Source organism: Moschus berezovskii, chromosome 22 (assembly GCF_049115385.1).
Source record: "Moschus berezovskii isolate FMDL1 chromosome 22, NW_MosBer_1.0, whole genome shotgun sequence".
Taxonomy (NCBI): Eukaryota; Metazoa; Chordata; class Mammalia; order Artiodactyla; family Moschidae; genus Moschus; species Moschus berezovskii.
This window is the reverse complement of record NC_142481.1, coordinates 20,108,791-20,251,924: the sequence shown is the minus strand read 5'-3', so window position 1 is coordinate 20,251,924 and position 143,134 is coordinate 20,108,791. Positions and strand designations below refer to the sequence as shown.

At 45.4% G+C, this 143,134-nt stretch overlaps 5 protein-coding genes, 1 long non-coding RNA gene and 1 other non-coding gene across 22 annotated transcripts in view; 5 read left to right on the top strand and 2 right to left on the bottom strand.

The window, feature by feature from the left end:
• Window positions 1-32,862: 32,862 nt before the first annotated feature.
• On the top strand, window positions 32,863-54,700 carry PDCD5 (programmed cell death 5). 9 transcript variants are annotated; one of them, XM_088830697.1, is made up of 7 exons: window positions 32,863-33,022; window positions 33,943-33,980; window positions 36,312-36,373; window positions 38,176-38,267; window positions 39,176-39,247; window positions 41,369-41,435; window positions 54,021-54,700. In XM_088830697.1, the coding sequence occupies exons 1-6, from the start codon at window positions 32,957-32,959 to the stop codon at window positions 41,417-41,419; spliced, it is 381 nt and encodes a 126-aa protein (XP_088686823.1). In that variant the 5' UTR covers window positions 32,863-32,956; the 3' UTR covers window positions 41,420-41,435; window positions 54,021-54,700. The 9 variants fall into 9 exon arrangements, 7 of the variants coding, with proteins under 7 accessions (XP_088686823.1, XP_055268323.1, XP_088686822.1 ...); XM_055412348.2 differs by having other exon boundaries at window positions 53,825-54,700; XM_088830696.1 differs by lacking the exon at window positions 54,021-54,700 and adding an exon at window positions 50,223-50,853.
• On the bottom strand, window positions 42,672-102,018 carry ANKRD27 (ankyrin repeat domain 27). 3 transcript variants are annotated; one of them, XM_055412343.2, is made up of 29 exons: window positions 101,713-102,018; window positions 91,215-91,346; window positions 82,675-82,785; window positions 80,623-80,779; window positions 79,760-79,914; window positions 79,246-79,305; window positions 78,433-78,486; window positions 78,264-78,329; window positions 78,100-78,176; window positions 77,187-77,308; window positions 76,045-76,123; window positions 75,274-75,403; window positions 70,426-70,518; window positions 68,892-69,019; window positions 68,308-68,390; window positions 67,264-67,379; window positions 66,047-66,139; window positions 64,739-64,936; window positions 62,852-62,911; window positions 62,649-62,768; window positions 61,497-61,541; window positions 57,232-57,354; window positions 50,849-51,046; window positions 50,028-50,147; window positions 48,934-49,095; window positions 47,132-47,243; window positions 45,549-45,627; window positions 45,289-45,361; window positions 42,672-43,997 (listed from the first exon to the last, which is right to left on the bottom strand). In XM_055412343.2, exons 2-29 carry the CDS (start codon window positions 91,314-91,316, stop codon window positions 43,767-43,769), a joined length of 3,147 nt encoding a protein of 1,048 aa, XP_055268318.1. In that variant the 5' UTR covers window positions 91,317-91,346; window positions 101,713-102,018; the 3' UTR covers window positions 42,672-43,766. The 3 variants fall into 3 exon arrangements, with proteins under 3 accessions (XP_055268318.1, XP_088686817.1, XP_088686818.1); XM_088830691.1 differs by lacking the exon at window positions 47,132-47,243 and having other exon boundaries at window positions 101,713-101,847; XM_088830692.1 differs by lacking the exons at window positions 42,672-43,997; window positions 45,289-45,361; window positions 45,549-45,627; window positions 47,132-47,243 and adding an exon at window positions 47,312-47,857 and having other exon boundaries at window positions 101,713-101,847.
• TRNAE-CUC (transfer RNA glutamic acid (anticodon CUC)) lies at window positions 97,700-97,772 on the top strand. The gene has a single exon. It is a non-coding gene; the product is annotated as a tRNA-Glu (tRNA).
• Window positions 102,019-102,833: 815 nt separating the features above from the next.
• RGS9BP (regulator of G protein signaling 9 binding protein) lies at window positions 102,834-104,488 on the top strand. Its single transcript, XM_055412341.2, has one exon. It carries the CDS (start codon window positions 103,202-103,204, stop codon window positions 103,913-103,915), a length of 714 nt encoding a protein of 237 aa, XP_055268316.1. The 5' UTR covers window positions 102,834-103,201; the 3' UTR covers window positions 103,916-104,488.
• Window positions 104,489-108,031: 3,543 nt separating this feature from the next.
• On the bottom strand, window positions 108,032-111,607 carry LOC129546911 (uncharacterized). Its single transcript, XR_008683967.2, has 3 exons — window positions 111,320-111,607; window positions 109,436-109,699; window positions 108,032-108,554 (listed from the first exon to the last, which is right to left on the bottom strand). It is a non-coding gene; the product is annotated as an uncharacterized LOC129546911 (long non-coding RNA).
• Window positions 111,608-111,727: 120 nt separating this feature from the next.
• Window positions 111,728-119,986, top strand: NUDT19 (nudix hydrolase 19). Of its 4 annotated transcripts, none has more exons than XR_016035964.1 (3): window positions 111,728-112,441; window positions 112,644-114,587; window positions 117,821-117,868. XR_016035964.1 is itself a non-coding variant. In XM_055412340.2 (3 exons), exons 1-3 carry the CDS (start codon window positions 111,728-111,730, stop codon window positions 119,120-119,122), a joined length of 1,146 nt encoding a protein of 381 aa, XP_055268315.1. In that variant the 3' UTR covers window positions 119,123-119,986. The 4 variants fall into 4 exon arrangements, 2 of the variants coding, with proteins under 2 accessions (XP_055268315.1, XP_088686950.1); XR_016035965.1 differs by having other exon boundaries at window positions 115,779-117,868; XM_055412340.2 differs by lacking the exon at window positions 112,644-114,587 and adding an exon at window positions 118,899-119,986 and having other exon boundaries at window positions 117,821-118,028.
• An 18,096-nt stretch (window positions 119,987-138,082) lies between these two features.
• TDRD12 (tudor domain containing 12) overlaps window positions 138,083-143,134 on the top strand; it is a 77,890-nt gene continuing 72,838 nt past the window's right edge. For all 3 annotated transcript variants that reach the window (XM_055412339.2, XM_088830012.1, XM_055412338.2), the window contains exon 1: window positions 138,083-138,408. In XM_055412339.2, coding sequence (XP_055268314.2) covers window positions 138,385-138,408 — 24 coding nt within the window. In that variant the 5' untranslated portion in view covers window positions 138,083-138,384. The remainder of the gene's footprint in view (window positions 138,409-143,134) is intronic.

Genomic DNA, 143,134 nt, shown 5'->3' with positions numbered 1-143,134 from the left:
TTCTTCTGCAGTTCTAGAAATTCTTTTATTTTTAACCCATCAAGATTTTCTGTGAATAACATGAAAGTAGAGAAATGACTTCTCCCCAAATGGAAAACCAGTTGTCCAGGCAATATTTACTAACTTGATTTAGTAATCAATGGATCAATCAATAGTGAAATACTATTATCAGAAAAAGGGGCAGAGGAGAGAAATGCCAAACAGATGAAAAAACAAGCATCTATTCCAGTGCAAAAAAAAAATGTTCTTTCTAAATCTAAGAGCCCGTATTCAAAGAGGAAATAGTAACTACATGATAAAGAGGCCTATCCAGCTAACAGAGAGCTTGCTTTATTTAGGGATGGATCTTGTTTCACAGAAGAAATCAGACTTCTGGTCAGAGTCCAAGATGCAAGAAGGGGGCCACCCAGCCATGAGCTGAGCCCCTACATCTCAGGAAAAAAAATACACCAGGAGCGAAGGTGGCTAATACAGCATGCATGGCATGATGAACACTGCCGTGGGGACCAATTTAAAACAAAGCCAAGTCCTCTGTTTTGATAAAACTCAAATGCTTACCTTGAAGAAGGAGGTTGTCATGGCAACTCTTTCAGAAACAATGTCTTCTCTGCGGACCAGTTGTCTAAACTTTGGAGAACAGCCATCCTGCTCTGTGATGACTAAAAAAATCCCATGGGGGAGGGGAAGCTGGCAGCCCCAGGGTGTACCACAGGGAGACCCTCACTGGTTTTCAAAACACTTCAGAAACGGTAAAACAAGAGCTTAGAGTTATATGACACTTGTAAAAAGAGAAGTTGCTTAGATCAACTATTTTACTACACAGATATGAACTAGTAATAAATAAAAATGACAAAATGAACAGTGCTATAATTATAATAATATTAAAATGGGTTTGCTTTTTTAAAATATGGGGATATTCAGTACCAAATTAAAACACAGTGGCCTAAACTTTCTCCATTTTCATTTTCTACAGCTTCTAAACTATTGTCTTCTTATGTCTTAAATTTATTTCTGGATAACAGGCACTCAGAGTCTGACAGAACCAGGCTGAATCTGAGCCTCAGTACTTCTCAGACACTTGGCTGCATTGGTCGTGGTCTCTGCTGGGTGTTCAGAAGGTACAGGGAAAGCTGTTTAATAAACATGTAACTGAGCCACCCTAGGAGGCCTTCTCAGAATAGGCTCAAACCCATGTCCTCTGCCTGTCTTTTGTCATAGAAAAACTTTAGTCTAAGAATAAATTTCATCAGAGAGGGAAAAAAAAATGCAGAAGGAAAGGAAAACAGTCAAGCAAGACAAAATAATGGCTCAGTGATAAAGAACCCGCCACAATGCAGGAGATGCAGCAGGAGCCACAGGTTCGATTCCTGGGTCGGGAAGATCCCCTGGGGAAGGAAATGGCAACCCACTCCAGTACTCTTGCCTGGAAAATCCCACGGACAGTCCATGGGGTCGCAGAAGAGTCGGATACGACTTGGCGACTAAACAATAGCAAGCCATTAAACAAAGTCGAGAACTTTAGTTCTTCCTCAAAGACTCTAGATAATATTCTGAGCCATATCCTTTGAGCTATTTTGCTGATCTTGAAACCCCCACGAAGTGGAAGAAGTTAACTGTACCTGCCCACAAGCACATAGACCCCAGATGAGCTGGAAGGTGGATGATGCTGGCTCCCAATTACCTCGCTACCAGCCAATCAGAAAAATGTCCATGAGCTGACCATACCCTGCTCGAACCCCCTTAGTCTGCGCAGTACCTCCTCCAGGGTGTGACACAGAGTTCTGAGGCCATTAGCCCACTGTGGTCCCCTTTGCCTGACAAAGCAATAAAACTATTTTTCACTTCACCCAAAATTTGTTTTCACATTTCTATTCAGCATCAGTGAACAGAGGCTGAATTTTGGCAACAAATAGACTCTTTAAAGGTGTGGTCTGGGGTATGGGGACCAACAACCCTGGAAACTTGTTACTCCTGGGCCTGAACAGGTCAGAGGAGGAATCCTGCAAGACCGGGGCTGTGGGAGGTTGTCCTCCATAAGAGGTGTGGTCTTAGGCAAAAGAAAGTTGCCAGGTTCAGAACATGTTCTGGGGTTTAAATCCTGCCTGGACAAGCTACATGCCTTGGTTACCTCATATGTACAGTGAGGATAATAATACTACAAGCTTCACAGGGCTAAGGTTTAAAATTAGATACTGATTAAAACACTTGGAACAGTGCTTGGCATAAGTACTCAAAGGTGATGACCAGAGTATTAACACCTAAGGAAATTAACCTTGCAAATCACTTTTTCAATAGAAAAAGATCTTCAAGGTTCTTAGGGAAAATAATTTTGACCCAGGAACCCCTGAGCCAGGCCAACCACCAATCTGTGCTGTGCTTCGTCACTCACTTGGGTCCAACTCTTTGCGACCCCATGGACTGCAGCCCACCAGGCTCTTCTGTCCACGGGGATTCTCCAGGCAAGAACACTGAAGTGCGTTGCCATGCCCTCCTCCATGGGATCTTCCCAACCCAGGAATCAAACTCAGGTCTTCAGCATTGCAGGAGGATTCTTTTACCAACTGAGTCACCAGGGAAGCCCAAGAATACTGCAGTGGGTAGCCTATCCCTTCTCCAGGGGATCTTCCCAACCCAGGATTCGAACCAGGGTCTCCTGCATTGCAGGAAGATTCTTTACCAGCTGAGCATTCAGGGAAGCCCAACTATCAATCAAGTGGTTTCAAATATGCAAAGATTTAGAAAACTGACCTGCTAAGAATTCATTCTGATCAAGTTAGGTATGAATGCATTTAATCAAGCTTCCAGTGAATACTATTTGCAAGATCTAAACCAACTTATTTTTTTAACAGATAATATAAATGGTATATTAGATTCTATTTTTTGAGTTAGCCTCTAGGCAGATCAGAGAGAACAAACAGTTACAGGAACAAAAGTTCAATGTTTTTAACCTCGAACACAGGAAAAAGGTGAAAGGAACGTCTAACAAAAGTTAGGAAATTAGTAGAGAGAGGAAGGGAAGTTAGAGCAGATCGGTACATTCTCAGTGACAAGCTTAGAGGTTCTACTGAACAGTAATGAAACAAGACACAGAAGTTTGACTTATTTAACATTACAACAAAAACCACCAGCCTCATCAACAAAATATAGGTAAGAAGGGGGAGGAGGCAAGACAAGTTAAGAGCATTAAGTCCTCGTCTTTCACAGTGAAGAGCCAGCATGTACTATCCAGGGAAGAGAGATCTATGTATGTTAATTACAGTGTGGACATAAACACTAGAGAAACTAAATAGAAAATGGAGGAATGACTCGGAGGGGAAGCTGATGACACAGTGGGCTCTTTTCATTGTAGGCAATTCTCTACCTATGTTTTCAACCAAGTGTAAATTGATAAAACAATTCTAATTTTTCACTGACAATCATTTTGTGACATCAAAGCACATCTTTGATGATCTTCAAGAGATGGTTTTCCCATTTTAAGAAACACTTGATCAACACAAGGGAAAGGGGGTGATATGTTACAGATTGAGACTTAACAGGCATCTCAGTCGATTGCAATACATGGACCATCTCTGAAAACCTATTAGAAGAGACAACCTAAAAAGCCGTTGAATCATTTGAGCGTTTGCGGATTAGATATGGATATTAAGGAATTGCAGAAGGGATGGATGGCATAATTTGTGGATTTTTTAATGCCTTTCTTTTTTTAGAAATACATGTTGAAAAACATTCACAGATGAAATTATATGCTGCGTGGGATTGCTTCAAAATCATCCAGTGGGAAGCAGGTAAATTGAAAGCAAATTGGCTATAAGTTGATAGCTATTGAAATGTGGGGGTCATAGGATTTTCTCAGCTTGCATGTGTGTTTGAAATTGGCCCTGTGAAAGCCAGGCACAGAATAAGGATGTATACGCTAAGTCACAACAGCACGTATCTTGACATCTTATATTTTTTTAATCAAAAATGTAATGTTCGGTTTTAAAATAAAGCCCTAATTGGGCAGATTCTCCTCCTTCTAAGGGATTTGAACACAAATTTCTGAAGTGTTGAAGCGTGGACTCCACTGGCAATCTCTGGCTTTTGGGTGGCGTGGAGCAGAAAGACCAGCACTCTGCTAAAGGGGACAATAAAGGGGACGCTTTCCAAAGCTCCAAGAACCCATCTGCAACAGCCCGGAGTCCTCCTACCCCCGCCAACTCCATCCCGATTCACTTGTTGGGCTGGCTTGCTGTTCCGGGCCAGGATGCCAGTTTCAGAGGGGAGAGGGAGGGGAGAGGATTTGGAATGAAGCAGGAGGAGAGGGTGAGGGCAAGAGCTGACAGCAAGAACCAGAATGTCAGCTAGGCACTTAATAAATGTGTGACTGGATGGATGGGAACCAAAGCACAGATACTATAGAAGACAGTTAGTTTTTCCCAGAGGCGAGAGAAGAGGTCTGTTGATTAAAAGCCAAAATAAAAATGTACATTATTTCCAGTAAAAATCCAAGAGTTCCCTGGCAGGAGAAAGTGCCAGTATTCCAGATATTCTGGTACTCCTTTGAGGGTCATTCTCACTAAGGGAGTTTCTGGGGTTCTTGTCTAACCTCTTTCCTAACTCCCAGCTGTTTATCTTTTTAAATTTCCATATTATTTTTCTATTGCATTTATTGTTGATTTGCAAGTGTGGCCACATCCAATGTCATAAGCGACCTATCCCATGTCATAAATATGCAAAGGCAGCCACAGTCATATCAAAGGAATTTAGGAAACAAAATAAAGAGTCAAAAATGTGACTTCTTAGATGGAAATGAAAAAGGCATCCTAGACTCGGCAAGATTGCATGTAAATTGCTTCAGTTGAATTTAGACACTCAATTAGGCACTTAATTATCCTGAAGCTTTATTGATGCCCTATTAGAGGTGGCCCCACCCCTTACAATCAAATAGAAGGCACAGGTCAGCTCCCTGGAGCAGCCTGAAGGCAGAGCTGATGCGTTGAGACAGGTAGCATTCAATCAAAGTTCGCAGACCCCCTCCCCTCCTGTTGTCCTAGTCACACCTCTCACTGAACAAGTATCTTCCCCCTGAGAGTATCTCAAATCTGAATTTTAAATGTGACTTTTCTTCCAGGACTCCCAAGCAATCTCCCTGCATGGCCTGGCTGTAAGGCTGTCAACATTCAGCAGCTGCTGATCCTTCTCAGACCTTTGAGGGGTGCTCCCCTAAGCTGCTCCAAGTGGGATTCTGACTGATGGAGCCATTAGTGGTCCACACCCCAACTCCCTCAGTAATAACTTAGGTCCATAGGCAACAGGCTCCGTGTGTCTGCCTGGTATCACATTATATGGTAATTATACTCAGATTAGTTTTTCATACCCTTTGGACAGAAACATGCTAATTTGGATTCTTAGACATTAAAATCTTGGAAAGTTCTCAAGTGACTTTAAGTCCAGTCATAATTGGGGTGCCCTATGACCAACCTAGACAGCATATTAAAAAGCAGAGACATTACTTTCCCAACAAAGGTCCACCTAGTCAAGGCTATGGTTTTTCCAGTGATCATGTATGGATGTGAGAGTTGGACTGTGAAGAAAGCTGAGCGCCGAAGAATTGATGCTTTTGAACTGTGGTGCTGGAGAAGACTCTTGAGAGTCCCTTGGACTGCAAGGAGATCCAACCAGTCCATTCTAAAGGAGATCAATCCTGGGTGTTCATTGGAAGGACTGATGCTAAAGCTGAAACTGCAATACTTTGGCCACCTCATGCAACGAGTTGACTCACTGGAAAAGACTCTGATGCTGGGAAGGATTGGGGGCGGGAGGGGAAGGGGACGATGGAAGATGAGATGGCTGGATGGCATCATCGACTCAATGGACGTGAGTTTGGGTAAACTCTGGGAGTTGGTGATGGACAGGGAGGCCTGGCGTGCTGTGATTCATGGGGTTGCAAAGAGTCGGACACGACTGAGCGACTGAACTGAATTGAGCTGAATGGAGAGAAAAAACATATGGCTATTGGCTTCCTGTCAAGGGCTGATTCCTCCAGTGACTTTTATAAGAAGCTTCTTGGGCATGGGGAATGTCATATCTCACATCCAATTTAGCACCTTAAAGTTCCTGAAACCTATTTACTGACCACCTTCACACCTGCTCAACAGCCCTTACCTTCATAGTCCCAAACAGGACAAAGGCAGCAACAAGAACTGGAGATCAACCAGTTCATCATTTATTCTTTCAAACCCATCACCAGCAGAAACAGAACTGTCCAACGTACCTCTGAATAGCCCACACCAGTGGTGAAACACCAGTAATGGCTCTTTGTCAAGAGTGGTTATTGACAGCTCAGGCTCCGGGGGTGCCATGCCAACATCTCTGATTGCCAAATCATTCTGAAGTGGTAAAATATATATTATGTAATAATAGCATATATATTATGGTAGTATATATATAAGCTATATATTTATTTTTCTTATTCTTTTCTTTTAACTGCTTTAAAATGATCCCACAGGTAGAGAGGACACTTCAATTAAGTTCTCTGCCTAGTGGGCATTTTTGTCGATTCTGGCTATTTTTCCTTCACTTAATGGAATCTCTTCTGTCTATCTGTGCCTATTTGCGTCTCTGTCTCTCCCTTTCTCTCCAGGAACTCCCATAAACTGAGGTTATTCCCCCACTGAGAAGATCAACTCATTTGTTGAGTCTCTATCAACCCCACCCTTCCCTGCTGTTGCTGCTGCTAAGTCGCTCCAGTCGTGTCCGAGTCTGTGTGACCCCATAGAGAGCAGCCCACCAGGCTCCCCCGTCCCTGGGATTCTCCAGGCAAGATCACTGGAGTGGGTTGCCATTTCCTTCTCCAGACCTTCCCAAACTTCCTAGCCCTGCTCCCTTTCCTGTCTGACTCCCACACAGAACCTTAGGCTGGCCAGTCTCCTTGTGGCTTCCCAATGCCCCACCTCAGTCTCACAGCCCACCTGCCCTAGTCTTAACCTGCCAGGCTGCCAAATCCTGCCCCAGAAGTCACGAAGCCCCACAGGCTGGCAGCCACTGCCCCAAATGGGTCTTCAGGACACACAGCTCTCCCTCTTTCATTCAAAAAAGCCAGTGACAGCAGACCATGGTTCTTGGTATCTGTGATTAATTAAAACTATTTCTGGAATATTCCCTGGAAATCCAGTGGTTAGGACTGCACGTTTCCACTGTTGGAGTGCAGGTTCAATTCCTGGTCAGGGAACTAAGATCCTGCAAGCCACATGTTGTAGTAGAAAAAAAAAGAAGAAAGGAACTATTTCTGGATAAAACTGTCTCATACAAATTTCTAAATGTTAACCTTGAAAGTCAAGTGACGGAAGTAGGAAAGCAGTTTATGAAACAGTAAGGCATCTAGGTCTCATCAGTGAGAGGCTGTGCTTCAGATGCCTGAGACCGATTCAAGCTAGGAGGTTGCACAGGATTTGTGACAGATCTGGTTGACTACATACTCTTGACAATACAGGAAGCTCTCCAAAGCACCGATCCCAAGGTTAAGGACTCTTGATATCCCAAGTTTCTATGGTCAGAACAAAGAGTTAGGAAGGACACAGCATTTGTCCTTGAGCTCATTGTTTTTCCAGCAAAAAGCCATTCTTAGAGAAGAGTCTCTTACAACACAAAAAATTTTCTCAATAGATTTTTTTAAATGCTCTAGGAAAACAGAAAGTTCATAAATGGGGGATGTGAGGGAGCAAAACAGGAAGGAAGTGGAGGATGCTGTCCTGTAATTCCCAACAGAGATGACTTAAGACAGAGGCTGGGAGGAACTGAATTGAGATGGTAGAAACTTCAGAACTTAGTGACTAATTGACGAGGAAAAAGGGTGAGAATGGAACCCATGATAAGACCCACCTCCATCATGTCTGATGGAAGGTAGATATGATATTGTGATTATAATAAGAAATACGTATTTAGCTCTTGCCTAGTTCCTGGCAAAGAGCTCCTAAAACTATTGGAGTTTCCTAAGTGATGAAAGTGATTTCAAAAAGTGTCTTCTGCTATGTTACTGAGGCAACTTTGGGGAAGCACTTATAGATGGGGGATGGTTGCCAAGGGAACCAACCATGTGATTTAAAAGTTTGGAAGTTTCAGTCCCAACCTCCATGGAGGAGAAAGGGGCTAGAGGCTGAGTTAATCACCAATGGCCAATGATTCAATCAACCAAGCCTGTGTAATGAAACCTCCATAAAAACCTGAAAAGGACAGGGCTCAGAGAGCTTCCCAGTTGTTAAACACGTGGAGATTCAGGGAGAATGGCACCCTCAGAGAGCATGGAAAATTCCAGGCCCTTTCCCAGACCTTGCTCTACACCTCTCTTCCATCTAACTGTCCCTGAGTTATATCCTTTTATAAAAAACCAGTAATCTAGAAAGAAAAACGTTTCTCTGCACTCTGTGAGCCATTCTAGCAAGTTAATCAAACCTAAGGAAGGGATTATTGGAACGTTCCATCTACAGTCAATCAGAAGCACTAGTTGGCATCTGAAAGGAGGGTGTAGTCTTGTAGGACTGAGTCCTTAACCCATGGGATCAGGTGCTGTTTCCAGAGACAGTGTCAGAATTGAGTCAAACTGTAGGACACCTGTCTTTTTTTTTCATTTTATTTTTATTTTTGGCTGCTCCAGGCCTTTGTAGTTATGTGTGGGCTTTCTCTACTTGCAGTAAGCAGTGGCTACTCTTCTTTGTGGTACGCAGGCTTCTCTTTGAGGTGGCTCCACCTGTTGCAGAGCATGGGTTCTAGGGCACATGGGCCTTGTAGCTGTGATGCACAGACTTAGTTGTCCCTCAGTATGTGGGATCTTCCAGGACCAGGGATCGAACTCATGTCCCCTGCATTGGCAGCTGGATTCTTACCCACTGTACCGCCAGGGTAGTCCTGTAGGACATGCATTTTATGTTGGGGAATTGCTTGATGGTGTGAAAAAGCACATGGGAATTAGTGTCAGACTTGGAGTAGAAAAGGAGTTAGGTTTCAAACTTCAAGAATTTGAGACACCTGCAGAAGATCCATGTAGAGAGAAACTTTATAGGCAACTGGATCTTCCCCTGGGAGTTCAGGAGCAAGATGGGACTAGAGACACAGTTTTGGGAGCCATCACCATCACAGGTGGTACCTGAAACCTTGGGGAGAAAAGCGAATGTCCAAGGATGTTCAGGGAGAGAAGGTGGCTACAGACAGAGCCAGGGGTGGGGGTCTCAGCCTGGGCATCCAGGAGAAGAGCCTGTCTAGAGACTGAGAAGACATACAGAGAGCAGTGAAGGAGGAAGCCTGAGTGTTGCAGAACAGCAAGTGGAGAGATTGGTCGGCAGGGTCTCAGACCTCAGGTGTTGGTTAAGGTGAGAAAAATCCTATCGTGTTTGGCAATCAAGAATTGTTGGCTCTGTCTGAACCACTTGTCAGATCAAACCTAGAAAGTATCCTTGATTTCTCCTTATCCTTCACACTCCACATTGACTCCACCAGTGATATTATTCCCAAAATGTAACTCAAATTCATCTACTTCTCCTATTACCACCATCATGACCCTGATCCTGGACAGCTATCATTTCCAGCCTGGACTTAGCTCTCTATAAGAACCTCTATCACTAATATTAAATGGGAAATTGGCTTGAATTCTGTGAGATTTCCAGCCACATTGTTTGTCTTCATAACAGTGAAACTAAGGAGAAAATTACGATCACTTCCATAAATGCTAAAAAGATGCATTCTTGATAAACACTGAAATAAGGACATTTCAGGACTTCCATGGTGGTCCAATGGCTAAGACTCCAAGATGCCAATGCATGGGGGCCTGGTTTGATCCCTGGTCAGGGAACTAGATCCCACATGCCAACTAAAGAGCCTGCATGTTGCAAAGATTTATCAAAGATCTCGATTGCTGTAACTAAGACCTGGTGTAGCCAAATATATAAAATATTTTTTAAAGAAATAAGAAAATTCCCATCTATTTCCAATATGATAAAAAAAAAGCCAGCATCTGCACAGTGGACAGTGTGATACTGTACTAAGGACAGTCCCACTAGACTCATAAGGAAAATAAAAATACCCCTTCACTCTTATTACATACCATTGTCTTGGCAGCACTAGCCAAGCAATTATTTGATAGAAATTAGAAGCATGAAAATTAGAAAGGAAGAGGTATATTATCATTATTTGGAGATGATGTGATTCAAAAATTCAAAGGAATGATTTGAAAAAGTATAAGAATCCAGTGAGAATTCAATAAGTATCTACCTGATATGTGAGTGAAGTCATCTTAGACCATTCAGCCCCAGTTGGACCACAGGCAACTACAACCTCTTGAGTGAGCCCAGTGAGACCAGCAGAACCACCTAGCTGAGGCCAACCCAAGTGACCTCCACTAACTTTGTTTTGTAGTAAGGCTTCCTAAGGCCCACTTGACTTCACACTCCAGGATGTCTGGCTCTGGATGACTGACCACACCGTGATGGTTATCTGAGTCACTAAGACCTTATTTTTTATAGTTCTTCTGTGTTTTCTTGCCATCTCTTAATACCTTCTGCTTCTGTTAGATCCCTACCATTTCTGTATCTCATCCATCCTTGCATGAAGTGTTCCCCTGATCTCTCCAGTTTTCTTGGAGAGATCTCTAGTCTTTCCCATTTTATTGTTTTCTTCTGCTTGTTTGCATTGTTCATTATATCTTATATCTTCTGACTTTTCTCTGGAACTCTGCATTCGGTTGGATGTATCCTCCCCTTTCTTCCTTGCCTTTCGCTTTTCTTTTTTCCTCAGCTATTTGTAAAGCCTTCTCAGACAACCACTTTGCCTTCTTGCATTTCTTTTTCTTGGGGATGGTTTTGGTCACTGCCTCCTGTACAATGTTACAAACCACTGTCCATAGTTCTTCAGGCACTTTGTCTACCAGATTTAATCCCTTGAATCTACTCATCACCTCCACTGTTTAATCGTAAAGGATATGATTTAGGTCATGCCTGAATGGCCTAGTGATTTTCCCTGCTTTCTTCAATTTAAGCCTGAATTTTGCAATAAGGAGCTGATGATCTGAGCCACAGTCAGCTTCAGATTTTGTTTTTGCTGACTGAGTGAAGCTTTCTTCTTCATTTTCAGCTGTAAAGAATATAATCAATCTGATTTCAGTATTTACCATTTGGTGATATCCATATGTAGAGTCATCTTTTGCGTTATTGGAAAAGGGTGTTTACTATGACCAGTGTGTTCTCTTGACAAGCTCTATTAGCCTTCGCTCTGCTTCATTTTGTACTCCAAGGCCAAACTTGTCTGTTACTCCAGGTATCTCTTGACTTCCTACTTTTAAAATGTAGTTGCGTCTAAATGTATTCTTTTTACTTAAAACTGGTTTAGCTTATGGAGAAGTACAGCCACACTGTTGTGGCCACTTCTTGCCTCTAAAAATTTAATTTCAGCCATTTTCAAAACTGCAGAAAATTTGAAATAATAGCATGTTAAACAGACATATACCCTTCTTTCATATTCACTACTTGCTAACATTTTGCCAGATTTGCTTTATCAGGCTCTATATACCTGTACACAAGCAATTCACACTTTTAGGGGGCTAAATTATCTGAGAATTAGTTGTAGGTATCTTGACACTTTAAGCCTTATGTATTTCAACATGTAGTTCCAGAGAACAAAGACATTTCCTATATGAACACAAGTTATTGCCAACAATAAATTTACTATTAACTCATAAACAGCCCACATTTAAAACTTTCAGATTGTCCCAATTTTGGCCTTTGGACTCATTTTTTCTTATTCAAGATCCAGCCAGTGATCACACGTGGCATTTACTTGTTATGTCTCTTCCATCTCTTTTAACCCAAAATGATTCCCCAGATCTCTCTTGGCCTTTCTTTACACTGATGTTTTTGAAGAATCCAGGCCTGTTGTTTTGTAGAAAGTCTCTAAATTTGGATTTAGATTCCTCATGATTAGACTCAAGTTAAACGTTTTTGGCAAGGATACTCAAAAGTGATGTTATGCCCTTCATCAGAAGTCTTATGGTATCAGCTGGTCCCATCACCAATGATAAAACTTGGTTAAGGCGGCATCTACTAGATTTCTCTGTTGTAATGACCCTCTTTCCCCTTTGTAATTAGTAAGCCTTCTGGAGGTGATACTTTGAGATCACATGACTATCCTGTTGCAACATCCTATTACTCAATAGTAATAAATTTTATCTGAATCAATTATAAAATTTGTCGCAAAAAGTCATTTTCTAGTTTTACCATTTCTTCTACTTATTAACTGCTACTCTTTTATATGGTGTAGAGTATGAAGGGCAGTATTATTTGACTCAAACTATTTTTTATTAAGTGTGCTATAATCCATTACTGTCATCGTTTGCTATGCTCAAATTGTTTCAGATTTGCCCAGTGGGAATGCCTTCAAGCTCGCTCTTGCATCCTTCTGCCATGTTTGCATCCAGTTTGGAGAATGTCCTTGCATTTGGGAACAAAATACTCCAGCCTCAGTTAGCACATTTGCTGCTCCAGATCTGAAATCCACTATCTTCCAAGAAGCCTTGTTTCTTTTCAGTAAAGAATGGTATTTAGAGACCACAGTCTCGGTGCTAGGGGTTTTCACTGGTTCTGGGCCCTTTTTACTCACTCTTGTAAAGAGTTAGTCTTTGTTAATCAGTTCTCAGTCATTTCTCTACCCCGACCCTTACTTCTTTTCTCTCCTCCTTTGGTATCAAATCCTTGACAAAATGTTGGAAACTCTGAAGACTGGAAAATGTGAACCTAAATGGTATGACTTTTGAAGAGAAATATCTTCATTTTTTTCCCAGTGTGTCCCCTCAAGTTGAAACAAGTTATAACTTTACTATGTTAAGGATTATCTATGAAGAAAAGAGCAGGCAATAGTTTCCCATTCACATCTTTTTCTGCTTGAGGGTAAAGAACTGGAAGAATGTCATCTGATACAAATATGATTTGAATTTTAAAAGTCTATGTCTAATTACTACTTATGACTATGGTAAAAATTGATTTTATACACTGTAATTGTATGATTTGAATATGTAATCAAAAATGCAAAGCTTGATGCCTTTGATTTTAATTTCCATAACCAATGCTTCTCAGTTTACATATTTCAGTGGTTTCTGGGTTGAAACACCTTTTTTCTAATTAGCAATCAAGATGTGCACAGTAGTTCAAGACCTTCTTGGGATCTGAACACCCTGCATAATGCATTTTATTACACATTGTGATTATGCTTGGCCCTTTACTGAACTGGTCATTACCTTGATCACAGAAAGATATCCCACAGGGAGTTCTTGAATTCTTAAGTGGCCTAAGATTTGCATCATTCTGGCAGACGAAAGGGTCAAATTTAACCATCAACTGGCAAACATTTTCAGAAGACAAAAGAAAAGAAGTTACAGTTTGTAATAATTGGAACTGTACCCTAATAAAAAGTTCTTTATTTATGAAGAATATGAGCTCTTTGAGGACACCACAGAAATCTCCACATGGCTCTCCAAGACCAAGGACAAGCCATGTGGTCCCTGTCCTATGAAAAGCAAACTGGCCACACCAATACCTCTGTTCAAGACCAACCTTTGCTATGTTGTTTATTCATAAGATACGCTGGCAACCACCAAAAATTCAAAGCAATGCTCTACCAAAAGTGGGAAAATGCTGGTTCACTGGGAAGCCTAGTGGTGACTATGACTTTAACTGCTTTTATGCTTTAAGTATTTCAGGAGCAGCTCTTCCCTCAGGCCAAAGGAAACCATGCTCAGGCTTCAGGCCAGCTCTGTAAGCCCAGACCGCCAACCTCAGCCCAAAGGCTTCCCTCACCCCAACCCCCTCCACACAGCTCTCCTCTGGCCCTCTCTTTGGTTCACAACTTTTGGCCACTTCCTGTGTTTTGTCTTTATATTTTCGCCATATTACTTTTGTCTCCCCAAGTTGATTATGTTTTTGTTTTGTTTTGCTGTGCCACACAGCATATGGAATCTTAGTTCCTTGACTAGGGATCAAACCCGTGCCCCCTGCAGGGGAAGTGTGGAGTCTTAACCACTGGACAAACAGGGAAGTCCCCTTCCCAAGTCAATTATGCAGTCTATCTGGAGAAGGAAATGGCAACCCACTCCAGTGTTCTTGCCTGGAGAATCCCAGGGACGGGGGAGCCTGGTGGGCTTCCGTCTATGGGGTCACACAGAGTCGGACACGACTGAAGTGACTTAGCAGCAGCAGCAGCACCAACAATGAAACACATAATATTAGCTTCAACATCTCTATGGCATTCTTTGAAAACATAGACTCTTGTTTCTGTGATTGTGATCATTGTTAATTGTGTGAAATACACAAAGTCTGTGTTTGAGTTTTGCACAGACCTAGGGAAAGGAGATCAATCCTGGGTGCTCATTGGAAGGACTGATGCTGAAGCTGAAACTCCAATATTTTGGCCACCTCATGTGACGAGTTGACTCACTGGAAAAGAGTCTGATGCTGGGAGGGATAGGGGGCAGGAGGAGATGGGGACAACAGAGAATGAGATGGCTGGATGGCATCACCAGCTCGATGGACATGAGTTTGAGTGAACTCCGGAAGTTGGTGATGGACAGGGAGGCCTGGCATGCTGTGATTCATGGGGTCGCAAAGAGTAGGACACGACTGAGCGACTGAATTGAACTGAACTGAGGGGAAAAAAAAAGAGAGAAGACCCTCTCTTGAGAGTCCCTTGGGCTGCAAGGAGATCCAACCATTCAGTCCTCAAGGAAATCAACCCTGAATAATCATTGGAAGGACTGATGCTGAAGCTGAAACTCCAATACTATGGCCACCTGATGCAAAGAGCCAACTCATTGGAAAAGACCCCCATGCTGGAAAATACTGAAGGCAAAAGGAGAAGAGGGCAGCAGAGGATGAGACAGTTAGATAGCATCACTGGCTCAATGGACATGAACTTGAGGAAACTCCAGGAGATAGTGAAGGACAGGGAGGCCTGGTGTGCTGCAGTCCACGGGGTCACAAAGAGTAGGACATGACTTAGCGACTGAAAAACAGCAAAAGGGAAAAAAACAACTCTACAGTTTAACCCACTGAAGTCAACTATGGTTACAATGAAAATCATCATTTATTTCAATTCTTCCTCATTCACCCAGCATAATGCCCCCCAATTCTGCTTGCCATAGGAAGCCTGTAGGAAACTGCCATGATACACCGCTGCTGCTGCTGCTGCTAAGTCACTTCAGTCGTGTCCGACTCTGTGCGACCCCATAGACGGCAGCCCACCAGGCTCCCCCGTCCCTGGGATTCTCCAGGCAAGAACACTGGAGTGGGTTGCCATTTCCTTCTCCAATGCATGAAAGTGAAAAGTGAAAGTGAAGCTGCTCAGTCGTGTCCGACTCTTAGCGACCCCATGGATTGCAGCCTACCAGGCTCCTCCATCCATGGGATTTTCCAGGCAAGAGTACTGGAGTGGGATGCCGTTGCCTTCTCTGGCCATGATACACTAGACAAATAGATAAAACAATAGAGTGGATATAGGACATTTGAAAAATATAAACCTATCAATTTCTGTACTTTTTAAACAGAAAAAACACAATCTTTTCAAATGTCCAGGTACATATAAAATAATAATTTTATACTAAGCTTTTTATTTTACTTATTTATTGCTTATTTACTTTTTTGGCCGGGCCATGTAATTTTCACCAGGGATTGAACCCACATCTTTGATACTGAAGGCAGAGTCCTAACCACTGGACCAAGAGGAAATCCCTATAAATCACAGAATTTTGAACTCAACATTTTTAAAGGAAGCAGTTCTAGTGGACAGCTGCTATTCTGGCCAGTAAGCCAAGCTGGTCCAATCGGTGAATCCCAGAACTTTTCTGGACAATTTCTGGCACTCGGCTTCACCTGGGGGGAAGAAAACTGGGCAGGCCTCGCCTTCCTAAGTTCGTAGCAGAGAGCCAGCCTATCCTCCAGCAGGTCTCACTTTTCCTCTCTCATTCCAGGTGGGTCCCTGTGGCCAGGAGATTAAAACCTACTGATTTGCTCAACCCTGAACCCTCTGTGCCCCTGGAGTCAAGAGCAGAGTTCTTATCTCATGAAATGAGCTCAGTATTCATGAAGTATTATTATCTATATTGTTATTATTACCTGGAAAATACTTGCTGGTTTTCGAGGAAATAAAGAGGTACTCTCCAACTTGTCCCTGACCTTCACTCCCTTTGGGGCCTAGGACACAGGACTTAATTGTGCCCAAAAGTATAGTGTGAAATGAATGGGTGGGGTCCTCACTTTTGCTAAAATAATGATTTTAAGACACATATCTGCTAGCTCTAAAATGCGCATTTATAGCTAGCAGGGAAATATTTTTCTTTTTAAAGTATGCTTATGCTGGCTATCCAGCAGCCAAATACTACTGCCTCTCTCTAGGCTTCCTTCCCGCCAGATCTCCTTACAGGCAAGTCTGTACCCTAGATGCCTGAGGGCCCTTCAAGAACATTGTAGCCTCCTAGAGCAGGAAGATGCTAGATGCTCCTGCCTGGGACAGGTGACCAGGGGGTCTCTGGCCCAGCTTCTGCTAGCCTGACCACTGCAGGAGAAGCCCCGAGAAGACGGGGATGAGGCATGCCTCTGAGGGCAACCCAGAAACAATGGTTTAGCCAAAGGAAGGTTAACTCCAGTGTTAAAGAGAGACCCTTTCTGTCCCTAGACTCCCAGTCTCTTCTCCCCATCAGCATGGACAACCAGGGCTGTGGCACCCAGGATCAAATCAACGGGGCACCCTCAGAGCCTGATGCCCTGAGCTTGGTGAGCTGGGGTTCCCTCCGAAGGGAGGGGACATTGGCCGAGCCCCCTGCCTTCCCACTCAATGGGACAGAGAACCCATTGCTGAAAGCAGCACGTCACCCAGTCTTCTGATTTCCATCCACAGAGCGAACATTCTCAATGACTCTTTTCAGTGGCCTCGGTTACCCACTGAACACTTCTGGTTTAACCACTCTTGAGGGTGAAAGGTGCTGCCAAAAACCCAGTGTAGTTTCTACCATGCCAATGTCTCTCCTGCAAAGCGGCTGGTAAAGGGCATGGTTCCCAGGTAAGTGGAGTGGGTGCATGCAGTCACGGAGAAACGCGGGGGTGCCCTCTCACTCCCAGTCCATCCCCACCACCCTTCCCCACCACTTCGGACAACTGACCAGCGGTCCCAGCCCCTCCCGTCTTCCAGGGCTTGCCAGGGTCCTAGACTGTGGCAAGGAGGCTGCCCAAATGCGCTGGGCAGTATCCAGGGAGGACCAGGCACTACTCCTGCCTGACCAGCGCAGCTGCCACGTGACTGCTGAGGCCAGGGGCCCTCGCCACAGATCAAAATGGTGGCCCCCAGTGGGATCTGTAGCCTGGCACGCTCTGGGCTCTCCTGTCCAGTGCTCAGAAAGTTGAGAGCATCAAGGATCAGATTCTCCCCTTTCATCCTGCATGTGCTTCCCTGGGCAAAGGGACTGGAAGGAGAAAGAAAGACCAGAGAGGGGCCTCCAGGGAGAGGCAGGCAGTGGGAAAGATGGGGATGACGTTCCCATCCCAGCCCCTCCCAGGCCGTGACTGCCTAGCCGCCTCTCTTCCCCTTGGGGCCCTGGAGGGAGGGGCAGGCAAGGGTGGTCAGATCAGGTTCTTGAGCACTAGGGCACTGTCTATAAGGAGGCAGCCTTCCAAACTGATATTCTTTGATTTTCAAATAAAAATATAGATATACGTTTATACACATTTCCAAATTATACAACTTCTTTGGAGGTTTATAATACCCTTTAAAACATAGATTATAAATAGAGTAACTCTGGAGTTCCCTGGTGGTCTAGTGGTTAGGATTCAACGCTTTTACAGCTGTGGCCTGAATTCCGTTCTTGGTCTGGGAACTGAGACCCACAAGTCAGGTGGCTTGGCCAAAAAGGGGGAAAAAAAATACAGTAACTCATTTGTTTCCAGTGAAGCAGGCCTAGTCCCCCAAAAATCAAAACTGAGTGCAAGCAGGTGGCTGGCTTCACCGGTGGCTGTCTGTGCTGCTTGTACCGAGTGTCAAAGATACCCCTAGATCAGTCAGCAAGAAGAGGGCTTTCCATTTCTACTCCTGGCTACTGTCCACAGCAGCAGGAGCGTTTTTGAGTGGGAACTTGCCCTGATGTAATGGCAGCCTTGCAGGTCACTTTAGCCTATCGCAGAAGTGACAACCAAATTTAGACACTGCAATCATATCATGTGTTGAAGCAACAGAAAAGAGAGCTAAAAAGCAAAGGGAATGAGATGGGGCAGGACAGCACGCATAGATTAGGGCGCTGGGGGTGGCCGGAAGGACCTCGCTACCTGAGTTCCCGGTTAGGCAATGTTTACGTGTCCCCTTCACTTAGGGGCATCCACCTTCCCCACTGATGGGGACCAGACGTGAGGATAGTTGGTAGATGCCCGGGGCCTGCACACACTCGCTTTATCAGGAGCTACAGGGCTGAGGATGTCTGGCCTAGACTGTAGCTGGTCAGCCACCCTCTGAGCATCATGGCTTTTACCTGCACGTGTTGGGCAGAGGACTTGAGGTACTGGAATGTCATTATTGAATGTCACCAATAAAGAAGGATGTTGCTTCCAACACAAAGCACAGAAGATAGGTGATTAATTAATGGAACTTACAGAGATCCAGAAATAGGTCCACACACATATCGTTAAGTGACTTTTTTACAAAGGCACAAACAAAGGTAATTTAAAGGACTAAATGATATTCTTTTCAACAAAAGAATGGCACTGATAAAACTGGACTGTCCGTCTGGAGAAAAATGAATTTCAATCCTTGCCTCATACTGTACATAAAAATTAACTGGAAATTTTTATGAGCTCTAAATGTAAAAGCTAAAACTATAAAATTCCTAGAAGAGAGCATAGGAAAAATCTTTGTGACCTCAAGTGGGCCAAGAAGACTTCTTAGACACAAGAGTAAAAACACCAACTATAAAAGAAAAAATTAATAAATTGGACTTCCTCAAAATTTAAGTGTCTGCTCTTCAAATAAAAATGACAAATTACTTGTATCAGAATATATAAAGAAATTCCACCAATCACTAATAAAAATACAAACAACCCACATTTCTTTTTTTAAATACTTTTTAAAATTTATTTCTGGCTATTTTGGGTCTTCGCCATTGCATGGGCCTTTGTATGGTCGCCTCGAGTGGGGGCCATTCTCTAGATGCGGTGCTCGGGCTCTCATTGCAGTGGCTACTCTTCTTGCAGAGTATGGGCTCCAGGGCATGCGAGCTTCAGTAGTTGCAGCGCTCAGGCTCAATAGTTGCGGTTCCCAGGACCTAGAGTGCTGGCTCAGTTCTTGTGGCACACGAACTTATGGATCGAACCCACATCTTCTGCATTGACAGGCAGATTCTTTGCCACTGAGCCACCTGGGAAGCCCAACCCACATTTCTAACAGCTTCATTGAGATGTAATTCACATACCATACAATTCACCCACTTAAAAAAATATATTTACTTATGTATTTATTTATTTGGCTGCATCAGGTCTGAGTTGCAGGATGTGGCGTCTTCAGTGAGTCATGCAGGGTCTTTTACGCATTCTCTAGTAGTGGTGTTTGGGCTTAGTTGCTCTGGGACATGCGAGATCTTAGTTCCCCGACCAGGGATCAAACCCACATCCTCTGCACTGCAAGGCAATTCTTAACCACTGGACCACCACAGAAGCCCCCAACTCACCCATTTAAAGTGTATAATTCAGTGGCTCTTAGTGTATTCACAAAACTGTGCATCCACCCTCACAATCAATTCTAGAGCATGTTTCTCACTCCAGAAGGAAATCCTGATCATCTTAGCTGTCTACACCCCACACACAGCCTCTCTAAGCCTCGACAACCACTAATCTACTTACTATCCCTGTAGATTTCTGTATTCTGGATATTTCACATACATAGCATTACACAACATGTGGCCTTTTGCGTCTGGCTTCTTTCACTTAGCGTGTTTTCAAGCATCATCCACGTGGCAGCATGTATTAGTACTTCATTCCTTTAGTTACCAGATAATATTCCATTGTATTAATATATCACATTTTACTTATTCATTCATCAGTTGATGAACATTTGGGAAGTTTTCACAACTTAATTTTTAAAAATGGGCAGAGAGTTGAAGAGACACTTAATTGAAGAAAATATAATGGTCCATAAGCACAAGAAAAGGTACTCCGTATCATTAGTCAGTTTTGTTGTTTAGTCACTCCGTCATGTCCCATTCTTTCGCAACCCCATGTAGCCCACCAGGCTCCTGTGTCCATGGGATTTCCCAGGCAAGAATTCTGGAGTGGGTTGTCATCTCCTTTTCCAGGGGATCTTCCTGACCCAGAGAGGGGACCTACGTCTCGAGCACTGGCAGGCAGATTCTTTACCCCTGAGCCACCAGGGAAGCTCATCATTAGTCGTTAGGGAAATGCAAGTTAAAGTCACAATGTGGTACCTATACGCACCTACTCAAATGGTTAAAATTTTAAAACACTGACAATCCCAAGTGTTTGTGAGGATATCAACCAAATGGAGCTGTCAGTCTGCCAGCTGGAATGTAGAACGGTGCAACCACTTTGAAAGACAATTTAGCAGTTTTTAATAAAGTTAAAGACATACTTATAGCAAGTCCCAGCAATGCCATTCTCGGGTGTTTAACAAGAGAAATGAAAATATGTCCACATGAAGAGTTAGACACAAATGTTCATCACAGCATTACTTGTAGTAACCAGAAACTAGAAACGACCCAAACATACATCAACGAAAGAATGGATAAATAAATTGGTACATCCATATTATGGAAGACTGAATCACACATTATGAAAAACTTATGTTAAGCAAAATAATTCAGGCAAAAATAGTTCCTACAGTGTGGTTCTGTTTGTATGAACTTCAAGAACTAACAATACAAATCTAGAGTGATTAAGATCAGATCGATGGTTGTTTAGAGCTGAGAGTTGGGGTGGCATAGACTAGAAAGGGGCATTGATGGATGTGAGTTTGAGTGAACTCCGGGAGTTGGTGATGGACAGGGAGGCCTGGCGTGCTGTGATTCATGGGGTTGCAAAGAGTCGGACACGACTGAGCGACTGAACTGAACTGAACTGAACTGATGTGCTGGAGAAGGCTCCTACCAGCTCACAAGAGCCAACTGTTAAATTTTCAAGACTTTTAGGAACCAGTTATTAAACACAGACATTACATAAAAATTAAATTATATAAAATTCCAATTAAAAAATTACATGAAAAACAAAGAAAATATATACTCAAATCTTCTTTCTTCCCAGTTGTTTTCCTGCGTTTTACTGTTATCTAGGATTCTGAAGCAATTTATAGCTATCATGTCTGCATGGTTGAAATGCTGTGCGACGGTGTCCCTCATACAGAAGACCCAACTCCACGTTCAGTAATATAATGTTAGCAGCTTGAAATCAGCCATGGTGGGAATATTGGAAACTGGCAAACATTAAAATCAAGCCTTGAGTTGTTTTTTGTCTCAACAAAAGTGATGATAAAATGATAATAATGCCAATTAAGTTTAAAAGTGAGTAGTGCATGTTTGATTCAGGAATCTCACTCCTGGGCACATAACTGGAAAAGATGAAAACTCTAAGTCAAAAAAATACATGCATCCCAGTGTTCACTGCAGCATTATTTATAGCCAATACATGGAAGCAACCTAAATGTCCATCGACAGGAGAATGGTTAAAGAAGATATGGTGTATGTGTATATATATATGGACAGACAGATAAGGAATATTACTCAGCCATAAAAAGAATAAAATAATGCCATTTGGAGCAGGGATTGGGCCATGGCTGGATGGAGGTGTGTATCTGGAGAGACACCGACAGCCACCCAGAAAAACGCACAATGAAGGCATGGAAGCGGGGCTTAGGGCTGTCTAGGAACAATGCTGTGCCACAGGGCTTGAAATTGTTTCATGGCCCTGGCACTCTCTGCTTACTTATTCCCATTGGAAGCTTCCAGACTGTCAGGTTTTTATTCAGAATCCACATGGTCTTGCAGGCAAGGGCCACTGGCTCACCATGCCCACCCCGTTTGCTACATCCACATACCCCTTATTCTACCCAGAAGACTGTCACCCTAGGTGTGCACAGGAGCCAGCTCCTACTGGCTTGCAGGGGTCAATTATTAAACTTTCAGAAAATCTTCAAGCTGGTTGTTAAACACAGTCATTACAAAAAATTAAATGATATGAGCTTAAAATTAAATAAACTAGATTCCAATATAAAGGTAATATATACCCTAAACATCATTCCTAGTTATTTTATTTTGTAATGGTTTACTGACTTCATTGCTCTTGAGGTTTTTTTTTTTTAATTTTTTTTTTTTTTGTCTGCATCAAATCTTAGTTGTTGCACTTGAGATCTTCATAGTGGCACAAGGGCTTAGTTTCCTCACAGCATGTGGGATCTTAGTTCCCAGACCAGGGATCGAACACACGTCCCCTGCATTGGAAGGTGGATTCTTAACCACTGGACCATCAGGGAAGTCCCTGCACTTGAGGTTTCTTACATCTGTTGTAGCTCAGTGTTGGGAAGACAACATAATGGGGTGTTAGTGGACATCGCTTCCCAATTCAACTCTGTTTGAACAGAGTTGTTGGACAACGTGTGGGACCTCACATTGGTAGCTTGAAACTGGCCATGATAGGAGCACTGACAACACAAAAAGTGGCAAATGTGACCAATCAGGGTTCCTTTTGTTTGGTTTGGTTGAAGAGCCCTTGTTACAACAAGCATGCTGGATTCCAGCATATCCCCCCGGGACTGGAGCAGGGTGAACAGCTGAAAATCCGGTGAGCAGCAAAGATGCTTCCAGTGGATGATCTGAACGGACACTGGGAGGCAGCAAGAGGTAGCAAAGAGCAAGGAGAAATAAAGCTTGGTTTCTGCTGAGGCCTCTCTCCTTGTCGGCAGGTGGTCTTCATCTCCCTGTGTCTCCAGGTGGCCTCCCTCTGTGTGTATCTGTGTCCCAATCTCTTCTTACAAGGACACCATTCATACTGGACTAGGGCCCATCCCAGCGACCTCATTCACCTCTTTAAAGGCCCTGTCTCCAAATACAATCACATTCTGAGGCACTAGGGGTTAGAATTTCAATATATGAACTTCTGGAGGACACAGTTCAGCTTATAACAGCCAGGAATTTCTGAGGAGGCTTGGGAGACAGGGGTGAGCCCTAGAAGGCTGATCAAGAACAGCCTCAGGACGAAGAGACGGAGGAACTCTCTCCTGAGGGCAGGCACTTCATCTTCTCTGTTTTTGTTTCCCAAATGCCCAGCACAAGGCCTGGCACTTAGTAGGGTTTTTATAGAAATGTTTTTTGAATGAGTGAGTGAATGGATGAATGAATGAATGAGCATGTTGATAGAAAAGATGTCCCCTCCTCAGCACCGTTTTTACAAACAGGTGAGAGTCTTTCCAGTTTAATTTAAGGACAAGGCAATGGTTTTTCCTGTGGTCATGTATGGATGTGAGAGTTGGACTGTGAAGAAGGCTGATCGCCGAAGAATCGATGCTTTTGAACTGTGGTGCTGGAGAAGACTCTTGAGAGTCCCTTGGACTGCAAGGAGATCCAACCAGTCCATTCTAGAGGAGATCAACCCTGGGTGTTCATTGGAGGGACTGATGCTAAAGCTGAAACTGCAATACTTTGGCCACCTCATGCGACGAGTTGACTCACTGGAAAAGACTCTGATGCTGGGAAAGGTTGGGGGCGGGAGGAGAAGGGGACAACGGAGAATGAGATGGCTGGATGGCATCACCGACTCTGTGGACATGAGTTTGAGTGTACTCCGGGAGTTGGTGATGGACAGGGAGGCCTGGCGTGCTGTGATTCATGGGGTCGCGAAGAGTCGGACGCGACTGAGCGACTGAACTGAACTGAACTGAAGGTGGCTCAGAGGTTAAAGCATCTGCCTCCAATGCGGGAGACCTGGGTTCGATCCCTGGGTCGGGAAGATCCCCTGGGGAAGGAAACAGTAACCCACTCCAGTATTCTTGCCTGGAGAATCCCAGGAGAAGCCTGGTAGGCTACAGTCCACGGGGTCGCAAAGAGTCGGACACGACTGAGCGACGGAACGGAACGGAAGGGTCTTCCCTGGTGGCTCAGATGGTAAAGAATCTACCTGTAATGCAGGAGACCTGGGTTGGATCCCTGGGTTGGGAAGATCCCCTGGAGAAAGAAATGGTTACCCACTTCAGTATTCTTGCCTAGAGAATCCCATGGACAGAGGAGCCTGGCGGGTTACAGTCCACGGGGTCGCAGAGCGTTGAACATGACTGAGTGACTAACACTTTTACTTTCTTTCAAGGGTCTTCCTATTTCCTTGGAGGTTGGGGTTCTCTTTGGACAAGGCAGGTAAGAACTAGGACAAAACTTCATCTTGGCCCCCAGTTCAGCACCCATTGTCTGCATCAACACCCCCCACCCCGCTCCAGAAGCAGGGTTTGAAACCTAGAATTCCCTGAAAACCGGAGGGCATGTACACAGCCTGGAAGGGAAAAAATGTATTGGCACCAAACTATAGAGAAAGCAGTGCAACATCAGGATTAGCACATTGATGGGACATAATATGTCAACTAGTTTCCATGCCTGTATTGTCATTTATTACAAATATGTATTCATATTTATCATAATGTGAGATGGTAGTGCATTTCTATTTTTTTCTTTTTACTTTTTATATATTAGAGTCTCCAAAAGTAAAGGCTTCTGGGGCTTGGGAGGCTCTTAAACTGGCCCTGTGCCTGTTAGCTTTCCAGCTGGGAGAAGGAAGTCCGAGTTGGGGTAACAACACAGTTGCCCTGTGGCATGGAGACCATCCTCAGAACAAGGCTGCCATCCTAGCCAGTGGCCACAAAAGCTCAGGCAGAGCTGCTTCTGAAGTCAAAAACTCCACGACTGGTTTCAGATAAGAAACTCTTTCCTAAAACATTTCCTGTGGGCCCCCCTTCCCACCAGGCACAGATGACAGCTGCAAGGTAAAGGCTACAGGACCCGAGGCTTTTTTTTCTTCCCGAGAGTGGTTTCAGAATTTAGGTCAGCTGCTCTGGGAGGGAAATGAGGAAGAATGCAAACATGTTTCTTTTTCCCAGAAAGAGCATGGGGTGAGGAGCAAGGATGGTGTGACTTTGCCCTAAGAGTAAGCCTTGTGGGTCCTGACATCCGACACTGTGCCTTTAACAGTCACCTGGGAAGGAGTTTGAAAAAAAAAAAGGACTATTCTGGCACTGCATGCAATTGTATGTACAACAGGCCTGCTCTGAGCAGAGAAGATTCTATATCTATTACTTAGAAACAGATGAGAAGGTGAATTAGCAGCTGCTAGACAATCAGTACTATTGCCTAGAAAATCCCATGGATGGAGGAACCTGGTGGGCTGCAGTCCGTGGGGTCGCTGGGGGTCGGACACGACTGAGCGATTTCACTTTCACTTTTCACTTTCACACATTGGAGAAGGAAATGGCAACCCACTCCAGTGTTCTTGCCTGGAGAATCCCAGGGACGGGGGAGCCTGTGGGCTTCTGTCTATGGGGTCACACAGAGTCGGACACGACTGAAGTGACTTAGCAGCAGCAGCAGACAATCAGATGAACCGCACTCTGTTGTGTTTCAAGCCTAACTTTTCCTTCTGCCCCTCACATCTCCTAATTGTCAGTGAACTCCGTGGTACCCTTCCATGACCTATCTGATCAACTGCAGGATCATGGCTAATAAACTGATATAAAAGAGCTTATTAAGACATGCCCTTTAAATGTATGATAATACGCGATTCAACACAGCGTACCAACAGCTCAGAAGCCAAAGCTCACACTGTGGCTTTCTCCCGGCGAATCGGAGCATATGGTACCATAAATGGAGCAGGAATTTACAGCAACAGAGATGTACGAGGCAGAGTAAAGCATCTGTAAGGACACACTGCGTGGCAAAAAAAAAAAACCAACACAACCCAGTTATTGTATTTTCTGCTTTGTATTCTAATGAGAAACTCAGTCCCTTTTGGTAGAGTGTGGGCTCCCTCTGCTGCTGACAGGAGATATCAAGACTCGGCGACTCTGGAATCCTTGGGCACCTGAGCAGAGCAGGTGGCCAGTCCTGGGAGGAGAAGGATGGGGCTGAACCTTCAGATTAACAGACTTGTTCTGTAGGCTCTGCCTCTGTGGGATCCTGTGACTATCTGCGCTGCTACTGCAAGTGATGGAAACACAGGAGGACCTGTCCACACCACCTGTGTCCATCGTGAAACATGTCACAGCAGTGGTGCTGAGAGGCAGCCCCCCAGAGGGCGACCCTCCCCTCCCTCCTCCTCCTCCCCTTCCTTCCTTCTCCTCATCTTCTTCCTCTCCTTCTTCCTCTTTCTCTGCCCTCTCTCTCCTTCCCCTTCTTCATTTAAAAAGAATTATTTATTTATTTTGGCTGTTCAGGCTTTCTCTAGTTACGGAGCCTGGGAGCTCCTCTCACGCTCAGCCTTCTCATGGCGGGGGCTTCTCTTGTTTGCAGAGCGCAGGTTCTGGCTGCGTGGAGTTCAGCACTTGCAGAGCGTGGGCTCAGTTGCTGTGGCTCCCTGCTCTAGCGCACAGGTTCCGTAGCCGTGGTGCACGGGCTTAGCTGCTCTTCGGCATGTGGAATCTTCCCGGACCAGGGATCAAACGTATGTCCCTGCACTGGCAGACAGATTCTTAACCACTAGGCTGCCAGGGAGGTCTGTCTTCCTCCTCCTAGTCCTCTTCCTCTCCTCGCCTTCTTTAGCCCCTCTCCTTCTCTCCCTCCCTCTCCCCCATCTCTTTCCTTCTTTTACCTTCCAAACAGCCACAGTCAGAAGCTGTACATTAGCTACTGGGCGAGAGGGGCATGGGGAAACTGCATGCTCTCTGGGTGATATATGATCACCTCTTCTCACCTGCAGCCTGCAGGGAAGAATGTTCAATTACATTTCTGATGGTGTCCTCGGGAATACGCATTTATATCTCATATCACTAATTTCAACACGCAAAGCATTTATTCATTGGCTCATTTAACTAAAAAGTCTCCAACAGTTGGACCGTCTTTGACTTTTATCTAGTTCGTTTCACTTTTTCTCTTTCATATTCAGTGCTCCCATTTCATTTAGCTTGTGAAATGGCAACCCACTCCAGTATTCTTGCCTGGAGAATCACACAGATAAAGGAGCCTACTGGACTATAGTCCATGGGGTCGCAAAGAGTTGGGCACGACTGAGCAACTAAAGAACAACAACAAGGATTTCCAATTTCTCCGTCTCTTTTTTAAAATGTTCTTCTCAAGTCTTTATCAAGCGTAGTATTAATAGAAAAGCTTTTGTATACATATAAGAAAATAGTATGTATTATATGTATGTTTTCAGTTCAGTCGCTCAGTCGTGTCTGACTCTTTGCGACCCCATGGAGAATCCCATGGACAGAGGAGACTGGAGGGCTACAGTCCATGGGGTTGCAAAGAGTCAGACACATCTGAAGCGATTTCCCAAGCATGCATACCATTTTCTGTGATGACAAACAATGGAGGGAGCCAAGATTCTTACGGTGTAGTCAGGATTTGTTTTGAGCATGATGAATTTCACATGCCTGGTCTATATCCTCATGATGAGGTGGGGTACGTATGTGGATGTCCTACATTGAGTTCCAAGAAAGAGTGGGCTGGAGATAGGATTTGAGAGTCACTAGTGTATAGGCTTTGAACTGTGGTGCTGGAGAAGACTCTTGAGAGTCCCTTGGACTGCAAGGAGATCCAACCAGTCCATTCTGAAGGAGATCAGTCCTGGGTGTTCATTGGAAGGACTGATGCTGAAGCTGAAACTCCAATACTTTGGCCACCTCATGCGACGAGCTGACTCACTAGAAAAGACTCTGATGCTGGGAAGGATTGGGGGCGGGAGGAGAAGGGGACAACAGAGAATGAGGTGACTGGATGACATCACCGACTCAATGGACATGAGTTTGAGTGAACTCCGGGAGTTGGTGATGGACAGGGAGGCCTGGTGTGCTGTGATTCATGGGGTCGTAAAGAGTCGGACACGACTGAGCGACTGAACTGAACTGAACTGAGTGTATAGGTGGCACTGGATGAGACTGCCAGGAAGAGAATTTTAAAAGCCTGAGGCAGGAGACTTCCCCGGTGATCCAGAAATCATCTTTCAAAGCAGGGAGCACAGTTTGGATCGCTGGTCAGGAAACTAAGATTCTAGGTGTCACAGGGAAACTAGAGAGCCTGCTGCTGCAAATGGAGAAAGCCCTCGTGCCACAATGAAACCCAGCGCAGCCAAAATAAATAAGTAAAAAATTATAAAAATTTAAAAAATAAAGACAAAAATGAAGCTTGGGGCACAACCCTGGAGTAACTCAAAGATAAAGTCAGGAGGAGGAGCAGCCAGTACCTACAAAGGGGAAGTGAAAGAAAACCAGGAAGTCCTGGGGCAAGTGTCTTAAGGAGGAGCCAGAGATCAACATTCAGTTCATTTCAGTTTAGTTCAGTCGCTCAGTTCAGTTCAGTTCAGTCGCTCAGTCGTGTCCGACTCTTCGCGACCCCATGAATCACAGCACGCCAGGCCTCCCTGTCCATCACCAACTCCCGGAGTTCACTCAAACTCATGTCCACAGAGTCGGTGATGCCATCCAGCCATCTCATTCTCTGTCGTCCCCTTCTCCTCCCACCCCCAATCCTTCCCAGCATCAGAGTCTTTTCCAGTGAGTCAACTTGTCGTATGAGGTGGCCAAAGTATTGGAGTTTCAGCTTTAGCATTAGTCCTTCCAATGAACACCCAGGGTTGATCTCCTTTAGAATGGACTGGTTGGATCTCCTTGCAGTCCAAGGGACTCTCAAGAGTCTTCTCCAGCACCACAGTTCAAAAGCATCGATTCTTCGGTGATCAGCCTTCTTCACAGTCCAACACTCACATCCATACATGACCACGGGAAAAACCATTGCCTTGACTAGATGGACCTTGGTTGGCAAAGTAATGTCTCTGCTTTTTAATATACTATCAAGGTTGGTCATAACTTTCCTTCCAAGGAGTAAGCGTCTTCTAATTTCATGGCTGCAATCAGCATCCGCAGTCATTTTGGAGCCCAAAAAAATAAAGTCTGACACTGTTTCCACTGTTTTTCCATCTATTTCCCATGAAGTGATGGGACCAGATGCCATGATCATTGTTTTCTGAATGTTGAGCTTCAAGCCAACATTTTCACTCTCCTCTTTCACTTTCATCAAGAGGCTTTTTAGTTCCTCTTCACTTTCTGCCATAAGGGTGGTGTCATCTGCATATCTGAGGTTATTGATATTTCTCCCAGCAATCTTGATTCCACCTTGTGCTTCTTCCAGCCCAGGAAGCTTCTTCCAGACCAGGAGCTGACTGTGGCTCAGATCATGAACACTTATTGCCAAATTCAGACTTAAATTGAAGAAAGTAGGGAAAACCATTAGATCATTCAGATATGACCTAAATCAAATCCCTTATGATTATACAGTGGAAGTGAGAAATAGATTTAAGGGACTAGGTCTGATAGATAGAGTGCCTGATGAACTCTGGACAGAGGTTCGTGACATTGTACAGGAGACAGGGACCAAGACCATCCCCATGGAAAAGAAATGCAAAAAAGCAAAATGGTTGTCTGAGGAAGCCTTACAAATAGCTGTGAAAAGAAGAGAAGCGAAAAGCAAAGGAGAAAAGGAAAGATATAAGCATCCGAATGCAGAGTTCCAAAGAACAGCAAGGAGAGATAAGAAAGCCTTCCTCAGCAATCAATGCAAAGAAATAGAGGAAAACAACAGAATAGGAAAAACAAGAGATCTCTTCAAGAAAATTAGAGATTCCAAGGGAACATTTCATGCAAAGACGGGCTCGATAAAGGACAGAAATGGTATGGACCTAACAGAAGCAGAAGATATTAAGAAGACGTGGCAAGAATACACAGAAGAACTGTACAAAAAAGATCTTCACAACCAAGATAATCACGATGGCGTGATCACTGACCTAAAGCCAGACATCTTGGATGTGAAGTCAAGTGGGCCTTAGAAAGCATCACTACGAACAAAGCTAGTGGAGGTGATGGAATTCCAATTTAGCTATTTCAAATCCTGAAAGATGATGCTGTGAAAGTGCTGCACTCAATATGCCAGCAGATTTGGAAAACTCAGCAGTGGCCACAGGACTGGAAAAGGTCAGTCTTCATTCCAATCCCAAAGAAAGGCAATGCCAAAGAATGCTCAAACTACTGCACAATTGCACTTATCTCACACGCTAGTAAAGTCATGCTCAAAATTCTCCAAGCCAGGCTTCAGCAACACGTGAACCGTGAACTCCCAGATGTTCAAGCAGGTTTTAGAAAAGGCAGAGGCACCAGAGATCAAATTGCCAACATCCGCTGGATCATGGAGAAAGCAAGAGAGTTCCAGAAAAAACATCTATTTCTGCTTCATTGACTATGCCAAAGCCTTTGACTGTGTGGATCACAAGAAACTGTGGAAAATTCTGAGAGGTGAATACCAGACCACCTTACCTGCCTCTTGAGAAACCTATATGCAGGTCAGGAAGCAACAGTTAGAACTGGACATGGAACAACAGACTGGTTCCAGATATGAAAAGGAGTACATAAACGCTGTATGTTGTCACCCTACTTATTTAACTTATATGCAGAGAACATCATGAGGAATGCTGGGCTGGAAGAAGCACAAGCTGGAATCAAGATTGTCGGAAGAAATATAAATAACCTCAGACATGCAGATGGCATCACCCTTATGAGCACATCATCAGTTCAGTTCAGTTGCTCAGTCGTGTCTGACTCTTTGCGACCCCATGAATCACAGCACGCCAGGCCTCCCTGTCCATCACCAACTCCCGGAGTTCACTCAAACTCATGTCCATCGAGTCGGTGATGGCATCCAGCCATCTAATCCTCTGTCATCCCCTTCTCCTCCTGCCCCCAATCCCCCCCAGCATCAGGAAAGGCCCTGGTCTTTTCCAACAAGTCAACTCTTCGCATGAGGTGGCCAAAGTATTGGAGTTTCAACTTCAGCATCAGTCCTTCCAATGAACACCCAGGACTGATCTTCTTTAAGATGGACTGGTTGGATCTCCTTGCAGTCCAAGGCACTCTCAAGAGTCTTCTCCAACACCACAGTTCAAAAACATCAATTCTTCAGCGGTCAACTTTCTTCACAGTCCAACTCTCATATCCATACATGACCATTGGAAAAACCATAGCCTTGACTACTAGATGGACCTTTGTTGGCAAAGTAATGTCTCTGTTTTTTAATATGCTCTCTAGTCAAGGCTATGGTTTTTCCAGTGGTCATGTATGGATGTGAGAGTTGGACTGTGAAGAAAGCTGATCGCTGAAGAATTGATGCTTTTGAACTGTGGTGCTGGAGAAGACTCTTGAGAGTCCCTTGGACTGCAAGGAGATCCAACCAGTCCATTCTAGAGCAGATCAATCCTGGGTGTTCATTGGAAGGACTGATGCTAAAACTGAAACTCCAATACTTTGGCCACCTCATGCAATGAGTCGAATCACTGGAAAAGACTCTGATGCTGGGAGGGATTGGGGGCAGGAGGAGAAGGGGACGACAGAGAATAAGATGGTTGGATGGCATCACCGACTCGATGGACATGAGTTTGAGTGAACTCCGGGAGTTGGTGATGGACAGGGAGGCCTGGCATGCTGTGATTCATGGGGTCGCAAAGAGTCGGACACGACTGAGCGACTGAACTGAACTGAACTGAAGTTGGTCATAACTTTCCTTTCAAGGAGTAAGTGTCTTTTAATTACATGGTTGCAATCAGCATCTGCGTTGATTTTGGAACCCAAAAAAATAAAGTCTGACACTGTTTCCACTGTTTCCCCATCTATTTCCCATGAAGTGATGGGACCGGATGCCATGATCTTCGTTTTCTGAATGTTGAGCTTCAAGCCAACATTTTCACTCTCCTCTTTCACTTTCATCAAGAGGCTTTTTAGTTCCTCTTCACTTTCTGCCATAAGGGTGGTGTCATCTTCATATCTGAGGTTATTGATATTTCTCCCAGCAATCTTGATTCCAACTTGTGCTTCTTCCAGCCCAGCGTTCCTCATGATGTACTCTGCATATAAGTTAAATAAGCAGGGTGACAATACACAGCCTTGATGGACTCCTTTTCCTATTTGGAACCAGTCTGTTGTTCCATGTCCAGTTCTAACTGTTGCTTCCTGACCTGCATATAGGTTTCTCAAGAGGCAGGTCAGGTGGTCTGGTATTCACATCTCTTTCAGAATTTTCCACAGTTTATTGTGATCCACACAGTCAAAGGCTTTGGCATAATCAATAAAGCAGAAATGTTTTTCTGGAACTCTCTTGCTTTTTCCATGATCCAGCATATGTTGGCAATTTGATCTCTGGTTTCTCTGCCTTTTCTAAAACCAGTTTGAACATCTGGAAGGTCATGGTTCACGTATTGCTGAAACCTGGCTTGGAGAATTTTGAGCATTACTTTACTAGCGTGTGAAATAAGTGCAATTGTGCGGTAGTTTGAGCATTCTTTGGCATTGCAATGAAATTTTTACCTACAGTTATAGCTGTTGATGGTAGCCTGTTTCTACGTTTCTATCTTTTCCCACACACAGCCGGATCTCAACCCTGCCGGCGCCCATGCCCGCTGAGCACATGCTTGCAGCTGGCAGCAAGGACCTAGTTCGGGAAAGCTCGGCGCAGCAGTTCTGCCCTATGCCCCAGTGCCGGCGATCGCGTATTCGGGCTTTTCCCCAGGCCCTGGCTGGGGCGGGCGATGCCGCTCTGGGCTAGATTGGTGATGCCTGGGCGCTGCGGGCGCCTGCGCAGTGCGGAGGGCGGTGCGCGCGCAGAGGGCCTGCCGGCGTTCCCTTGGAGTGAGTCGGAGCGCGTTTGCGGCTGCTCGCCCGGGAGGGCCGCAGCATGGCGGAGCAGGAGCTCGAGGCGCTGAGGAAGCAGAGGCTGGCTGAGCTGCAGGCGAAGCACGGGGTGAGCGAGCCCGACACCCGCCCGTCCCCTGCTGGGCACCGCCCTCACCCGAGGTAGAGGGCGCGGCCCCCCGGCGGAGGCTGCAGGCGTCTCTGCCCCCGGGCCGAGGACCCCGCCTCCGCCCGCGGCGCCTTCTGGTCACCTCCGAGCCGTCCCGGCCCCTCTGCCCGTCGCGTGGGGCTCGGGCGGCCGGCGAGCCACGTGCTGCCCGGGCTGGGCGGTCGCGGGCCGGCCTCTCACCCGGCCGTCCGTCCTGGGTCCCGAGCAGAACGCTCAGCTTCTCCGGCCTCTCGGTGCCCCTAGCTAATGGACCTAGCCTACTTGACCGCTGTTCCAGCTGAATGTTGTTTAGAATGCAGTTGGTTCGCCCCCAAAGGTAGACATCTTCTGCGGGGTCTTCCTCGTGCCAGGTGCTGAGGGCACAGCGGGGCACGTCGCCTGACGGAGTTGGCAGTCCTGAGAAGAGCCAGGCGCTGAACACTAACCCCGCGGATGAAACGCCCAGCTAATGACTCTGCTGGGAGGAAACCGGGGTGAAGTGTTAGGGATGGAGCGAGCGGGATAGCCTGGGAGGGAGCGTTGTTTGATCATCAGCGTCCCCAATATCGAAGCATGTTTTCTTTTCCGGAAATTATCCTTTACACGTAAAATACAGCTTCGTTATGGGGCTCTTCTCCTTAACACCTGTTTGTATTCTAAAACATTCTATTAGACTGAGACTTTGGAAGTTAATCAAAACGTTGTAGTAAGTAGAAACTTACCTTTTTACTTCTGTGAGGCCCAGCTTTTAATTATTTTGTAAGCCCATCTCTTCCACTGCAGGAGCCTGTTAGGTACCAGAAACAAAATAGTTCCTTCCCCCTCCCCAACCCTCCCCCCCGCCTCAGTGAAATTTCTAAAAGATAAAATTGTTTTTTCAGGATCCTGGCGATGCAGCACAACAGGAAGCAAAGCACAGGTACCGGCTGGAACTCTGAATGTAGACACCCCCCCCCCCGCCTTTTTTTAATTAAGAAATAATTGACTTAACATTAGTTTCCGTGTACAGCATGCTTATTCCGTATTTGTTTATATTGTGAAGTGACCACCACAGTGTCTGGTTAACATCCATCACCACACATAATTACAAATTTTTTTTTCTTGTAATAAGAACTTTTGAGATTTAACTCTCAGCAACTTTCAATACTATTAACTATATACAGTTCAGTACTCTTTAACTATAGTCACCACCCACTCTATACATTACATATTACATCCCCATGGCTTATTTATAATTGGAAGTTTGTACTTATGACAACCTTCACCCACTTTGCCCACCTCTTGCTCTGTTCCCTATGTCTGTGGGAACTCTCAATTCTTTGAAGGGTGGTTTCACCTTTTTTTTTTTTTACTTTAGTTTTATTCACAGGTGTGTGAATCTTAAAGTTCTTCCTGGCATAGGGATTTTTCCAGACCCATTGCTATTAGTTTGTTAATTAAGTATGTATGGAACCCCACAGTACTTACTGCTTTGTATTGCAATTACTGATTGATGTTTCTCTGCTAAACTGTGATTACCATAAAATAAGCATAATAGGACTACCTCATAGGGGTGTTGTGAGGATTGCAGGGGTACAGAGGACACACAACCCACTCCAGGATTCTTGCCTGAAGAATCCCACAGAGAAGCCTGGCAGGCTACAGTCCACGGGGTCACAAAGAGTCGGAGGCGACTGAAGTGACTGAGCACGTACACACAAGAAATATTAACTGTTTTTCCTATTCTCAGTGTTAGTTTATCTCAGCACATGGCAGGGCACCTCACACTTGGCAGGTTTATTAGTTACCCCATCATGCTACCTTTTTTCCCTAACTGATAAAAAACACAAAAGGTAAAATTAACCTTCTTAACTACTTCCGAGGGTACCATTCAGTCGTATTAACCATATTCTCATTCCTTTGCAACACATTTCTAGAACTATTTCATCTTACAAAACTGGACGTATACCTATTAAACAGCTCCCTATCCCTCCCTGCCCCCAAGCTACCTTTTATTTTTTGCCTGGCACAGCACACACACAGCATGTGGGATTGTAGTTCCCCAACCAGGAGTGGAACTCATGCCTCCTGCATAGTAAGTGCAGAGTCTTAACCACTGGACTGCCAAGGAGGTCCCCTATGCTACCTTTTAAGTCAGTCATTCATCCATCAAATACTTACTGAGCACCTGCTCTGGGTCAGGCATTGTTCTTGTCTACAGAAATACGCAAGATGGAGAAGGTTCCTTTGCTTCTGTATGTAGCTCACATTAGAGGGAAAGACAGATTGGTAAGCACTTGGGATAGTGCTAAGAAGAAAATAAATCTACTCCATGAACTTCGCTGATTCTGAAGATGGGAGTTTTTTTTCACATTTTAACATATCTGAAATTCAGATGTGTCGCATAATTGATCACTCTTCTTCTGGATTCTTCCAAAGAGGATTTACCTTTACTTCTGCCATCACTTGGGTCATTACTAACCTTAGACCTCTTAAAATTCTCTGCTTGATGTTCTTTCCCTGCCTCCACCCTGCTACCAGAAGGAATTCAGACAGCAAACCTACAAGGGTAAAGCTTGAAGTCAAGAGACACTTTTTTACTTTCTTCAGTCAGGGCTGAGATTGATGAATGCACACTTCCCTTTCTGCATAGTGGTTTATTTCTTGTTTCCCTTGTACAGAGGATTCAGCCTTCTAATTCAGACAAAGAATCTCTGCTTTTTTCTGTGTTAAGTTCATATTAAGTTTCTTGAAGGGCTTCATTTGAAAAACAATTTCTGCTTTTAAAAAATTTGAAATCACTGTCCTGTGAATATGAAATAGTTCCTGCCTGGATAGGTGGGAAGATGCAAGAGTAGAAACGGGTATAATTGTAACTCCCCTCCCAACCCAAAACTAGAACCGAGAATGTTAAAATGTGGAATCTGGTCATACCTTGGCCACAGTTACCTGTGTCTCCTTAACATGGTCTCCATGAACCTCAGCTTCTTTATCTCTAAGAAAATTACACGGATTAATCATTCGTCTGTGTGTTTGCCTGAAATCTCCCTACAGATTTCTAGCCCTTCTCACACACTGGGTACTTAATAAATGTTTATAATGGTGGCTGAACTGAAACTCCCTTCTGAATTGGGAAACTGAAGTTTTACCTTTCAAACTCACAAAATATAAAACTGGCTTTTGACTAAGAATGGACTTGTTACATTTTTCTGTGTTCAGTAGGAATGCTGGCAGCTTAGTTCTAATTTTGCTTGACCTGTTTTTCTTGTAGGGAAGCAGAAATGAGAAACAGTATCTTAGCCCAAGTTCTGGATCAGTCAGCCCGGGCCCGGTGTAAGCATCTTCAGTTTTCTTTATAAAACTGGTTTGAGTTATTTGAATAGGGAAATATATATGAAATAATTGCTATCTCTAGATTAAATACTGTTTAAATGGCAACCCACTCCAGTGTTCTTGCCTGGAGAATCCCAGGGATGGGGGAGCCTGGTGGGCTGCCGTCTATGGGGTCGCACAGAGTCGGACACGACTGAAGTGACTTAGCAGCAGCAGCAACCTAAAAGCATGTGAGATACAGATTATTTGTAAGAAGTGTTGGGTTTATAAACCTAAAGAAACATACTTAAGTTGTTATTAAAAGTTCCAGCTCCATTCTCTCCTGCTATTGAAATGATCTCCATGTGCGTGTAGTGAGCCCTCCATTTTTATAGAGTCAGAACCCACAGATACAGAGGGCTGATGGTAGTACACCATTTTATATGAGGGACCTGAGCATCTTCAGATTTTGGCATCCACAGGGAATCCTAGAACCAGTCCTTTCAGATACCAAGGGACGACTGTATTAGGTAAAATTTATTGGCAATTATTCTTCAGTCAAGTTAGTCACAAAATGCTGCTAGCAGTTGACCTGGGTAATGGGGGCTCTGGTTTATTGTCCAGGCAGATCTTGGAGATATTTTGGCTTTGGTTGCAGACCACCACAGTAAGCAAGTCATACAGATTTTTTGGCTTTCCAGTGCATATAAAAGTTTTATAGTCTGTTAAGTGCAATAGTATTAAGTCTTAAAAAAGTATACATACCTTAATTTAAAAATATCTTATTGCTCGAAAAGGCTAATCTTCATCTGAATCTTCAGCAAGTCACGATTTTTGTTTTTCAATAATAACATCAAAGATCACTGATTACAGATCACCTGTATATATATAACAATAGAAAATTGAAATGTGAAAATTACCAAAATGTGACACAGAGACATGAAGTGAGCACACACTGTCAGGAAAACAGTGCCAGCAGACTTGCTCAAAGCAGGGATGTAGGATGCCACAGACCTCCATCTGTGGAAACTGTTGCATCTGTGAAGCTCAGTAAAATGAGGTATACCTGTATTTTCCATTTGTGTTGTGTTTTTCATCACAAAAAAATGAAAACCATAAAAAAAATGAGCCAATCAGAATGAAACATTATCTTCTGTATTATAAGTTGAAGCCCAGCTTAAAAGATGCAGTCCTGGATGGATCACCATGATTGTATATGCATAGTAATATAGAAATTCGCAAGGATGGGTTGCTTTTTGAGGGCTTCCCTGATGGTTCAAGTCGTAAAGAATCCACCTGCAATGCAGGAGCCACAGGAAATGCAGGTTCGATCCCTGGTCAGGAAAAACCCCTGGAGTAGGAAATGGCAGCCCACTCTAGTCCTGCCTAGAGAATCCCATGGACAGGGGAGCCTAGTGGACTACAGTCCATGGGGTCGCAAAGAGTTGGACATGACTGAAGCGACTTAGCATGCATGCATGCAATATAGAAATTGCTCTTTGTGGAACAGTCATGGTTTTGCTTTGTTTTTAAAGCATGGAGCTTAGAATCTGAGTCCCCAAGTTTAATCTTGGTTCACCACTACCTCTCTGTGGTCTTGACTGAGGTTGATAAAGCTGAACGGTAGTTTCCTCATTTTTAAGAGGAGTAACAATAGCATCTGCCTTATCTACCTTGCTGGTCTCAAGACATAAATAAGTTTTAAGTGCTTTAGAAATGTTAGTACTTAGTGTCAAGGAATAAGTGCATTTAGTTCTGACTTCTTTTTGTGCATGTTTGTGTGTGTGTTTATATATATATATATTTTTTTCCCTTCTTTTTAGTAAGTAACTTAGCACTTGTAAAGCCTGAGAAAACTAAAGCAGTAGAGAATTACCTTATACAGATGGCACGGTATGGACAACTAAGTGGGAAGGTAAGCTTGACCTGCCTTGAGGCAGTTTTAATCTGTTACCTGCTTTACCAAAATGTACCCTCAGAAAGTCAATTTCATCCCTTTCTGGTTACAGAATTCTTGTTGAAGCAGTTTTTAAAGGAGAGAATAGTTGTGTCTACTGTAGATCCTAAAAGATAACTCTCTTTTCTAAAATCCTCAGCTGCTTTCCTTTTCTGACATTGCTCTGGAACCAGTGACTATTAGGGTTAGATAGCCTAAATTGCTTCTACAATGGAAACAAGGTTTGTCAGCAATACTAATTAAAATTAGGAAAGTTATGCTTGTTTTGCACATGAAGAAGTGCTGAATTTCCTGGTTATTCTGTGCATTGCTATACTGCCATGAAGGATATATTCTGGCAACCCTGATCTTCCTTCAAGATCCAAATGAGCCCCACCGGCACTGGGGAGCCCTCTGCCCCCACCCAGCCTGCAGAGATCAACCTGCCCTGAACCCTTTACACTGAGAACGTGTGTGGAGGGGTGACAGCGGCTTCATCTTTTTTGAGTGACTCGTCTCCTGCTTTTAAGCTTCTCAAGGTCTCGGTGCAGAGGCAGAGTATCTCTGTCCCTTTCACTTAACACAGTGGTGTAGGTGGTTGTCATTGTCTGCTAGTGGTGATGAAGGGGTTCTTAAATACCTGTTAACCTTGGATTTTTCGAGGAAGCTAACTGGTGGATACTTTTCGTCCCTCAAATGAAGACCAGCAGAGCAGATTTTAAGTGCAACTTAAACCAAGAGTTATAGCCAGTGGTTTCAGCCAGCTGTCCCATTATCCTTCCTTCTTGACCTCTACCTTCACATCCTGGAAGGATTGAAACAATTCAGTCAGCTAAGGTCAATTCCTTGTTTTAAAAAAGCACTGTTTTTCTCTTTGATTATCCTAGGTATCAGAACAAGGTTTAATAGAAATCCTCGAAAAAGTAAGCCAACAAACAGAAAAGAAAACAACAGTTAAAGTAAGTTTCCCCCAAAGCACACGATAAAAGAAAGATTGATATTTTAAATAAGTGTTACATCTGCATGTAGTGTATGAAACATTTTAGCCCATAGACATTTTTGTTTTGTAACATTGGGAAGTTTGAGGAGAAAGTTGCATTGAGGGTCTAATTTTCAAGGCTCTTCTGTTGGTCTGAAACACTTAAGTTATATTAAACACAGAAATGTCTTTCTGTAGTGGGTAGGAATTTGTTTTCTCATAAAATCTGAGTTATGTTTTATGAAACATGATACTCGTTTAATTTTCCCCCCAGTTCAACAGAAGAAAAGTAATGGACTCTGACGAAGATGACGATTATTGAATTTGTCTAGAGACTGGAACTTAACGAAGTGCCAGTATTATCTAGGACAGATAATACTTGGCAGAAGTTAAGATCTGGTGGTGTGTTTACTTTGTTTATTGTCTATATACCTTTTAAAAATAAACTTGTTATGCAAAATAGAACAATTTGGACAGTTGTTCTTCTACCATAGAGAAAGGAGCAGAAGATCTGCATTTTTAAATTTTTGTCCTTTCCTATCAAAAGCTTTTGAGCATGTGTAGCAGCATGAATTGGAGAAGGAAATGGCAACGCACTCCAGTGTTCTTGCCTGGAGAATCCCACGGATGGGGAAGCCTGGTGGGCTGCCGTCTAGGGGGTCGCAGAGTCGGACATGACTGAAGTGACTTAGCAGCAGCAGCATGAATAGGTCCTTCATACTTGTGACATTAGTGTTAAGTGGGAAAATGACCTGAGCAGAAGTAGGAGCTGCTCCAGCATCTTCAGTGAGCAGAAAATAGCAGCGTCTGTAACATCAAAGGTGTTAAGACTCAGGGATTAAGCTGTCAGTTTTAGTATTTCCAAGACATAGGTTCTGAAAGCAGATAAGACCTTTTTCTTCCTGCAGATAGTCCTTATATTTAATGTAGGAAAATTCCTAACTTTGATTTCATTTATAATCTGCTTTTCAAAGCATCGAGATGAACTCATCTAACAAATACTACCTGTACCACCTCTGTAACTGGAGGATATGTCCATTAGAAAAAAATTAGCAAAATAACTGAGACATACTGGTAATAATACTTAAACACTAGTAAACATGTTTTTAAGAGAAATGATTTCTAATGATTCAAGTCCAGTTGAGACAGTTTAGCAGTTCACCATTGTGGTAGAAATGTTCTGGGTCTTCACTGATAGGGTTGCAGGTAACTTAAAGCAATTGTCATCTTTTGTCCTTTATTCCCACCAGGTTATGAAAAACTGCTCGTAACTTTCAATCATAAACTTAACTCTCAAGTGAGCTGTTCGGTGTAACTTTTGTCTTAGTCCTGGGGGACCCAGCTCCAGAGGAAGTGCATAACATTTAATGAGCTCAGTAGGATTAATAGCAGGAAAAGTGATAGAAAATGTGATTTATAGTCCCCGTCTCTAGCTAGAGATATATACACTGCTGATATATTTCTAAATTATACTTGAGATTTTACTCTTCAGATTTAGTATTCCTGAGTAAACAAATAAATAAGTAGAGCCATTAAGGACATCAAAAGGAGTTCAGAGGAACAGTAAAGCACCAAAGTAAAATCTGATCAAGGATTTTGAAAAAATAATCCCAGTTAACAGGTAAATTTTACATAGAAACACTGGAAGGAGACTAGACAGCTCTGAGCAAGTTTGCGACATGCTTTCTGTTATAATAACCACTGTTACAGCAGCTGTTGAGGTGAATGTGTTGAAGGACTGTAAACCTCCCCTCATTCAGAGACACTTGAGAATGGAAAGTGACTGAGGACAAATTCTTGATGACATGGGGGGGTGGAATATGTTTCCATCTAGCGGGTGGGGGCTGGTTATTCTCACCTTTCCGATTTAACTGACAATACTCTGAATTCAAAACATTCTCATACAAAATAGGAATTTTGGCATTACAAATTTCTGAATTGTCAAATTTAGTTTTAATTGAGAAAGTAATTAGAAACACGTGTGTTTTAAAATAATTGAGGTAATCACTTCAGATTGCTTACCCTGCTGATTACCAGAATAGCTCAAGAGGAAACTTCTCCCCAGGATTGAGAGTCCCATTCATGGTACTTCTATCTCCAGGTGAAGGGCGCACCCAGCTGGAAACAGGTGACACTGCCAGCCAGGCCTTGACCCCAGCTCTGACCATGTAAGCAAATTAGCCCCCTTATTTCCGTAAACCTCCTCGCTTGACAGTCCTACCAGCTAGGGCAGTTGTTAGAATTGTGGAGGGTATATGTGAAAGTTTGGCTTTTTCAATATTTCTTTTTTTTTTAATCACCGTATGGTTGCTTTACAGTATTGTTAGTTTCTGCTGTACAACAGGGTGAATCAACTGTATGTATACATGTATCTCTTCCCTCGTGAGGCTCTCTCCACTGCCCCCCTCACCCCCTAGGTCATTACAGAGCACTGCGCTGAGCTCCCTGTGCCACACGCGGCTTCCCACTAGATGTGTATATTTTACACACAGCAGTGCATGGATCAGCACCACTCTCAGTCCCACCCTCTCCCCCCGTGCCAGGTCCACAAGTCCATTCTTTTACACCTGCATCTCTATTCCTGCCCTGCAAATAGATTCACGGTAGGTTTTCAAAACTATTGTACCACCCCCCAAATTAGGTGGTTTCAAATGTATGTATTTGTATCTTGGACAGGAGGGCAGGACTGTGCTAATAAACTGCACAGTGTTGAGTCTCTTTAATTAGGATGCTAAGGCAATGGCAAGCCACTCCAGTACTCTTGCCTAGAAAATCCCATGGATGGAGGAGCCTGGTAGGCTGCAGTCCGTGGGGTCGCTAAGGGTCAGACACCACTGAGTGACTTTACTTTCACTTTTCACTTTCACACATTGGAGAAGGAAATGGCAACCCACTCCAGTGTTCTTGCCTGGAGAACCCCAGGGAAGGGGGAGCCTGGTGCGCTTCTGTCTATGGGGTCACACAGAGTCGGACACGACTGAAGTGACTTAGCAGCAGCAGCAGCAGCAGAAAAGCACAGCAACTTAAGCCAATAAGGTGGTTTTGTTTAAAAGTGGAGGAGAGGAGGAAAAATAGAACAAACTTCCAAAACGTGGTTATTTGCTCTTGGGCTAAGTAGCTGTATTATATTCAGTTTGTTCTTCTGATGCTAAAAGAAATGAAAATACCTTTGTGGGGGCCCTAGGCACTATGCTTACTGGATTAGGTCTGCAGCCCTGGATAATCTGCTCCAAATGACCCAGTTCACACGTTTCAGTCACACGTCTATCTCTAGCTAAAAAATAAAATGTGTATCTATCCAGTGGGAGAAGATGATTCCACATAGCAAGCACATGTTTATAGCAGAAAGGCTGAGAAACATATCACCACAGGAGAACAAACTAAAAAAGTACACCACGACACACTCAAGAATCATAAAGTTTACTGTTTCTTTCCCATCATTTGGCACATATCCAAGGCACATTAGAAAATTAAAAATCATAAATTACTTTATAGAAAAATAATCAGCCCCTCCCTTCTGTACATACACAAGTATTTCCAAGAACGTGCACAAAACCACTTCCCTATTACAAAGTTATTTGAAAAGGTACTCAGGACAAATCCGTGTTTGCAGCTCTAGACTAATTAGTAACATAAAAAAATAAGAAATATAATCTATAGAAATTTATAAAAAGGAATAAATGGCAATAAATTCTAACGTAAAGTTACTTTGACCTGGTTTGTGCTGTAAGTTTTGAATCTGAATCAAAAGACTAAGAGAAGCTGTGCCAAGTCTACTCTTCATTAACCATCCATCCGGTGTGACGTTTAGGGGGTTCTTAACGGAAAGGGATGTTTCTAGAGACACTGCTACAGGTGTGTAAGTGCAGTGGTCAATTATCTGTACTTTGTTGGAAGAAAAAGTATACCCAGCTTTCCCCACATACATAGTGTAGAACATGTCATGTGTCCTTTGAACTAAAATGAGCAATCAAAATGGCATTTAGGCATCTTTGGGTTCAAGTGTTGCTTAAAAGGGACATTTTTCAGCCCTGCTTTCTTTATTCAAATGCCATATTTCTGCCCAGCCTCCACAACCCAATGAAACCTAAGTTGCTTTTCTTCGGCTTATCCCAGAGGGAGGAGTTCTTTTAGACTGTGGTTTGCTAGTTGATACACATCACAGAGGTTTAGCACCTTTCAGTAGAAGGAGGTCAGAATCTGGTGATGAAACCTCTCACTGTAACCCAGGAACCCAAATACTTAAGAAGTGTCTTAAAGATCTGGACACCACTGGAATTTTTGTCCATCCCTTTTCAGGTGTATCCATTACCTCTGAAGAGGAAAGAGCCAGTGATGACCTTCTGTTGTATTCTTTCTGTCAGCCATAGAAAAGCGTTCAGGACCTTTCTGCTTTTCTCTGAAGCCAAACAAATTTCATTTAGTGTGAAGCTATATTCATGCGCAGCATCTTGTTGAGGACTTGCTTCTTGGCAGTAGATAATTCCTCCTGATTACTGTTAAGACCGGGAAATGCTAGCCTCTTGGGGAGCGGTCAGGTTGCCAGCAGTCTCTGGGCCCTTGGGTACAACTGTATCGTCGACTGTGTGTCTTCGGAGCATTCTCCTGTTTCTGGGAGCAGTTTGGCCTGGTCCAGGCCTCTCCAGCTGATCGTTTCCTTTGTCAGCAGTCTCAGACCTGCCCTGGTCTGGCAGGTTATTGTGCTTCCGTGTGACTCTTTGTCTCCCTGGCTAAAGAAAGGATACGATTCAAACACTTCGCATTTGCACTGTACTTTAAAACAACCACCACAGTAACAGCTACCCTTGAGCGCTTCTTGAGGTGTCATCAATGTGCTAAGTACTTTGCAGGCATAATTTCAACTGTTAACATCCCTGCAGTGAAAGTGTGACCTGTGCGTACTCCACATGTCAGACAGTGTAAACACATTTACATGTTTTCACATTTAATCTTGACAACTCTAACAAAGGTGTACTGTTGTGATCCCCATTTTGCATACAGCTGAGGAAACAGGATCAGCAAAGTTAAGCAGTCTGCCTTAAGTCCCCCAGCTAGCAAGGGGAAAGCTAGCACTTGAACCCAGGCATATTGCAAAGCCTGCAGGTTTTTCAACCAGAAGCAGTTCTGTTAACAAAGCCAGGGAAGATTAACTATGAAATCAAAATCAGTCATATTAACAAAATCACTTTAATTTGCTAAAAGATTTAGAACTGTAGTATATTTGTTCCAGCAAGCCTATGCCAAATATACTATAAATTCTATTTCTCAAATAAGGCACGTATGATATTGACGAGCACCAATAAGAAAAGTCATGTTTCAGTAATGCCCTACTGTATAACACAGGGAAATATATTCAGTATCCTGTAATAAAGTATAATGGAAAAGAATCTGAAAAAGAATATATATATATATAATATGTATATATGAATATATATATATAATATGTATATATGAAAAACTGAATCACTTCGCTGTACACTAGAAACTAACACAACAATGTAAATCAACTATACTTTTAATTAAAAAAAGAAAAGAAAAGCCATGTTTTCTGAGAAAAGCCACCTAATAGCACCACAGAAAGAACCACAGGCTTCTTTTCATGATGAGTATTAAATAGTGCTGTAGGAAGATGGCCACAAACAAATGAGCAACATTATACCACACTCCCAGGGTTTTTAACTATCTATACACAGAGGTGTTTTCTTCCTTACATTAGTGATGACACGTTAGTGAATTAGCTCACACAGTAAAATCTGAGATAGTTCACCTAGTATGCAAGTTATGAACTGCGGGATCTTTCCATGTGTCACAACTGTCTGCCACTTTTCCCTCACTTTCCTTTCTCAGCTCAGAAATGCATTATTAAATATAACAATATTTAATCTTGCCACCAAACTCATTTTGTTTGTAACTCTTAACAGTGACAGGACTACTGAAATAAGAAATGTGTTTTCCAAGGATTAGTTTTGAAAAGTCTAGGATTTAAAAAATAATGGTATAAGCCAGTGTTTAATAACTCACCTCATGCAAAGAATCTTCAGTAAGATTAGGGACACTTCTATCTCGTGCCATAATCTCCTTTGGAGTCCTTGCCCTGAAACCCAAAACAAACTAAAATAAATGTTTGGGATAGTGGTGCAAAATATTCTCTTTGGCCACAAGGTGGCAGCATTTGATGAGTGCAGATTTATTTATACGCGTTAAAGCTGCAAATAACCTGCCTGAGTTTTAAGTAAAATTAAGGTCAAAAGCACAGAAGTCAGCTTGAATTTTATACTCACTTAAATGGACCAACTGAATGGACAAAGTAAAACTGTCTTGTAAAAGGTTCATCTGGTAGATCATACATTTTTGAATTCCCTGTAGATAAAAGGATAAACATCTGAAAACTTCCAAGGGTAGTTTAACAATTGCTTAGAAATTATAGCACAGATGCAAACTTTCAACATTTCTTTTAGTTAAAGTTTAACAACATTTAGGAAATTAAGGATTTTATTTCCTTAGAGAAACATGTTAGTAGATACCTATGTATTACTGTGTGACCCCCATGAAACAAAAATAAACCCTTAATACACTGATACTCCCCAGACACAACCAATTAGGGTGAGACAGCCTCAGGATTGCCCAGACATGTGAATAGGTTTATTCACATTATTACACTTCAAACAACAACAATAATTTTTTAAAAGTTGAACAAGGACCCCATCTATAACAACTTTATTAAAATAAGAAAATATTTCAGCCCCACCCCTGTTTGGCAGCTGCTGTTCTAATTACCACCAACCTCTATACACGTGCAAATTAAGAAAATTTTTTTTTCCTCTTAATATTTTATTTTTTTATTATTTTTTTAAAAATTTATTTTATTGGAGGCAAATTACCTTACATTAATATATTGGTTGGTTTTGCCATATATTGACATGAATCCGCACCGGGTGTACATTTGTTCTCTTTCTTGAACCCCCCTCCCACCTCCCTCTTCCCCATATCCTCCCTCCCGTGCACCAGCCCCAAATTAAGAAATTTTTTTTTTTTAACATTTAAACTTTTTATTTTATATTTGGGTATAGCTGATTAACAGTGTTGTGGTAGTTTCTGTTGAACAGTGAAGGGACCCGGCTATATATATAGATGTATCCATTCTCCCCCAAACTCCCCTCCCGTCCAGGCTGCTACGTAACATTAAGCAGAGTTCCCTGTGCTATATAGTAGGTCCTTGTTGGTTGTCCATTTTAAATATACCAGTGTGAACCTGTCCATCTGAAACTCCCTAACTATGCCTTCCTCCCATCCTTCCCCTCTGCCAGCAACCATAAGGTCCTTCTCTGAGTTTTCTTTCTGTGTTGTAAGTTTGTTTGTATTGTTTCTCTTTAGATTCCGGATATAAGGGATGTCATACAATATTTCTCCTCCTCTCTCTGACTCAGGATGACAATCTCTAGGTCTATCCATGTTGCTGTAAATAGCACTACTTCATTTTTTTAAAAAATATTTAAAGGTAGCATTTATCCAGGATGTTCAGGAAGTGCTTAGGAAAAGGCTTGGATTTAGAACTCAAGACATGAACGGAACTACCAGAGGCAGGGCCTCCTCCAGAGCTGGCAGGTGGGGACCTGACCTTCAGGGTAAGGCCTCCAGATGTCCTCCTCACCTCCTGAGCAAGCACTGCCATCGACCAGAAAGCCAGTATCCAAACAAGTCGATGAAACAGGCTATAACATACATTTCTTTGGTGCCTGTAATCCCACCCCCAGTCATGATTATAATTACGTTTTACATTTATAGTTAGGTGAAAATTGGCAGCCACTCGTGAATTTCCAAGTAAACCCAAGCTGAGAATTCCAGAAAGAATGCGAGCTCTTACATTTTTTCCTGATCTTAACAGTGACATACTCGCTGTGGTCTGTTTCGCCAATGTCATCTAATGTGGCCACACAGCTTGGTACAACTTGAAGCAGTTCCATTATTTTTGAATTCTGTAAGTTGAAAAGGTAACAGTGACAGGGTTTTAACATTCTTTCTTAGGAGGTTATTGCCTGTTTTTAATCTAAGTGTCAGTGCTGGCGTGGCTGGGCAGAAAAGCTAAGAAGCCACTACAGACAAAACTTGGAGACCACAGAGTTGGGGAGAACAGCCCCGCATTTGGAGGCTGGCTCTGCCCTGTACTAGTGCTTTGGGCCCATGTGTCACTGCTCCGCGCAACTGCATTGATGAGAATAGGATCTGTTACTGTAGAGTTACTGTGAGGTTATTGAGCGCCCAACACATAGAAGTACTCAATAAAAGATACTCATCATTATCATCATCTGCCGCTGCTGCTGCTAAGTCACTTCAGTCATGTCCGACTCTGTGCGACCCCATCGACGGCAGCCCACCAGGCTCCCCCGTCCCTGGGATTCCCCAGGCAAGAACACTGGAGTGGGTTGCCATTTCCTTCTCCAATGCGTGAAAGTGAAGTCACTCAGTCATGTCTGACTCTTCGCAACCCCATGGACTGCAGCCCACCAGGCTCCTCCGCCCATGGGATTTTCCAGGCAAGAGTACTGGAGTGGGGTGCCATTGCCTTCTCCGATCATCATCTGAGAAAGTGCTAAATTGAATGTTTAAAATATGTCAATTCTGTTACGAAATACAACTGAAAATTAGAAATGAATATACTGCAAACTACACTGAATATACTAAGTAAATGAACTCAGCCTATACTCTGGCCACCTGATGCAAACAGACAACTCATGGAAAAGACCCTGATGCTGGGAAAGACTGCATGCAGGGGAAGAGGGCAGCAGAGGAGGGGACGGTTCGATGGCATCACCGATCCGGTGGACATGGACTTGGGGGAACTCTGGGAGGTGGCAAGTTGATGCTGGGACTGCAGCAGTCCATGGGGTCGCAAAGGGTGGGGCAGGACTTAGCGAATGAATGACAACACCCTGGGTAGGCAGGGCTGTGGTGGCCTGAGAGTGCCGGTGGTGCCAGCCAGCAGCCCCGCGGCTGTCCGCCTGAGTAGGAATCCATATAAAGATGGAGCGCGAGCAGAGCACCAGTGAGGAGGTGCCTCTTCCCCAGGAGGAGCAGGCTGCTCCCTCACCATTTCCCTCAATGCACACCCGCCCCTGTGAGGGTGGTAAACCGCTCCTCACAGAGCTCAGGGTGTGCCCACGGACTGCACACACTTTCTCCCTCGTGCTGCTAAGACCGTGATGGGTTCCCAGGGCACTGCTTCATCCTGCTGCTTCCCTGCAGGCACCTGACTGCTGGACAGTGGGCCAGGCCAGGGCACCAAGGCCTGCAGTGGGTGAGAGGCACCTCTACTCAGACCTTTGAAAACTACTCCTGGGGACTTCCCTGGCTGTCCAGTGGTTAAGACTTTGTGCTTCCAATGCAGCAGGCATGGGGTTGATCCCTGGTTGAGGGACTGAGATCCCACATGCGGCATGCAGCATGGCAAAAAAAAACTACCGCTGGCTCCCCAACAGGCCACCTCTGACCAGATGACCAAGGACCAGGGGTGTAGCCACACTGGCAGACTCCAGCATGCTAACTCAGCCCAGCGCGGTGAGTCAGAGGTCTGGCTACTGTTCTCTCAGATCTGGCTTCAACGTGGGGCATCCATGAGAGCGGTAAGGGAGCTTGGGATGCCCTCAGCACGGAAGTGCTCCCACCTACCTGTTCAGCACAGTCAATTGCTGTGCACTGCCTCTTATTCAGGACCTGAACCGATGCTCCGTGAAGCAGCAGCAGCTCCACCACGAAGACGTGCCTTTCGATCACAGCCTCGTGCAGTGCTGTGTTGCCCTTGTTGTTGGAAGCGTTGATGGAGGCTCCATGCTAGAAAGAAAAACAGTACGGTCAAGAGCAATGCTAAAAGTGACCCACGCTGAATTGATGTGGTAGCTATATGGATGCACACTATAACCTTCCTTCAACTTTTCTGTATGTCTGAAATTTGTCTTAAAATGTTAGGGGTAAAAGTAATACTGATTTAATACTGATTTAATACTGAAAAAAGATTTATGTACAAAGATATTCATGGCAGCACTTCTCACTAAAGAGCAGGGGAAAAAAATAGAAGTCACCTAAATGTATTAGGCAGAAAGAGTTTAAAAAAAAGAAAACTACAGTACACCCATAATTATGCAACCATTAAAAAAATTCAGATTTTTAATAAACGGTTTTCTACGTTAAGTTAAACAAGATAGAGGACCTCCCTGGTAGTCCAGGGATTAAGACTGCTTCCGCTGCAGGGACTCAGGTTTGATCGGTCCAGGAAGTTCCACATGTCACACAGTGCAATAAAAAAAAAACCAAGATAGAAAACAATACTGATCTAAACTATGCACGTTTTTAAAAAGTCACTCAAAATAGTTACTCTTGAGTAACAGGGTTATGGAAAAGTTGAGTTTTTCCCTACTTTTAAAAACTCTTCCTTCTACAGTCAACACATACAACCTTCATCAAGGAGGGGGGGAAGTAGCAGTGACAAAAAAGGACCTTCAGCTCACATTTCAGGTAATGATTTAACTGGCCTGGTAAATGAGACAAGACCCACACCTCCAGGAAAAGCGGTGTCTCAGTCCTTAACCCTGCCTCTCGGATGCAGCGCTGACTCCAAGGCCCCCGATTCCAGAGCTCCTCTCTCAGGGCTCGCGTACATCATGAGCCCTGTCGCCTCCCCAGGGCGCTGCCAGGGGCTCCCTGCATGCCGACCCACGTCAGCAGCTCCTGGGCCGGGCTGGGGGCAGGGGTGGCAGGTGCCTTACCTGCAGCAGCAGCGCCGCAACTTCGTGGTGGCCTCTGGCACAGGCATAGATGAGGGGTGTGTTTCCACTGATGTCCTTTTTATTGGGTTTTGCATTCGACTCTAATAGACACTTCACCACCTAGCCCAGAGAAGAAAAATTTAACATTTGCAGGGAGAGATCCTCTAACTTGATATTCTTTTGACTTTTCTGTAGGTTTATCCGGGGAGCTCTTTAGACACATGTCTGGCCCTCAGGAGAAAGCAGACCAGCTGAAGCATGAAGGGGTTAACCTGTGCTGAGGGTCTCCTGCAGGCCAGGCATGTGCCAGGCCCCAGTGTTTGTCACTGAATCATTGTATGTCCTCTGTGGAGAGCTGCAATAACTACTCTAGTTTTACATGTTAGGAAGCTGATGCTAGGCATTACCTGAAACATGATTCCCGTCTTTAATAAGCTTACATTAGAACTAATAAGGGAAGATGAAAAAAAAAGATATTAAACTGTCTGGCACAAGACAGGAGCTATGGGAACACTGATGTGGTCAGACACGCTTCAGCCCTCGATGACCAAAGCCCAAGAATAAGAGAGGCAGTTCCTGGCGGGGGTGAGAATCAGGACAGGCTCTGTGTGGCCAGACAGGAGGGGAGTTGGCTCCACCCCCAAAAGCACCAGGGTTGTGTGTTCTCTTGCTGAGCGGCCCTGCCCTGTGCATCTCAGAATCTCAGGGCTGGGAGAAGGGCACAGGCCCGTCCCTTCGGACAGCCACCTTCCCCCTCTGCAGTATCCCCATGAGGTGAGGTTCTAACCCTGTCCACGCTGCCCGAGAGTCGGCACCGCTACCTGGAAGTGGCCCTGCTGGCAGGCCAGGTGGAGTGGGACAGCCTGGCCGGCATCTCGGGCCCCCACATTGGCACCGTGCTTCACAAGGAGGAGGATGAGGTCCGCCCGACCGTGCAGGGCAGCTACGTGTAGCGGGGAGGAGCCATCCTGGTTGGTCACATTCACACCAAGCCCACTGGTGGGAATCTTTGCCAGCTTCTAGTAAGTGCAGGAGGTGGAAACAAATGTCGTTAGTTTTTAAGAAAACTGGCTAAAGAAATTGAAGCCACCTGTCCCAGCAGCCCCTCTGTAAAATCTGGAATCACAGCGGGATCCTGAATTGGGTTGCCTGTAAGTGAATTAATGCTTTAGAAAGGTCTGATATATCAAAGTGTAACTTCCATTTTCAAGGAAGCAAGCCCCCTACAATGATACCACATTATGCCATGGCAGTTCAGTGGGGAAAGCAAATCCTGTCTTGACAGATGGTGCTGGAACAAGTGGATATCCATACAGACAGAAACTGCCCATCAACTCTTACCTCACACCCAACACACACTAAAGTGCATCACAGACCTAAATGTAAAAGCTACAGCTATTAAACTTGAATACAAAGGAAAATCTCTGCTACACTAGGGTGGGCAAAGAATAGCTAAGACACAAAAAGCAAAAGAAACATTTGATAAACTGGACAATAAAAATATTTAATACTTGCTCTTTGCATAAGGCAAATAAGAAAATGAAAAGGCAGGTCATAGATAGGGAAAAAATGTTTGCAATGTGTATATCTGACAAAGGACATGTACCAACCAGAAATTCAAAACAGAACAAACTCGCTTACAACTCAGTAAGACAATCCAACTTAAAAAAAATTTGGTAAAAGATTTGCAAAAGGCTTCACAAAAGACAGTTGAACAGTTGGTCAATGAGCACATAAGGGACTTTCCTGCTGGTCCGGTAGCTGGGACTCCTTGGTCCCAATGCAGTGGACCCAGGTTTGCTATCTGGTAGGGGAACTAGATCCCACATGCCCCAACTAAGAGGTCACATGCAGCAGCAACCAAGACCCACCACAGTCAAATAAATACTAAAAAGTGAGCACATAAAATAACATCTGTAGTTATCAGGGAAATGCAAATCAAACCAGGACTCACAAAACTAAAGGGTCACAAAGCACATAAGTGATGGTTGGGAGATGGAACATGCGATCCTGCCATGAAGTTGGCAGGAGGGAATATCTTGGGTGATAGAGATGTCTATTATCTTGCCTACACTGGTGGTTAAGCGTTCGTCAGAAAGCTGTTGGCTATTTATCTCTCAAGCTGAAACTCCCCTTCATGTTTATCATGGAACTTCTTTATTATTCACAATAGTTTTAAGACCAGTCATGCTCAGATATAAGGAAAATCAAGCACTAAATTAAAAGGGCAAACAAACCAATGAGAACTAAAAACAAACATTAAATTGTGATACTGAATCAAGTATTTGACAGTGGAATGAATATGTCCGTGGTTTCTGTGACTGATCAAGGATTAAAACTTGGGTTATCTAGTTCACTTCTTGATGATTAAAAATATTATCTCTTTGAAAAACTATGCTGAACTTAACGGGTGAATTTTACTGTACATAAGTTACACTTCAAACATCACAGACAAGTGAAGAAGTAGAAGGGGAAAACACGGTGAAACAGCACTGCACACTCACCAGAGGGGCGAAAGTTAAATAGTCAGAACACCAAGTGCTGACCAGGGTGTAGGTCAACTGGAACTCTCACACCTGCTGCTGGGGAATGAAACATGCTATAATCACTCTGCAAAGCTGGCCATTTCTCATGAAGTTAACATATTCCTCCTGTGTCAGTCCAGTTCAGTCGCTAAGTCATGTCCGACTCTTTGTGACCCCATGAACTGCAGCACGCCAGGTCCCCCTGTCCATCACCAACTTCTGGAGTCCGCCCAAACCTATGTCCATTGAGTCGGTGATGCCATCCAACCACCTCATCCTCTGTCGTCCCCTTCTCCTCCTGCCCTCAATCTTTCCCAGCATCAGGGTCTTTTCAAATGAGTCAGCTCTTCACATCAGGTGGCCAAAGTATTGGAGTTTCAGCTTCAACATCAGTCCCTCCAATGAACACCCAGGATTGATCTCCTTTAGAATGGACTGGTTGGATCTCCTTGCAGTCCAAGGGACTCTCAAGAGTCTTCTCCAACACCACAGTTCAAAAGCATCAATTCTTCTGCACTCAGCTTTCTTTATAGTCCAACTCTCACATCCGTACATGACCACTGGAAAAACCGTAGCCTTGACTAGATGGACCTTTCTTGGCAAAGTAATGTCTCTGCTTTTTAACATGCTGTCTAGGTTGGTCATAACTTTCCTTCCAAGGAGCAAGTGTCTTTTAATTTCATGGCTGCAGTCACCATCTGCAGTGATTTTGGAGCCCAGAAAAATAAAGTCAGCCACTGTTTCCCCATCTATTTCCCATGAAGTGATGGGACCAGATGCCATGATCTTAGTTTTCTGAATGTTGAGTTTTTAGCCAACTTTTTCACTCTCTTCACTTTCATCAAGAGGCTCTTTAGTTTTTTTCACTTTCTTCCATAAGAGTGGTGTCATTTGCATATCTGAGGTTATTGATATTTCTCCCGGCAATCTTGATTCCAGCTTGTGCTTCTTCCAGCCCAGCGTTTCTCATGATGTACTCTGCATGTAAGTTAAGTAAGCAGGGTGACAATATACAGCCTTGACGTACTCCTTTTCCTATTTGGAACCAGTCTGTTGTTCCATGTCCAGTTCTAACTGTTGCTTCCTGACCTGCATACAGATTTCTCAAGAGGCAGGTCAGGTGGTCTGGTATATTGTGATCCACATAGTCAAAGGCTCTGGCATAGTCAGTGAAGCAGAAATAGATGTTTTTCTGGAACTCTCTTGCTTTTTCCATGATCCAGTGGATGTTGGCAATTTGATCTCTGGTTCTTCTGCCTTTTCTAAAACCAGCTTGAACATCTGGAAGTTCATGGTTCACATATTGTTGAAGCCTGGCTTGGAGAATTTTGAGCATGACTTTACTAGCATTTGAGATGAGTGCAATTGTGCGATAGTTTGAGCATTCTTTGGCATTGTCTTTCTTTGGGATTGGAATGAAGACTGACCTTTTCCAGTCTTGTGTAACACATCAATTATACTCCTGCAGCTCAATTTCAGAAAAATAAATGACCCAATCAAAAAATGGGCCAAAGAACTAAACAGACATTTCTCCAAAGAAGACATACAGATGGCTAACAAACATATGAAAAGATGCTCAACATCACTCATTATCAGAGAAATGCAATCAAAACCACATTGAGGTACCATCTTACGCTGGTCAGAATAGCTGCTATCCAAAAGTCTACAAACAATAAATGCTGGAGAGGATGTGGAGAAAAGGGAACCCTCTTACACTGTTGGTGGGAATGCAAACTAGTACAGCCACTATGGAAAACAGTGTGGCGATTCCTTAAAAAACTGGAAATAGAACTGCGATATGACCCAGCAATCCCATTGCTGGGCATACACACCAAGGAAACCAGAACTGAAAGAGACACGTGTACCCCAATGTTCATTGCAGCATTGTTTACAACAGCCAGGACATGGAAGCAACCTAGATGTCCATCAGCAGACAAATGGATAAGAAAGCTGTGGTACATATACACAATGGAATATTACTCAGCCATTAAAAAGAATGCATTTGAATCAGTTCTAATGAGGTGGATGAAACTGGAGCCTATTATACAGAGTGAAGTAAGTCAGAAAGACAAACAGCAATACAGTATACTAACGCATATATATGGAATTTAGAAAGATGGTAATGATGACCCTATATGCAAGACAGCAAAAGAGACACAGATATAAAGAACAGTCTTCTGGACTCTGTGGGAGAAGGTGAGGGTGGGATGATCTGAGAGAAAAGCATTGAAACACGTATATTACCATATGTGAAACAGATTGCCAGTCCAGGTTCCATGCATGAGACAGGGTGCTTGGGGCTGGTGCACTGGGATGACCCTGAGGGATGGGTTGGGGAGGGAAGAGGGAGGGGGGTTCAGGATGGGGAGCACATGTACACCCGTGGCTGATTCATGTGAATGTATGGCAAAAACCACTACAGTATTGTAACTAGCCTCCAATTAAATAATTTAAAAAAATAAATGAAAAGTCCAGTTTATCCATTTGTCTTTTATGTATCATGCTGTGGGTGTCCAGTCTAAGAACTCTCTGCTTAAATGCTGGATTCCAAAGATTTCCTCCTGTTTTTTTTTTTCTAAAAGTTTTATAATTTTACATTTTACGGTTAAGTCTGTGATCCACTTTGCATCAGTTTTTGTACAGGGTGTGAGTTTAGGTTGAGATTCTTTTTTTTTTTCTAGACATGTCCATTTGCTCCAGCACCATTTGTTGAAACAGCTGTCCTTTCTCCGCCAACTTCCTGTTGGGCCTCAGCAGCTATACATGTGGGCCCGCCTCTGAGCCCTGATCTACCTGACCTGTGTGTCTGTTTACTGTATCTACACAGTCAACCTTAATACCGGACAGAGTGATCCTAATTTATCCTTCTCTGCCAGGATCGTTGTTAAGTATTCTGGGACCCGCACCTTTCCATATAAATTTTAAGATCAGCTTGTCTATGTCTACACGAGCTTTGTTAGGATTTTGATAGGAATTGCATTAAAACTGTAGATGAATCTGGGGAGAAATAACTTCTTTCCTATGCTGAGGCATCATGAGTCTGTCTAAGTATTTAGGCATTCTTTGACTGATGTTTTTCATCACCATATTGTGATTTCCAGCACACAGAACCTACCCATGTCCTGTTAAATGTTTACCTACGTAGTTCACTGCTTCTGAGCAGATGTAAATAATGTTGTATATATAATATGAGCTCATGTGCTAGCTGTCTAAGAAAATTAATTTGACTTTACAAAACAGATACAGAGCAAGATAATACTACCTTATTAAAAAAGGCTTCACCATGGTCGTCTCTAAGCTAAGAGTCCTGAAAGGGCTGAGCTTGCGGTTCACATGAACCTTTGCAGCTGCAGGGTAGAGTGCACACTGGGATGTGCGGCTTTTGTTCTGTCCCCACGCTGCTGGATACTCACAGTCCAAAAAACGGAAAGCTGCCCTCTCCCACGTGGGCTGCTTAAAAATCAAAGGGATTAGAAAAGGCAGATGCTGTTTCAAAGGGTGTGATGTGAAGTAGCACCTCGGGCCCAGCCGATGACTGTATGGCTGGAGGCAGTCACCATATCTGCTGTTCTTCTTGTTGTTTACTTTGTTTTTTCCACCTCACAGTTCATTAATTGTAAAAAGAAACTGAATTACACATCACAGTGTCTGCTGAATTTGTCAGATAAACTTACGTTCCTGCTCACTTAAAACCTACTATGTTTTTCACCTTTGTAATTTCTCAAAAAGACACAAAAGTAAATTGGTTCCTGCTGTGATTAAATTAACCTCCCACCCTCTTCCAGCCCAGTGGTGTGTTACAGCTTGCTCAGTGATAAAGAACAAAATGTTGATGACACGCAACAACCTGGAATTAGACTGAGTGAACAGAGCTAGTCCCCAAAGGTTCCATGCTGTATTGATAACATTTATATAACATTTTTGAAATGACAAAAATATTAGAACTGGGGAACAGATTAGTGGTGACTAGGGGCCAGGGATGGGGGGTGGGGTGAGGAGGTGTGGTTATCAAAGGCAACATGAGTGATTTTCCTTGTGATGTGAAAACTGATTTGTACCGTGACTGTGGTGGTGGATGCACAAACCTTCACATGTGATAAAATGAGACAGAACTAAACATATATATATGCACACAAGCCAAGTAAAACTGGGGAAATCTAAGACGGACGGATTGTATCGATGGCGATACCCTGGTCAGGATATGTACTGTGCTTTTGCAAGTTATTACCACTGCGGGGAATGGGGGGTGGGGAGGGAACAGGGGTCTCTCTGTGCTGGGAGGGGGGCCCTCCCACAGAGGGTGCTCCAGCATGAGCAAAGGCAGAGGGCAGTGGGGGTCGCCTGCAGCCTCCCCAGGGCACCAGGGCCACACGGACACAGCCCCTCTGTGTGTGTCTGCTCATAAGCTCCTGCCTTGTGACTCAGGGGCCCTGAGAACCACTGAAACACTAAACCCTCGTGCGTGGCCGTGCCCTGACCTGCGCGTTCAGAAAGCAGGCAGCCCAAGCTGATCCTGCACGAGTGTCCACTTTCCTTTACCTTGAGCTGGGTCTCAAGGGACACCTACAACCAGCTACTCGGCCGTTAGCTGGCTGAGAAGGGGACAGCTTTCCTAAAGGGAAAAAGAAGAACTTGCCGTCTACTCCCACCCCCACCTTCCAACAGAAGAGACGCCAAACCTTTTGAGCTGGAGCACATTTGGGACACTGGCACAAGGGGTGACAGAACTCAAGATCCACCACCCCGGCAGCATCTTCTGCTTCATCCAGGTCCTCCTCTGTCCACTCCAAGAGGTAACGCACCTGGTGTCAGGGAGTGAGGAGAAACGGGGACTTAAAACCCATCCTCAGCTCCTGACAAGCTATGGTGTCCTACACGCACACACACACACACACCCCACACACACACACGCACACACACACAGTGTCCTACACACACACCACACACACACACATACACACACAGTGTCCTACACACACACCACACACACACACAGTGCCCTATACACACACAGTGCCCTACACACACACGCGCACACACACAGTGCCCTACACACACACACGCACACACACTGTCCTACACACACACCACACACACACACACAGTGCCCTACACACACACCACACACACACACGCACACACACAGTGTCCTACACACACACACCACACACACACAGTGCCCTACACACACACACGCACACACACTGTCCTACACACACACCACACACACACACACACACGCACACACACTGTCCTACACACACACCACACACACACACACACAGTGCCCTACACACACACACCACACACACACACACACAGTGCCCTACACACACATCACACACACACACGCACACAGTGTCCTACACACACACATTTATATAACATTTATATAACATTTTTGAAATGACAAAAATATTAGAACTGGGGAACAGATTAGTGGTGACTAGGGGCCAACACATGCACACATGCACACACACGGTGTCCTACACACACACACCATATACACGCACACACACACACAATGCCCTACACACACACGCGCACACACACATACACAGTGTCCTACACACACACAGTGCCCTACACACACACACACACAGTCACCTACACACACAAGACACACACCATATGCACACACGCATACAGTGTCCTACACACACACATGCACACACACACAGTGTCCTACACACACACACAGTATCCTACACACACACACCACACACACAGTGTCCCACACACACACCATATGCACACATGCACATAAACACACACCCACCACAGACACACACCATATGCACACACGCACACAGTGTCCTACACACACACCACATGCACACACACGGTGTCCTACACACACACCACACACACCATATGCACACACGCACACACAGTGTCCTACACACACACCACACACACCATATGCACACACGCACACACAGTGTCCTACACACCACACACACCATATGCACACACGCACACACAGTGTCCTACACACCACACACACCATATGCACACACGCACACACAGTGTCCTACACACCACACACACCATATGCACACACGCACAAACACAGTGTCCTACACACACACCATATGCGCACACATACACACACTGTCCTACGCACACACACACAGTGTCCTACACACACACTACACATACCATATGCACACACACACAGTGTCCTACACACACACACGCACACAGTGTCCTACACACACACCACACACACCATATGCACACACACACACACAGTGTCCTACACACACACCACACATACCATATGCACACACACACACAGTGTCCTACACACACACACGCACACACACACAGTGTCCACACACACCATATGTGCACACACACACACAGTGTCCTACACACACACCCCATATGCACACATGCACACACACGGTGTCCTACACACACACCACACACCATATGCACACACGCACAAACACACAGTGTCCTACACAAACACACCATATGCGCGCACACACAAGTCCTACACACACACACACACCACACACACCATATGCACACACGCACACACTGTCCTACACACACAGTGTCCTACACACACACCACACACACACACACACACCACATGCACACACACAGTGTCCTACACACACACACCATATGCGCGCACACACACACACAGTGTCCTACACACACCATATGCGCGCGCACACACACACACACACATAAATGTTCCAAATCAGGACCTACATCTCCACCACCACCAAAGTAACTTACACATGATGGTGCTTTCTTGAGGACTCCAGGGTTTCCTGTGCTCAGGCCTTTCTAAATCCTTTTAGTGTTGACAGAGAGATGGAGCTGCCATTTCTGCAGCTTGCATTAGGTTCTTCTCTTCTGTCTTAGAAAGGGGCAGCGTGGTGCTGCTTCAGGGTGACAGCTTTAAAGCCCTGGTCCTAGAGCATCTTGCGAGCACCTCCTCTTATGTTATCTAATTGTCCTCCTTCGACAAGCAGTCTGTCTCATCTTATCAGGAAGCAGACTCACTCCAAGGAGCCAACAACTTGTTCAAGACCACATGACGAGGAAGTGGTGGCCAGAACCTAAACACAGGCTCTCCTGACTCCACAAGCGTCCCTTCCACGTTAATGCTCTAGCCCATAGGTGAAAGCACTGAAAAGACCCCTAACAGGTCAAATTTATGTTCCAGTAAAGGCCAGTTTCTAGGATATTAAATGTGACGAAACACAAATACCTTTCCAGTCCTGGTTCTGAGCCCTGGGGAAGTCAGCAAATGCCTGCAAGGAGTGAGAGAGGGTCCCAGGAAGATCCTATGCACCCCAAAACATCCCCTCTCCAGGGCCCCTCCACATTGCTGACAGCAAATATTCCATCCAGGCCGAAGGCCTCACCTGACCCCAGGGCCTCACCTCCCAGGCTGGCTGGGACAGACTGGATTCAGGGCAATTCCTCTCAGCGGTGGTTAGAAGACACACGATGGGGGAAGGGGGCTGAGGGGTGGGGGCTCTGTTGTGGATGGGTTGGGTGGTGAGCACCGGGCACCAGGCAGCCTGCCTCTGCTCAGCTCCTCCATGAGCGGCCCCACCCCCTCGCCTGCCCACAGGATGAAAGCAAACGTGTCATGACACAGAAAGGGCCGGTCTCTTCTCTACACTCGTAGGAGCCTGAGAAACTCCTCCTCGGCTTCCCTAAAGAACGCTGACTTCCCCGGGGCTGGTCTCGAGAGGGGAGCAGCCGGCACCAGCCAGATCCACACCTGGATCCTCCCATGAAAGGAGCTGAGTCAGGCTTGGGGGTTCACAGTGGGCACTGGGCAGAGTCTAAGACACTGACAACTATGTTCCGACTCCATATACCCCCGGAGACTGTGCTAATCAGATCCCAGGAACTTCTGTCCACCACCCCAAACTCCATCATCCTTGAGAAGCACTCTTGAAACATGACTCTTAAAAGCGCTCTTGTAAACCCGATCCCTCAAGGCTCCAAATCTGGTAAGGGCTAATTTACTCCCCCTTTTAAAGTGGAAGACAGGGGACTTCCCTGGTGGTCCAGTGGCTAAGACTCCTTCCTCCCAACGCAGGGGGCCTCAGTTTAATTCCTGGTCAGGGAACTAGATCCCACAGGCCACACCTAAAGATCCCGCATGCTGCATCTAACACCCGTTGTAGCCAAATAAATTAAAAAAAAATAATAAAAAGTAAGACAGAACAAATTCCTTTCAGGAAGCCGAAGATAAGCCAGGGGGACTGCCCATGACTGTCTCCAGTGATCTCATCATGTTTCATCTCATCATGGAGATCATGTCTCCAGTGATCTCAGCTGTTCCCTGTCACCTGACAGGAAGGGTTAGGATGCACACCTTAGCGCCATCTCATCTGGCCACTTGCTTGTTGTGGGTCCTTTTAGCTCCAAGCCTGGGACTCAGCCTCCTGACCAGGATGCCACACCGCCCACAGCTCCTTGCAGGGCCACACCAACGCCCTCTGTGCTCTGTCTTCCCCTTCGCCACCTCTACCCATCCCCTACCCAGTCTCTTCACCTTGCTCCCAGCTAGTGGGGTCCAGCCCTCTTGCCAGCATCGCCACCCTCCTGGAATCTGAATGTCTAAAAGGTGGGGGCAGGCTCCCTCTGAGGCTTTATCCCACCTGCCTCGTTACTTGTTGGGGGGTACGTCCCATCCCATCACTCACGAAATGCACCCCTTCGGCATGAACGTGAGCAAAGACCCCCCACAGCTCCTAACTCACCTAGAGACAAAACACACGGGCACAGCTGCTTCAGCTGAGAGCAGGCCGTTTGAAATTCACTTCCAAAAACTCACCATTTTTATGGAGGTTGTATGTGTTTGGAGATAGGATATGGGAACTCTGTACTTCCTGCTCAATTTTGCTATGAACCTAAATCTTTCTAAAAAATAAACTATTGATTAATAAACAAAACTCACCATTTCCAGGTCTCCATCAGCAACCGCTCTTAAAAGTTTTTCTACCTTAATAAAAGGAAAAAGAATGTAAGGGAAAATATAATAATATGGTAGGAATAGAAACACTAAAAATGACATTCTGGGCATTCCCTAGTGGTCCAGTGGTTAGAACTCAGTGTTTCCACTGCTGGGGGCCTGGATTCAATCCCTGGTCTGGAAATTAAGCTCCCACAAGCCTCATGGTCAAAAAGAATAAATAAAGGTGAAATTCATGTTATTATTAGAAAAACTAACAAAAAAGAGCATTCTGAAGACCTAGTAGCTTTCATGTCTCTTGATTTCATTCAGTATCTTTCAAACATATCCCCGAAGTTGTTCATACAGGGCACCTTCTATATAAGGTCCACAAGATGACCTGCCACTCATGTGGCACAGGGGGACATCAGCCACCTGGAGCCCAAGTGCCTCCTAAGAGGGCGACCACCCATCAGACCTCCATCTATTCAGCTCTTGTTATCCACCAGCTATGGATACCATGAGTTTAAAGCTCATGGATCCACTCCCGGCCTGTGTTAGACCCTGGAGCATGTCTCTGGGCTTTTCTTTGCTGTGGTTCTGCATTGAGCTAGGGGTGGCATGGGTGGAGGGGCCCCGGGGTGGGGTCAGTGAGGGCTCCCCAACCACAGGGGAGGAACTGGGGCACATCCATGCCATGGTCTGCTCTGTGGGCTGACTCTGGACAAGCTCTAAGGTAAGTTAGACAGGAAAAACAAAACAAAACAGGGTATAAGTCAGCTTTTATAAAACATTAGTGCGAGAGGACACGTAACTATCTCCATAAACTCTGCAGGAAGTCAGGAATGACACACCAAGTTAACAAGTGTGCTGACGGAGCAGGAGGGAAGGGCAGAGAATGTGCTTGGCAAAATAATCTTAAAGCAGTGAACCTACAGGAGACTCTAACTGTAGGCTTCTTAGAATACTCCCCCTCCCATCACACACACCCACTCCCATACACACACACACACACACACTTAAGCACGTGTGTCCACGAAGGGCAAGGAGGAGGAGGCTGGGCTTCCCCCAAGGGCACGGCATGGCCCCCGTCAGGCCGGGGCTCTAACCGGCCCCCAGAACACAGGCCCCCTCCACCCTCCCGTCTGGGGGCCTCACCTCTCTGTAGTCCTTCCTGGGCTCCTCTTGCCTGGAGCTCAGCGACACGGAGGAGAAGCTGGAGGTGGAGGAGCCCTGGCTGATGGAGTCCAGGGAGCACTGAGGGGCCTGCACAGACACCTACAGCCCGGCGAGAGAGGGGGTGAGGGCCAGACAGAGGCTGGTTGCGAACAGGGCCGATGAGTGCAGCCCGGCCGTCTTACCTCTGAAAACTTCTGCCTCCTCTCGAAGGACAGATGGTGGGCTTCCATGATGGACAGAATCTAGGACGAAGGGGACACAGATGAGCCTGACATGAGTCAAGAAGTCTCATCACCTGTCTGGTGCCCTCCACCCCCTTGGGAGGGTACACGGCCCAGCCAGGCCCACAGCGGGCAGGAACCTACTCAGGTTCTCTAAGTCCAACAGGAGGAGCCGGTCTCCCCACCAGTGGGCTCGGCGGACAAGGAAACCCAGGCACAGAGGGGCCTCAGAGGCTGCCTGGTCCACCCTGGGCTGGTTGTCCACAGGCCTAGAACATGGCCTTTCCACTGGCAGCCAGGGGCCTCAAGTGGGGGCAGCTCAGAGCCGAGCAGGACAGCCGTCTGCATCTTCTGTCTGCAGATCTCCCTCTGGAAGGGCCTTTGGGAGAAGCTCCAGGACAGAGGTGCCCTCAGCCCCTCATGGGCATCTCTGGCCAAGGGTGACCTCACGAAGTTCCCCAGCTCTGGCTGCTACAAAGCTGAGACCCTGTGAGGGCATGGGCAGCTGAGCCCGCTCCTCTCCCCCACCAGGCCAGGAGCATGGATTTAAACCTCTGAAAACTTGGCTCCAAAAACTAGGTCTTACACTGTGCCCTTATCACACACACACACAATAGTAATAATTAACAAAGAGGGCGGGGGTAAACATCAGGAGGTGATGCATCTGTTTATGGCATAGACTGTGGTGCTGGTCTCACGGGTGTGGACTTATCTCCAAACCCATCAAGTTGCATATGCTAAAGGTGTACAGCTTTCACACATACCTCAATGAAATTGAAAGTGAAATCGCTCAGTCGTGTCCAACTCTCTGTGACCCTATGGACTATAGCCCACCAGGCTCCTCCATCCTTGGGATTTTCCAGGCAAGAACACTGGAGTGGGTTGCCATTCCTTCTCCAGGGGATCTTCCTGACCCAGGGATCGAACTCAGGTCTCCCGCATTGCAGGCAGACTTTTTACCGTCTGAGGAGCTTTCTGTGTATTACTCATGCCTCAACAAAGTGGTTTAAAAACAAAAACGTACTCCTAGAAGACAGGAAGGAACTAAAAGAACTCCCTAGATGAGGGCTGGGAATGATAAAACATCAAGAGGCAAAAGTAGGGCCTGTGCAAAGAGAGACATCTGGAGACCTGCACAGAAACAGAATCACGTGTGCGAGCCACCAGCCAGGCTGGTCTGGACATCAGGACCATGGATGGCCATGGCAGGTGGCCTGTGCTCCCCCGGCTCGTTGGCCAAACACTTCTCTGTGGGCATCCCTTCAACAGGGTTGCTGCCACAAGGCATACAGGCCTGGCCTCTGGAAGGACCCCCCCATTCTCCACCCACTTGCAAGTGAGCACTGCATGACATGTGGCCCCAAACTACGTGTGTCCAGAAGTTACTGGCAGGAAAGGACAGTAGCTCATTAACGAATCACTTATGGAGGAAACTATACCCAATGACGTCCAGAGCTGGCCGACTCAGAATAAGGTTTTAGGTGCTGAGGGTGCAGGAACAGGGAACAGAGCTGATGCTGCTGTCTCCGTGCCCCGCCCCTGCTCTCCCTGGCTGGAGCCACCGCCCCATCTCCTCCCACTCTATCTGCTCACCAGCCAACAGCCCTCAGAGGCAAACTCTGCAGGAGCAGCTCTTGGTAGGACACTGAGAAAAACTCCTACTAAGATGGAAAATATTATGACTGCATGAACCTCATTAACCACCAGGTATGGTACGCAGCACAGCGGGTATGCACAAGTGCTAGCCTTGGGGACCAATGCTCAGTTTGAACGGCACAGCAGGGACCTGACCTGTGGATGTCTGTATTTATTTAAGTCACACCGCTGCTCGGAGAGGGAAAACGCTACCTTTGAGTTCAGCGCACACTTGAGGGGCGTTTCCTTCAGCCTGTTCTGGGTCTCTGTGGATGCCCCATTCTGCAACAAGGTCTCGATGATGCCCTGGTAACCCCAGCGGGCAGCAATATGCAGGGGGGTGTCCCCTTTCTCGTTACCAATGTCCAGTCTGCAGGCCTGCACGTCAAAGTAGACCAGAGCCTTCACGCACTGCGAACAGAATGGGAGAGGCCCCCGTGAGCTCACATGCCAGGCCCCCGGCAGCTCTGTGCACCCTGAGTCCTGTGAGCCTTCCTAGTGAGTGGGGAGTGGCCTCAGGGACCCTGACACAATACACATGATAGACTATTGTGTAATGATTACAGAATGGGCTAGACCCACACTGATTGACCTACAGGATGTCCACAATATAGTGAGTTAGGAAAAGAAGCTGCATAAAAATATGTCAGGGGGACTTCCCTGGAGGTCCAGTGGTTAAGAGTCTGCCTTCCAATGCAGGGGATGCAGGTTCGCTCCCTGGGCAGGGAACTAAGATCCCACAGTGTATGTATGTCTGTGCTTAGTTGCTCAGTCATGTCTGACTCTCTGCGACCCCATGGACTGTAGCCTGCCAAGCTTCTCTCTCCATGGGATTTCCCAGGCAAGAATACTGGAGTGGATTGCCATTTCCTCCTCCAGGGGATCTTTCTGACCCAGGGATCGAATCTATGTCCTCTGTGTTTCCTGCATTCCAGGCGGATTCTTTACTTGCTGAGCCATCCTACATGCCGCGGGGCAACTAAGCCCTCAAACTGCAACAAAAGATCCCATACATCACAAAGACCCAATGCAGCCAAGTAAGAATAATATTTTTTTAACGTGCGTACAGTATGATTTCATTTTCACTCCTCAACCACCTAGCCCTTTGTCTGTATAAATCTACCTGTACATCACCGTGGAGAGAAGCAAGGGAGAGAGTGGTTAGGGAAAAACAACAAACACACAGTTAAATATGAAGCGAAAATGGAAATGGTAAAATTCCTTAATATTACCACAAAAATATAAATTGTAATGACTATGAACAAAGGCAAGAAGCAGACGGCAGCAGGGATGATGCACAAGATTTCAGGAAAAGACAATGGGCAGTTATGCTTTAGATTTCTGTTATTTCAGTATAGCATCTGTAATGTGCTTTTAAGATTTTTAATGAAAAAAATAATACACCGAATGTTCCAATAATTGTCAACATAAAATACAACATGCAACAAATGTGAAATTCACATTTCTCCTCCAGTGAGAAAGGGTCAGGCACCCTCCCCGGGGACAGCAAGGGCCACTTACATCTTCATGGCCGTAGGTGCAGGCCAGGTGCAGTGGGGTATTACCGTTGTTGTCTTGCACTTCGGCGCTGGCTTTGTAGTGCATCAGCAACAGCTTCCAAGGGAGAGGAAAGAGCAGTGAGCACCAGTGAGCGCGGCAGGGCAGGCCTGGAGCCCTCTGGGAGCACTGCCTGGGGCCTTACCGGGGGGCTGTTGCCCAGTCTCCATTTTCAACCTTATCTACTCACATTACAATTAAAATTAGATCAGCCCTATCATGGAAACCAAACTGAAAAAGAATATATACTATAGGGATTTCCCTGGTGGTCCAGTGGTTAGGACAACACATTTCTGCTAAAAGGGGCCTGGGTTCAATCCCTGGTCAAGGAACTAAGATCCTGCATGCCGCGGCTAGAACATAAAGAAAAAGTTACAAACAAAAAAAATGTCCTTGGCCCTGGGCCTGGTGCTTAATAAGTCAATGAAGGTCAGCTCCCCACAACCCCAGGGCGCTGAGTCTTGTGTGCAATGTCAGGCATGTACTGGCCTAAAAAAGTTAACATTAAAAAGGCTAAATAATAGATTGTACGCTGTAAATATACTACATACACATACATATATAACTGAATCACTTTGCCGTACATCTGCAACTTATGCATTGTAAATCAACTATACTTCAATTACACAAAAAAATTGAAAAAATTTGAAAAATAAAGCAAAAACAGTATCACTCATCTTTCCTGTGAAAAAGTTTAGAGATCATTAAAAAAAAAAAGAGTGGATATATTTATATGTATAACTGATTCACTTTGCTGAAATTAACACAACATTGTAAATCAACTATACTCCAATAAAAACTTTTAAAAAAAGAAAAACAACCCCCATCAATCACCAGCAGGAACGGACGCACTTTATGTACCAAACAACTTCAGTTGAAATCGAAACATCACTGACTGGCAAAACAATTTTGTGTTCCAGTTTCTGGACTGTCTTCTCACTGTAGGTATTAAGTCTAAGGGAAAATCCACGTTGGGGCCCTATCTAAAATATTTCTAGTATCTGGGGGGGGTGCCCTTCTTACTGCGGATTACCAGGACGTTTCTAATCTACACCTAACAGTTTTGGCCCAGCAGACTCTGGGGGAGGCGCCCGAGACCCCAGGCTCGCCGTGACCCCACAGAGCCACGTGGAGCAGAGAGGCCAGCCCTGCAAGGCCTCGAGCAGAGCCCAGCTGCTCACCGTCACGCTCTGATAGCCCTTCTGACACGCAAGGTGGAGTGGGGTGGAGCCGTGGTAGTCCGTGGCGTTCACCACCGCGCCCTTGGAAACCAGGAGGTCGATGAGGGACGCCTGCCCTGCAGAACAGAAGGGAAGAGGGTGGGCTTTCTGAAACCAGTGAGCGAAGCCACAGCTTTATTTCACCCTCTCATCTGCTGGCACAAGACATGCCAGGAGGTATTTTCCTGCGTGGGGGGAACCAGAGCTAACGTTAAGTCACACGCTGCAGACTCTGGACCCTCTGGGGTGATGCTTCCCCTCTGGAGGGAGTTTGGCCCCACCCCCACCCAGCGCCCCTGCCGCAGCCACAGAAGGTAGGAGAAAAGAGCCTTAGATGTCCACAGAAGAGTCCATGGTGCATCACTTCACAGGATGGAATATTGTGCAACCACACACAAAAAAATACTGACATGGAGAAATGTTCTTACATATCGCCTAGTGAAAAAAAGCACCCCACAGACAGTATGAGCCCCACAATATCATATCTTTTATATATAGACACACTCAAGCAGGGTGACGTTTCAGTCATGGATCAAAACAATCTTTAGACGACTGCAGGATGGCAAGAGTTTACAGATGTTGTGTTTTCTACCTTGAATGTGCACTTTTATTTGACTGTGCACTTTAAAAGACAGACAACTATATTCAGTATCCTATGATAAATCATGATGGAAAAGAATATAGAATAAAAAATAAATTAAAGATAGTAAAGTCATTTTTTAAAAAAAATCAGGAATATAAGAAACTCAATTCTGAGGTCAGTCTCATAGTTCAGATTCAAGCCTTCCCTGGCTGGATCACCAGCCCAGGGCAGTGTCAGGCATCCACACAGCCCGGACACATGCTCTTCCAGCCCGGGGACAGCACATGAAGGTCCCGGGGTTGGGGGCCTGTGATACAATCCCTTCCACCACCCCACACCACCTCCCCCAGCAGCCACGCTCTGCTGGGGCATCCTTGGCCCCCACCCCTTTGCCCTGAGAGCACAGAGGCCGGACCACATACCACAGAGGGCAGCCACATGGAGCGGTGTGTGACCCCTGTCGTCTCTGGAGAATGGAGTGACAACTGAGGGGTCATTCAGCCTCCTAAAAGGGAAAGAGGATACAGAGAAATAGACCTGAGACATGGACGTGCTGGGGTCCTGGAACCAGGAGATAGACCTCCAGTGTAATCCAAGCTGGGTCTCCTCTACAGCGTCCTAGAGAGCATCAACCATGGCTTCTGCCGGGACCCTCCCCACACCCAGCCCTCCAGGCTTTGACACCCAGCCAAAGAGCCCGATAAAGATAAGAGGGAACCAAAAAGGTTGTGGAGAGCAGCTGACAGATCTCCATCCAAAAACCCACTTTCCAAGGTTGAGGCAGGCCCTCTGCCTCCTCCCCAGGTTAAGCAGCCCAGAAGCGTGCTAAGTATTTTTATTTCATCTGATTCTCCAAAGAGGTGGAGGTTACCATCTCCGCTTTACAGCAGAAGAAGCAGAGTGCAGAAAGTATACGTTCCTTATTCCAAATTGCACAGCGAATGAGGGGGAAAGTTCCGCCCAGGCCCTGAGTCTCCCCCTTCCGGGTGCTGAGGGGCACTCTTACCCAGAGACGAGTCTCTCACAGTCATCACAGAAACACAGCGGGTGACACATCTTTTGGACAGCGTCTTTATCTTGGTCCTCCTGGCTCAGAAGTCTCTCCACTTCTTTCTGATTACCTGATGCGATGTGCTAAAGAGTAACATCAAAAACACGGTCAATACGGTGGAATGATTCGTCCTTTAAACTGTGAATTTTTGAAGCTTCCTTACAGAAACATATGTCTATGTGTGTGCACTTACTAGCTCACTTGTGTCTGACTCTTTGCGACCCCAGGGACTGTAGCCCGCCAGGCTCCTCTGTCCATGGGGATTCTCCAGGCAAGAACACTGGAGTGGGTTGCCATGCCCTCCTCCAGGGGATCTTCCCAACCCAGATCTCCTGCATTGCAGACAGATTCTTTACCAATCTGTGCCACCAGGGAAGCCCATCTATGTGTGGATGGATGAAATGCTTTGTACTCTGGGACTTGTTTTAAAATAATTTGGATGGATGGCGAAAGTGGGGCCAGGGGATAGAAATGAAACAAGATTAGGGAGATGGCTACATGGAGGTTCGTTCATCATACTACTCTCTTTTATATTTGTAAATGTTAGGATTTTTCCATAACTAAAATAATAACAGTCTGACAAAAGTTCCAGAGCAACAGCATGGGGGGGACAATCCACCCTGAGGGTCGGCGTAGATTCTGACCCTTCTTTTAGATTACAGTTGTCTCACAATCTAATAGAGCCTTGGCTTTCAAAATAGCTGCATTTGGTAGGAGACCCCTGCTAACTGCAGGGCTCACCTCTGTGACTCCTGGCTATGTTTCCTATATGGAGTGAGACTTTCTGGGGCGCAGAGCTCATGGAACCCACTCTGGCTGGTGGCCTCCTGATGACTGCCTCCCAGGGCACCTCGCCAGCCTCCCCATGGTAGATCAGATCCGAGGAGGGAGCGTCCTGCACTGCCTGGGGATCAAACCACCACCAGGTGCTGTGTTCCCAGCCCAGTGTGGTCACACAGGTGTCTATAATGCAGGTTCCTGGAGCTGAGAAGAGGCACTGATTCTGGCAGGGCTGCCAGTGAGGTGCCACTGAGCAGACGGTAAAGAACAAGCCATGTTTCGCTGAATGGAGAGGGGAGGACAGCGAGCAGAGGGTTCCACTCACAGGGGCCCAGTCCAGCAGGGCTACAGCACAGCTCACATCAGAGAAGACGGGCAGCAAACTGATCCCATAAGACCCCAGCATCCCTACCGCCTCCTTGAGCACAAAATGGACTTCTGTGTTGAACTATGCAAACCACCCTGATGGATGCTACAGAGACTCAAGAGGCGAGGAAAGACGGAGAGCTCCTGGGACTTCCCTGGTGGTCCAGTGGCTAAGACTCTCAATGCAGGGGGCCCAGGTCTGATCCCTGGTCGGGGAACTAGATCCCACATGCTGAAACTAAGACCCAGCAGCAGCCAAATAAACAAAAATAAATACATATTAAAAAATAAAAGGCGGAGTACTCCTCACACATCTGCACCCTCAGGACCTCCCATATCTTACCTGAAACAGGCAGTCGATGGGCGTTGAGGTCAGCTGAGACAGTAAGCTCATTCTCTGCTTAAGGAACAGTCTGTCACCAAATCCCTCCGACTCCTGCAGGAAAAGCCGATAAGCCATGTTATCACATGTCATGAGCTGCAGAGCAGGTCCTTGAAAACAGAGGACCCGGGACGATCAGTGTCATCTCCCACAGAACGGGCCCAGTGGTGCCTCTCCCTGCCCCCACTGAGCCGCACAGCAGACCCTCATCAGGCTGGGAGAGGGGCTCCCCATTTGCCTCTCCAGGAAGCGGGGCTCTGATGATGAATACCCAGCAGGGAGGTGGGCAGTGCACTGGCTGAGTGTGAGTGTGTGTAGAATCCAGCGTCTCTAAGTGTGGAATGCAGCATGCACACAGCACCGTCGTCCTCAAGGCAACCGAGGTTGTCCTGGCCTCCTCTGCCTCTCACAATATCCGTCCTAACGCCTGCAGAGCTCTGTCCCCTGCGTTTTATCTGGGCCCACAGACAGGAGACCTGGAGGAGGAAATGGCAACCCACTCCAGTATTCTTGCCTGGGGAATCCCATGGACAGAGGAATCTGGCAGGTTACAGTCCATGGGGTCACAAAGAGTCAGACACAACTGAGCGACTGAGCACACACAGACACGAGAACCGTTTGACAGACTGCTCTATGCTTCTCAGCAACAGAGAGAAGGGTTGTGCTTCTTGAACATACATACTGAAACATCAGACAGCGCGGCCACTTGGCTCAGAGTCCAATAAACTACTGGGTCCACCCCAACGAACAAACTTCATTGTGCAGATTACTTTTACCTAGATATAAAAATCCAAACAAATATTCTTACTTTATGAAATCACTTCTAGAGAGACACTCAATGCCCACTTAAGCGCCTGTGACTACATTTTCTGATGACAAGTTAACTTCCTTGGAAAGAATGCTGGCGGAAGGTGGACAGAGCTGTTCCCAGCCAGCTGCTGACAGAACTCGCCAAACCTGACAAAATGATGGGTCAGCTCTCTGTGGCCCCCTAAGTTCTGACGTAGGTGGTCTGGTTAAAAATAAAGCTGCCAACACTTCTGGGGTCCACCGCCAATCAGGACCCCCCACACCAGCCGCCCTCACAGGGTTGGGTTTGCAAACAACAACCCCTCGGTATTAGAGCCACCTTTGCCCCCATTGGTATCTGCTGCATAAAGCTCTATCGACTGTTTTATTCAGTGATTTACAGCTGAGCAGCTTAGGGTCAGAGAAACATCAAAGACCTTATTGCTCAGGTAAATCTGGGGCTCTTTCCTCCACTTGGGGTGACTATCTACAGGGCAGTGATGAAAAGAGACAGATCTTCTAAGATTGAATCTTCAGGGAAGAATGACCAGCTAAGACCAATTTGGGAAAAGGGTAAACCCTATTTATTGGAAGCCCAGTAAAGCAGAAGTGAGCCAAAGCCTGCAAAGCTGGAGCAGAGAAGGGTGGGAACATGATTTGGGTTCTGCCTCATTTTTTTCTGTCCGCAAAGGTAAAAGTCACCCTAGTAATGGTTATTTTCCAAAAGTTCAAGCCTTCACTAATGAACATACTTAAAGAATGTTTATAGTCATCTCAACAAGGATTATGTCTTGGGGAGAAAATTTCCGTGAAACTACATTAAAGTATATATAGTCAATAGGAAAACATTATTTGATTTAGAAACACTTAATGCTTTTCAGAGACCTCACCTGCTGTTTAGAGATACACCTGGGCTCTTTCCCCAGGAAATACCACCACTGAGCAGTTGTGACCTCGCACACTTCTAGATGGAACTGCACTGAGGCAGAAGCAATGCCACAGATGAAATCCCAATGCTGACATCACACATAAGTAAGTCACAACACCTGCTCTGTCCATACAGGTAAAGGCAGGCAGTTCTCAGGTCTGATCCCCTCAAGATCCAAGGGTCGGGCTCCATGGCGGGCCATGAGGATGAGGCAACCTTGTCCCAAGTCTGGGGGTATCGACCAGCCTTCACCCGGGAAGGCAGGACCAGCTGGTCTGACAGCCCAGGCAAGAGGGGCACACTGGGCTGTGTACCCACCTTGCCCATCCAAGCTAACAGCCAGCCTTGGGGCGATCCACACAGAATACACCAGAGAATCAGGAAATGGGGACATCCAGATGAGGAGTGTTGCAAGAGTAAGGAAGTGCATCAATTATCACTTCATACGTTGAAAAGGCACTTTCAAATATCCCATTTAAGGACCTCCCTGTTGGTCCAGTGGCTAAGACTCAGAGCAGCGAAGACTGAAGATTCAGAATGCCACAACTAACACCCAGCCCAGCCAAACTAAACAAGTATTTTTTTTTAAATATCTCATTTGATCCTCACAACCATCCTGCAGGGGTGAAATATACAACATGCTCCCCAGTGTAGGCAGGAGAATGGACAGAGGCTCAGAGAGACAGACTTGTCCAAGGGTTAGACCTCCAGCATGAGGGGTCCCCCCTCACATACTCCCCTGATTCCACTTGGAACATTTTCTGAAGGCAAAGCAGGTGTGAGAAGCTGAGCGATGGTGTCTGGTCAACCACCTCTTTATTCTCTGGCCAAAGGCCTTCAAGGGCTGGCCATCCAGCCTACACGCCATGGAAAGTGAGAAAGCAGGATGGCTCCGGGACAGGAGCACCTTCAAGACGTGGGTGCCTCCCTCCAGGTGACAAGGCCCCATCGAGGAGCATGAGGCGAGGCCTCTGCAGGGCAGTGGGTCCAGGAGAGGAGAGCAATCAGAGGGAAAGGACCAGAAGGGCAGGGCTGTGATGGAAAACCTCCCCAGGCAGGCACCATGGGAACAACATGCGTTCCTGGAACCTCAGAGCAGACAATTCAACCTAAGACATCTTGCTGCCCAGCTCTGGAAGTGAGCGGCATTTCTGACTCTGTGGACACGTGTGTATGCAGAGGCGCCCATGTACATCACATGTACATTCTGAATGTTAATGGTTTCCCCCGAATTGGAAGCAACTTTTCTTGAGAGTCACACAAGACCCATCTGAGATGAGATGCATGTATGCTAAGTCGCTTCAGTTATGTCAAACTCTTGCACAGCCTCTAATTTTACCTGCATGTGTGTGCTTATACTCAGTCATGTCCGACTCTTTGAGACCCTATGGACTGTAGCTCACCAGACTCCTCTGTCCATGGGATTTCCCAGGCAAAAATACTGGAGTGGGTTACCATTTTCTCCTCCAGGGGATATTCCTAGGAATTGAACCTGTGTCTCCTGCATTGGCAGGAGGATTCTTTACCACTGAGCCACCTGGAAAGCTCCTGTGTATGTGTATGGGTGATCAAATCAAACCCAGACAAGAACAGAACTTAATTCTTCAGCCAGTACCAGGACAGTCAGGCTATGTGCCAACAAGTGAAGCAGAAACTCAAATTTTGGTTAAAAATATAATTGTGTAAGCACAGAAAAAGACATCTACCAAAATGTTAATAAAAGTTATCCGCAGCTAGTGTGCTTATAGGAGGCTTTTGCTGTCTTCACTGCAACTTTTTATATATCAAATATTATTTATAAATAAATATTAGTCTTCTAATCAGGAAAAAAAGAAAACTATCCTTTCTGGTGAAAGAAACAGTATGCAATATTATCTACAATATCATTCCAGTCAAAGCTATGGTTTTTCCCGTGGTCATGTATGGATGTGAGAGTTGGACTATGAAGAAAGCTGATCGTCGAAGAATTGATGCTTTTGAACTGTGGTGCTGGAGAAGACTCTTGAGAGTCCCTTGTACCGCAAGGAGATCCAACCAGTCCATTCTAAGGGAGATCGATCCTGGGTGTTCACTGGAAGGACTGATGCTAAAGATAAAACTCCAATACTTTGGCCACCTCATGCGACGAGTTGACTCACTGGAAAAGACTGATGCTGGGAAAGGTTGGGGGCGGGAGGAGAAGGGGACGACCGAGAATGAGATGGATGGATGGCATCACCAACTCTGTGGACATGAGTTTGAGTGAACTCCGGGAGTTGGTGATGGACAGGGAGGCCTGGCATGCTGTGGTTCATGGGGTCGCGGAGAGTCGGACACGACTGAGCGACTGAACTGAACTGAACATAAGATATACACAGCAAGGAAAAAACTGGAAAATACATAAACATGTTAAAGATGAATGAATTCATGGAACTGCTTGTACCCGAGCGTCCCCATTTGAACAGCCCTATGTTCTTTTTCAGATGCTTCAACTTGTTGTTACTTTGGGGAGCTTCCAAAATCAGGGGGAAATTAAGATTGAGTGTGAATTTCAATCCTTGGGGCTCTGGGTTTTTAATACAGAAATCTCTTCATTCAATTGATTTCACCTTTGCGATTTCTGTGAGTGCAGTCACGTTTTGGTGGTTGGTATAACGCGAAATAAATCAGCAGTGCAATCTGGGTTTAAGCCTCTCACAGGTCTCGGGGGAAGAGAATCGCCTCTGCTAGTCTAAGTTCACCAACCAACCAAGGAAATCACAATAGGGCCGCTGAGTCCTTAAAACTGCAGACGGTACTAGTCTCAGCTCTCGGCCAGCATGATCAGGGTATCCCAATTCACCGCTTCTGGTGCCCCTTCTGCCCGTACGCATTCGACGATGACCCGGATTAATGAAGCAGGTGATCAATGAAGTGAGAGCCAAGGATAACCTGCCGACTTTCACACCCTACCGGCTGCTTCGTGCTCAGGCTGCCAGGCAGTTTTTAAATGGCTGAGGCCCCATTCTCTTGGGAGAGCATCTCTGATCCTCCTCCTCCACCCCACCCTGAGAATCCCGCCGCACACACCGTGGCACCCACAGAGAAAGGGCAGGACAGGAGGGAGCTCTTACTGGCTTAACAGAGAGGCTTCCCTGCCGAATATATTCGATTGCAGCCTCGATTGAGGTCAGGCAGTATCCCAGTTCATCTTTGGCTGAGCTGCTAAATCTGAAGTTTTTGATGTAACTCAAGTTTGCCATCCTAATAAAAGGAAGAAAACAGTTTAATTGCTATATACCCCCATTAACACTTCGGTAGAAATTATGCTATTGGCTTGGTCACGAAGTCGGTCAGCTCTGGGGCGCTAAGGCCACTTCCCCTGGGATCTTTATTTAGATGGAGTGCAATTAGGGAAATAATTGGGACCTCCCTGACGGTCCAGTGGCTAAGATCCTTTGCTCCCAGTGCAGGTAGCCAGGGTTCCATCGCTGGTCAGGGAGCTAAGCTAGATCCCACACGCCACAACTAAAACCTAGTACAGCCAAATAAATAAATATTAAAAAAAAAAAAAAAAGAAGTAAAGCCACTTGTTACTTTCCTGCAATGAGCTAATTTTTAGGAAGCTGATTTTTTCTATGGTGAATTTGGGTTTCTGTGAGAAAGGGATGGGCTCTGGTGCCAGACAGAACTGGAGCTCACTTGCCTCTCAGCTGCTGATTAACCAAATGTTCCAGAGAGAAACCTAAGATCTCTGGGCCTCAGTTTCCAATGACAGACACCCCTTGCAGGGCAGGGACCTGGCTCATACGGGGCACTCAGTTTCCTAGAATGACACTAGAACCACCCCAGTGCAGTGCTGCCATTTTGAAAAAAGTTATTTTAACAACAACAAAAAAAATTACCAATTAGGGATCTCTGTTTTCACAAGCAAATACAACAGGACTGACAGCAGATCATCAGCACACATGGTCTCCAAGTTAACTGCAAGCGGGAAACACACATTCAGGGCCATCCTGGGACATAAATGGACTGACAGGCGTTATCAATTCCCCACCACCGTCCAACCCACAAAACCACAATCCAGGAAGATGACACATCGGGGAGAAATTCAATCGCACAATTTCCTTTCTAGTGTCCTGAATAGATGTCAGACTCCAGGAGGAAATGAATGCCTCGTGTCCTGAGAACACGTGCAGAAAACAGCAAGCTCCGAGCAGGCTGCCCCTTGCTACCCGACCCCTCCAGTCCCAGGACAGGGCAAGAGCCCAGGGAAGCTGGTGATGGTAGATACGACTCGAAGGTGTGCCAGGACCACTGCCAGAAGCCTCTTTCCTCCTGAAATCATTTCCATTTTATACACTGCAGAGTCCAGGGCTGATGGGCAATTTCTCACCGGAACTTTAAGTAATCCAGTCACACATTTAAAATTCTAAATGGTGCAAAAGAGCAGACCATGCAAGGCTCTCCCATCCGTGACACCCAGACTTCTTCCCCAGAAGCCACTTCTGTTGCTTCCTAAGTATCATTCCAAGAGAGCCTATGATCACCCCACGGTATATATATACATATGGGTATAGAGCCACCCACTTTGTGCAGTGTCCTGGAAGTATACTGTACACACTCCTGTTCATTTTATTTCATACACTTTGAAGAGCATCCCTACTGGCCCACAAAGATCTGCCTTCTCATTAATTTTTTCTTAGCTTATTTTGTTTTTACTTTTAATAATGGAAAATTTTAAATATATACAAAATTAGAACAACCTAACAGTTGAACTCCCCTGTACCCATCACCAGCTTAGCTTGTTTTTGACACCACTGCTTCTCCACCAGCATTTTCTTACCTAAAGATGACTAACCTACCCCCCTACCCCCATTACTAGGCACCCACTCTGCAGAACAGGCTCCGGGATGCTCACACAGGAATACTCTACTACTCATCAGCCCATCTCTATGGCCCTTTAAGATGGTACTGCTCCTCAACAGATGTTTGCATCTGGACTTTTGCAGCCACCGCCCTGCCAGCCCCTTCCCTGAGCACACACCTCTCTGGCTGGGAGACTGGGTGATCAGCTGCACCACCTTCCGCAAACAAGCCAGCTTCTGCTGCGGGGACGTGCACCTGTTCAGCTGAGCCAGCTCCCTCTTCGCTCGAGGTATGTTGAAGCTGCAAAGTGATTTGGGAAGTGACCATGTAAGACCACGGTGTGAGGGCCCTCCTTCTTGGTAATCACAAACCTCAGATTTACATTTGTCATGGCAAACCATAAGCAACGGCAAACAGAAATAGACACTCAGAAGTAATCTGAGACAGCGCCAAAACCCAGCAGCTTTCAAGGTCTCGAGCAGGCTGCCAGGCGATGTAGCTGCACCAAAAAATTAGGGGGGAAAAAGAAATCAACAATCCTTAGCTTCTAGACAAAGAGATTAGACATCTTTGTATCCTGACGAAACAACTCAAAAGGAGGAGATCCAGAGAATTTTCTGGCAGTCCATGGCATGGGACTCCACGTTTCCACTGCAAGGTGGGGTGAGGGTACAATCCCTGACTGGGGAACTGGGATCCTGCAAGCCTCAAGCTGCAGCCAAGAAAAAAACAAACAAAACCAAAAGGAGGTGCCCCTAAGGCAGGGGGCCCTCAGACCAGCGGGTGACAAAAGATGTCAGTGTGCAAGGCCAACCTGGGTGAGCTGCATGCCGACCTCGAGACCAGCTGTGCACGACCCCACCTCCTCCAGCTCCCACCCACCGGCACGCTGGCAGTTGGGTGCAGGAATGTGCCAGCTCTGAAACACTCATCTGCCAATTTTAAGCCTTTATCTTTGGTCACAAATAACTGCCCTGCTCCACAGACTGAACCATGTCAACTAGTGCCAACACCACTACTGAGGGTCCCGCTTCTAGGAGTCACAGTGACCCAGCCCCCGAGGATGCCGACGCTGCAGGGTAAACCCTTACCTGAACTCAGGTTTCACACCGATATCCTTCTGCTGAAGATCTTGAAGGCTCCTTGTGATTTTGTTAAAGGCAGCATCCTAACGAGAGATTTTAATGAAGCTTCAAACGTCTGAAAAGGCTTGGAACAGGGCTTCCATCCTGCATGGTGATGATGGAGAACCTACCTCTGCTGCCTCCATGGTCCCCACATACTTGAAGATCAGGTCGTAAATATCATGCTGGACGTACATCTGTGAAGTCAACAGGTTCAAGTGTGGTGTGTGGGAAAGCAGGCAGCAAAGGAGGCCCTGGCACTGGACCTCCGAATCTCCCCTCCCTTCCCAGGGCCCTTACCTCTACCGCCTGCTTCATCAGGTTCATCTGGGCCTCCTGCTTGGCGAGCACTTTCTGGAGGACAAGGAGAGGACAGTTACAGAGCGTGGATCGGCCTGGGCCAAACCACAAGTCTCTGTTTTTTGATTTTGTTTTTTTGATTGACATATAGTTGATTTACAGAATTGTGTTAATTTCTGTTGGACCGCAAAGTGATTCAGTTATACATATACATACATATATATATATATATACACATTCTTTTTTCTATATTCTTTTCCACTATGAAAAGATTTTCTTTTTCTGTATTCTTTTTCTTTTCTACATTCTTTTCCACAATATTCTTTTTCATTATGGTTCATCAAAGGATTCTTTTAAAAATATGTATTTATTTATTTGGTTGCGCAGGGTGTTAGCTGAGGCGCTCAAGATCTTTAATTGTGGCATGTACACTCTTAATTGTAACATGTGGGATCTAGTTCCCTAATCATGGATCAAACCCAGGCCCCCTGCTTTGGGAGCGTAGATTCTTAGCCAGTGGACCACCAGGGAAATCCCTGTCATAGAGTATGGAATGTAGTTCTTTGTGCTATACAGTAAGTCTTGTTGTTTATCCTTTCTATATGTAGTAGCTTACAACTGCTAACCGCAACCTCCCCCTCCGTCCCTCCCCCAACCCTCTCCTCCCTGGCAACCACAAGTCTGTTCTCTGTAAGTCTGTTTCGTGGATAAGTTTATTCGTATCATATTTCAGATTCCACATATAAGTGACATTGTATGGTATTTGTCTTTCTCTTTCTGGCAAGTCTCTCTTTTGCAGGCCATGGTGCTTACCAGGTGGGAGTCCCTCAGCAGCTGCTGGAGGCATTTGGTATAGAGAGTGTTCACAGAGTCCTGCAGAACACAGAGCAGAGAGAGGCCATCCTCGGAATCTGAGGCCATAACATGGAACCCAGGACAGAGCCAAGAGAACATCTCACAAAATGGATTTCCTGCGCAAAAAGCTCCAAGTTCTAATGCAAGCTTATCAAACTAAGTATGGGATTTTTTTTTCCACTTTTTTTGGATGTCTATGCATTAAGAGTAGGAAAAAAATTCCCCTTAGAGTTAACACACAGGATAACAATATTCATCGTTATACTTCTCTGTTATTTTTCAGGTTTTCTACCATGTTTATTACATTTTTGGGTAACAAGAAACATTTAAACAGAATCCAACATTTTGTTGGACATTTAAACGTTCGCTTCAGATATGTAAACACTGCCTACAGAGGCGGCAGCAAAGTGGCAGAGATCCTGGTGCTCTGAGCCAGGGCACGCCTATAGCAAAGCAGGACTCAGCTACTGACTATGTGATGACGGAGGCTCTTTCTTTCACACTCTCTGAATGTTCGCTGGAAAGAGGCGATGTTCCTGTCAAATCTCTCTGCGTGTCTTCCCAAAAACTCTCTCACATCTTCGATGGTTTTCAGGGAAAAAGAATCTGAAGATGTCGAAGGCTCTTCTGAAAAAGAGAGACAAGCAGGTCAGGCTGGCTGAAGCCATCCCTGTTTCCTGAAGAAAAGAAGTCCCACAACCCTTTGCCCTGTTCCGCAAGGATCTGGGTCACCATCTCCCACAGGAGGAGAGGGATAAGCTTATTTCAAGACATCACCCAACAGCAGCCCAGGTTGGGGTCCAAGGAGCCTGGTCCTCTTGAAGCCCTTTCCTGGGACAAAAACCTGAACTCTCCGAGATCACAGGTATGGCCTGGGAGGCTTTGGTGATGAAGCCCTGATTCCTGACAATAAGACCTCGGACAGCATTTGGGACATCATTATCTTAGTTTTCCGGGAGCACCAAAGAATTATTATCTGTTGAAAATAATGAGATCTCAGAGGAGCATGGCAATGGGGCTCCGTGACTAATAATGCCATAAAAGACAGTCCAGCTAAGGCCCAGAGACAAAGCCACGGCTGCCGTTTTGCACAGCTCCAGGGGTGACATTCCCACTGAGGTCACGTGTAGCCGCACGTGATGTGGCCTCACCCACGTCACGCTGGCTCAAGGTGACTTTCCGATCTACGTTCCAGGGGGAGTTACTGTAAGCAGTTATGCAGGTTCCTAGTGGGCTCCTGAATATTTCATGAGATGTTCATAACCGCTGTGTCAGGAGGAAGTTCAACAAGCAGGTTTCTCCCAGTCAGGAGAAAGGGGTTTTCTCCCAGAATACCTGAACTCTCTCTCTTTTCCAAAGGATGGGCTATGCACAGGATGCTGAAACTTTCTTCTTTCTCATTGTAGAAAGTTTCTTCAAAAAGAATGGGCACTGAGAGAAGACAGGCGAAACCAGCTCCTAGTTTAATCCTGTTTCCTTGGATAAAGACATCCTAGAACGAGAGACAGGTCACTGCACCAGCAGCCGCTGTGGCCACCGACCCCTCTCAGCCTGGCCACCGTCGGGCGCTTCCCCGCACCCGCCCACCCGCCTCCTCCCCAGCATGGTTTTCAGGAGGGCACCAATACTTCAGTCTTGCTTCTTGGTACTAAAACGTTTTCTTTCGTCCTTGTTCACCCTGTTAAAGTGGCCACATCATACCCTGACCCATTTCATTTCATATGTCACAGCAGAAAAGCATTAAGCTGTTCCTTAGAGAAGAAAGCCTGTATTCTCTGGAAAAAGAAAAAGAAGGTTCTCCTCTCTGAATAAGAGATCAGAATGACCCAGATGCTGTAACCCCAGAGGGGTCGGAGGATGCGCGCTGCACCCTTCCTTGGCTCATCCCTCTGGCCGTGGCTGCGGTGCCCAGGGAAGAACAGCCACGATGAGCCTGGTGCTTCTGTTCTCCTGGTAGATTTGGGTACCAGGAAGTGAACAAGCAGCTGTGGTGAGTAGAACCCTGCAGGAAAACAGCAGCCTGCTCAGGGGGCACAGGACTGCCGACTCCCCTCTCCCAGGCTGGCGCACTGTACCCACCTCCTGTCCTACCCCACCTCAAGCACCCACAAGCCCTGGCTAAACCAGTGTGGGCCCCCACTGTTGACTGTGGGTAGGCTGGGGACCACAGTCATTCCTGACCGGGGACGGAACTTACCCCTCTCAGAAACTATCTGCTTCCACTTTAAAAAAAAAAAACAAGAAAATGCCTACCCCAAAGTTAACATCAACCATGAGTCAGACAGACGTCACATACCTCCTGACACAAAGTACTGAGATAAAACACTCTTCAGTAGGCATTCTAACTGAAAATGCTTAACTGTGATCTAACCAAGGCAAACATCAAAGAAACCCACACTAAGGGAGAGTTTACAAAGGAAGACAAAAATGTCCGGGTCATTAAAGAAGCAGGCCGAGAACTGTTCCAAAAGAAAGAAACTAAATAGACAAAAACTGAATATGTTGCGTGATCCCAGACGTGATCCTGGATCTTAAAAAAAGATCTTTTTTGCTCTAAAAGGGTATTACAATCAGCACAGTTTATTTAAGGGCAGTAAGTTGGAGAAGAGTATTCTGCCAACGTGAAATTTTCTGAATATGATCACTGTGTTGAATTACATAAGAGATACACACTGTTTTGAAGCCAAGGGACACTGTGTCTGCAACTTACTCTCACTTTCTGAAAAAGGTTCAGAAAAAAGTAACAATATGTGTGTGTGTTACAGATAGAAAGATAGATGTGGGTAGGGAGATGTGGCCAAAATACAAACAGCTGACCGGTCTGGAGAGAAAGCCGTGTGAATGCTCTCTGTACGTTACTGGAACTTTCTACAGGTTAAAACTTCCTATGTCGTTGTTGTTCAGTCACTAAGTAGTGTCCGACTCTGTGACCCCATGAACTGCAGCACGCCACGCTTCGCTGTCCTTCACTGTCTCCTGGAGTTTGTGCAAACTCATGTCCATTGAGTTGGTGATGCCATCTGACCATCTCATCCTACAGGTTTCTTAAAAAATGACAAATTCATCTCTGATCCTAAGAGCACAGGGATAAACAGCTTGCTCTGACAGGGCCTCTCTGAGGAGATGTCCCAGCGACTCCCCAGTTCCCTGGCAGAAGCCCCATGGGCTAAGGGAGATGTGACCAGCACTGCCTCCAACTCCAGGCCACAGGCAGGACCCTGCTCTCCACGGCCAGCTCCTCTTCACTCAAAGGCAGCAGGGCTGTTGTGGTGTCAAAGCCACCAGGTAACACGGACAAGAAAGGGTGAGCAGCAGGATTCCCTCCCCCCTCAACTCGCAGACGTGGAGTGAGTGGTCTTAGGTGACCCATAGGAAATGAAAGAATACCTTTCCATCTAAGGTCTGAAAGTGTTCTTCCACTGGAATCAAAATATAGGACTCAAACTGACAAGTAGACTGAATTCTGGTTGACAGGCTTCCTTTGCAGGGTACTAACACCTGGAAAAAAAATTAAGGTGAATACTAAACAGATGTGCTATTTACAACTTCAGCGGAACAGGATGTCTCCAAAGATGCTCCAGCTGGAATTGCAGTGGGGACCTGCAGGCAGACAACCCCTGGGGTTACTGGTCAAAGCAGCAGCAGCTAATCTCTTGTCGCTGTGATGGCAGCCAAGGCCCCCACCCTGGTGAGGGAGTGGGACACGTCTCATCCATCCGGATCTCGGGGGTGGGGGGATGGAAATGGGGGGGCCTCAGTCCCACCCCGCTGGGTCCCTCCCCACAGCCACCCTAGGTGCCCGCTTTGTCCTCAGCAGGCTCAGAAGTGATTCCAAGTGAAGAAAGGTTTGAAGGGTACAGAAGAGTGAAACTAAAAGATGACACGCAATCCCACCACCTGCATGATAAACATGGCACATTGAAGACCGTTTCCTTCCCATCTTTTTTCTATGCTTTTTTAAAGCCCAATTGTGATCACAATTGGTTGTACCAGCCACAGAAATACAGTTTCCCAGCTCAGGCTGCCACCTCCACCAAGGATATTTTGGGTGCCAGACTCTGTCTTTGGAGCAGGTTCAACCTGAAACGTGAATTTTGGTCCCACCATGGCCACCACGTTGACCTGACACCAGCCTCTCTGCTCAGCACAGCAAAGGAAGGTGCCCTGGCATCCACATGGATCTGTGCGTGGCCCGGAGACTCACATTTAAGAGGAGGCTCTCAAGGGCACCTGGAGAAGACGACCAAGGTGGTCGACCAGGTGGGCCCCTGACCAGGGCCCCAACTCCTGAAGCAGCTGGAACAAGGCAAGGGGCTTCAGCACTGTCCCCATTATACAGACAAGGAAACTAAGGCTCAAGGGAGTTCAGCAACTTGTCCGGGGGTACACAGAGAGTGGCAGAGCCGTGCCTTAAACTCCTACCACCCACACCCATCACTGCCCTGTCCTGAGGCCTCTTGGAGGCCAGTGCTGGGAACACAGCCCAGTCCCTGCTGGAGTTCTCTCTTCAAAGACACCATGAAATTCTGGGGCCTTTGAAAGCAGCTGTCATCAGGAGCTTCCCTAGGTCAGAAAGAGCAGCACGGCCTCTCTCCCCACAGGGGACAGGGACACACCAAATCCTCAGAGCAGGAAAGGGAGGCCCTCATTGGTGAAAGATCACCACTGTGTACGAAGGGGCCTTGCCCCTCTGCAAAAAATCAAGACTGAATCAGACCCAGACACAGACTTAGCTGCCAAGTTCGGGAAATACAGAGACCAGGGGACTTTGGTGAACACCAAGGCAGGACTGCAACTGGCAAAAGCCAGAAGGTAGGAAAGCCTACAGGATAAATGACCTGGATACGTGAATTTCAAGGAAAGAAGGAAAAGGAGGAAAGAAGGGGGTATAGCTAAAAAGAAACTTAAGGGACTTCTCTGGTGGTCTAATGGTTAAGAATCTCCCTTACCGATGCAGGGGACGTGGGTTCAATCCCTGGTCAGGGAACTAAGATCCCACATGCCATGGGGCAACTAAGCCCTCGTGCCACTGGGCTGCGTGCTCTAGAGCCCCTGCTCCACCCGTGAACTGCACCTAGGGAAAGCGTGTGTACTGCAACAAAAACCCAGTGCAGCTGAAAAAGTAATATTAATTATTAATTGAATTATTAAAAATTAAAAACACAATAATAAGACATGTAAGACTGTGGTGATGGCTTCACAAGCCTACAGATGTGTCAATATGGATCAACTTTACACACTAAGTAGGTACAGTTTAACTGCTCTAAAAGTTTACCTCCATAACATTAGGAGAAAAAAGAATGACTTAAAAGGCATACCCAGCAACAAAGAATTACTGTACAGCCCAAGGAACTATTTTCAATACCTTGTAATAACCTGTAATGAGAAAGAATTTGAGAAAGAACTGAATCACTGCACTCACTGCTGTACACCCAAAACTAACACAATGTTGTAAATCAACTATAACGAAGGGCTGACTCACTGGAAAAGACCCTGATGCTGGGAAAGATTGAGGGCAGGAGGAGAAGGGGACGACAGAGGATGAGATGGTTGGATGGCATCACCGACTCAATGGACATGGGTTTGGGTGAACTCTGGGAGTTGGTGACGGACAGGAAGGCCTGGCGTGCTGCAGTTCATGGGGTTGCAAAGAGTCAGACACAACTGAACTACTGAACTGAACTGAACTATAATTTCAGCTGGAAAAAAAAAGGCCTATCAAATTCAGAATAATGTGTGGATCTCCTCTGGATTCTGATTTAAACAAACCAACTGGAAAATAAACAAAAAATTATGAGATGATGTGGGAGATTCACAGTGAACGACAACGCTGAAGAGTCACTGAGGAATTCCTGAGCTGTGATAATGGCATGAGGTTGTGGTTTTTTTTTAAAGTCCTTATCTTTGAAAACTACATTCCTAAAGATTTACAGATGAAATCATATGACTGCTGCTGCTGCTAAGTCGCTTCAGTCGTGTTCGACTCTGTGCGACCCCATAGACGGCAGCCCACCAGGCTCCGCTGTCCCTGGGATTCTCCAGGCAAGAATACTGGAGTGGGTTGCCATTTCCTTCTCCAGTGCATGAAAGTGAAAAGTGAAAGTGAAGTCGCTCAGTTGTGTCCGACTCTTCTTGACCCCATGGACTGTAGGCCACCAGGCTCCTCGGTCCATGGTATTTTCCAGGTAAGAGTACTGGAGTGGGTTGCCAGTATGACTACCTTATATAATTTTCTTGAATTTGTTTCCAAATGATCCCCTGGTTGAGGGGAGAGGGCAGCGGGGTTCGAAGTGAGAAGTGCTGGAGTCTGAGCCCGGCGCTGTGGAAGCTAAGTGCTGGGGGCAGGGGCACATGGTATGATTCTTTTCACTTGTTTGTGTTTGAGATTAAACACAATAACTTTTTTTAAAAAAAATTTCAGGTAGCCAACTTTATTCAAATAAGTATTAAAATTTGAGTTTGGTTTTCCAGTTTTTTTCTCCATTCAATATTCGTGACACTGGACACTGCTGGAGATATGGAGAATTGTCCTCATGGACATTACGTTCTAAGTGGGGGCTACAGATTTTTTTAACAATGTAACAGATTCCATATATCAGTAACTTTTATGCAGATAATAAAGCAGGGCATCAAGCCAGAGAATGCCTGGAGGGGGCAAAGGTTAGCTAACTCAGGTCAAGTTGTTGGCGGTGGGGGGGGCTCTCTGAAAAAGCCTCGTTTGAGCAAGGAATGGATGGCAAAAAGGACCCACCAAGTAAAGATCTAAGGGAAAAACTTCCTTTGGAGGGGACACACTACACAGCATGCAGGATCCTAGCTCCCAGACCAGGAATCAAACCCATGCCCCCTGCAGTGGAAGCTCGGAGTCTTCACCACTGCACCACCAGGGAAGTCCAGGGAAGAACGCGTCTGTCAGAAGAAAGCACATGCAAAGGTCCTGAGATGGGCTTGGTGGTACCAGATGAGGAGAGAGAGAAAAGGGGGAGAAAATCGTAATAATTTTAAAATGTTAATAAAAGTGCGGCTTAAAAAAGCGAGAGGCCCTCAGGTAGGAGCCAGAATCAAGAAACAGCCTCAAGGCTCCTAGATAGCCTCACTGCAACCTGGAACACAAAAAGATCTTGGAGATGAGAGGGTTGGCCCTAGGCAAGAGGACAGCATGACCCAGGCCTAGGGGATTTAGGTAGCCAAAGGCAGGCCAAGGGATTGCCCCACTCCAGCTCAGTGGATGCAGGCATCGCACAGTCCCACACAAGGCGGGGCCTCCGAGGGGCCCGGCGCTTCTGGGGTGCTTCAGAGATACACACCGCTCACCCCACCACCACTGTTGACTGCACCCTGTGTGCATCCTCACTGTGTACACACACCTTCTCCGCCTCCTTAAATAAGCGTGACCAGCTCCCGAGGCACTGAATCCCCATTACCTAGCCCACGGCTCACCATACAGTAGATACCAATCAGTGCTTGCTGAGTGAACAGGGAAGCCTCCAATTTCAAGGACTCTCCCAAAGTTTTCAGGCAGGCAAGGCTGCCTGGTGCATTTCAATGCAAGCAGAAGCCAGTGGCTGGCTCTCTGGGGCTCCATCCATCCTCCAGGGTCCTGCTGAGACAGGGGTGAGGAGGATCAGCAGTGGGTGGCTATGAAGCAGCTCACGGGAGACAGGTTCAGGTGCCAAGGGTCCTCACAGGAGGGAGGTTCTGACTATTTCTGGAACAGAGGTTGTGGAGCTGTAGCAGCCAGTGTGGAAGACGCAAAGTTCAGAGTTGCCGAGAAGATCATGAGTCAGGGACTCAGTCCAGAGATTAAAGATAAAACTTTTTATTATAACCCCTTTGTAAAGAATTTTTTAAGAATAATAGTCATTAAAGAAAAGAAAGCATAAAACCAAGAATAAGCTTTAGTCATACCTACTCTAGGGTACCGTCCTGACTTCCCCCTGCCTGGGTCGGCTACTCCACAGGAGCACATGACGACTTCTGCCCTAATACTCAACCCTCTGGCCTACAAATGACCTGTTCATGGAAGTCCCTGAAGGCATGTCGCATCCCCCATTCCTCTGTGTAACCCTGCAAACCCAGCATGGTGTCTGGAGTATAGGAGCTACTCGGTGTTTGTCAGATGAAGGTCTACTAAGCAAATTCTGAGAACTGGAATATGAACTTCAGTGCCCTTAGCTGGGCTGTATAAGCATGTTCTTGAAAGTCAGTTCCCTGGAACTTAGAAGTCACGATGCTAGGTTCCCAGGTGAGCCCTCAGAAGCCTGCATACCCCATAATTAGACCCATAATTACAGGGCCAAGATAAAAGGACCAAATGCCATCTCTTTTTGCCATTGTTGTTTTTCCTACAGGCAAATGGACCCACCCCCCACCCCAGCCCACCCCCCGTCCACCAGGGAAATCTGGAGAACTTCTGCCCAATGCCACAAGAACAACAGGCCCTGGGGTGAAGGAGGCCTACGCAGCTGCTCTGAAGAAAACTCACGCGTAATAACTGGATGGTCACAAAAACAAGGAGACTCTGAGAGACAGTGTGTGGGCGTCACAGGTCTCTGGAATCGGAATTAGAAAGAACTTTAGGAGATGGGGTTCCACTGTCCAGTCAAAGAGCAAATGGTGGCAGGGTGTGCCTTCCTGGACACGGGGCAGCCCCATCAAAGGAAGTCAAACTCGAGGAGGGGCTGGGACAGGTCAGGGGAACAGCCAGCCTGCACCACCAGCTGTCGTGTGAGGGGGCCTGATGGCTCCATTTGCAGAGTGAGAGGTGAAGGGCATTTAACCCTGGGGAGGCACATGTTCAGAAGTGACTTCAGGACTTCCCTGATGGCCAGTGGCTAGGAGTCCACCTTGCAATGCAGGGGACATGGGTTTGATCTCTGGTCAGGGAACTAGAACCCCATATGCTGTGGAGAAGACCCAATGCAGCCAAATAAAAAAAGAAATAAAAAATGGTGACTTCACGTTTTTAGAGCCTAGTAAAGGACCCTAATCACCAGGGCAGATTCAGGGGCCACCAAACTCAGTCCAGGCTTCCCAGGTCAGGTGTGAGTGGTAAAGAACTCGCCTGCCAATGCAGGAGACTTAAGGGATGTGGGTTCAATTCCTGGATCAGGAAGATGCTCTGGAGGAGGGCATAGCAACCCACTCCAGTATTCTTGCCTGGAGAATCCCATGGACAGAGGAGCCTGGTGGGCTACAATCCACAGGGCAGCAAAGAGTTGGACACGACTGACGTGACTTAGCACAAACTCAGGCCAGTGGCCACGCCCCATGGAAGGAAATACATCACTCACCTGCTGAGGCCATGTGGGCCCCTCAGAGATGGCAGAGAGGATGAGCGCTCTTCTAGAGGTCATTGGGACATTCTACTTTATACACTCAACCAACAGACCCAGAAAGAGCAACAGGACAGGTTAGACGAGCCGGGGCTCCATCACATGGCCAACAGGTGGCAGGACCTGGTTACCAACACCTGGCCTGGCTGAACAGGACAGCAGCAGCCGTCTTCTTCCCACAGTTGCTCTTTCCCAAGGAGTTGGTCTCGCTGATTCTCAAGTCTACTGAATGTGGGCCCCATGCAGCCCCTTGTGGATCTCAGCGGGAGCTGGAGTAAGAAGCCTAGGGCACCCTTGGGATCTCGGGATGGCAACTTAAGAAGTATCTCTTGGGACTTTTTTGGTGGGCCAGTGGTTGAGACTCCACATTCCCAATGCAGGGGACACGAATTTGACCCCTGGCCAGGGAACTAAGATCTCACATGCACACCTCACAGGCTAAAAAATAAAATTAAAAAAAAAAAAGAAGCAGCAGCAGCAGCATGTCCTATTCCTCAATGTACTGGAGAGGAAGGTGACCGAGATGCTAAAGTTCTTATTCCAAATTCCCCCTTTGCTAAAGTGAGCTTTAATGGGATTTTGAGCTGGCAGCTGCAAAAGCACCTCCTGGGTGACAGGGAGCATGTTAAGTGTTAGCAACACAATGATAAGCGAGACGGGTCCCTCTGTCTCAGGCTTCCTGAGAGGTAAATGCCGCAGAATGGGTGCTTTTAAAAAGAGAAAGTTACCTGTGATAATACACTCTTATCTAGACAGTATTTCTTTTTAAAACACCATAGAACAAAGATGGGAAGGAAATATTTCCCCAGCTGGGTCAGGCCCTCTCAGTGAACATGATGTCTGGGTCTTTCCTCTGTGACACTTAACCATGATTAGTTAAACATTAACCCAGAGTGCGACCGTTTCTCCCACTAGAATTTTGGGTAGCGATCCATATGGGTAAAGATTGTGATGCCTCCTCATATTTTCGGCTGAATCTCCCACATCAAACCTAATGTCTTACACATAGCAGCATTTAAGAGCTGCTGTGAAAAGAACGGACGACAGTGAACACCTGTGGTGAGCTTTATGAGATTCTCATTTTCTTCTTTGGAAATAACTGTATTCGCTTATTCTTTTTTTTTTTTTTTAACAATGAAGTTTATGACTTCTAAAATCCAAAGTTTAAAAAAAAAAAATTCTGGGAAAGAGATATTAATCACAAAACCAATCATAAAAACCAGAAGGGACTTGGGGGAAAAAAAAAAAAAAACAGGCTTCTGATGGCAGAGGGGTGGGCTAAGCCTGGGAAAGTCAGTTCTAAGGTTGCAGAGAAACCTGAGCTAACTCATTTCTCCTTTAGTTCAAACCCTCAGCCACCTGACTCACCTAAGACCCCATCCACTGGGTAAGAGAAGCAGGAACAAAAGTATGAGAAGAAAAGAGGAGAGTGCAGGATGGGAAGAGGCCCACGCGCAGCAAGTACTGAAGCCTGCATGCCCTAGGGCCCGTGCTGGACAACAGGAGAAGCCACCGCAACGGGAAGCCCGGGCACCGCAACTACAGGGTAGCCCCCGCTCGCCGCAACTAAAGAAAAGCCCTCGCAGCAGCAAAGACCCAGCAGAGTCAAAAATAAATAAATACAAATTATTTTAAAAAAAAGAAGAGGCCCTGCCATAGGCAGGCGGCACAAAGGTGCCCAGGTTTATCCCATGGTGTGTAAGTAAGATGTCCGCCAAGTTAACCAACCTCAGAAGGAAGACAGGCCTGCAGTGTGGGCCCTTCCTCCCTCCAGGCAGCAGACACCCCGCCAACAGACCACGGCTTCTCTCTCCTCCGGCTCCTGCTACCTGGCTGCCCCTGTAGGCTGCTGAGGCTGTGGTCTCTACTGTGGAAGTTCTCTCGGCTCCTCCTCTTCAGGGAATGCCTTTGAAGGTGACATACCTGTACATTCACACGTTCCCCTACTCTATGGGAGTGAGCAGCCGTCTCACAAACGAGGAAGGATATGATTTCTGCCCTGGAGAAGCCCTCCTGGTCAACGTGGAAACAGGAGAAACAGAGGTGACCACCATGAGACCAGTGACAATGGGGGCTGAGCGTTCAGAGAAAGGGTTACACCCGGGCTGAAGCAGTCTCAGGAGGCTGCCTGGAGGAAGCTGCTCAGGGAGGTTCCTCTCTGCTCGTCCACATGCCGAGCATGGTCTGGGGCTTGCTGCACTGAGCAGTTCTATACCTGCTGCTGCTAAGTCACTTCAGTCGTGTCCAACTCTGTGAGACCCCACACACGGCAGCCCACCAGGCTCCTCCGTCCCTGGGATTCTCCAGGCAAGAACACTGGAGTGGGTTGCCATTTCCTTCTCCAATGTGTGAAAGTGAAAAGTGAAAGTGAAGTCGCTCAGTCGTGTCCGACTCTTAGCGACCCCATGGACTGCAGCCCACCAGGCTCCTCCGTCCATGGGGTTTTCCAGGCAAGAGTACTGGAGTAGGTCGCCAGTGCCTTCTCCGGTTCTGTACCTGACTCCTGCTGAATTTAACTGAAGTCTACCATATTTGTAGGTAGGCCTCCCACGCCCAGCAGAGAAGACCCACCCTAGGGATCGATGCACTTACAATGCCATGGGCTTGGGCCACCTTGTTGCACAAGTCAGGACGCCACTTCTGAAGAGCCAGGTAGAAGGGATTTTTCAGGAGGTCCTCATCATACAGAGCCATATGGACTTCAGGTGGGGCAGAGCGAGTCTCCTGGGATGAGAGAGGAAACAGCAGTAAATGACCTGCGTCAGACTGGTGTGTCATATCTGATCTAGCAACGTCCAAAAAGCATCCCTGATGTCATTACATGCATTACTCTATGGACCTAACACACTGTCGGGAAAAATCAAAGAAAACCCACAAGTTTCAAGTTGACTTTTCTTACTGGTTAAACGTGTAAATCATAGTCAGAAAATCTTGTTACACTTCAAGTCATTGCAAAAGTAACGGCTATTTTTAGAACATCCTACATGACCCAAATTATGATATTTTAAAGATATGCATGTTTTTAATGAAATATTTCAAGCATAACAGAAAAGTAAAGAAATAATGCTAACCTACCACCCAAGATAGATCAGTCGGTAAAGAATCCGCCTGCAATGCAGGAGACCAGGGTTTGATTCCTGGGTTGGGAAGATCCCCTGGAGGAGGAAATGGCAACCCATTCCAGTTTTCTTACCTGGAGAATCCCATGGACAGAGGCGCCTGGTGGGCTACAGCCCATGGGGTCACAAGAGTCAGACACGACTTAGCAACTAAACCACCACCACCACCCAGGATTACCAAATCTTACCACATTGCCATACTTGCCTCAGATTACCTTTGCAGAAATAAAATATATCAGAGTAGACTGGTTCCCCTATCTGCCCCCTCCCTCCCACCCTCTCCTGCCTGTTCAGAGACAACCACTATCTTAAAGCTGTTTCCATATCCTTCTTGCTGACATTTCTACTCCTTTAAAACTCATGTATTCATAAATAATACAAAATCTTGCTTTATGGGCTTCAACATCTACATAAATGGTATCACGCTGTCAGTAGTCTGGAACATATACTTTTCCATCTTTTCCATCAACATTATGTTTTCAAGTTCTATCAGCGCTGATCCATACAGCTCCTTTTAATTTACTAATTTCTGCTGTACTGTTTGAAGTGAATGTGATACAATTTATCTAATATTCTATACTCAAGTTGGTTCCACATTTTCAGTATTACAAATTATGCTGACACAAACACTCTTACACGCTTATGTGTTCCTGGAGTACATATCTAGGAATGTCACTACGAGAGGCACTGCAGCATACACCTACACCTTCACCAGAGGCTGACATCACTGGACCGCTTACAACCTCCCTGCAAAGTCCATGAGCACTCCCCTTCCTCCTATCACATCCTAGCCAGTGCTTCTTGGAGTTGTCAGGCCAGCTCATTTATGCCAGTCTGGGTATAAAATGGCTATTTTGCTGTTTCTAATTTTCATTTCTTTAGTGAAGTTAATTGTCACTTCTTTATATGCTATAAATTACCATGTTTTTTGGCCACTTTTCTAATGGGTTGTTGGCCCTTTTCTTTACAATTGGTAGCTCTCTCGACATCTGGACACTAAAAGATGTTGCAGATATCTTCTCCTGATCTGTGACTTGTCTCTTCATTTTTCCAAATGAGTGTTTTCAGAAATAAAAGTGTTTGATTTTAATGTAGCTGAACTTGTCCATCTTTGCCTTACTGGTCAGTGGTCTTGGGAGCTAAGGAAATCTTATCATCTTGGCATGCCCCCTTGTAAATGAACTTCACCATTCCCCCTGTGAGAAGGTGGAGTCTATTTCCCCATCTCTCAAATTTGAGCCATCCCTGTGGTTTGCTTTAACCAACCACACACACAGAATTGATGTTCTGTGATCCTGAGTGTCAGCCTCAAGAGACCTTGAAGTTTTCATTTTCATTCATTTGGCACCATGTGATCACCATGCAACAGAGAAGCCCTTGGGCTGGAAGCCCATGGAGGGAGAAAGAGGTGGTCCAGTGAGCACAGCCAGCCCACTGGCTGAGTGCAACCACACAAGTGAGCACTGGTGAGACTAGCGGAAGACCCACCTTGCCAGCCCAGAGAACTGTAAGGAACAACAAACTGTAGCAGTCGCAAGTCACGAATCTGGGGACTGGCTGGTTATGCAGCAAAGGCGACCTGAAACCACATCCTTTCCAACTCCAAGGCCACAAAAATAGTCCTTGTAATTTCCAAGACTCTTAAAGTTTTTCATTTTTTGGAATTCAATTCATCTTTATTTTTATATATGCTATAAATTGGGCATCTCATTTTTTTCTGAAGGTATGAGTTTGAGTGAACTCCGGGAGTTGGTGATGGACAGGGAGGCCTGGCGTTTTGTGATTCATGGGGTCGCAAAGAGTCGGACATGACTGAGCGACTGAACTGAACTGGACTGAATCTTTGTTTGGTCAGGGTCTTATAACAAAATACAAAAGACTGAGGGGTTTTAAACAACAAACATTTTATTCCTCATAGTTCTGGAGGCTGGGGGTCAAAAATTAAGGTGCTAGTATAGTAGATCTGGTTCTTGGTGAGGGTCCATGTCTTGGACTGTATGGGTTGGTCACCTTCTCACTGTATCCTCATATGGTAGAGAAAGAGTTCTCTTGTCACTTCCGCCTTTTATAAGGCCACTAATCCCATCATGAGGACCCCACCTTCATGGCCTAAGTGAAGTGAAGTCGCTCAGTCGTGTCCGACTCTTTGCGACCCCATGGACTGTAGCCTACCAGGATCCTCAGTCCATGGGATTTTCCAGGCAAGAATACTGGAGTGGGTTGCCATTTCCTTCTCCAGGGGATCTTCCTGACCCAGGGATCGAACCCGGGTCTCCCGCATTGCAGGCAGATGCTTTACTGTCTGAGCTATCAGGGAAGGCCAAATATTTACTTATTTTTTAATTTATTTGGATGCCCCAGGTCTTAGTTGGGGGCATGTGGGATCTAGTTCCCTGACCAGGAACCGAACCCTGATCCCCTGCATTGGGAATGTGGAGTCTTAGCCATTGGACCACCAGGGAAATCATGGCCTAACCTAACCCCAATTAGATCTCAAAGCCCCATCTCCAAATACCATCACATTTAGGATTAGGGATTCAACATATGAATCTGGGCTGGCTGGCGGGGTGGCGTGGAATGGGGGGAGACAAACATTCAGTCCACAGCATAAGCCAACTGTTCCGTCATCGTCTTTTATATATTGTACCCCTTTCACACCAGTTGATAACGCTGCCTTTGTCAAATTCCAACTTCCCATGTATGTCTGGCCTCTTTCTGGGCTCTACTCTGTTTCAATGGTCTTGACCAGTGCGATCCAGCAGATTTATGTGAGAAATGTAATTGTATATGCACTATGCATAATTACATATATTATTTACAATTTTCTAGTAGTCATATTTTAAAAAGTAAAATTAATTTTAATTATATATTTTATTTAATACAGGCACAATATATTTCCAACATGTGAACAATGCTTTAAAATTACTGACATATTTTACATTCTTTTTACTTCTACTGAGTCTCCAAAATCTGATGTGTATTCTGCTCATACTAGCCTCATTTCAAATACTTAATATCCACATGTAGCTAGTGGTGATTACTTTAGGAAAGGATCAGACCACATTAATTTACATAACTATGGTTTCATCATAAGCCTTGACATCTCACAGAGGAAGACTTTTCTCCCTGTTCTCCAAAGTTGTTTGGTTATACCTAATTCTTTACAATATCACATGAACTAGAGTCAGTCTATTAATTCCATGAGATTTCTATTGGGATTTTTATTGTAACCACTAAATTTATGGACTAGAGAGTCAACATCTTTTTAATAATGAATCATTCTCCATGAGCATGGTATGTCTTTCTACCTTCATCCTCTTTTATGTCTGCCAATTAAATTTTCTCCATTTGATCATAGATCATGGACTTCCCTGGTGGTCCACTGGTTAGGAATCCACCTGCAGAGGATGTAGATTTGACATCTAGTCCAGGAGGCTTCCACATGCCATAGGGCAACTAAGCCTGAGCGCCACAACTACTGAGCCTGTGCTCTAGAGCTCACAAGCAGCAGCTACTGAGCCTGTGTGCCACCAGTACCGAAGCCTGCGCACTCTAGGGCCTGTGTGCTGCAAAAGAAGCCACCACAGTGAGAAGCCCATGCACCACGATGAAAGAGTAGCCCCTCTCACCGCAACGAGAGAGCGCCTGTTCATAGCAGTGAAGACACGGAGCAGCCAAAATTTAATTGTTTTAAAAAGATCACAGATCATGTATAACTTTGATTAGACATTATTTATATATTCTGTATAGATTTGCTCCTATTGTGAATGGGGCTTCCAATACGCCTGGTCTACTCCCCTGACCATATATCAGTGTGGTTTTTACTGAAGTGTAAGACACGAATATGAAAAACGGGCCCAGAAAAGGAATCAGAGTTTTACCTCTCTGAGCCTCCACCTCAGGTTGAACAACGGAGAAAATGAATACTTGTCTTACAGGATTTCCATTTACCTGTTACCTTCACTATTTTTGCCACTCTGCACACCAATGTACTGTCACTTTCTGCTAGCCCACATGGTGCTTTCGTGAGAATTACAAAAAGGCACCCCATCTTCCCCATAGGTACAGCCTTGTGCCAGAGCACATGGCTTAGTAAGCAGCTCACTGGCTACACACCAGCCTAGTTGGCCAAGACCTCTTCTCCCCCGGGGCAGGGCACTTGTGCAATATATAACCTGTACAGTTGTACACAATGGCTCTATTGTTAATGTTTGACATTTTCCTTTAAACATCTACTCCCATTTAAAATGTATTTTTAAAAGAACCCTTATCACTACTTTAAATGGAAAACCAGCATCACTTCCCATTCAGATAATCTTATAATTAAAAATGATAAACCCAATTGACATTATTTAAAACCTAGCTAGATACCACTGCCTGCCAAAGGTTCTTTGAGCCTCTTCTTTTCATTAAAAAGAGAGAACTAGCAACAGTAAAGGGCATCAAGTACTCTTATCCTTGATACAGTCAGATGAATGAAATATAAGTGAAAAACTGAGTTACTTTCTCATCATGTAACAGTATTCCAAAACGCCTCTTTGGGGAACACCAGAACGGTATGCCTAAGCGCATTATGAACTCTATCCCTAAAGTCTAATGTTAACAACAGCCACCATTTATTTGAGAGCATCCTTGGTCTAGACACTGCGATCACTTCTACACAGTCTCATCCCATTTGAATGCTCACAATAACTATAGGTAAGTAAATACAACTAATGGTCACAAATCACAGGTATCATTTGCCCCATGTCGCAGATGAAAAAATGAGGGTCGGTTGTCCAACCTGAGGTTAGATGGATGTCAGAATTTACTCTAACACTCATCCCTTTAACCACGGCATTCATCATGTAAAAATAATTATGCCTAGGGGTTATAGCACACAAGCCATGGAGGCACAGACTCCACACTGCATTTCCCTTATAGAAGTCCCCGTGGCAGACAGCCAAACAGGCTCCGCATCAAATCCCCTCGGTCTGATCCAGCCTGGGCTGTCTTGGCTGCAGGCCCTCCTGAGGACTGCCTGAAGAAGTCCCCTGAGCTCCCTGCAAATCCTCTTAGGGAGAAGAGCCTAGCATGAAAATGGCTACATATAATCCCTTCGCAGGCCCCAGCTCTGCAACCATTTAGGTATTTGAATCGTTGAAGGCAACCATTACTGGAGCCCAGATAATCCTTTTATGAGTCCCTACCAGAACAACTGGATAATATAATTTGGCTGGGGCATAGTCACAAGAAAACAAAGTTCTGTGCTGGTTCCGGACACAGCTGGTTCTACATGGCGGAGCACAAAAGTAAAGATGCCTTAGATAAAAACCACATGATAAACAGGATGAGACAAGGTCAGACTAAAACTGAGAAGGGACACTCCTCCTGCTCCTCAGACAGGATGCTGACAAGGGTGGGCTCTGATGGAGGAACAAACCACTTCACTGGGAAGCTAGAAGACTGAAAACCAGAAACAGAACAGTGCCCGGAAAGGTAAGGAGAAAGGAGTACCAGGGATGGGGTTGGGCTGGGGAGTGTGGGAGGCATCCTTGGCAGGGACCACAGCAGGGCCAAAGCATCAGGAGGCATGAACACGTTCCTGGGGAGCACAGGAATAAACTCAAGGATAAACTCTTCTTGACTAGCTGTGAAAATGAGCTCTGAGAAATAATAAGAATCCGGACAGGGCAGGTCAGAGATGGGCAGCAAGGGAAGGGAAGGGCCCTGAATGTCACGTCGAAACGCTGGGTTCAAATGCATGAACTGTAAACGCAAAAGACTCTCAGCACCCGCTGCTGGTAAATGGGATGGAGCTGGCTGTTTTTCAGTCCAAGTCAACGACTGCTCTTGGACATCAGTCTCCTGGTTGCCAATGACTGAATCCTGTCCAGCAGCAGGGATACAGAGAGCTCTGTCCAGCTCTGTTCTTGACCTTTCTGTCCCAGTGTTAAAAATATGTAATAATCAGGGACTTCCCTGGTAGTCTAGTGGCTAAGGCTTTGCACTCTCAATGCAGGGGGCCCAGGTTAGATCCCTGGTTGGGGAACTATTAATAGCTCCCACCCAACACAACTATAAAATCCTGCGTGCCACAACAAACACTTGACACAGCCAAATAAATAAATAAAAATACTAATATGTGATAATGCTTAATGCCAGAGCTGAATTCTTATACAGGGGTATGTGCTTTAAAATAATCTGACAAGTTTACTTGCAAGAATTGGTTTTGTATTTTAAAATCACATGTGAGGGAAAGAGGTGTGAAACCTCATATAAAACTCCTTAAAAAAAACCCACAGAATTCCACCCTTTCTTAAGTGCAAATGATGAAATGATTTACAGAAAATCCAGTGAAGTTAGTCAGAGGTACCAAATACCCTTGCACATGAATTATTTGAGGTTATTTTGCAAAGGAGAGTCAAGCGAGGCCTCAGACCAGTGCTGGGCATTTTAGGAGGTGGTGTGCACACCCGTGGTTTTGTGGTCTCCAACCGTCCTGCCAGCCCGGATGAGTCTGTGTTGTCGGGGACCATCTGGTAATAGTGTGCAGCCTGGCTCAGCAGAAGCCAGCCTAGGAAAGTCTGCACCTCCCAGAGATGCACTCCCTGCCGAAATCTCACTGCTGTGGCTGCTCTTGCCCGCCCCCCAGGGCCCTGTCCATAGATCCTGACCAGGCGTATTTTCCAACTGATGAGCAATATTCTCCAGCGGGCTTAATGTGTGACTCAGAAGGAAAAGGCAGAAAGGAAAAACTTCCTATGCGTCTCTGCTTAATACCAAATGGAAGCAATTTGATGATGTAACGTGTGGTATTACAGCCACTTGCGTCCTTCTGTAACGTCTACGGCTCCTGTCCATATGCTTCTCAAAGCACTTTGAAGCCTGGCTGCCTGGCTCCCTGCAGACGTGCAGTAACTGCTGGTCCACTTGAACAAAATGACAGCGAGGTGTTAGAGGAAGATCAAGCTCCCAGGGAGGGATTACTCTCCCAGGAGCTGGAACACCACCACCCACAAGCAGGGGAGGATGAGGGGCTGGTCCTGCAAGTGCTGGCAAAAAGCCAAAACCAAATGTGCTCAGAGCAGGCTAAGCAGAGAGCTGGCTGGAATGTGGAGCCTCACAGTAGGAGAGAAGGCCTCAGGGCTGGAAGCAGGGAAGTTTGGAGGAACACAACTACCCCTCAGAAAGCCACTCTACACCCTGTTCCTGGAAATGCAGGGCAGCCACCAGCACCAAACTCCCTTGGGCAGGAGGGCAGGAGCATCACGGACCACTTCTCAGTGCTCTCTCGGATATGGAAGCAACCTCAGGACAAATCGTATCTGACTCTTCGGGTCTGAACCCTTTCTAGATCTGGTATCTAGCAACACGTGGTCACATTCCCCTGCTCCTCTAGGGAAGGAGGAAGTTACTGGACACCAACCTAACCCTGGCACTTCATAAACAGAAGGAGAGCCCTGATTCAAACACTAACAATGGTGTCCCTGGTGATCCAGTGGTTAAGACGTTGCAGGTTCGATCCCTGGCTGGGGAGCTAAGATACCACATGCCTCAGGGCCAAAAAAAAATCAAAAACACAGAACAGATGCAATATTGTAACAAATTCAATAAAGATTTTAAAAGCTGTCTGAGGAGTAGACGGATGGGCTCCAGGCTAGGCATTTACAACTGGCCGCCTATTCACGCGTCCTAGGGTGGGAAGAAGATGATCCCCAGGCCTGACATTCATCACCAGCCCCCTGTTTATATTTCCTGAAGCAAGAGACAAATGGGCTCCAGGACGACATATTTATGACCAGACTCCTGTCTACACTGCGAGATCTACACCTCGATATAAAAACCAGCAACAGGAATCGGGTAAATAACCAGACATTGGGCATTTTTATGGCAGGGGCAGAGTGAGACTAAATCCTGTTAAAGATCAGGTATTTCCCATACTCGGGCCAAGGGAGACATTTCACATGTGCAGAAAGGCTCCTTGGGGGTCAAAAAGCAGGGGGCACCACCCCGTAACATGTGATGTTAAGGGCATCCCACAGACCTCTGGACCAGAATCCATCCTGGATTCTCGAAAAAAGTTCTGCACACATGTTGGGGAGGGTCCTAGGGCAGATCAGGTGTGGAAAAAGAAACCAGATAATTGGCTAAAGGTAAACAAAGACCCTGAAGAACTATCCTGTGCTCGCTTCACCAACACAGATACTACAGATACTAAAATCGGAAGAACCGTCCTATATAAATGACAATTGCCTCTGTTCTGTGCCCCTCCTCACTATGCGGGAAGTCCATACCCTTCCTCTTCGGGTGGGCATCTCTGTCTTGCTTCTGTCTTAACAGTTTCTCTGTGCTTTCTCCCACTTGTTGTTATGCTTTGTCTCTAGTAGTAAACTTTGTACCTGCATTTACATTTTTGGCTCCATGAGAAATGAATTTTTCACTGGAGGCAGAGGTCCAGGGAAAAAGGGCTTCCAACCTCTAGCGCTTGCTGTTCTGGTGGCTAGGAGTCCGGGTTTTCATCCAGGCTACCCAGGTTCGATTCCTGGCTAGGAAACAAAGACCTCATTTCGTGCCACCGCTTACTGCTGCCTGGCCAAGATTAGGTCCACATTAAGAAAAAAAGACACTAACAGGCCGACATGCAGAGAACAAAACCCCAGCACCTGCCCTCAGGACAGCCACACAGTCCAAGAACCACAAGGAAGCAGAATGACGACCTGGAGCCCAGGCCCTAGGCAAACACTACTGCTGCCCTCCCAGCAGTGCTGCCAGGTGGGATCATCGCAGGTGACAAGGCCAGGTGAGCAGAACTCACCACAGATGTCCACACAGCTTCAGGGCCCTGTCTGCTCGTCTGCCATTGGGACTTGTGAGACCTATCTGTTTCTGTTCCCATCTTGCATTTCCCCCCCAGGCCTTCAGGCCCTGACCTTTGATCCACCGCAAACCTGTCCACCTGAAAGACAGATCTTTCCAACACTGAGACCAGTGCAGGACTACTCCACTCCCTATCAGATGCACTCTCAACTTCTCTGCTTGGCATGGAAGCCCTCTTATTCCTGGCCTCCTGCCCACCTCTGCAGCTTCATCTCCTTCTGCTGTCCACAAAGCTCCGGGAAGAGATGGGCTCTCCTCCCTTCTATTTTATCCTAAAAACTACTCTTCCTCTGTCAAGGCCCCATTTGGCCCATAGGTGGCTGAGACAGCCAAGGGCCACAGTATCATCACTGAAACAACCAATTAAAGGACAGACTGCTGCGTGAGAGATCCCTGAACCCAGCGCTCTGGACGGGGTTGGGGGCAGGGGCGGCTGCCTCAATGGCAAACCTGGCAAGGTTCCTGGAAATGGAAATATCCTGCTAACATCCGCTGCTCCTCTCTAGGGCTGGTGGAAGGGTGCATTACTTAATCAAAATAGGGGTCTCTCTTCCGGAAACCCACAAAACTTGGAAAATTCCAGCTCCAAGGCAAACTAGGAGTCCCCTACACTTTCATCTGCGCCTTATTCCCTGACTGTCCTAAACCCTCAAAGAAGACGCGCCACTTGCTCCCCGTGGCCCTGCACAACCACAAGCGCCCACGTCCCCAGCACCTCCAGGTGTGGCCAGAGCCGCACGGCCTTGCTCACTAGCCAATGGGCAGTCCATTTTCAACAAAAAGAACTGAACAGACCCAGAATCCAGAACACCGCTTGGTGCTTCATAGTTTTCCCGGGGTAATCTTAACCCAGCAGGAAGAGGAGACCCCGCCCCATGAAAGGCAGGCTAGCAGGGATTCCCTCCTCTCCCCCCAGCGCCTCCATCACCACGTGTACCACGACAGCCCGGCTCGAGGATCCGCAACCACATCCACAGCCTCCCATCCACAGCCTCCCCTCCACCCGCCCCGCCAGGCCTCCCTTAAACCCCAGAAGCCACCCAGCCCGTGAGCGACGGCCCTGCCTATTACTGCCCCAAAGTCTGAGCTCCCGGGATCCCAGACCTGCTAACCTGTCCAGAGGCCGTGGGGGTCAGAGGGCGCACTCTTCGCCAACCCCACCCCTCGACCCGCAAACACACGCGAGGGGCAGAGCGAGCCAGGCTGCGGACGGGAGCTGGAGAGCGCGGGCGCGGCAGTCCACTCTGCGATGGGCCCAGGCCTCGGGGGCCTCCCGGGGACAGCCAGCCCAGCTTGGGGCGCCAGCCGAGGAAAGAGCCCCTCCCTCTTCTCCGCTCCGAGGCCCCGCCCGGCCTCTGGGCCCAGAGGCGCAGCCGTCCCGAGGGAAGGGAGGCGCGGGAGGAGACAGGAGGGAGGACACTTACTTAAAAGGCTACATAGTTTCACTCCCCGCCCTTCCAGGAGTGGCGCCGATAATTCCCGGCCCCTCCGTGGAGACCTCAGGGCCCACCACCCCAACGCGGCAGAACTGCTGCACCGCCCACCCCCGTTGGGCGGAGTCGCACCCCAGGACTCCGGTCAGGCCAATGAGAAGCTGTCTTTATTCAGAGTGACGCGTGCGCAGAGCAATCATTGAGCCCGCCCAGTCGGGGGTGGGGCTCAGGCGGCGTGCAACACTTCCTATTCAGACTGGACCAGTCCAGAGCCAGCGACTGCGCCTGCCTTGAACGGGAGGGGGCGGGGCCGAAAAAACACAGCTGACTCAAGGGGTGGGGTCCAAGCTCTGTTGCTGGAACGCGGGCTGGACTAGGATGGGGAGATACGGCAGGCTTCCCGCCCTGCAGATTGCCCTTTACTACTCGGTTTGGAGGACAGGGGTGACCAGTCCTACGAAGCATACTACTTCCGTCGCTGACTGGGTCTAAGAGTCAGAGCCCCTGGGTTGTAGCCCCATCACTTACATGCACGTGGCGTGATCTTGATCCTCCTCCCCCCTTTTAAATCTGAGCCTCAGTTTCCCCTCCTCAAAAACGGAGGAGGGTTGGATTTGCTGAGCGCTAATATTCCAGACTCTAATGGGATGCAGAGGAGGGGGAGATGGGGGACCTGCACGTGACCTCCCCACGCAGGGCCCCGCCTATCCCTGGTCCAGGGGATGGGAGCGCCCAGCGAGGAAGGGCGGGGGTGGGCGGATCCCGAGTAACCGGACCCGGCCGCCCTTAAGGCGCTCGGAGCGAGCGGCTCAGCGGCCCCGCTAGCCCTGGCGACGGCACGGGAGGAGGATGGGGACCTCAACACGGGCTTCGCAGGTGCTACCGTGGAGGCGAGGGCCGCGCAGAGATTCGGCGTGTGACTAGGAGCGCACCTGGGGAGGATGGATGACGGAATGGCAAATAGCTAACAGGGCTCTCTCCGCGCCGGGTCAGCGGAAGCGCATGTCGTGGACCCTGAGCAGCGGCAGCGCCAAGCTCCTCTCCGGCCATGAGGAGTGCTCGGGCCGTCCGGCCGGGGAGCGCCGTCGAGGCTGGCCGCATCCTGCTGCGCTGAGTGGGTGAAGGTGAGAGGGGAGCAGGCGGCCGGGCTGCGCGGGAGAGCAGCGCCATGGCGAAGGAGGAGTGCAAAGCGCTACTGGACGCGCTTAATAAGGCGACCGCATGCTACCACCACCTGGTGCTGACCATCGGCGGCTCCGCAGACTCGCAGAACCTGCGAGAGGAGCTACAGAAGACGCGCCAGAAGGCGCAGGAGCTGGCGGTGGCCATCCGCGTCCGGCTGACAGCCCCGCTGCGAGACCGGAGCCTGGGCGCCGAGGAGCGCGCCGAATTCGAGCGCCTCTGGGTGACCTTCTCCGGCTGCCTGGACCTGTTGGAAGCCGACATGAGGCGTGCACTGGCCCTGGGTACCGAGTTTCCGCTGCAGGCGCCGCGGCGGCCGCTGGTGCGCACAGGGGTGGAAGGTGGCGCAACCGGCGTGGCGGCGCGCGCCCTGAGCGCCCGCAGCCTGCGGCACGAGGCGCATAGCGACTTCGACGTGGAAGACCTGCACCAGCTGGAGCGCGAGATCCTTCAGGTGGGCGAAATGATCCAGGACATGGAGATGAAGGTCAACGTTCTCCGCTGGACGGTGCAGGCCCGGCAGGCGGCAGGTGCCGAGCTCCTGTCCAGCGCCAGCGCCGGCGTCTCCTCGGTGGGCGGCGTGTCGGTAGAACAGCGCAGTGGGCCCTGCGACCTGAGCAAGGCCAAGGCCGCCACCATCTTCAGCGCCGTGCTGCTGGCGGCTGTGGCCTTGGCGGTGTGCGTGGCGAAGTTGAGCTGAGCCGTACCCGACGGGCCCCCGCCTCCACCAACCCCTCTCCGGAGACACCCCTGGAGAACGTTTGCAACCGCCTGGACTAAGGATGGGAATGGCATCTGAAATGTTTAAGGGGCGCGGTTCTAAAGCACAGTGTGTGCAACGTGACGCGTGTTTCAAGCACACATCTGCCTGGGCAGAACGTGGCTTCCCTCTTGCTGGCCCGGGAGGAGTTAATTTTGCGCGGGCCACCAGGGCATTATCGCTAATATATGCAAAAGCTTTATCCCCTATTAATAGAAAACCGTTCGGTGACCTGAGATTCCTCCCCGTTAATACGTTACCGCCTGTGCTGCTGGGGCGTGTTTACACTGAGGCTGAGCTTGGTACCCCGACCCCTGCAGGTGATTCCCATTCTCGGAGAGAGGCAGTTTGGAAAGAGGGTGGGGTGAAATGAAGTGTGGGGTGAGGGTGCTGTTTTGTGTTTGTGTGTGTTGGTTTTGTTTCCTGGAACAAGAAAGCAAATGGTAATAAGATGTGAGCAGTTTTTATTACCTTCATCCTTTGGGGCCTAAGCTTAGGAGAGTTTGCAGTTCTTATAGGGCAGGATTACACACTTCTGCACCTGCTTGCCTCGGAGAAGGCACTGGCACCCCACTCCAGTACTCTTGCCTGGATAAAGTACTTGCCTGGTAGGCTGCTGTCCATGGTTCGGTAAGAGTCAGACAGGACTGAGCGACTTCACTTTCACTTGTCACTTTTATGCATGGGAGAACGAAATGGCAGCCCACTCCAGTGTTCTTGCCAGGAGAATCCCAGGGACGGTGGAGCCTGGTGGAGTCTATGGGGTCGCACAGAGTTGGACACGACTGAAGCGACCTAGCAGCAGCAGCAGCACCTGCTTGCCTACTGAAAATGACTCCTGGGTGGGACACAAGCTTTGGGAAGGGACACAGTCTATCCATACAGGCACTTTCTCCTTGACTGGGGCTTATTTTTGTTCCAGAACTAGACCAGTGTTTCTGATCCTCCTTTGGGGGAGGGCTGGGGAATCCTCTTTGGAGCCCTTAATCCTAACTATCCCTTGGAATTTGCTTGCTAGCCAGTAGGAGAGCTGGCTTTGGAGGGAGTCGCACAACTCTCTGACCTGGACATCCCCTGAGAGGGTCAAGTGACATCACTGGGCACAGAGGTTTTGAGCCAATCAGCCCTGAGACTGGGTTAGAATGTAACAGCTTTAACTTCAAAATTAAGGAGCTTTTTTAAAAAAGAATCTTGTGTTTAAAAAAATCATATGACCACGTTGTGTACTATCAAAGCTAATTTTTTGTAAAAGACATTTGGCCACGAGTTCATACAGTTGCCATTGAATCATTGTATTATATCTTTACTTAAATACTTAGATTGCTAAACAAACATCTCCATTTATTTTGAAAATCTGTCTTCTTAAGGCAGGAGCTCACAGCATAAACTACTGGAACCACAGGTGTAGATGACAGAAGTTAAGTGGCCCTAGCCTCTTTGCGGCAATAAATAAGGAAATGTGGAAAACACCCTTGGTCCCAGGCTGGAATTTGCCTGAGCGGTGCCACCAACACCCCACCTGTGGTTCAGAGAGAGTGTTGCTGGGGAAGAAAGGCGGAGAAAACAGATGCATTTAACTCTATAAATAACTTGGAGTAAAACCCAGAGACTGATTTGGCTGAAAAGTGAAAAGAATTTTTTTTTTTCTCTTTTTTACCCCAGAGGGGAGAAAGGGGACCCGGAGGCGGGAATGGGCAGTGTTTCACAGGGCAATTTGAAGGGCCAAGGGTCAAAAGTAAATGTCAGTCCAAGAGCTCAGTCCTACGGACCACCCTCCCAGCCTCGCTCACCCAGTCCCACTCCTTAACACACAGAGAGTTAAACCACAGGACCTGTTTGTGTGTTTCTGTGATAATAGTTTTAAAAGATCCACAAAATCTTAAGCTGATTAAGAGTTCTGCAACAATAACTAATAAAAGGAACTCCTTCTGCTTCATCCAGTCTGGGTGAATCTGAATTGGGCCATGTCAATTTCTTTTTACACCTGCCTTCCCAGGATACCTTCAGAAATGACATAGGAAGTTTTCTAACTCCCCTCTTTCTCATCCACCTGGGACATAGCATGGATTCTATCACCTCATGTCTCTCAGACTGGGGTATATTGTGACCCAGTGTTGGAAAATGTCCCTAAAAACCGAGTCCTAAATATATCCTTTGATCTATAGAATTGTGACTCTTTGTTTTTATGAAGGTGTTTTGGTTCAAGATTCATCAGAATCTGTTATAGAAACAACCCGTTAGAAGCTGTGTAGTTATCACTTCTCAGCCTTTAGGCTCAGAACAAGTGTAGAAGTTATGTAATCCATAGAGGGCAATCTGAACAAGGAAATGTCTTTATTTTCACTCATTCCATCCACTTGACAGATCCTTGAGTATTTACTTACACATGGAATCAGATGTGTACCTGGTTCTGAGAATCCACTGCTCACTGAAATCAGTGATAAAGTACTGTACACACACCAAAAAAAGCTGAATTAGAATTAACGTATTTATCCTGTGGCTCTGTTAACCTAAACACCTCTTTGTTAAATATTCACAATATTTGGCATTATTTGGAGTTATAACATTGCCTAATAGAACTTTTTGTTCTATGATGCAAGCAAAATCACCTTCTGCTTGAGCATTAGGTTGCCCTATAACAATATCTCCCTGATCTCATTTCTCTGTATAATTCAAGAGGTTGTTTTCTGGTAGAAGCCTGATTCAATTTAGAGGCTGGATATCAAAGTCATTAATTTTCTTAAAACATCTGGTATGATCTTATACCATGATACAAGTGTTTAAAAGATTACAAATATTTAATAGAGGGTATATAGGGTACGGTCAGTATTAGAGTCAACTTTCCTAAATTAAAGGTACAAGTGAAAGGATAGGTCTTTACCTCAAAAATTAAGTGCTATTATATTGATAAATCTATCATATGTTAAATACCTGTAAGAGAAAATATACCTGGCTTCTCCTTTGGGAAAATTGAACAGCTTTATATGATACTGATATGACAAGAACTCATAATGTCAAGACACTTATCAAGGGAACTTTCAACTCTTCCTGTTAGAAAAAAAGAACAAAACAATGTTTATAGAAGAAAAAATGCCTGGCAAATTCTTTTTTATGTACTCTAAGAATGTATGCTTTCAAATGCCTCAAGACAATAGCATCAAGGTTAGGAAGACTGACTACAGAATCTGGGGTACCCCTGAATTCTGATCCATTCTTACTGAAGGTGTTCATTACTTTCCCTGACCTCAATTTCCATATCCTTACAATGGGAGTAATAATAGGGTATATACTTCATAGGGTGGGATTCCCAGGTGACTCAGTGGTGAATCCATCTGCCAATGCAGGAGATACAGGCTCAGTCCCTGGGTAGGGAAGATCCCCTGGAGGAGGAAATGGCAACCTACTCCAGTATTATTGCTGGAAAAATCCCATGAACAGAGGAGCCTGGTGGGCTATAGTCCATGGGGTCGCAAGAGAGTCGGAGGCAACTGAGTTCAATGATGATGATGAAGACTTCATGGGGTATTGACTGTGCTAGGTCTTCGTTGCTGCATGGGCTTTCTCCACTTGCCCCCGAGCAGGGGCTGCGCTTCTTCAGGGGGTGGGCTTCTCACTGCGGTGACTTCTCTTGTTGTGGAACACAGGCTCTAGGTGCATGGGCTTCAGTATTTGCAGCACTCAAGCTCAGTAGATGTGCACAAGGCCTAAGTTGCTCCGAGGCATGTGGGGTCTTCCTGGACCAGGGATCAAACCAGTGTTCCCTGCATTGGCAGGCAGATTCTTAACCACTAGACCACCAGGGAAGGCCCACAGTCATACTGAGGTAAGATTTTTTTTTCTGGCACAAGGCTCAATAAATATTGGCTGCCTAAAATGGAAAGATTGGGCAGAAGAATCAATACATATGAAAATACTAACTTCCTATAATTTAGGTGAAATCTGCTACATACCAATCTGAAAATTAAAACTTGATAAATGTGTCAAATGAGAGAAGGTATGTAATAAAACGGTCACATTTACAGAAGGAAATTTAGGTTATCTAGAAGTTGGAATCTATACATTTTTAAAGTGAAATTTATTAAGGTATAATTTTAATAGAGTTTCACTCACCCTTCAGAGATGTGCAGTTTTTTGAGTTCTGACAAATATATACAACCATGTAATCACCAAACACAACCAAGATATAGAATGTTTTCATTACCACCCTAAAGTTCCCTTCTGTCCTCTGAAGGCAATCCTTTCCTCTCACCCTCAAATCTGGCAACCACTGATCTGATTTCTCTCCCTCCAGTGTTGCCTTTGCCAGACTGTCGCCTAAATGGAATCGATGCATTTTTTAGAAAACATGAACCATTTTAAAACTCTTCTCAAAAAACATTCTGAGAAATCATTTTTATGTGGCGATTCTTGGTGCACGGGATGGTGCCAGTCATTCACAGTCGAATCTCATTTAACCGCAATGACGTCTTCATTTCCGGGCAGGCTGAACACACTCTTCTGCCCCCTGTTGATTCTCCAAGCTGAAGTCATCTCTCTGTGGCTAGCCACACATAGGCTCTTTCTTTTTCCATGGAAAAACCTGATAACAAACAACAGAAGTGAATTTAGGCTCACTGAAGTAGATACCTATGGGTAACAAACAGCATGACATGTTTGGGAAGTCTTTTTTCTTTCAGGATCATGCCTGTCATGCTAAATCAAATGAGGACATTTATTATCATAAAGATAACTGGGAGGATCAGACAAGTGAAACATAAGAACCGAGAGTCAAGTGTCCTTCTCTAAAGTAAGCAACCATTGTCATAAACAAAGTGACTCGTCTCTTGTGATCAAGTGGCACATGGTAACTGCCAACTCTAATACAGGATGGCTGTGTATATTTACTGTCAGGCCTGGGGTAGAACACTGTGCTCCTGGCAGAATAGTGCCCGGCAGGGCACCCAGAGGACATGCTGATAGGCCTGGAGACATTCTGACATTGCTGCATGTTGATAGACCACAGTGAACCGTCTTTCCATATCTCTTGCCCATTACACAATTAGAGGTTTTTTTCTTTCTTTCTTAATATTTACTTATTCGGGGGCTTTGGGTCTTAGTTGTGGCAGATAGGCTTCTCTTTAGGTATAGCACGAGGACTTAGTCGCTCTGTGGTATGTAGGGTGTTAGTTTCCTGGACCAGGGACTGAATATGAGTCCATTGCCTTGGAAGGCGGACCACTTGGTGGTCTCAACCACTGGAGCAGTAGGGAAGTCCCTTGAGGTTTGTTTTTTTTTCCTCCATTTTTTCTCTCGATCCTTTGTGAAACGCAATAGAGTTAATTTTCTCAGTTTATTCCATCTTGGACTTACTTATGGTATCTGTTGTCATAATAAAGTTAGAAATATGCATGGTGTGTCAAACTGATCAATCTTTTCCCTTATGCTTCTAGATTCTGTGTCAAAGACTGTAGAGGAATTTACCTTTTTTCTCCTAATGCTTAGATGGTTTTTTTTTATCCACTGTTGTAGCTAGGCTCCAAGATGACCACCAATGATCTCTACCTCCTGGTCTTTTTATGTGGTCCCCTCCTATATGGAATAGAGCTGATCAGTGTGACAACAGGATACTGTGGAAGTTGTGGAGTGTGACTTCTGTGGCTAAGTCAGGAAAGGAGTCATGACTTCTGTCCTCCTCTCTTCTGAATCACTGATTTCCAAGAAAGTCTTGAAGACATCCAGGCAGCCCTGTGGAGAGGCCAGTGTGGTGAGGAACTGAGGCCTCTAGCCAACAGTCAAATGAGCCGAGCCATTGTAGAACTCAATCCCCCAACCCCTAATTAAATCCTGGTTGACATGCTGACCACAGTCTCCTGGGTGATACTGAGACAGAATCACCCAGCTAAGATGCTCATGAGCCATAGGAACTGTGAGATAGTAAATGTTTACTGTTTGAAGGTACTGAGTTTCCAATCTCCCAAGATAAAACTTTAATCCCTTCCTCTCCCTTGCTCTGCATATTCAACAGTTCTACCTCCTAAATACTCTCTAATAAATCATTCCCTCTCCCCACCTCTGCCCCTCTTCACAGCCACTCTCCTAGTTCAGACCCTCATCATTGCTTCCCCAGCACATTCCATGGGGTTCCAGAACAGTCCCATCCAATTGAGTCATCATGCTGTTGTCAGCATGACCTTTGAAGATACAAACTTAATCACGTCACCACCATTTACAGCTTCCCCTGGCTCAAAGCACCGAAATCACCTGGATGGTTGGGGATTGGTAAAAACATAGGCTCCAGGGTACCACCCCGATCTCTACAACAGATTGTGAAATGATTGTCTCCGAGCAGACAGCCGAATGTAGTGGGAAAGCAGACAAGGGAAAGGTCCCCAACTGTGGATTATGAAGAGACTTGAGATGGATGGAATGTGGCAGACTCCACCTCCCCAAACCCCAGTCTGCCAGTGTCCGTGTGCTCCCTTGCCCTCTATGTGCTTTCCTAAACATGTGGTCCTGTTTCTGGGATGCAGTCAGTATACATGTATTTGCATCTTTAGAGAATGACGTAAACAAAAAAGTCAACCTAAATACAGTTGGTGCCATCTCTGGATTCTCTCCCAGGAAACATCCCACACTAGAATGATAGTTTGAAAATGAGGCTCAATGAATATGGTCTGTTAAGTGTTCTGGGCTAACTCGCTTCAATCGTGTCTGACACTATACAACCCTATGGACTAGCCTGTCAGGATCAAACCCATATCACTTATGCCTTCTGCACTGGCAGGCAGGTTCTTTACCACTAGTGCCACCTGGGAAGCCCATGGTCTATGTACTTATCCAAAAACATAACAAATGTGTTATCAACTATAATAGCAATTGTAGGAGAATCGGTTCCCCATTGGCTCAGTGGTAAGGAAACTGCCTGCATTGGGGGAGACCTGGGTTCGATACCTAGATGGGGAAGATCCCCTAGAAAAGAAAATGGCAACCCACTCCAGTATTCTTGCCTGAAAAATTCCATGGACAGAATAGCCTGGTAGGCCATAGTCCATGGGGTCACAAAGAAACTGAGTGACTAACACTTTCACGTTTTATGAAAAAGGAAATTATCAAACGACCTAAAATGCTTAAGGTGGTCCCAGGTGCCCTTGACAATAAAGGTGTCCCAGATCACAAGGCAGGAGCTTGTCCTGGGATTCAAGGAGCACTTTGACACTCAGACTGTGCAGTGTGAAATTTGTATTTTGTTATCTGGTTCATCCGTCAGTTTCTCATTGCTGGGTTTCATGTCAGTTTGCAAAGCTCCGACACCTACCCCCTGGATCCCCTTTCACCGCCTCCCACCCCCCGCCAAAGAAAACATACCCTCTTGTCGATTCCTGGTTTAATCAAGAAGTCCTCGTTCTCAGGTTTTGTTTGATCAGGTAGGTGTCACCAGGCCTAGGTTTGCATCGCACTTTTACCTCGACAGTCATTGTGCAACCCTAAGCATTCCTGCTCTAGTCCACGGGTCCTGAGTGAGGAAGATGAGGCCCTCCTAGCACGTGACCTGGCTGGGAACACGGGCATTCGAGGAGGAGCTTCTCTACGTCTTCACCACACCATCCTTATAGGCCGGCGCCAGCGAGCCGGGTTCGCCGATCGCCCAGTGAGCGCCTAGCCGGGAGAGGCGGGAGTTCACTTAGCAAGAACCCCAGCTTCCGTGCTCACTTCCTGGGAGAGCTCCAGTCGCACCGGAACCCCGAGTCCGGAAGCCTCGCGCCGCCGCCCGCCATGAGTGTCCCGGTGCGAGCAGCCCCGAGCAACTGGAGGCGAGCAGCCACCATAATGCTGGTGGCGGGCTGGCCGCGCCCGGTCCCCACCGCCCCGTCGAGGCCCCAGCCACCCCCGGAGGGATTCCGGGTGCTGCTGCTGCAGCGCTCCTCGAACCAAGGCTTCGTGCCCGGGGCGTGCGTCTTCCCGGGCGGGGTGCTGGATGCGGCAGACCGCTCGACCGACTGGCTGTGCCTCTTCGCGCCGCACCACGGGCCGCCCCGCTTTGGCCTGGGTCCCGCGCCGCCGCAGCTCGCCACCTTCCCGGTGCTGCCTACCGCCCGGCCGGAAGCCGTGGGCGAGGGCGCGGCGGCGCTGCCGGATGACATCGCCTTCCGCATCTGCGCCATCCGCGAGGCCTTCGAGGAGGCGGGCGTGCTGCTGCTGCGGCCCAGGGGCCCCGGGGCCCGCGACCAGGCGCCGGGCTGCGCCCTCGCGCCGCCGCCCGCCCTGACCGACTGGCGCGCGCGCGTGCGCCGCGACCCGCGGCTCTTCCTGAAGCTGTGCGCGCAGCTCGACTGCACTCCCGACATCTGGGCGCTGCGCGACTGGAGCGGCTGGATCACGCCCTTCTTACGGCCCGGCACCCGCCGCTTCGAGACCGCCTTCTTCCTGTGCTGCCTGAGCGAGCCGCCGCAGGTCTTCCCCGACTTAGTGGAGGTGGTGGACTGCAAGGTAGGGCGTCCTCCCGGCCCGGAGTGTCCCCCACAGGAGCTCGAGCATGAGGGCCCCGGCAGGCGGCCCGGCGCCCCGGACCCTCCCGGAGGCCGCCTCGGGGCGCTAGCGGCCAGCTAGCTACCGAGCGGGCCAGACCCCGGCCCGGCAGGCCAAAGCCGCGACTTCGGTGAACTCTTTTCTGCTCTTTCCCGCTTCACAGCCCCAGGGCCTCGACGACGTCTCCCCACGCGGTTTCTCCAGCGGGCGGCCGGCGGAGATCCCGGGAGTTCTGCTAAGGCTCCTTCCTGAGCGGTTGCCACGCTTTCACTCATTTCGTCCCCGCAGCCGTTTGTTTCCTCGTAGATGAGTCTTTTAAGATTTATTTGAAACTTTTTCATCTGAGACTTGTTGGGTGGGGAGAGGCTACCCACTCCAGTATTCTGGCCTGGAGCATTCCATGGACTGTCTAGTCCGTGGGGTCGCAAAGAGTCGGACAGGACTGGGCGACTTTCACTTTAGGCTCCGGATGTGGCCTACCTTGGTGAATGATTCCTCTGCACCTGAAAAAGAATGTGCTTTCTGCTATATTTGATGGAGTGTTTTTTTCAAATGTCAATTAGGTTAAGTTAGTTGATAGTGTCTTTTTAGGTCTTCCATATCGTTTACCTGTACCATCAATTTCTGAGAAAAGGTTGTTGAAATCGCTAACGAATAATTGCGGGTTTGTCTTGTTCTCTTCTCAGTTCTGTCGGGTTTTACTTCGGGTATTTTGAAGCTCCTTTGTAAGGTGTTGCATAAGATTATTCAAGCTTGTTGGATCTAGTCTTTGATTATGATGAACTGGCCTTCTTTGTCCCTGACAATGTTCCTTATTCTGAAATCTGAAGTTTATTATCAGATAGTGATATAGCTGCTCAATCTTCCATTTAATTAGCAATAGCCACTCCAGTATTCTTGCCTGGAGAATCCCAGGGACAGGGGAGCCTGGTGGGCTGCCGTCTATGGGGTCGCACAGAGTCGGACACGACTGAAGCGACTTAGCAGCAGCAGCAGCATAGTATATCCTCCTCTATTTTTTAGTTTTAACCTGTGTCTTTAAATTTAAAGTATGTTTATTGTAGGCAGCATAAAGTCTTCCTTTTCATCCATTATGATACTTTCTGCATTTCAATTGGAGTGTTTAGATCATTTACATTCAGTGTTATTCTCAAATCTACTTACTATCTTGCTGTCTTTTTTAATCTGTCCCTTCTATTCTTTGCACTGTTTTTCTTCTTTTCTGGACTTCTTTTGGGTTATTTGAGTATTTTTTGGACTCTTTATCTCCATTATTGCCTAATTAACTGTACTTCTTTGTAGTTGCTTTAGGATTTGCAGTACATCTGTCACCTCATGTGTAGTATTAGAACCATAAAATATTTCCATTTCTCCCCTCCTGTCACGTATGCTTTTGTAGTCATACATTTGACTTTTATTTCTACTATAAACTCTACAATACAGTGATTATTTTTGCTTTAAGCATTTAGTCTGTTGAAAACTATGCAAATGAGGGGGAAATGTTTTTTATGTTTACCTGCATGTGTGTGCTCCTTGCACTCTTCATTCGTTTGTGTGTATTTAAATCTGTATCTTTCTGCCTAAAGAACTTCCTCTAATATGTCTTGAATTTCAGTTCTTCTGACTGAATCTTCTAAATTTTGTTTGTCTGAAAATATTTCGCTTTTTTTGAAAGCTATTTCATGTGAGTGTAGAAGTCTATAGAGGTTAACAGTATGAGTTTTTGTTTTGTTTTTCCGCCTGTACTTAAAGATGTTACTTCATTTGTAAAGTCTGACACTGTTTCCACTGTTTTTCCATCTATTTCCCAGGAAGTGATGGGACCAGATGCCATGATCTTTGTTTTCTGAATGTTGAGCTTCAAGCCAACCTTTTCACTCTCCTCTTTCACTTTCATCAAGAGGCTTTTTAGTTCCTCTTCACTTTCTGCCAAGGGACAAAGATTCAATCCTTGTGTCTGGAAGATCTCCTGGAGGGGAGGGCATGGCAACCCATTCCAGTATTCTTGCCTGGAGAATCCCCATGGACAGAGGAGCCTGACAGGCTATAGTCCATACCACAGAGTTGCAAAGAGACATGACTGAAGCGCCTTAGCACAGCACATTGTGTAAGTTTAAGGTGACAGCATGATGGTTTGACTTACATATACCATAACATAATTACCACAATAAATTTAGTGCATGTTCATCATCTTTAAAAAAAGTTTGATTTTAACTCTGTTCCTCCATACTTAATGTGTTTGTGTTTTTGGTTTTGATATGTATGCCTACTTTAAGTATTTTCTTTTTAATTACTGGTATTCAGTAATTTGATTATGATGTGCACAGTTTTCTTTTGGTTTTGTTAATAATTATTTGTTTCTTCAAATATTTTTCACCTCCCCCTATTTTCTGGGACTCCAATTACGTGTATGTTAGACTACCTGATATTTTTTTTGTGGGTCCCTGATGCCTTGTTCTGGTTTCCCTGGTGGCTCAGAGGTTAAAGCGTCTGCCTCCAATGCAGGAGACCCGGGTTCGATCCCTGGGTCGGGAAGATCCCCTGGAGAAGGAAACGGTAACCCACTCCAGTATTCTTGCCTGGAGAATCCCATGGACGGAGAAGCCTGGTAGGCTATAGTCCACGGGGTCGCAAAGAGTCGGACACAACTGAGCGACGGAACGGAACGGATGCCTTGTTCAATTTTTTTAAAACTTTTTCCCTCTGTGCTGTATTCTGAATAGATTTATTGCTGTATTTTCAAATTTTCTCTGTTTATATGTAGTATCAAAATTGCTGTAAATATCATGCAGTGTAATTTTCATTTCTCAGTTCAGTTCAGTCAGTTCCATTTTTTTTTTTACAAAACATTTCCTGTTTCTCTCATGTTCATAATTTCCTTCACATCTTTGAGCCAATGGAACATATTTGTAACAGTGATTTTTAATGTCCTTTTCTGCCAGTTCCATCATCTCTATAATTGTTCTTCTGGTTATGGGTCACATTTTTTTGCTGAGGTCTTGTAGTTTTTTATTGTCGTTGTTGTTCAGTCACTTAGTCTTATCCGACTTCCTTGCAACCCCATGGACTGCAGCCCACTAGGCTCCCCTGTTCATGGGGTTTCCCAGGCAAGAATACTGAAGTGGGTTGCCATTTCCTTCTCTAGGCAATTTTCCCAAGTCAAGGTTTGAACCCAAGTCTCCTGCATTGGTAGGTAGATTCTTCACCACTGAGCCACCACAGGAGGCCCGGTTTTTGATGGAATGTTGAATGTGATTTTCAGTTGAGTACTGGATTTTGTCTTTTTTTTTTTTTTAAGGTGTAGGACTTTTCCTGTCAGGAAGTTCAGTTCAGTCACTCAGTCATGTCCGTGGACTGCAGCACGCCAGGCTTCTCTGTCCATCACCAACTCCTGGAGCTTACTCAGACTCATGCCCATCAAGTCGGTGATACCATCCAACCATCTCATCCTCTGTCGTCCCCTTCTCCTCCTGCCTTCAATCTTTCCCAGCATCAGGGTCTTTTCCAGTGAGTCAGCTCTTCGCATCAGGTGGCCAAAGTATTGGAGTTTCAGCTTCAGCATCAGTCCTTCTAATGAAGATTCAGGACTGATTTCCTTTAGGATGGACTGGTTGGATCTCCTTGCAGTCCAGGAGACTCTCAAGAGTCTTCTCCAACACCACAGTTCCAAAGCATCAATTCTTCAGCTCTCAGGTTTCTTTATAGTCGAACTCTCACATCCATACATGACTACTGGAAAAACTATAGCTTTGACTAGATGGACCTTTGTTGAAAAGTAATGCCTCTGCTTTTTAATATGTTCTCTGGGTTGGTCATAGCTTTTCTTCTAAGGAGTAAGCGTTTTTTAAATTTCATGGCTGCAGTCACCATCTTCAGTGATTAAGGATTGGAAAGTATGTAAAGTATTTTGGGCAGTGTTCTACTAGTAACCAATAAACAATAAATTAATTAAGATTATTTTAGCCTATGGTCTGGACTGACCTGAACAGGTTGAATTGAGTTAATGCCTGTTGTTTAACCCTTCATCGTCATTGTTACCATTGAACTGGCATGGAACTGTCAAAGCACACCTTAGAGTTTGGGTCGTCTTTTAAGACCAAAGCTTTGTTTTTCAAAACGTGGCCTTGGCCAACTTCAGAAGAATCTAGGATGCTCATTAAACATAGATTGCTGGACTCCATACAGTGAAGATTTAACAAATTGCTCAGGTTTCTCATACAAGCTTGTAAATTGTTGGGCTATGATTATTTAAGGCAATCAATTTCAACACCCTGGTTTTGGATGTGAGGGTCAATTTCCCCAGTGTATGTGGATATTTAGCAGTAAAGCAGTTAAAGAAAGAAGGACCTTTTGGAGTTATTTCATATTAATTGAATCAGCTCTTTTTATCTAAATGTGGAAGGAAGGAAGACTTGGGAAAGAGGGCACAGCAGTGTGCTGACTGGTTGATACAGTGCAGTTATTTCACTCCTGGGATAACAGACTGAGTCCCGCCTCTTGACCTTTTTGAAGGCTTCTCTTGCTCTTGACTCTTCACCCTCATTGTAACACACTACATGTACCATGCTGCATTTTGTTTGCTGAAGGCCCTACTAGGCCTGAGAGAGCTTTGTCTTGTCCACCAGCATGTCCTTACTGCCTAGCCAAGGTACCCTTTTATGGGAGGAATGAACGGGCACTAAGTTCTCAATCTGCTGCCATGAATTTATACTCCAGTCTTCCTTTGAAAGTGATCAGAACCTCCTTGCCTTCTTAGCATTGCCTGCCTTTTATGCTGAACAGCTGTCCGAGTTCAACCAGTTGTGATCTATCCTGGCTTATTTACTAGTTCTCAGGATCCATGTCCTAATAATCAACCTCTAAAGGGGATCAACAGAGAAGGCAATGGCAAGCCACTCTAGTACTCTTGCCTAGAAAATCCCATGGATGGAGGAGCCTGGTAGGCTGCGGTCCGTGGGGTCGCTAAGGGTCAGACACGACTGAGCGACTTCACTTTCACTTTTCACTTTCACACATTGGAGAAGGAAATGGCAACCCACTCCAGTGTTCTTGCCTGGAGAATCCCAGGGACGGGGGAGCCTGGTGGGCTTCCGTCTATGGGGTCACACAGAGTCGGACACAACTGAAGTGACTTAGCAGCAGCAGCAGCAGCAGCAAAGGGGATCAACCCAGCTTTCTTCACTGAATCTTTCCTTGTTGTCTCAGAGGACTCTAGCAAGATACATCAATGAATGAATTTTACATTTTTTTCAGTTAGATCTTAAGTACTGATCCAAGGATCTCAAATCTTGCATTGTCTATGGAGTAAACCTTAGGAAACTCTACCTTTGTCTTCCACAGTGGTCGTCTCCATCAGAGGCACTTGAAAGCCTCATATCAAAGGAAATGTCCTTTGCACCCCCACAGTTCTACGAACTACGTAGACTAGGAAACTTTGCCTCTTTCTCTGACTTGCACAAATTTTCTTTGGATCGTGAATCAGAAGGAACGGTAAGATGGATGCCGATCATATTGTTAACTGCTGACGGGATGATACATCTTCTACCAGGTAAATCTGTGTTTACCAATGTTCTTGTTGATATTCCCATTTAATGCTCTGGGCTGTATGGCAATATTCTCCCACACAGACACATGAATTACAATCTATGTTTTATAAGCTACAGTGGAACTAATTAGATAAGGTCAAGTTCTATAAGATATTCATAGTTTTTATTATAACCAGAAATTCTGGATATATTAATTTATATACACTTACGTAAATATATTTCCTAGACATTGGCAAGAGCTTTTTCTTGAATATCTCACTATTTTACCTTTTAATTTTGAATTATGAAAACGTGTAAGTTATACTGATTTGATTGAAAGAGAGTTTTGTTGGTGGTCAGTTATTGTTGGGTTAGTACAGGACAGAAGTTTTGTAGCAGCTTCCAGTGGAGTTTTCTGACCTCACTTACGGCTGCTTGTCTCACTTCTCAGAATTGTGATAATATTCGTTACTCATCCTGCAGTGGGATAGCTTAGCAGTTTTGATGTGTAAATGATAACTTTTCTAATTTAACCTTAAAATGATTGGAGCAGCCCACACTGAAACACCAAAATTATATGGATATCAAAGTAAACGTTATATTGAATGAAATAAAGAGAGTCTGGAATTAGTACAAAAAAATCATAGTTCAGGATGAAAAAGTACCAGTTATAAATATTTATGTGTTCAAAGAAAATTCTTGGCTAGAAAATGGGGAACTGGGGAGGTTAGGTGGGGTATTAAAAACACAAGAAATATATTGCGGTAAACTCAAAAAGTTCTGATTATTTAACAGTTATTATCAGTTCCAAACACATGAAGTGAATAAAAATAAATACTAATACATTGGAAAGTTTTATAAAATAACACTAAAGTTAAACTATTATTTTTCAGGAGATGAGATGTACTTAGAAGATTCAAACTTTTTAGAAAACTGTATGTCCACTGAAAAAAAGACTGAAGAAATCATGAATGAAGGCGAGAAATTTCACCGAATAGTGTTGTATAATTCCCGCAATTTTAGAGATTGTACAGGTTATAGCATCCACGTGACAGTTCTGCCAAAGCATAGACACGTTTATCCTAAGAGCTTTGTAATGGGTAGGAGCCGTCTGTAGAGAACAGCTTCTTTATAAGCTGGCCCACTTGTAGTTGTTTTAGTGAAAAATGAAGGTTGACTAGATGTGCCTGGAACTTAAGGAACTTTGTTCTTGTAAGTTCTAGGACAGTCTCTCCTATCTCAAGTATATTGTGTAGCTCTGTTATTTTATTCTTTAAACCTTATAAGTACCACACTAGTATAAGGTATTAATGTTTTGGTACCAAAAAGAGAAAAAAAAATTTCATAGAGATTTCCACTTCTGTGTTGTTCTATTATCAAAAGTTTAAATACAGTGTTCTACTGTATTGTCTTTTAACTGTATTAGCATACTACTTTATATGCTAGGAGTTTGATCCATTAATTCCTTAGACTTTCTGCTGGAATTAATTTAAGTGTGTCTGATTAGACACATGGTGATCAGAAGACTGAGATGACCTTCAAGTGACAGTGTCATTATTTTCATATGACTTTAGCTTGATGATTAAGATGTAATTCCGTTAAAACTAAACAGCATACGTTACTAGTTTACCAAATTGGAAATTACTCTAGTGATTGTCGTAAAGAAATATGAAGCCATAACAGAAGTCATAATTTTTATTTTGGAGTGCTCCTTGACAGAATACAAAGAGGTTATTAGAGAGATGTAAAACTATTCATCATTAATTGTGCTTATTATTGGTATTTATTATCAGTGTTTTTAATATGGGTAATTTTTTTACCTCCTCTTAAGAGGAATAATCTTTATTGATTACAGATGAGAAATGGTTAAGAAGAAACCAGTTCTATTTCAGATCTTTGACTGTATTATGCATTATATCAATATATTGAATTTCACTTTTCATAAAAAGTATTAATAAATGAAGACTTCCTGTAGCTCAAATGGTGAAAGAATCTGCCTGCGATACAGGAGACCAGGATTCAATCCCTGGGTTGGGAAGTTCCTCTAGAGAGGGGAATGGCAATCCACTCCAGTATTCTTCCCTGGAGAATTCCACGGACAGAGAAGCCTGGGGGGCTACAGTACATGGGGTCACAAAGAGGCGCACACGACTGCGCAGCTAACACACACACACAGAGGAAAACATCTGGACCGGTGATTCTCAGCCCCGGGCACTGTTGCCCTTCAGGGGCATTGGGCAGTGAGTGTCTGGGAACCTTTTGGGTTATCACAGCTGAGAGTGAGATGCTACTGCCATCTAGTGGAGAGAGGCCAGGGATGCAGTTTAATATCCTGGCATGCACAGGACAGCCATCCAGTGAAGCATTATCTGGTCACGGTTGAGAAACTCTGATCTAGAGGAAAATATGTTGTCTTCAGTAAATGATTCCGACATGTAAATTTTGAGAGCAACAAATAGTGTTCGCATTCCATCTGGCTTCTAAATCTATAGCAGTTCTCCTTGCTGATGTTTAGCCTTGGCCATCCTATTCTTTCATTCTCATAGAAAACAGAATGTTACAACTGAGAGAGACCTCATTGAACACCATGATTTTGCTGATGAGAAAACTGAGAAACAGATTCACACAGCTAGTTAGTGCCACAGCCAAGAGTAGAACCCGATTCTTTTTCTAGCAGGTGGTGTCTGTTGCCTGTCAGCAGAGGCCTGATCATGTCTACCCACCACCCTGGTATTATAGTCACCAGGGAAACCACAACACAGCCAAGCATTGGATGGAACAATGCTTTACTTGGATGGAACAATGCTTTACTCATTTATTCAAAGCAGCAAGGCCAGCTTTTGAACCATGTCTATAAGAATCTGAAACTGGGCTGGTGTCAGTATTTCAGGCTAACATGTCCTTATCCTCACAGTTCTTTGTCAATGTAAAACAAGAGTGCCCTGTAATGTGGGAGAAAAAATAAGGACTTGAATGTAAGGGGACTTTTCTCCTGGAGGATAATTTGTCAGAGGAGCCCACATACATGGGCATATGTAGGTCACATCCTTTTAAAAGGAAATTGCTTGCTTTCCACTTTCTTCTTTTCCCTTCTCACTGGCTGGAAGTGGTGGCAACTGGAGCAGCTGCTCCGGACCCAGAGACAGAAGCCAGATGTGAAAGCATAACTGCCTGCTACTTGGATTGCTCACCTCTTGCTTGTTCTGTGAAGAAAAATATACTTCTATTTCATACAAGCCACTGTATTTTAGGATCTCTTTGTTAAAACAGTTTAGCTTCTTCCCTAATCTATACTTTTCCCTCCTAAGCAGGTTCCCTTGGCATAGCCTTCCCTATACTGGAAATCTAACAATTATTGAAGCAAAAATCTTAGTCATTTGTGATTCCCCTTTTTCCTTCATTCCTATATCCAGGTGACTATCCAGTCCTGTTGATCTGTTATACACAATTATCTTGAAATTCCCATCTTCCCACCTCTGCGCTGCTATCACATTGGTTTGAGCCACAGTTGACTCTTATTTAACCAACTGTAACAGCTTCAGAGCCAGTCTCCATTTTCTTTCTTCCCCTCAATGCATTCCTCTTGGAAAAATGAACTGGACATTGAAATGATGTCACTGCCCTCAATGGCTTTTCTTCACCCTTAAACACTAAATTTGTGGTCTGCAAGGCCCCACCTTTTTCTCTGATGTCATCAAGTACCCCTCTCCCTCTGCACTCCCGTCAGAGGATCTTCTTTCTCTTCTTGACTGCTCAGAGTTCTTTCCCACCTCAGAAACTTAGTACATACTGTTGCCTCGAGACAAACCTGTATCTCTGAACTGTTTTTCTTCTTGGGTCTCCTTCTTACTAAAACTTCAGAAAAACAGATACTAAGAACAGAGGTTGGGGGACTTCCCTGGTGGTCAGGTGACTAAGATGTCAAGCTTCCAGAGCAGGGGACCAGGTTTGATCCCAGGTCAGGGAACTAGATCCTGCATGCTGCAACTGAAGATCCCTCATACCACAATGAAGACTGAAGATCCTGTGTTCTGCAACTAAGACCCAACTCAGCCAAATTAAAAAAGAACAGAGGTTGGGCATCCAATATGTGGATTATTGGCATGTCTAGATGAAAGTTCCAGAACAAATAGAAGACAAGCATTTATAGAACAAATTTTTAGATCCCACTGTGGTCAAAACAAAAATAACAAAAACTGTTCAATACTCGGATGACATTTTGAATTTTAAAGATAGAGAACACATAGGTTTTCAAGGAGAAAAAGAAAAGATTACTTACAAAGGCACAAAATCTTCTTAGTGTGTATCACACAGTAGAAAAGGACATGTGTGTTCACTAATTTTATATCAGCCATATGTATCAGCCACAGAAATAATCCTTGTTTATGTATGGGCTTTGAAGAGTCCAAAGCTCTGAAGAATTGATTTGATAGAAATAACTAAAAGATAATTCAAAATAAAAACTTTTGAAATAGAGCTGCATGGTAGAAGTCCTGATGGTGAATAAGGAAATAAAATATAGGAGCAAGTGTAACTATTTAAATATGGCTCTGGCAACCCACTCCAGTACTCTTGCCTGGCAAATCCCATGGATGGAGGAGCCTGGTGGGCTGCAGTCCATGGGGTCGAGAAGAGTCGGACACGACTGAGCGACTTCACTTTCACTTTTCACTTTCACACATTGGAGAAGGAAATGGCAACCCACTCCAGTGTTCTTGCCTGGAGAATCCCAGGGATGGGGGAGCCTGGTGGGCTGCCGTCTATGGGGTCGCACAGAGTCGAACACGACTGAAGCGACTTAGTAGCAGCAGCAAAAGCACTGCAGATGTTAAAAATAATTCAAGATTTAACCTACTTTATTTTAAAAAGATAGCTTTTTCCATAAAAATTTTGTTCAGTAATCACAGATTATGCTATCATTAACAGGAAGTGGCTATGGGAGGAATAAGAAAAACAAAACATGAAAGGAGGGAATCATTAGCTGTGGTTTTGAGATAATACTTGTTTAAATATTTTGGAGTGCAAAAATGGCTATTAGAATTTAAAGGTCACTTTTCAAATCAATCAAAAGCAAGGCACAACCCCTAAGGCAGAGACAGAAAACATGAAAATGGCTATCAAACAAAAGCTTAGAATAAGACAATTCACACAGAAATAAACATCAACCATGCTGATATGCAAAAATGGGTTAAATGTATTGGATGATAAGGAATCTTAAATGTTTTTAAATCTATCTAGAAGAACTTGAAAAAGAAGACTAAATAAAGCCCAAATGTAGCAGAAGGAAGAAAATAATAGTAGAAATTAGAGCAAAAGTAAATTATGTAGAGACAGGAAAACAATAGAAAAGGCCAACAAAACTAAGAGTTGATTTTATGAAAAGATAACTGAATTGAAAGTCGCTCGGTCATAAGGAGATTGAAGTAAGGAGATTGAATCAGGGGGAAAAAATACCCCCAAAAAGGAAAAGCCCAGGACCAGATGTCTTCACTGGTGAATTTTACCAAACATTTAAAGAAGAATTAATGCCAATCCTCAAACTCTTCCAAAATTTGAAGAGGAGGGAACACTCCCAAACTCACAAGGCCAGAATTTCCCTGATACCAAAGCCATATAAGGACCCTGCAAGAACTGCAGGCCAGTATCTCTGATGACTGGAGATGCAAAAATTCTAAAGAAAATATTAGCAAACTGAAATCAGCACATTAAAAGGATCACACACCATGATCGAGTAGGATTCAGCCCTGGGATGCAAGAATGGTTCAAAATCAAATTAATAGGTGTAGAAGAAGCATTTGGCAAAATTCAACATCCATTCATGATTAAAAACTCAAATTAGAAATAGAAGGAACATACATAGTAAAAGTTATAAATGACAAACCCACAGCCAACATCATACTCAGTGGTGAAAGTTTGGAAGCTTTTCCTCTAATACCTGTATCAGGAATAAGACAAGGGTGCCCACTCTTAACCATTCCTATTCAACATAGTATAGAAGCAGTTGGCAAGAAAAAGAAGTAAAAGGCACTAGAATTGGAAAGGAAGTAAAACTGTCTCTATTTTCAGAAGACGTGATATTATATAGTAAAAATTCTAAATACTGCACTAAAAACATGTTAGATCTAATCAACTAGTTTAGTACAGTTGCATGATACAGAACCAACATACAGAGATCAGTAGAATTTCTATACACTAACAATAAATTATCCAAAAAAGAAACAAGACAATCCTATTTACAGTAACGTCAAAAACCAGTGAAATACTTAGGACTAAATTTAACCTAAGAGAAGCAGAAGAGATTGAGAAGAGATGGCAAGAATACACAGAAGAACTATACAAAAAAGCTCTTAAAGACCAGGATAACAATGACGGTGTGGTCACTCACCTAGAGTCAGGCATCCTGGAGTGTGAAGTCTAGTGGGCCTTAGGAAGCATTACTACAAAGAAAGCTGGAGGTGATGGAATTCCAGCTGAGCTATTTAAAATCCTGAAAGATGATTCTGTTAAAGTGCTGCACTTGGTATGTCAGCAAGTTTGGAAAATTCAGCAATGGACCCAGCACTGGAAAAGGTCAGTTTTCATTCCAATCCCAAAGAAGGACAGTGCCAGAGAATGTAGAAGCTACCATATAATTGGACTATTTCACATGCTAGTAAGGTTATATTTATTCAAAATCCTTCAAGTTAGGGTTCAGCAGTGTGTGAACTGAGAACTTTCAGATGTACAAGCTGGGTTTAGAAAAGGCAGAGGAACAAGAGATCAAATTGCCAACATTCGTTGGATCATAGAGAAAGCAAGGGAATTCCAGAAAAACATCTGCATCATTGATTCCACAATAGCCTTTGACTGTGTGGATCACAACAAACTGTGGACAATTCTTCAAGAGATGGGAATACCAGACCACCTAACCTGTCTCCTGAGAAACCTGTATGCTGGGGCAGGGGGGAAGGAGGGGCAGAGCATGGGTCAAGAAGTAGCAGTTAGAACCAGACGTGGAACAACTGACTGGTTCAAAATTGGGAAAGGATTATGTCAAGGCTGTATATAGTCCCCCTGCTTATTTAACTTATATGCAGTATACATCAGGCGAAATGCCAGTCTGGATGAATCAGAAGCTAAAACCAAGATTGTTGGGAGAAATATCACCAACTTCAGTTATGCAGATGATATCAGTCTAATGGCAGAAAGTGAAGAGGAACTAAAGAGCCTCTTAATCAAGGTGAAAGAGGAAAGTGAAAAAGCTAGCTTGAAAGTGAACATTCAAAAAACTAAGATCATGGCATCCAGGCCCATCACTTCATTTAAAATAGACAGGGAAACAATGGAAACAGTGACTGACTTTATTTTCTTGGGCTCCAGAATCACTGCAGACAATGACTGCAGCCATGAAATTAAAAGACGCTTGCTCCTTGGAAGGAAAGCTATGAAAAACCTAGATAGCATGTTAAAAAGTAGAGGCATCACTTTGTCGACAGAGGTCTGTATAGTCAAAGATATTATTTTTCCAGTACTCATGTCTGGATATGAGAGTTGGACAATGAAGAAGGCTGAGCACCAAAGATTGATGCTTTTGAATTGTGGTGCTGGAGAAGACTCTTGAGAGTCTCTTAAATTGCAAGGAGATCAAACCAATCAATCCTAAAGGAAATCAACCCTGAAAATTCATTGGAAGTACTGAAGCTGAAGTTCCAAAACTTTGGCTACCTGATATGAAGACCTGACTCGTTGGAAAAGACCTTGATGCTGAGGAAAATTGAAGGCAAGAAGAGAAGAGGGCAGTAGAGGATGAGATGGTTAGATAGTATCACTGACTCTGTGGATATGAATTTGAGCAAACCGTGGGAGATGGTGAAAGACAGGGAAGCCTGGCACGCTGTAGTCCATGGGGTTGCAAAGAATTGGACACGACTGAACTACTGAACAACAACACGATTTAACCAAGCAGGTGAAAAATCTCTACTCTGAAAACTGTGAGCCACTGATCAAGGAAATTGAAGATGCAAAAAATTGGATAGATAGCCCATGTTCATGGATTGAAAAAATTGATATTGTTAAAATGTCAATGCCACTCAAAGCCACTTCACTTAAAGAGCCTCTTGATAAGGGTGAAAGAAGAGAGTGAAAAAGCTTATTTGAAACTCAGCACCCAAAAAACTAAGATCATGGCATCCAATCCCATCACTTCATAGCAAATAGATGGGGGAAAAGTGGAAGCAGTGACAGATCTTATTTTCTTGGACACCAAAATCACTCAAAAAAATTCATGACTGCAGCCATGGAATTCAAAGACACTTGCTCCTTGGATGGAAAGTTATGATAAACCTAGACAGCATATTAAAAAGCAGAGACATCCCTTTGCTGACAAAGGTTTGTGCCCAACTCTTTGAAACACTGTGGGATGCAGCACACAAGGCTTCCCTGTCCTTCACTATCTTGCACAAAGGTTTGTATAGTCAAAGCTGTGTTTTTTTCCAGTAGTCATGTATGGATGTGAGAGTTGGATCATAAAGAAGGCTGAACATTGAAGAATGATGCTTTTGAATTGTGGTGCTGGAGAAGACCCTTGAGAGTCCCTTGGACTGCAAGGAGATCAAATCACTCAATCCAAAAGGAAATCAGTCCTGAAGATTCATTGGAAGGACTGTTGCTGAAGCTGAAGCTCCAATACTTTGGCCACCTGATGTGAAGAGCCCACTCACTGGAAAAGACCCTGATGCTAGGGAAGAGTGAAGTCAAAATGAGTAGAGGGCAGCAGAGGACGAGATGCCTCGTTAGCATCACTGGCTCAGTGGGCATGAATTTGAGCAAACTCCAGAAGACAGTGGAGGACAGAGGAGCCTGACATGCTGCAGTCCACGGGGTTGCAAAGAGTAGGACATTACTTAACAACCAAACAACAACAACCAAAAGCCATCTATAACTTCAGTCAGGCCCTGTCAAGATTAGTATGTCCTTTTTGTTTTTTTTAATAGAAATAGAACAAAAAACCCTAAAATTCACATAGAACCACAAAAGACCTTGAATAGCCAAAGCAATTCTAAGAAAGAAGAACAAAGCTGGAAGCATCACACTTCCTGACTTCAAGCATTGTTACAAAGCTATCAAAACCGTATATTACTGGCACAAGGACAGACACATAGACAAATGGAATAGAATCAGCCCAAAGACAGAAACTAGACCCTATCTTATACCACTCACAAAATCAGTTCAAAGTGAATTAAAGACTGAAGTACTAAGACCCGAAACCACAAAAACGGGGAAAAATTTATTGATATGGGTCTTGTCAATTTTTTTAATATGACAACCTAAAGCACATGCAACAAAATTAAAAATAAGTAGGACTCCATCAAACTAAAAACTTTCTGAACAGCAAAATAAATGATCCGCAGAGTGAAAGGGCAACCAACTGAATAGGAGACATTATTTGCAGACCACACATCTGATAAAGGGGTTAATATTCCATAATATATAAGGAACTTAATAGGAAAAATTCAATCCAATTTTTAAAATCGGCTTTTCCGGTAAGCGGCCTGAGATGACCTCTAAAAATAGTGTGCTATTCACTCCACCCAGAAAACTCCACAAAATCATGCAAATCAAGAGGTTCAAATCTTCGTGTTCACTTTAAGAACATTCATGAAACTGCCCAGGCCATAAAGGGTGTGCATATCCAAAAAGCCACCAAGTATCTGAAGGATGTCACTTTAAAGAAGGAATGTGTGCCATTCCGTCGTTACAATGGTGGAGTTGGTAGGTGTGTACAGGTCAAAGAGCGGGGCTGGATGCAAGGTCTGTGGCCCAGAAAGAATGCTGAATTTTTACTGCACATGCTCAAAAATGCAGAGAGTAATGCCGAACTTAAGGGCTTAGATGTAGATTCTGTGGTCACTGAGCACATCCAGGTGAACAAAGCCCCCAAGATGCGGCGCAGGCCTTACAGAGCTCACGGTTGGACCAGCCCTTACATGAGCTCTCCCTGCCACATGGAGATGAGATGAAAAAGAACAGATTGTTCCTAAACCAGAAGAGGAGGTTGCACAGAAGAAAAAGATACCCCGGAAGAAACTGAAGGAACAAAAACTTACGGCCTGGGAATAAATGCCGCAAAAAATAAATGCAAATTAAAAAAATAAAAGGCAAAGGGCCTGAATACTTTTCCAAAGAAGGTATTCAGATGGCCAGTAAATCCATGATAAGGTACTCAACATCACTGATTATTCAGATCAGTCACTCAGTCGTGTCCAACTCTGCGACCCCATGAATCACAGCACACCAGGCCTCCCTGTCCATCATCAACTCCCGGAGTTCACTCAGACTCATGTCCATCAAGTCGGTGATGCCATCCAGCCATCTCATTCTCTGTCATCCCCTTCTCCTCTTGCCCCCAATCCCTCCCAGCATCAGAGTCTTTTTCCGGGGAGTCAACTCTTCGCATGATGTGGCCAAAGTATTTTCAGCTTCAGCATCAGTCCTTCCAATGAACCCCAGGACTGATCGCCTTTAGATTGGACTGGTTGGATCTCCTTGCAATCCAAGGGACTCTCAAGAGTCTTCTCCAACACCAATTTAAAAGCATCAATTCTTCGGCACTCAGCTTTCTTCACAGTCCAACTCTCACCTCCATACATGACCACTGGAAAAACCATAGCCTTGACTAGACGGACCTTTGTTGGCAAAGTAATGTCTCTGGTTTTTAACATGCTATCTAGGTTGGTCATAACTTTCCTTCCAAGGAGTAAGCATCTTTGAATTTCATGGCTGCAATCAGCATCTGCAGTGATTTTGGAGCCCCCCAAAATAAAGTCTGACACTGTTTCCACTGTTTCCCCATCTATTTCCCATGAAGTGATGGGACCAGATGCCATGATCTTAGTTTTCTGAATGTTGAGCTTCAAGCCAACCTTTTCACTGTCCTCTTTCACTTTCATCAAGAGGGTCTTTAGTTTCTCTTCACTTTCTGCCATAAGGGTGGTGTCATCTGCATATCTGAGTTTATTGATATTTCTCCCAACAATCTTGATTCCAGCTTTTGCTTCTTACAGCCCAGCATTTTGCATGATGTACTCTGCATATAAATTAAATAAGCAGGGTGACAATATCCAGCCTTGACGTACTCCTTTTCCTATTTGGAACCAGTCTTATTGTTCCATGTCCAGTTCTAACTGTTGCTTCCTGACCTGCATATAGGTTTCTCAAGAGGCAGGTCAGGTGGTCTGGTATTCCCATCTCTTTCAGAATTTTCTACAGTTTATTGTGATCCACACAGTCAAAGGCTTTGGCATAGTCAATGAAGCAGAAATAGATGTTTTTCTGGAACTCTCTTGCTTTTTTTCCATGATCCAGCGGATGTTGGCAATTTGATCTCTGGTGCCTCTGCCTTTTCTAAAACCTGCTTGAACATCTGGAAGTTCACAGTTCACGTATTGCTGAAGCCTGGCTTGGAGAATTTTGAGCATGACTTTACTAGCGTGAGAGATGAGTGCAATTGTGTGGTAGTTTGAGCATTCTTTGGCATTGCCTTTCTTTGGGATTGGAATGAAGACTGACCTCTTCCAGTCCTGTGGCCACTGCTGAGTTTTCCAAATTTGCTGGCATATTGAGTGCAGCACTTTCACAGCATCATCTTTCAGGATTTGAAATAGCTCCATTGGAATTCCATCCCCTCCACTAGCTTTGTTCGTAGTGATGCTTTCTAAGGCCCACTTGACTTCAGATTCCAAGATGTCTGGCTCTAGGTGAGTGATCACACCAACATGATTATCTTGGTTGTGAAGATCTCTTTTGTACAGTTCTTCTGTGTATTCTTGCCACGTCTTCTTAATATATTCTGCTTCTGTTAGGTCCATACCATCTCTGTCCTTTATCGAGCCCATCTTTGCATGAAATATTCCCTTGGTATCTCTAATTTTCTTGAAGAGAGCTCTAGTCTTTCCTATTTTGTTGTATGTGGTCCACTGGAGAAGGGGATGGCAAACCACTTCAGTATACTTGCCTTGAGAACCCCATGAACAGTATCAAAAGGCAAAATGATAGGATACTGAATGAGGAATTCCCCAGGTCGGTAGGTGCCCAGTATGCTACTGGAGATCAGGGGAGAAATAACTCCAGAAAGAATGCTGGGATGGAGCCAAAGCAAAAACAATACCCAGTTGTGGATGTGACTGGTGATAGAAGCAAGGTCCGGTGCTGTAAACAGCAACATTGCATAGGAACCTGGAATATTATGTCCATGATTCAAGGCAAATTGGAAGTGGTCAAACAGGAGATGGCAAGAGTGAACATCGACATTCTAGGAATCAGTGAATTAAAATGGACTGGAATGGGTGAATGTAACTCAGATGACCATTATATCTACTACTGTGGGCAGGGATCCCTTAGAAGAAATGAAGTAGCTTTCATGATCAACAAAAGAGTCCGAAGTGCAGTACTTGGATGCAATCTCAAAAACGAAAGAATGATCTCTGTTCGTTTCCAAGGCAAACCATTCAATATTACAGTAATCCAAGCCTATGCCCCGACCAGTAACGCTGAAGAAGCCGAAGTGGAACGGTTCTATGAAGACCTACAAGACCTTTTAGAACTAACACCCAAAAAAGATGTTCTTTTCATTATAGGGGACTAGAATGCAAAAGTAGGAAGTCAAGAAACACCTGGAGTAACAGGCAAATTTGGCCTTGGAGCACGAAGTGAAGCTGGGCAAAGGCTAATAGAGTTTTGCCAAGAGAACGCACTGGTCATAGCAAACACCCTCTTCCAACAACACAAGAGAAGACTCTACACATGGACATCACCAGATGGCTAACACCAAAATCAGATTGATTATACTCTTCACAGCCAAAGATGGAGAAGCTCTATACAGTTAGCAAAAACAAGAGCTGACTGTGGCTCAGATCATGAAATCCTTATTGCCAAATTCAGACTTAAATTGAAGAAAGTAGGGAACACCACTAGACCATTCAGATATGACCTAAATCAAATCCCTTATGATTATACAGTGGAAGTGAGAAATAGATTTAAGGGACTAGATCTGATCGATAGAGTGCCTGATGAACTATGGACAGAGGTTCATGACATTGTACAGGAGACAGAGATCAAGACCATCCCCATGGAAAAGAAATGCAAAAAAGCAAAATGGCTGTCTGAGGAGGCCTTACAAATAGCTGTGTAAAGAAGAGAAGCAAAAAGCAAAGGAGAAAAGGAATGATATAAGCATCTGAATGCAATGTTCCAAAGAATAGCATGGAGAGATAAGAAAACCTTCCTCAGCAATCAATGCAAAGAAATAGAGGAAAACAACAGAATAGAAAAGACTAGAAATCTCTTCAAGAAAATTAGAGATACCAAGGGAACATTTCACTAATTATTAGAGAAATGCAAATCAAAACCACAATGAGATACCAACAGTTCACACCTATTGGAATGGTTGTCATCAGAGACATGAGAGAAGTTTTGGCTAAGTTGTGGAGAGAAGGGAGCCCCTGTGCACTGTTGGTGGGGAAGGTGAATTGGTGCAGTCACTGTGTAAAAGTGTGGAGGTGCTTCAAAAGGTTGCAAATAGAACTGCCATAATGTATACACATACACATATATAACTGAAAGCATTTATATAATTATCCTGAAGAGCTATCAGCACGCCAGTGTTATTGCAGCACTGTTTACAATAACCAGGACACGGGCAGAACCTGTGTCCATTGACAAGGGATGAATGGATAACAATGGATGAATGGATAGATACATGTTGTGTATGTATATGTATATATCATGGAATACTGCTAAGTCATAGAAGGAAGGAAATTCTGGCACTTGTGAGAACATGGATGGACTTTTAGGACATTGTGTTGAGTGACATGTCAGTGAAAGACAAATGCTATACTATCTCACTTATATGTGGAATCTAAAAAAATCTCATAGAAGGTGATTAGATTTGTTACCAAAGGTGGGGAAATGTGAAAGTGGTCAGAGGAACAATCTTCCAGTTATAAGATAAATAAGTTCTAGGGATATAATAGACAACATGATGAGTACAGTTAAGAATACTGTATTATATATTTCAAAGTTTCTAAAAGAGCAGATGGTGGAACTTCCAGGTGGTGCAGTGGCTAAGACTCTGTGCTCCCAATGCAGGGGGCCCTGGTTCAATCCCTGGTCAGGGAACGAGATCCCTCATCTCACAGCTAAGAGTTTGCATGCCACAACTAAAGATCCTGCATGCCCCAGTGAGAATTGAAGATCCTGAGTGCTGCAACTAAGACCTGGTACTGCCAAATAAATATTAAAAAAAAAAAAGAGTATATGATAACAGATAAAGAGAACAGACTTGTGGTTGCCAAGGAGTGAGGGAGGGAAAGATTGGGAGCTTGGGATTAGCAGATGCAAACTATTATATATAGAATAAACAACAAAGTCCTACTGTATAGCACAGGGAACTATATTCAATATACCATGATTAAACCATAATGGAAAAGAATATGAAAAAAATACCTATTTCTAACTGAATCACTTTGCAGTACAGCAGAAATTAACACAGTATAAATCAGATCTACTTCAAAAAATTTTTTAAAGTCAGAAAGCTGAAAATGTTTAAAATTCAAAGGTTGAAAAACAAAATATTAATAAAATTAGAATACAAACAATTGAAATAATTTTTTTTTAATTTACAAAAAAAAAACCTAGGGATGTCCTTGGTGGTCCAGCGTCCATACTCCCAATGCAGGAGGCCTCTATTCAATCCCTGGTTGGGGTACTAGATCCCACATGCTGTAACTAACGATCCTGCATGCTGCAATGAAGATGGAAGGGCCTGAGTGTTGCAGCTAAGACCTGGTGCAGCCAAGTAAACATCTGTTTTAAAAGAAAAGAGTAGCTAGTAAGTTTTTGTCTCTAGGGGAAAAACTTTTTTAACTATGTTATATAACTGATGGATATTAAGTAAACCTACATGGTAATCATTTTACAATGTATACATGTATCAAACCATTATGTTGCACACTTCAAGCTTATATAATGTTATTAGTCAATTACATCTCAATTAAAACTGAAAAAGGATTAAACCTAATTATAAGTTGCTTAAAAACAGTCCTGCATGAGGGCTAAAAATAAAAAGAGAAAGCAAGAGCTCAGCGAGTACTAATCAAATGAAATGAAATTCATTATAGGAAGCAATAAAAGTTAATTTTAGTTTGTGTGTACAGTTAGAAATGGAAATATGAGAATCTTTCAGTGAGTAACACAATACTGACCTATGGAAAAGATATATTAGAAACAAGGGTAATCTGACAGATGTATATTAGTGGGAACCATGAAGAAAACCTTCTCTGATGGACAGAGCAAGTCCATCAAAGATAACTAAGGTGTCTGGGGAAAAACCCTGGAAAGGTACCAGGCTTCTGTTTTTGGGTTGAATGCCATAAGGTCAACATTCACTTCCTCTAGATTACTGCAGAATATAAGAATTTTCAAAGCTCCAAATCAGGTGACAGAGTAATGAAGCCCGCTTTTAAGGCCAAACTTGTTTTTCATCCCTTTTAAAACAAGAATATTTTAAAACTGGGAAAGTACACGCTGCCTGTGAGAACTGATGATTCAAAGGTAAGGTCATTTGAACTACGTTTGGTGGGGGAGGGATCTGGGAGGGAGGGGAACAAAGAATGTCCCCTTCATGCCCATTTTTTAGAATTATGTCAGTACTGGAGGGCTTAGATCCGCTTCTCCCGATACCTCTCAAGCCACCATGAGCACACCAGCGGAAGAGACTGGTCTAACGTGACTGCAGGTCTTGCTAACGCGGACCCCCCTCCTGCATTCCTAATGCTTTGTCTTCTCTCCTCTTCTCCCTTCTCTTGGCGCTGGGGAGCAGAAAAATCTAAGAACAGCTCACTCTCCACGAAGCCCTTTGCAGAACCAGAGTATCATTCCCATGATGGGGAGCCCCATCACCACCCTGTGGTGCCTGCAAGAGCCCATCAGTTTATGACCACTTTTGGTTGCTTGCTGGGCCATGAGCTAGCCATGTTTGTGACTGACCAATATTAAACCTTCCTGCATTCCTTTTTTTTTTTTTTGGTCTTAGTTTTTACTGCTAGCAGTTTATTAGGATTTCAGCACCTTCCATCTAGAGTTGTGTTATCTTGGTTAGGTTTTATACCAGAATTTAACCACTTTATAAAAATGAACCGACCTAAAATCCTTTTGTATTCATCTTCTTATCTTTCCATCACTTTAAAAGTGCTTCCCATTAGCTGCGGGAAGGGGAGACAGGTAAAGATACTGAGGCCCTTCAGCCTCCAGAGGTCTGCGTGGCTGAAGCCCCACACAATCAGTTCCCACTGCAGCAGTCTTGACATTTCAGCCCAGACTGATGAATATTTTTGTTTCTGTGAGCCATGCTGTGAAAAGTTTGCAAAACACCATATAGTAGCAGGGTATCTAATCAATGATACCCACCAGGGTTCTTGGCCTTCCCCAATCAATAGAAATTGACTAGAGAGGGCAAATAAATTCAGGCAGGGCTTTAATAGGGCCCCTGTACCCTTGAGTTCCCTGGTGGCTCAGAGGTTAAAGCATCTGCCTGCAATGCAGGAGACCTGGGTTCAATCCCTGGGTCAGGAAGATCCCCTGGAGAAGGAAATATCAACCCACTCCAGTATTCTCGCCTGGAGTGGACGGAGGAGCCTGGTAGGCTACAGTCCATGGGGTCGCAAAGAGTCGGACATGACTGAGCAACTTCACTTCACTTCACTTCACCCCTGAGTATGTGTGAGGCGGTAAGCTCGTTCCTTATTTGGGGTGAGGGTAGGGGTGTGGCCAGGGGTCAGGCTAGAGGGGTGGCTTAGGTGGTTTGCCCACCTCTTTGTGATGTTGAGTGCAAGTGGCATGCACAGTACTCTGCTTTTGCTCCTAGCTCTTCAGAAATGGCAGTTGGGTTTTTTGGTCTCTGTATCACTTGGGTCCAGAATTTGCCCCAACTGCATCCAGCTATTTTTAGTCCCATGGTTTCTTTGTGTTTTTTAGCTGGTGGGGAGTTGTGTTCAGATGCAAGCTTTGCAGCACTGCAGCGGAGAGTCCCAGGCCTGTCTAAAAAAGTAAAAAATCATCAACTGGCTGTACTATCTGCTCTGGGGATTGAGAGCTGCCTCTGGGACCTCCTATTTAAAACACTCTCTTACACTGTTGGTGGGAATGCAAACTAGTACAGCCATTATGGAGAACAGTGCGGAAATTCCTTAAAAAACTGGAAATAGAACTGCCATATGACCCAGCAATCCCACTGCTGGGCATACACACCAAGGAAACCAGAACTGAAAGAGACACATGCACCCCAATGTTCATCGCAGCACTGTTTATAATAGCCAGGATATGGAAGCAACCTAGATGTCCATCTGCAGACGAATGGATAAGACAGCGGTGGTACAGATACACAATGGAATATTCAGTTTAGTTCAGTTCAGTCGCTTAGTCGTGTCCGACTCTGCGACCCCATGAACCACAGCACGCCAGGCCTCCCTGTCCATCACCAACTCCCGGAGTTCACTCAAACTCATGTTCATTGAGTCGGTGATGCCATCCAGCCATCTCATTCTCTGCCGTCCCCGTCTCCTCCTAACCCCAATCCCTCCCAGCATCAGACTCTTTTCCAGTGAGTCAACTCGTCATATGAGGTGGCCAAAGTATTGGAGTTTCAGCTTTAGCATCAGTCCTTCCAATGAACACCCAGGATTGATCTCTTCTAGAATGGACTGGTTGGATTTCCTTGCAGTCCAAGGGACTCTCAAGAGTCTTCTCCAGCACCACAGTTCATAACCATCAATTCTTCGGCGCTCAGCTTTCTTCACAGTCCAACTCTCACATCCATACATGACCACGGGAAAAACCGTAGCCAACTACCTTGGTTGGCAAAGTAATGTCTCTGCTTTTTAATATGCTATCTAGGCTGGTCATAACTTTCCTTCCAAGGAGCAAGCGTCTTTTAATTTCATGGCTGCAATCAGCATCCAAAGTGATACTCAACCATTAAAAAGAGTACATTTGAATCGGTTCTAATGAGGTGGATGAAACTGTAGCCTATTATACAGAGTGAAGTACGCCAGAAAGAAAAACACCAGTACAGTATAGTAACGCGTATATATAGAATTTAGAAAGATGGTAACGATAACCCTGTATGCGAGACAGTGAAAGAGACATAGATGTACAGAACAGTCTTTTGGACTCTGTGGGAGAGGGCGAGGGTGGGATGATTTGGGAGAATGGCACTGAAACATGTAAATTATCACATGTGAAACAGATCGCCAGTCCAGGTTCGATGCATGAGACAGGGTGCTCAGGGCTGGTGCACTGGGATGACCCTGAGGGATGGGATGGGGAGGGAAATGGGAGGGTGGTTCAGGATGGGGAGCACATGTACACCTGGGGCGGATTCATGTCAATGTATGACAAAACTACAAATTGTAAAGTCAAATAAAACTGAAAAAAAAAGAAAAAAGTTGATGTAGAATAAATAAAACATCTGGCATTTCCCATCTTTTTTTGGCAGTCTGGAGCTTTCAGGTGCTCTGGTCTGACAGGCGCCTGATTGGGGGGTGGGGCCTGGTTAGCCCAATTCAGCAACAGGTGAACTTCATGTACTTCCTGTTGTGTTTTCCTCCTGACTGGCGGCACAGGCACATGGCTCCTCTCCAGCTCTCCTGCTTGAGGCTTTAAGTGCATGTTTGTTGACTTGTAAACTCAAGCTTGTATTTAAAACTGGAAGCTTGGGACCTCCTGGAGGACTTTGCCTTTCAAGGCAAGGGGTGCAGTTTCTAATCCCTCATCAAGGAACTAAGATCCCACATGAATCCAGCCCAAGTAAACCAAAACCTAAAGCAGAAGCAATATTGTAAAAAGTTAAAAACAGACTTTGAAAATGGTCCACGGTAAAATAAATAAACTTGAAAGCCTAAAGAGAGTGTTCTGTTTCCCAAATATATAACCCTGCTCTCTCTCAACTGGTGGTGCATCTTTTGCCATCTTGTTGACACGAGCTTAAGAAATTGTTGTTGTTTTTTTTTCACAATTGAAATGTTAAAGAATTCATCTGTAAAATCACCTAGCACCCAGCACCCTCACCCCTTTAAAAAAGCTGTGGTTCCTTCGCTATTTAAGTAATATTCTTTTACTTTCCTGTTTGTTGGCGTACTAAAGCCTTGGAGACACATCCCTGAGATAGTAATAAAAGTTAACCTTCCTTGAGTGCTTCTTGAGTGTCCTTTGTTTCACACAGGGTGAAAGTGAAGTGGAAGCTGCTCAGTCGTGTCCGACTGTTTGTGACCCCATGCACTATACAGTCCATGAAATTCTCCAAGCCAGGATACTGGAGTGGGTAGCCATTCCCTTCTCCAGAAGGATCTTCCCAGCCCAGGGATTGAACCCAGGTCTCCCGCATTGCGGGCAGATTCTTTACCAGCTGAGCTATCAGGGAAGCCCCTCACACAGGGTGACCTCATCTAATTCTGAGAACTGAATCCCAAGTTTCAGGTGAGAAACCAGAGGTTTCCAAGCATTGAAAACATTTATAAGAACCCTATGGCGCTTCAACAACAAACAATAACACATCCGGGCCAAAACTTGGTCCATGACACCGCAGTCTGAGATCTGCAGTGATCACAAGAGTGTCTAAGACACGTGGGGAGGACTTCCAGGTGGAAGGAAAGTGGGGACTAGGAGCCATAGCAGAAGGTGGAGGTCGGAGAGGATGCGGTCAGGAGACCAGGGAGGCGGGAGGCGGCGTGGGGAGGGAGTGGGAGTGGGGTGGCGGATTTGGGGTGGGGGGTGGGGGGGGTGTGGTCAGGGACTCTTCCTAATCCCCAAGGCCATGAGATGGACTCCGGGCAAAGTGGGAGTCGGAGGACAAGAGCCTTCTAGGCGGCGCCTCCGCGCCACGCGGGCTCGCGCGGGTGGGGGCGCCGGAGGCTCGCGCGGGCCCGGGAGGGGGCCAAGTGCCGCCCCCCGCGGCGCCGCCCCCGCCCCCAGCCCCCAGCCCCCGCCTCCGGGGCGGCGCGCGCAGGGCGGCGGCGGTTGTCCGGCGGTTGGCGCCCGCGCGGCATTTGCAGGTCTCGGGCTTTTGCGGCCTGGGGTGGGGCGGTGCGGGCGCCGGAGCGCGACCCCGGCGGCGTCCGGGCGGGAGCGCGGCGTGTCGCGCGCTGTGCGCGGCGCTGCGTGGCCGGAGCGTGGCTCGCGGGCTCGGCGGCGCTGGCCCCGGAGGAGGCGCGGCCCGCCCCGGGACGCCGGCGCTGCAGCTGTCCGCCTCCAGAGCTCGGCGACACGGACAGCGGGACTGCGGCGAGGCCGCGGCGCTGCGCGTCTCTCCAGGGCGAGGCCGCCGGGCGGCCGCGAGGCGCGGGCAAGATGCTCCAGGTCCTCGTGCTTAAGGTGAGCGAGCGCGAAGCCCCGGCCCCGGCCGTTCACCCGCTCCCGTGCAGGGGCCGCCCCGGGGCACCCGCGCGGAGGCTCCGCGATGGGATCCTCCTGGACGCTTGATTTCAATTAACAGCGGGAAATGTTCGTTCAGGGGTGCTCCGCGCAGTATTTGGGACGTTCTTAAGATAAAGTTATTCGTTGTTTCTCCGAAATTCAGATTGAACTGGGTGTCTTGTATTCAGAACCTGGGGGAGGGACGGAGGCTGACACCTTCCCCCACGCACCGGGCGCAGGATCCCCTCCGCCCCGCCTCCGAGTGTGTGGACCCGTTCCTCTCCCCGGATGCGGGTCCTCTCCGGCGGGCCCCCATCCCCGTGGGACAGGGGGCTCTGAAAGCTGCAGGCTTTGTTTCTAACGTGATAGAAACAACTCTGCTGCTGGCTGAGCGTCTGACTTAAGTACTGTCGGTGAAATCCACAATGTCAAGAGTGGTTTTCCTGCTGGAGCTGCTTACCAGGGGGGTGCTTTGCCCACTGGAGGCCGGATTGAGATTGAAGCAGGAGCTGTCCGGGGACTTCTCCCGAAAGCACGGCCAAAAATGGACCAAGTGCCATGTAGTCTGGCATTTTTATGACTTTTAAAATTAACATCTTAATTTTTATAATTGATGTTGGAAATTGAACTTGACCGAAACATCTGAAGTTATTATGCAAATACTGTGTACTAAGGGGAATTGAACATGAATTGATGATTAATGATGAGTCCAGTTACTGATGTTCTAAATTACACTTAACCCCCTCTTGTTATTGAGTGTGGGAAAAGACACAGTCATTACATAGTTACTCAGATAAATGAAGGTAAAGGAAAACGACAGGTAGGAAAGAGAAGTTACTATTCCTGAGAAATAATAAACAACACACTTAAATCATATTAATTTGATTGCGTGAGGTATTTCTCATACCGGGTAGCTCATTCTACTTTTACTTGAGTAAAAGCAAAGTATTCAAGTTTTTTTTTTTTAATTATTTAATAAATGGTACAAAGCACAATGCCAAAAACATTAACAGTTAAAATTTCACCAAATGAAAAAATACTACAGAATACACAGTTGTAAAAAGCTACATTAAGTTATTTTACAACTGCCTCAGGCTGCAAGTTTGAATGGTAGAGGTAAGGTGAAGAAAGTGGACCAAAATTTTACATAGATAATATTTTTCAAAGGGCTTCCCTGGTGCCTCAGACGGTAAAGAATCTGCCTGCAATGCGGGAGAGGTGGGTTCAGTACCTGGGTCGGGATTTATCTAATGGAAATTATGTAGACATGCAGGGGAAAAAAATGTGTAAGGTGATGACTGAGCGTGGGCAACTTTGCCTATGGCGCTGGCCGGAAGCAGGAAGCCCTTGATATAAGAGGTGGATGGGATGACCCTGAGGGATAGGATGGGGAGGGATGTGGGAAGGGGGTTCAGGATGGGGAACACATGTAAACCCATGGCTGAGTCATGGCAATGTATGGCAAAAACCATTAGAATATTGTAAAATAATTAGCCTCCAATTAAAAATAAATTAATTAATTTAAAAAAATAAAGAGGTGGAAGTGGGGGGAATTGTGAGCCCAGCCCAGAAAGTAAGCACAGGGAAAAAGTTGCAGTTTGATGCAGTTGTTCTGGCTGGTGAAACTGATCCTTTGTACATTTTTTAGGTTCTAGTAGAATATTTTTTTAGTTTATAGTGTTTTATTAGTTTCAGGAGCACAGCACAGTGATTCTGCATTTTTATAGATCACGCTCCATTAAAAGTTATTACAAAATAATGGTTGTAATTTCTTGTGCATAGTAATTTGTGTCTCATCCTTTACTCCTATTTTGGCCCCACTTCCCTCTCCCGACAAGCTAGGAAACTAGCTTGTTTCCTGTATCTGTGAGTCTGTTTTTCTTTAGTAGCAGATTTTTTTTAAAAAAATTTAAACATTCTAGAAACTTCAAAGTATCTATGGTGCCTTAAAAATTTTTTTAACATGTAAAATTTTTAAAAAACATCTTTCTCCAATGTGGTATTTTGAAGTTTCCAAATTCCTTGAAAACAGGTTACAAAAGCAATGTTTTGAGAACAACCATATACTCTATACCTAGCATCAACAATTGTTAACATTTTTGCACATTTTTTGTTAACATTTTTGCACATATTTGCACATTTCTTTATGCACGCTAAGTCACTTCAGTTATGTCTGATTCTTTGTGACCCTAGGGACTGTAGCCCACCAAGCTCCTCTGTCCATGGGATTCTCCAGGCAAGAATACTGGAGCGGGTTGTCATGACCTGCTCCAGAAGATCTTTCCCACCCAGGGTTCAAGCTCACATCTCCTGCGACTCCTGTGTTGCAGGCTTTACCCCTGAGCCAATGGGGAAGCCCATATTTCTTTATTTTATAGAATTGTTGACTTCTTTTGCTGAACCATTTGAGAATTAGTTCTGAACTCCAAATACTTATGCATGTGTTTCTTAAGAACAGAAGACTTTCTCTTACATAACCATGGTATAATTATCACACTTGAGAAATGTAATGTTGATACAACAATACTGCCTGATATATAGTCCATACTCAAATTTCTCCAGTTGTTCAGGTAATATTGTTTTCTCTGATCCAGGATCCAATAAAAAATTATCCATTACATTTAGTTGCCATGACCTTTTAGTCTCCTTTATTTAGGGTTAGTTCTCTGGCTTTTTTGTACCTTTGATGTCATTGAAACTTACAGAGTTACTCCTGCTAGGCTGTGCAAAATATCCTTCAAGTTGAATTTGTCTGTCAGTTTCCTCATGATGGTGTTCAGGTTGGACATTTTTAGTAAAAATACTACATAGGTGATGCCACATCAGAGGATAGGAAGTTTTTTTTTATATCATTAAAAATCATTACTTTTGAGTAAAAATAATTTAAAAATGTAACTTTTTATTAGGAAATACTTTAGACATATAAAAAAGTATAGAAAACATTGTAAACACCTGGACATCTGCCACCTAGCTTAGCCAGATTTTAACATTTTGCCATATTTGCCTTGTATCCTTTTTACTCATAAAATGTTTTATTATTTTTAATGTAGAATTTTGTGATATTTTGAAAAATGCATAGTCATGTAGTCATCACCATGATCAACATACAGAACAGGTTCTTCACACCCTGAAATTGTCCTGTGCTCCTTTGTATCATTCCTTTTCCCCAACTCTCGTCCTTGGCAACCACTATTCTGTCTTCTGTCCTTGTTAATTTTGCCTTTTTCAGAATGTCATAAAAATGGGATTGTGCACCCGGAATCACAGTGGTATGTAGCCTTTGAGTTCAGCTGCTTTGACTTACCGTAAGGCATTAGAGGCTTATCTACATTGTGGTACTTTCTAGGGTTGAGTAGTATTCTGTTGTATGGATAGGTGATTGTTTATATAATCACCAGTTGAAGGCTACTTGAGCTGTTTCTAAATCGTGTTTCCATGTGCTTGTTTTTCCCATGTGTCTGTCTTTTTTTGTCAAGTATCTGTTCAGATCTGCCCATTCTGACATGGCAGTTTGTTTTCTTATTGACTTGGAAGAGTTCTTTACATATTCTGGATAAAGTTCCTTGGATATGTGACTTGTAAATGTTGCCCTACTTTGGGGCTTATCTCTTTATTCCTCTAACAATGTTTTTGAAAGAACTTTAAAAGGTTTAAATTCAGGTTAAGTCCAGTTTATCAATTTTTGCTTATACTAATTGTACTTTTGGTGTTTTATCTAAGAAATCTTTGCCTAACCCACAGTCACAAAGAGTTCACCCCATGAATTCCTCAACAAATTTTTATAGTATTCTGTTTTACATTTAGATAAATGATCCCTCGGAGTTAATTTTTATATACGTTATGAGGAATGGATCAAGGTTCATTTTTTTTTGCATATATATCTAATTTTTTCAGCATCATTTGTTGAAAAAAACTATCCTCCTTCCATTGAATTGTCTTTGTGCCATTATTGAAAATCAGTTGAGCACATGTGTGTGTTTCTGTCTCTGTTCTGTTGATTTGTGTATTTGTGAATTCTCCAGCGCCACACAGCTCTGGTTGCTGCAGCTTTATATTAAGTCTCAAAATCAGATAGTGTGAGTGCCCCAACTGTGTTGTTCTTTTCAGAATTATAGGAGCTGTTCTGGTTCCAGTGACCTTTCAATAACAATTTCAGAAATAGTTCGTTCATTTCTTAACTCCTGCATTTTGAGGGGAAATCAGAATCTTAACATTCCATGGATACAGTATATCTGCTTTACAGGCCTTCTTTGATTCATTTCATCAGTGTTTTGTACCTTTTAGCATACAAATTTTGTTAGATTTCTTTCTAGGTAATTCCTGCCTTTTGGTGCTGTTGCAAATGGCACTGTTTTTTAAATTTAAATTCCCAATTTTTAATATAGACATACAGTTGCATTTATTATATGACCTTGTACCCTGAAACCTTGTTAAAGTCACTTATTAGTTCTAGTCTATTTTTTTGTAGGCTCCTTAGAATTTTCTCCGTATATATTCTTACTGTGAATAGAGACATTTTTCTTTCTTCTTTTCTGATTTTCCTAACAACGTTTATTTTGTAATTATGTATTTTTAGCTGTCCTTGGTCTTCATTGCCGCATGGGCTTTTCTCTAGTTGTGGCAAGCAGAGGCTCCTCTAGTTGTGATGCAGTGGCTTCTTTTGTTGAGGAGCACGGACTGTAGA

Excerpts from the sequence above, each read along its gene's own strand:
- PDCD5 (XM_088830693.1), top strand. The coding sequence starts at position 32,957 with ATGGCGGAGCAGGAGCTCGAGGCGCTGAGGAAGCAGAGGCTGGCTGAG. Across the intron at positions 33,023-33,942 it reads AGCTGCAGGCGAAGCACGGG|GATCCTGGCGATGCAGCACA; the intron begins GTGAGCGAGCCC and ends TTGTTTTTTCAG. Across the intron at positions 36,374-38,175 it reads TCAGTCAGCCCGGGCCCGGT|TAAGTAACTTAGCACTTGTA; the intron begins GTAAGCATCTTC and ends CCTTCTTTTTAG.
- ANKRD27 (XM_055412343.2), bottom strand. The coding sequence starts at position 91,316 with ATGGCTCTGTATGATGAGGACCTCCTGAAAAATCCCTTCTACCTGGCT. Across the intron at positions 82,786-91,214 it reads TGGCCCAAGCCCATGGCATT|GTGTTAGTACCCTGCAAAGG; the intron begins GTAAGTGCATCG and ends TTTTTTTTCCAG. Across the intron at positions 49,096-50,027 it reads TTGCGGCGCTGCTGCTGCAG|CATGGAGCCTCCATCAACGC; the intron begins GTAAGGCACCTG and ends TTTTCTTTCTAG.
- RGS9BP (XM_055412341.2), top strand. The coding sequence starts at position 103,202 with ATGGCGAAGGAGGAGTGCAAAGCGCTACTGGACGCGCTTAATAAGGCG.
- NUDT19 (XM_055412340.2), top strand. The coding sequence starts at position 111,728 with ATGAGTGTCCCGGTGCGAGCAGCCCCGAGCAACTGGAGGCGAGCAGCC. Across the intron at positions 112,442-117,820 it reads TGGAGGTGGTGGACTGCAAG|TGGTCGTCTCCATCAGAGGC; the intron begins GTAGGGCGTCCT and ends TGTCTTCCACAG. Across the intron at positions 118,029-118,898 it reads GATGATACATCTTCTACCAG|GAGATGAGATGTACTTAGAA; the intron begins GTAAATCTGTGT and ends ATTATTTTTCAG.